Source organism: Notechis scutatus, chromosome 1 (assembly GCF_049901735.1).
Source record: "Notechis scutatus isolate UNSWTSFEM ecotype Mainland chromosome 1, rNotScu1.2, whole genome shotgun sequence".
Lineage (NCBI taxonomy): Eukaryota > Metazoa > Chordata > Lepidosauria > Squamata > Elapidae > Notechis > Notechis scutatus.
Window position 1 is genome coordinate 206,077,833 of NC_142009.1, and position 144,179 is coordinate 206,222,011.

Sequence of the window (144,179 nt, forward strand, 5' to 3'; positions counted from 1 at the left end):
ACTTAAAAGAAAGGATAACCAGACTTAACTTTAAGGAGTTCTTAAGCAATGTAACAATTTCTCCAAAAATAATGGTTGGCTCTCCTCTTTGCAGGTTTGCAATTGAGGATTAGATACCTTTGATGGATTTCTACACTGAAGGAATCAAGACTTGTCAGACACAAGGAATCAAAACAACTCCATGTGTAGGCCAAAGCAGTTTATGTTGATCAGCCACTTACAAGAATCTTACCAGACTGACTGTATTCCCTTGGGAAATAGCAGTTAAAGGTATCAATAGTCTGGCCTCTTTAATTTCCTCCCATTGAGTGATTCCATGCCGGAATGCCTTTTTGTTCCTCCTTTTTCTTTAGCTGGTGATTCTACCACAAGACCTTCCAACTTATACATTCTAGGAGTCTAAAAATCCTTAATGAGTTCTGACATACTGAAGAATACGAAATGTTTAAGATATTAATTTATTCTGACAATTAATATTCTTTTTAATATAAATCATGTATCAAATGTAAAACACATCATACCTAAAAGGTTATTAATAGAACCATTTGGACAACATCTTTAAGAACAGATCTCAGTATTTGAAAAAGAATTATGGTCCCTCTTGTATTTAAGTCAACAACATGAAGTCAATGAATTGCTAGCCATTCATGGTGACAGCACAAAGTGTCAAGAAGTTTCTACTCTTTATGTGCAGACAAAATGTCCCTCTCAGGCAACTCAGAGAGAAAGGTGGCTCCTTGCCACTTAATCTGGACTGAGGTTTACACAGAAAAGTATCACACAAACAGGAATGATCAAAAGTCCTTTCTGTATAATGATATCACACAAAACTCCCAATGGGTGAAAGCATGAGTTTTAATAAAAAGCACATTACAATCCAATTAATTAGTGAATTAATCTTTGGAAGTAAAGTAGTAGAATATGGCCCAATCTGGAAGAAATCCCACCCACACCCCGAAACATGTTCGAAATCTCCGATGCATTTGGTCAGGAGAAGAGAATAAAGATACAGTTATGTCATCAATAAGATCAGGAAAGCGACTTTGAATTGGCTGTCTGCTTTGCAGCTGCAATTGCAGATCCTAGGACTTCAACGAAGTTGTGCACATCCTGGAAAGTATTGTAGAGAGGAACTGGGGCAACCCGGAGAGCATCAGGTTCCCGCATGTCGCACTGCAAAACACCCAGATAAACATTCCACAAATTGAACGCCTTTGTGTTGGTTTGTCATAAGTGAAAATATAAAAAAAAATCACATGTGTAACATTTGTGTACCATACCAGCCACCATACTTTCCTACAAACCTTTTTCCCTGTAATCTGGAAGAACACAATCACAGATCATTTCCATATTATTTTCAAGACAATTACATGATTTGTGCTAGGACTTCAAAAAGTCTTCAAAAAACCCTTATTTTTAGAGTGTCTTTCCAATCATTACTTTGTTCTTGGGTGAAATGTTAACCTCAGTGACCCTCTCGTCTTTTCCTTTAATCGCAAAACTGGAAACATAATACTCTAACAAGCCTCATAATTCTAAGGTATTAGAACCAGACTTGTCTTTCTGTTGGTGGAAAGAACCAAAATCCAACAGACCACAATTTTCCTTTCATATAAGGTTCATAAAAGCTGCATTATAAAATTATACAGCATAAAAGGGACATTTTCTTTGGGTAGTGGTTTGAAGGAATTGTTTGATATTGATTTTTAAGAAGAAACAAAGGAAATCAATCAATCAACCAACCAACCAATCTTTAAATTAGGGGTGTTCACAGGGGTGGGTTTCTACTGGTTCTGTCCACCTCTGTAGAACCGGTAGCTCTGAAGAGCAGCAGACAGAACCGATTCTATGTCTGCTGATGTTTTTGCCCACGCACCCACCCGGGCTCTTACCTGATCTTTATTTCCTGATTTTTCAACTTCAGCTGCCGAACGAGGCATGGCTGCAGTTAAAAAAGCAGGAAAAGAGGGCTGTTTCAAAGGCTGCTTCTCTGCACACAGCATGCTGATGACGATTTACAGGCGCGCGGCTCACAGCATTCAGGGAAGCTCGTAAATCCCGAACCGGTAGTTAACCCTGTCGTAACCCACCCCTGGGTGTTCAACGTTGGCAACTTTGAAGACCTGTGTGGATTTCAACTCCCAGAATTGCTGGCTTCTGCTTTAGATTATTTAATGCTATTGTACATTCACCCCCAACTTTATGATACCCAATTCCAATTTTCCAAAAATTGTTGCATATTCATTACAGGGATGTGTAGCTTAGCCTTGGTCTTAATCTTATGACTTATGTATTAAAACTATCAAGTGATCCTCCTAGAAATGCTACTGCATCTCACCTATTCTATTTTCTTTCCCTGAAACCATGAGATCAACGCTCAATATTTATGAACTCTGAAATGCTACTTTAAACATTATTTTGTTTTGATTATTCTACCCTGCGCATTATAATGCCAATGCTATTCTAAAATTAACATGTCACTCCCATAAAATAAAAGCATTCTGAAGTTTCCAACATAAACCTAGGTTACTTACAGCGACTCCTCGTTTTTCCAGTTCTTTAAAAACATCTCTGACTGGAACAGAGAAAAGTAAGGTGAGTTGGCATCCTCTTTTTTCAGGGTGGGATGGTGTGATCAGTTTTATAAGGGGCTTCTCGGGGTAATTTTTATCTTTGCCATAATAGTGCTTTATCAGGTACTCCAAGTAACCAGTAAGAAGCATGGATTTCCTTCTCAGGCACTTCATTGTAGTTTGAGCAAAGATCTAATTAAAACAAGCAAGCAAACAGAAACATAATTATTGCATGAAAGAACATTCCTTTCTCTACAAAGACAGCCTAAAACGAACCATTTCAACCACACAATACCCTATTTTGATTTATGGCCAACATTTATTTGATCACTAGCAATATCATGCTAGTAGGAAAAGCCAAAAGCCAAAGTTTTCCAAAGTTATAGCCAACCCATTTCTTTTATAGTGTGTCCATATTATAATGACATTTCAGACATATTAAGCAATCAGTTCCCCAAGATCCCTTCTATTCACTGCAAACACCATGTATTGTAGCAAATACACTTGAAAATTATCTCTTGCTAGCTTAATTACATTCAGCGTTATCTTCTAAGTACCGTTCTTCTCTGCTTCTGTACCGTTGTGTTTCAAGGATGATCAAATATTCCCAAGAAAGGAACAGCATAAAGCTACAACTGCTTCCCAGGAATAGTAGGTCTTGTAGGAAACGTGGTTTGGGAGCATGAGGCCCCCTTTGTAAACTGATGACACTGGGAACAAATATTCACAACTTTTAATGCTCTGGGACTTGGGAAGAGAAAGGGATAAAAAAAATACTACTTGCCAGCATGAGGAAGGCAATAGAAGTCATCTCGTATTGCAGAAACTTTAGGAAATGACTTGCTGTAGACCCTTCCCAGCTGGAGTTAAACTTATAAAGATTTTGTAGAGGACGTATACAGATGAAGAAAAAATGTTTCCATCGCAAATATTCTTTCTCGTTGTAAAAGGGTCTCGTCCCATTTGTAAAAGGAAAACTGCCTTTGTTGTGTGTTAACCCTTGCTTTGTTCAGCTGTTTCTTTATCAACTGTACCTTCTGCTTAATGTACCCCTGTGCAAGATGGCAGACCATTTCGTAAGTGTCCTCTTTTGCCAGAGATTGCCTATTTCACTGAACTACAGCAATTAGCGCAAGGGAATCCTGACTGTGCCAAAAGTGTAATGCAAACACAAAAAGGGAAGTTCGTAGAAACTGATGTGCTCTTCCTGCCTTTGACCCCCTGCAGTGGGCTAAATGACAGATTCCCCCCCCCCCCCTCATTTGTAAGCACCATCTGGGTCAGAGCAGAGTATCATCTCTAAGGTCATATAAAGTTTACAAAACACAAAAGATGTTTCAAGGGTAAACCAAATTAATTGCTAAACAGAACGAACGAATGAATAAGTAAATGAATAAATAAATGCACCCTCTCACTGACACCCTCTCGCATACAATACACTGCCATATCCCCTTGGCATTTCTTAATACAGAATTTTAAATCTTAATGTTTTCAAATAAAACTCTCTAGGTTATTAGTAATTCTGTGATTGATTTTGTTTTGTTTTTGTTTTACTGGCAATGCAATTTAGGAGGAAAAAAATAGCTTGGTTTTCACTTCCAAAATGTCCCCAAGTGAGACGTCGGCAGCCTGAGATGAATAAAAATATGTGTGAATATCAAAGGATATGGATGGCTGTCAAATAGCATTTTTCAAAGATATACACACTACATTAGCTTCTGATAGAAATCAGTATGTAAGTAGCAAATTATGAAGCAACACCCATTATATTAGGTTTCCCTAAAGATTGCTAATTGTTTTCTACAAAGCAACTGAGTGAAGACATGCAAGGTACGTTAGAGCTTCTGTTCACAGAAACGAGACTTGATATATTAAATTCTACGTTATTCTTTTCTTTGAAAAAAAAATCACTGATTTGTAACTCAGAAGTGAATAATATTCCAGGATATATTGCTTCCCAGTATTTCTATGAAATTTGGAGATTTTACTTGGGGTTAGAACTCTGTGTCAAGCCAGGAACCCTGACACTCTGGCTCCTCTATGTGGTGCTTCCTTCAGCATTCTGTGTAACAATTCACTGGACTGATTCATAAAAATTTCATAACAGTGAAGCCTTCTGCTGACAGACATTTAGTTTTCCCTAGCTTCAACTGATAAATTAAGCAAGAAATTACAATTTGAAAACTTATAGTGGAATATATTTACTTATTTACTTCTTTAATTTAGAATCCCTTGACTCCTATTGACTCCAGCAAACTTTCAGTTTAAAAACAAGTCAGAATAAGAAGTAAGAAACAAATCATGGACATTCAGATGAGAAAAAAGCATACAAACCAACAAGAATATGCTCTCTCTCCAGAAAGCCTATCCATATTTTCCAAAGAAAAGATTCAGTCCCTATAATGATATTTACATCATGATGTAGCATTGTTTTAAGAAACAGAATTACCAATAAGAGTAATTTTTACATTTATGATGGTGGTAAAATCTGGCTTTTCTGTGGAGTAGCTTCAGAGCATAATCTTTTTTTGGGGGGGCGGGGGGTATGTATGCTTTTTCTCATTTTGGACATACAATCATGATTTTATGTTATGTTTTATAATTACTTGCTTTTAAAGTGAAAGCCTTTTAAGAGTCAATAGGAGCCAGGGGGCTCTAGATTAAATAAAAGAACTAAATAAGTAAATACATTCCCATATAAGCTTGCAAATTTTAATTTCTTTCTTAATTTATCAATTAATGTTAGGGAAAAATAAATGTGGATCAGCAGAAGGCTTCATTGTTATGAAGTTTTTCTTTGTTAGATTGATGTGTTGGGCTAAACTTGATGTTACACAGTGCCTATTTGGTCTTACTACCTTCTTGATTTTTGCATGAAAATATAAATTTAGAGGAACAATGTTTATATTTTAGTTACATAATTTATCAATTCAATTAATTAATGTATTGCATGTTTCCAGCTTCGAAGCCTTTCTGTCTTTGTCTGATTCAAGCATTTACAGTAGCTATGGGTCTGTTCATCTGTTCATGTCGCTGCTGAAAGCAGAATGTGGGACTGCAATGGAACCAATGAAAGGAAAGTGTTCAATGACTTGAGGGCGGGGGGAGGGGGAGAGAGACAGAGACAGAGACAGAGACAGAGACAGAGACAGGGAGGGAGGGAGGGAGGGAGGAGAGAGGGAGAGAGAGAGAGAGAGAGAGAGAGAGAGAGAGAGAGAGAGAGAGGAAAGTACAGTGGTACCTTGGTATTCAACTGCTCTGAAACTCATCAAATTTGGTACCTAACACATTTTGATGCAAAATTTTTGACCCGGTATTCATTGTTTGGTACTCATCGCACAAGCTAGAACTTGTCAGTGTTGGTTGCATTGTAACTCACTATATTATTCCTTGTGGAAAATATTTGTTTGGTACTCATCGTTTTTGGTACTCCTCGCACCTCCTGGAACCAAATAACGATGAGTAATGAAATACCACTGTAACAGGTTATTCAAAGCATTCATCTTTGGACAGATTTTTCACTTTACTGCCATCAAGAAGAAATCTTGCCTAATGAAACCATTTTTTTTCCTTTGTTTGACTGTCTTCTGTTAGCAGAAAATAATTACTCACCTCTAAGCTAGCGTGAAGAGCACAGACCATTAAGATTGAAGGATTGGATAAACGAAATCCATTGATTCCAGGGCTGAGTTGCAATTCTGTAACAATAACACAACAATAGTGTGAGGAATCTGGTTTTATATATAGTTGGAAAAGTACTATGTTTCTCATATAAGGCAGGGTCTTATTTTTTGGGGAGCCCCGAAAAAACGGCTAGGCCAACTTTTCCGGGGTGACTTAATCCCCCCCCCCCGCATCCTCGGGCGGGCGACAACAGCTTGGATGTTGACTTTGGCGTTGGTGGGGCACTTCGTATCGGGAGACCTTCTGCCACTGTTGCTTTCCCTTCTCCCCGTGCTGCCGTGGCATTTGGAGCAATGCTGCGGCGTTTGGCGCAACCATGCAGTGTTTGGCGCAGCGACGCATGGCCAGCCAGGGCTCCTCCCTGCAACCGGAGCCCAGTGGAGACACTCGGCTTCAGGAGCTCCTGTCACCACCTTCCCAGGCATCGTTCGAAGGCAAAGCCCATTCTTTAAAACGACGCCCTACTACCGGTATGACAAAGCTTCCCCTGGCCCAGGCAGCGAGCGCCTCCCTGCCGGGCCCTCCACTCATCCCTCCAGGGCCACGCCGGAGCCAGGCAGGCTGGGCAGAGCCGGGAAAGCGAGCTGCAGTTGCACGCCCACCTGCCAAGCGAAAGAGCCGGGCCGACCCGAGCTTGGCTTCCCACGTCTCTCCAGCCCGACCCCAAAGGGGCCACCGGAAGAGGCTGTCCAAGGCAGTGATAACGCCCACCCGTCCATGGACAGGAAGGCGAGGCGACAGTAGTGCTGCTTCTGTGGCCGGTGGGTCCGGCAGAGAGAGCCCCAAGCTGCCCCTCCTTTCCACCCCTCGCCCAGCCCGTCCCCATGCATCTCCAAACGTGGTGGCAGCTCCAAACGCTGCAGCAGCACGGGCATCGGTGCTCACTCAGCGGGGCTCAGCTCGGAGGATGCAGTGTGGGCTGTTGCCTCACCTCCCTGTCCATGGACAGGTGGGCGCTATCACTGCCTGGCTGGAAGGACTTGGGAAGCCAAGCTTGGGTCAGCCCAGCTCTTTTGCTTGGCAGGCGGGCACGCAACCGTGGCTCGCTTTCCCAGTTCTGCCCAGCCCGCCTAGCTCCAGCGCGGCCCTGGCGGGATGAGCGGAGGGCCCAGCGGGGAGGCGCTCACTGCCTTGGCCAGAGCTCTGCCGCCAGATAGGAGGGCCCGCCTGTCAGCTGTGCTGGGCACCCAGGTGAAGCTCTTCGCGCTCTGCCCGGCACCAGGCAGGGATGGTGGCTGGGCACTTCTCCCGGGGTGGGCCGATTGTTAGGAATATAAGTCACCTAACAGGTATTTGGGTTAGAAATATATAAACCAGGATAAACATTTTAAAACTGTATCTTTAAGAAAATGCAAAACTGTAATTAGGTGTGGTTTCTCAAATGGCCATAAGATGGAGCCAGAAACCTGGTTTGTCTTAGTCTGAGTCTCAGAAGAGAGTGTATCTCTGTTTCCTTCTGTTGGAAAGTATTGCTGTTCCTCCTTTTTTCCTAATTGACTGATATTTCTGGATTTAATGTAAGTCTGTTACTGAACTGTTTTTGACACTGGACTTTGATATTTGGATTATCCCTGGATTGAAAATTGACTGATTTATTTGTGAATGACTTTGGATTGCTTATTTGGACTTTGCTTAAACCTTTCTGGAAGTAAAAACCTACATTTACTGTACAGTGTATCTGTGTGCTCTGTGTGTATTATTCCAACACTACTCTCTATACATCTCCCTATATGCGCTCATTCTCCCAACGGGGAATTACCTCAACACTGGTTATGGGCCCAGGCCATACCAGGCTCAGATAACTGAAAGCTAGTGTGAATGCACAGTACTGTATACAGGCAGCTGTTTACTGTTTAATTGTGGGTTACTATCCTGGTAAAGATGGCACAAGTCACTTCAACAAGTCTATCACTGATAACCCGGTTGGATGGAACAAACTATGTTTCCTGGTCTATGAAGTGCAGTCTACTTCTGGGTAGAGAAGGTTTATGGAATGTAGTTCAAGACCCACCAGATGTATATGCTTGGGATCCAGATAATGAGGATGATGCCAAGAAGCTTGCTGACTTTAAACAGAACAACGAATGAGTCCTTTGTATAATTGGACTAACACTGGGTGACCGGCAGCTAGTCCATATTCGTGGAGAAGAGTCTGCTGCTAGGTGTTGGGAGAATTTGAAGAGGATTTATGTTCGTGACAGTGTAGGTGCACACATACATCTTACTGTTAAACTGTTTCAAGCTTAAACCTTTCTGGAAGTAAAAACCTACATTTACTGTACAGTGTATCCGTGTGCTCTGTGTGTATTACTCCAACACGACTCTCTATACGTCTCCCTGTATGCACTCATTCTCCTAACGGGGAATTACCTCAACACCGATCCTGTGCTGTGGCCCCGGGAGATTTGCCTCCCCACGTGGGGTTGAGCTGCCCTCTTGGGCAGGGGAGGCTTTGTCGTACCGGTAGTAGGGTGTCGTTTTTAAAAGAATGGGCTTTGCCTTCGAACGATGCCCGGGAAGGTGGCGACAGGAGCACCTGAAGCAGAGTGTCTCCGCCGGGCTCCAGTTGCAGGGAGGAGCCCTGGTTGGCCACGCGTGGCTGCGCCAAACTCTGTGTGGCTGCGCCAAACGCTGCGGCATTGCTCTGAACGCTGCGGCAGCACGAGGAGAAGGGAAAGCAATGGTGGTGGAAGGTCTCCTGATACGAAGTGCCCCACCAATGCCGAGGTCAATGCAGGCAGCACCATATCCAGGTGTGTAACAAAAGTACTTCCTAACGGCAAGCCCCCCGCCATTCCCCCCCATTTCGCATGTTTTAATATAGGCCTTAATTTGGGGGGAGGGGCTTAATTTCATTTCATGACTATAAAACATGCTGGGACTTCCTATTGGGGGAAGCCGCATTGTTGGAGAAACATGGTATTCAGCTGCGTTCAATATTATATGAATGCCCTCTTTTGCAGAGAACTTTCTCTAGGCCCCCCAAATCCAGTTTGATGCTACTCTATCAGCTAATCAAAACAATTGGATGTCAACCATTTTCAATATTTTAACGCAACAAGTAGAAATTTACCTTCAAAAATGTTTAGCTCTATTCAACGTAATATCAAATGATCCCCTTAAATTTGATTAAATGTTATTAAAGTCACATTCACACTTTTATGAATAAAGTAAACAGGCCTTTTTTAAACTTCGAGGCTAATCCCTGAAGAAATGATCATTTTCAATAATAACCAATGACTTTAAAAAACTTAATATTTTTTAAATTGAGGACAGCACAATTAAACAGGAGCACTTATAAAAAGTAATCAAACATTAGTAGTATTACAAATTCAAGACTCTAAGTACATTTTAAATGCATAAAAAAAGAGTATAAACGAAATGTCAATGTTACAACTCTGATCAAAATTAAACAAAAACAGGCTGTTAAATGACAGGCATAGAATAATGCCAAATAAATATTATCAAAATTTGGAATTTTCACAGAACAATCAATGTTGTCTTCCTGTTAAGGCTAGAACTGTAGAAGCCAGTGAATTAGGGGGGGGGGGGGGGGGGGGGTGGGGGGGGGGTTTTTTTTTTTTTTTTTTTTTTTTTTTTTTTTTTTTGGGTGGTTTTTGTCGTGGGGGGGGGGGTTTACCTTTGCAATAAAATGTTGATTTTTTTTCTTTGACATTTTGGTGTTTGTTTTTTAAATTCCCAAGCAGTGTTCCCCAACATGCTTTCTCCCCCACCCCCCCGCTTCCTCCCACCCTCTCTCTTGTTGTGACAATAGAGCCACAGAAAAAAGATGGTGTCAAATGAGGCCTTTACCAATAAATCATCTGTATAAATTTGGACATTATTTTGTCTTTTGATTCCTTTTGAGTCTTTAATTTCAGGTTAGAATGGAAACATTTCCCTGTACTAAAAGAGTCATCTTTGCTATTATTCTGCAGCAATGTTATTCCTTTTGATGCCATTTATATACCTTCTTTAAAAAAAAAACCATATAAGTAAACCCTTATTTTGAAACTGAAGGGGAAATATACATACTGTTTTCCATGAGAAACCTGGTTTTGTAGTCATGACCCCACCATCCTATTAAACTGGGGAAGGAGTGATGGTAGAGGACCATGGAAAAAGAAATGACAAGGATTAGTGACGCAATTAAAATATTTTTTTCACAGACATTTTCTAGCAAGATGTATGAAGGAATAAGTGAATGGTATGAAAGGTCCATAGTGGAGTCTTTTTTTATTTTGAGTACTCCTGTAGATGTCCAAGATAAAATAGTTTATTAGAACATTTTCACAATATAGAATATAGGCATATCATAAAGTAATCACAAATCTATAAAACATAGATTGGGAGGAACTGATAATGCTTTTTTAGATTCATAAGTACTATGCCCATAGTAATCAATGGATACAGGAAGCCGTCAACTTGCAACCACAATTGGGACTGGAATTCCGGTCGCTAATTGATGTGCTCATTAACCAAGTCATCATGTAACTGGATCCTATTTTAGAAACATTTTTACTGTGGTTGTTAAACAAATCACCATGGTCATTAAGCAAATCTGTCTTGTCAATTGACTTTGCTTGTCAAGCTGGCTGGAAAAGTCACAAATTGCAATCAAATGACCACAAGATGCTGTGATATCATAAATGTGAGCTGGTCACCAAACCCCTGAATTGTGATGACGTGACTGTAGAGGTGGTGTGACCATAATCATTTCAAGGACAGGTCATCAATCACTTTTTCCAAGACCACAGTAACATCTAACCATTGTTAAAAGAAAAGTTGTATGTTGAGAACTACCTGTAACGCCACCTGAACTCATGGAATGTAGATCTTTTCTGCAGAGGGAGGGCCATCCCACCAAATGTTCAAATAGCAGCTTACTAAATCCAAGGGAAGCATTCCAAGCCAAGGATCAAACCAGGGAAAGAATTAGAATACAATAGAGTAGAGTAGAGTAGAGTAGAGTAGAGTAGAGTAGAGTAGAGTAGAATAGCAATAGCAATAGCAATAGAAATAGAAATAGAAACGGAATAGGAATAGGAATAGGGATAGAATAGAATAGAGTAGAGTAGAGTAGAGTAGAATAGCAATAGAAACGGATAGAATAGAATAGAATAGAATAGAATAGAATAGAATAGAATAGAATAGAATAGAATAGAAATAGAAACGGAAACTGAAACGGAATAGAATAGAATAGAATAGAATAGAATAGAATAGAATAGAATAGAATAGAATAGATCTTCTGTCCACAAATGCAATCAAGAACAGAAGAACTTTACAAGAATCTTCAGCACTTGAAGAAAGCAAGTTCTGTGGGTTTGGTTTCAACAAGATTTTTCTTACGTCAAAATGTAAAATGCTAAGATTTCTGCAATTACCCTTGCAAAGTTTTCAAAAAATTGTATGTGTAGGCAGCTTTGTCTGTACATACGGGCTCCATAAGTGATAGCAGAAAAACTAACCCTTGCTTAGTGACTGCAGTTGGTTCTGATGAAAAGGTTGTTAAGCAAATCGTATGAATAAGAGATGGAGCAAGATTGCTGGTTGTGAAGATTTCTAATTGTTACTGTCACATTCAGGTAAACTTCTGTGTTACAGTGTCATATATCTGACTTCCCACCCTCACCCCCCACATTTGTTTTTGTTGATGGTTATTTCATGATGCTCAGCTGCTTTGTGTCTTTATTTCATATTATGCATTTTATTTGTGCTTAACCATTTTATTGTAAAGTTCCTGGAACCTCATACATGAGCTGAATGGTCATATAAATCAAATAAATAAATGGATGATGTTGACATTTCTACTGAAAACACTAACAAAATAATTATATGTGGCTACCATAGTCAGAATAAATATATAAAAACAATAAATGCCCCTGAAATTTGGATTCTGATGCTCTGAATTGCATGGAAAACTTTTTAACAACTTCCGTCCAATTTTAAGGTATGCTATATGTTACAATTAAACATCAAGCAAAGGCTGTGACCCTTGCTTTATTGTCAAAGGCTTTACTCTATAGCTGTAAGCCATAAATGGCTATTGTGGCCTGGTGTTATACAAGTAGTCCTCAACTTACAACTGGTCATTTAGCAACTGATTAAAATTGTGACGGACCTCCTCAGGGTTACTTAAAATCCAGATTTGAAGTTTCCATGCCCCTCCACGCACAAAAATATATTCTGGGCACTCGGCCACCACCCCACATTTACGACCATTTACAGCATCCTACAGTTAACGGGACCATAATGTATGACTTTTTTTTGCTGGAAACTGGTATTTACCTCTGGTTTCCGGGCGGGGGGGAATTGCCCATGGTGGATAATGAGTTTGCTTACTGTTTGCAACATTTGCTTAATGACTGTTGCAAAAAGGTTGTAAAATAGTTCATGGTCACATGATGACCTGCTTAACTACTGGCATGACTAACAACTGTAATTCTGGGCTCAGTTGTGGTTGAGGATTAAGTCGAGGATTAGCTGTAGTAAGAAACTGTGTTGTATGTTTTTGAATAAAAACAGATCTCAAAGCATTTATATTGTGGACAGACAAGACAGTATTGATTCTACGGCAAAGATAACATTATTCTTGCAGAGAGAACACTTTAGATAAAGTTCACACTTTCCTGATTTTACTTATGCTGATTCCCATTCGCCTTCATTATTTTTATAAACAACTCAAGGCAGTTAACATATTTAACACTCCTTCCTTTTCCTGTTTTGCCTGCAACAACAACCCTGTGACATGGATTGGGCTGAGAGGTAGCAGCTGGCCCAAAGTTATCCTGCTGTCAATCACACCTAAAGTGCAACTAGAACCCTAGTCTCTTGGCGATTAGTCGAAAGTCACCCTGGCAGTCATGCCTAAGGCAGAACTGTAACATTAAACAGGGGTTAATGCACCAGGCTAGGAATGAGAAAACTGTGAGTTCTAATCCTGCCTTAGGCATGACTAGAACTCACAGTTTCCTGATTCCTAGCCTGGTACATTAACCATTAGACTAAAGTGGCTCAAACTAGGAGGAGGCTGTTTGGCTGATATACTGGCCTCGCTTCCTGGAAGAACAACTGAAGTGAGCTTTCCAAGCCTTGGCACTGTCAATCTAAGCTTCCTGTGCCCTAAATGGAATGCTGGATTCCACCTCATTGTGTCTCTTGCCTTTGAGTTTGATGCTTGTTTATTAGATTTCTGGTCTTGACCTCAATCAAGCCAGAGATTATGCTTACAGTTACTATTTTAAGATATTGATAAAAGGAACTCCTTTCCTCTAAAAGTCTATAGAGATTCTCAGTCATCCAGGTCATGGTTGCTCCAAAGATGCTTCTTCAAGAGGCTGAAGAATCTTGGCTGAATAAGCTTCTTGGATGAGAAGCAAAACATCTTCAAAAGATAAACCAGAAAGTCCAGTTGCCCCTTGAAAAAGCACTTTTGGAACTTTCTTTTAAAAGTTCTGCCTGCATTTGCATTTGGATACCTGCGTTTGGACTGAGGCAGGTATAAATGCTTGCTAGCCTTGTTGAAAGTAAAAAAGGGCAGGTAATAGATCTTTTTTTCTTCTTCACATTTTCTTCCATGAAGACCATAGGACATGAATACATTATCCTTGTGACAGTTTTCTCAAAAACAGTAGCAGTCTTTGGGAAACTTGAAAACTAAACTATAAACAAAGTTTCAGGAGTTATATTTTATGGCAACCCTTATTATCCTTCATGGTAATTCTTCCCCTAACTTGGTCTAAATATGGAAAGTGCTGCATTTGAACTTCTTAGATATAACTTCTGATGTTATAGCCAGTTATCCTTAGTTGTTCACTTGGGTCTAGTTTACCTCCATCCTAATGGCCTGTATAAATATTGATGACTTAGGAAAGGGCTGAAAAATTTGAACTCTAAACGAGTATTGGTTTTGCATGGGGTAAGGGAAACATAAAATTAGCCTTAATACTGCTTCTGACAAGTGACAAGCCTGTTAAGAATCAAAATAGCTGAGATGTTGTTATAGGGTTTTATAAATATATAAAACAAGAAGCATTAAAATTATACAGGACAATGCTACAATAAAGTTTACTGGAAAATTTGTGTGCAACTGGTGTGGTGAGAATTCAACATTAGCTTGAATGGGAGGATATGACCAAGGTACTTGTTGCTTTTGGAACTGAAGCTTCCACATCTCTTATTGAACCCTACTCTGACTGTTACAAAATTCAGCAATGTGATTTCCTAACAGAAAATAAACAAAAAACCTAAAACTAGAGGGGTATAAGCCATAAAGAAAATTAGGTGCATTTTTTTTAAAAAAAAAGGAAAGGAAAAAAAGTCTTCACCTGACCTAGAAATATGATCTTGCCCATGAATGATATAGCCCCATTCTTGTATTTTGCAAGCCACAATTGGTAGGTGGCCCACATTAAGTGTGCTCCTGGATACCAGATAATTTTCCACTCCTGAAATTCTGCACTTTCATAATTTCCTTTCATGCTAGTGACAGTATATGGAGCCAAATAGTTAGTAAACTGCATTTTGCATTCAGTACTTGCAAGTCTCAAATAAAATTAATGCACCAGGACACAGACAAAAAGGCTAAGAAGAAAGCTACTTTCCTCTGTGTATCTACTTTTGCTATTATTTCATGCAAATATATAGATTCAGAAAGTTACAAAGGAATTTAGGAACTGCAGTGATGAGTTGAAGGAAAGCCAAGTTCATTTTTGGCTCAAAGTTGTAAAGTTGAACTTTCTTTTGAGCCGGATCTGTATTCCTAAACCTAAGCTTATAGATTTTGCCAGATTTATAATAGCCATTGATGTTGACTGATGAAGAGGGGGGACAGGGAGAGAGAATTTCAATGGGGTTTTGAATTATGGTATTAAGGGTTTGCAGATTTTCAGATACTGGGTAATTTAAGATTGATAACCTATGAGCAAGGCACTTGATGTACATAGTACATTAGATTTTACTACCAAAACATCAAACTTCTAGCATCCTGCAGTTCTTCCTCAGTATAATTAGTTTGGTGTGGCTTTGTTTGTTGTTATTTCAACATACCAATTTTATATTGTTCTTTTATTCTAGGTAATTTAAATATGTTTGTTCTAATTTGGTTAATTGTAATTTCAACTTTTAAGGAGCTGCCCTAGTAAAACACAGAGTGAGATATAAGAAAAAAAGAAAGCCCTATAACTTTGCCAGAAAGACAAGATATAAATAATAAAAATGCCACGATTATAGGTAACCCCTGAGGATGGTTACAGTTCCTTGTCCAACATCAAGGCAGAGGAGACACAAACATGGTGAAACATATTTCAGAGGCCCAATTTTTACCTTCCAAATATGCTCCCTTTTGCAAAACAAGAGATGAGAAAATGGAAGATTTTGAAGAATGAAGCTGATGCCCACAAGGGCCATCCCTCTCTCCCTTTGCTTTCAAGCAGAGCTACTCTAAGGAGCAGTCCCATCCAGAAGTATTATTATTCTTTTTACTTAGTTCAGTTTTCCATTCACATGTGTGATTAAAATAAAACATTGGGTATTCAAAACTTGACTTGTTTCGTTTGTAGTTGCATTAATGATGCTAGAATGTAGGATGTAATGATTGCTGTGTATAAGTGGTATAGACATCAAAGGAGATCTGGTTTAAAGAACAGAAAGGAAGAGAGGCCCCCAGCCCCCTGCATCCTTTGGCTCAGGCTGCTGAATAACAGATGAGCACACTGCACATTTATAATTTATAACTGAAAAATCATGGGGTAAATTTGTGTTCTACAGAGGGAAGAAGGCACTTCCTTTCCACACTCGGCACTTGTTTCTCTCTTTTTTAAAAAAGTGAATGACATAGGGATTCACGTGGTGTTTTTCAAATCAGAGAGATCTTCTGTAAAGGGTACCACCATTAAGATTTTAAGTGGCTGGCCATTTCTCACCATCTTTCCATTTCAATTTTTAGTGCACTGTGTTTCCCTGAAAATAAGACCGGGTCCTATATTAATTTTTGCTCCAAAAGTCACATTAGGGATTATTTTCCAGTTAGGTCTTATTTTTGGAAAATACGGCTCTAGATGCGTCCATCCGGCTGGCAATCTTAACTGGGTCTTATTTTCAGGGTTGGGCTTATATTACAAGCATCCTGAAAAATCACGCTAGGGCTTATTTTCCAGTTGAGTTTTATTTTCAGGGAAACAGGGTATATATTCGGAAATATTTTTTTTCTCTTCTCTCTTTTAACACAACCTGTTTCTTAAATTTTAATCCACACTGCACAATTATTCCAACAATATAAGGAGAAAAATAACTGGTGAAAATATCTGTGTCGTACATGCCTCTTGAATGGAGTATTTAGCATTAAAATATTAGACGCTGTTATGCATCTTGTGGCTAATGATTAGCTGCGTGTTTATAAGGACTATGTATCTGTAAGAATTTAAATGTCAAGTTTCATTTCATTTCTTATTGCTAAAGTCCAAGATCCACACTATATTCTTCCCTTGCCCTTTTCAGCTACGTGCAAATGTTGCCTAATTATCAATCCTATTCTATTTATGGATGGAATTGCTAGCAGATTGTTATCATAGTACATATAAAACAGTCCTATGAAAAGTTCCAAATTTATTATTTGTCTGCTTTTGTGAAAAACTTAAAAATAATGGAAATGCAAATAGAAAGACCTGCTATGGTCTTTTTTTTTTAAATGCTATTGAACATGGTTGGTGAAGTTAAGACTTCCTTCGGTAGGCTCTTTCATTTTGGCCCATCTATTGAATAAACGAAAAAGCACAATTTCAGGAGGAAGGAAGATACATAGAGTAACCCTAAAACTTTACATTACATTATAATGCAATGACAAGCATAACAAGGCTACCTTGGCTGTGTTAGATGGAAATGTCACAATTTTGAGTAGGATTTGTTTATCTCATCCTAGCTTTATTATTTTTTATACATAACTCAAGACCGTGAACATATTTAATACTCCTTCTTCCTCCAATTTTCCCTACCACAACAAACCTGTCACATGGTTTGGGCTGAGAGTTACTGGCTTAAAGTCACCCTGCCGGTTTTCATGTCTGCCTAGTGCCTTAACCATTAAACCAACCTTATCTTATATGAAAATATCACAATTTAAGTAGTTATTTCCCCCCCACCAAATTCTCTTTTCCCCCCCCATTTCATCCTTTTTTATATATTGTTGTTCCCATTTCAGTTAATTAAATAGTTTTGATAATTCACATTGTATTTATGAAACACAAAGCAAGAAAACAAACTTAAGCTATCTTGCTGGCCAAATCCAACGTAATTTACCACTGGTAGAAGTCTGAAGACAAGGCCTCAGGTTGTGTCTCCCTTAAAGATTGATTTTTTTCCTTGTTAGTCCTTTATATTCCATTCAGTTGGGAATTCACCAATCTCTGAACATGTCCCTCTGTATTACCCCTCCAGGTCAAAACAAAAGGAGATTGTGTTCACTTTTATAACAAGGTACAAGTTTTTTGTGCTCGGAGTATGTGAAAGAGAAATGGCTATTATGCTGAGAATCCAATCAGGGCTTGTTGAATTCTTGGAAGCCTCTGGCATTTGTGAAGAGAGTGGTAATTTCATTCACTGAGAATCGGCGGAGGAAAAGCACGAGCTGCCCACAAAAAGAGTTGAAGTCTAAATTAAATCTGAAGAAGAGCTCTTACCAAAGCTCCTCCCGCAAGGCTAATGAAGTTGAATTAAGGCTGTTAAATCAACTTGTGATTGCCTATCATTGCAGAGGACCCATATATTATTTCTATCAGCTGGATTTATGAGGTTCATTTCCATTAGAAGGGAGGAAAGAGGAAGACAGCCAAAAATACTTTGGAATAAATAACAGTTCAATCTTTCTGTTTTCCTTGGGAAATTTAACTGGGAACCAATGTATGCATGTTCGGATGATATCATTTCTGCTTATTATTCTAAATATATTTGAATATGATGAAAAATAGTAACACAATATCGTGCTGGTGGGTGGGATGAAAATATGATTACATTTCAAAAAGCATTCAAATGGATTTAAGATAATGCATATGCTCTTAATGTCCTTTCTAGGCTACAGTTTCTGCTTTCAAGCAGATCTTAGTACCCTTACTTTATCTTCCTTCATTTGTTGAATGAGCCTTGAGTGTATTTTTTGGCAAACACCTTGTGAAGGAATAATGCTAAATTATCTTCAATTGCAGACAGAACAAACCAATACATCTTTCTATCCAGGTAAGCAGATAAAATTTCAGAAATTAAGACTGACTGGTTTACTTTCTTACAAATATCATCTTTGGATTTAGAGCAGCGGTCGGCAACTGGTGGGCCATGGCCCACTGGTGGGCCGTGAGAAAATTTTGGTGGACCGCAGAGAAATCTCACCCCCAGAGCACCCCCACAAAGCAATTAATCCAGGCTGCACAGAAACACAAGACTGCACCACCCACATGGCCTGTGGGAACCCTTCCCGCCCACTTACTCCTTACCCGGTAAACTTGTCTGCACAATTAAAATTGTTTCTAATCTTATTTAAAGGTTTCCTCTCAATTCATCAGTGAGGAAAGCACTCTGGCTCTAAATATAATTATTTATGGTACAAACCATTATAATTCCTTTATGTATGTATGGTGAGGTCCTAAATAAAAAAAACCAAGCTATTCCAATTGAAATACAAAACGTCCAACATAAAATCCACTTTTGTAACAGAAACTTAGCAAAACTGAATTTTATGCAGACCCAATTGTAAAGTATTGTTGTAGCACAAAATGTGGTCACTTTTATGGAAACTTTAGAATGTGTTTATGTATTAAGGAAAATACAGTTGCCTGTTGGGACGAACCCAATTGATTTATGGAGAATGATGTATGGGGCAATTTATTCCTTTAGTACATAACTACTTTGAAAATTATGCTTTGCGCTATAGACATCACTCAATCTCGGGATTAACTGAACTGGTTTCACAAAGTTCATGAAACTTACAAGTTTAAGAAATTATCCACAGCACCCCCAATTCCAAGTCAAATAGGTACAATTCTAAGAGCCTTTCCACACAGTTGAGTTATAATGGTTTCCATTCATCTTTAAGTCAAAATAAAATGACCAAATGTGAACGGCACTTTCTCGCCTCTATTTCCAGTCACTAGTAGTCACCAGATTTCCCTCCGAGGAAATGGGTGACAAGTCTAACATATTTTTATATATTGTCCTTGGTTGGTGTTGGAATGGGGAAGAAATACGGCTGAACAATTAGGGTTAGATGCACCTGGAAAAGCCTCAAAGGTTGTAGAAGGAAGAAAGTCCTAATACTCAGCAAGCACATCTCAGAAATTTGTGCACAGTGAGTCACAGCAGGAAAACACTAATTGCTTATTAACAATTTGACTCTTACAGCTATTGTCTGCAGAATATGTAAATTTACCCTCATTTTGTCTTTGATATGTAGTCACATAGTTACCCATACTTTTTAAACTGTCCTGAAAAAGACCACACCGGTTTAAAAATAGATGTTTTAAAATGATCTTGCCTTCTTGCTTTAGTGTGCTTTAGAGCGTTACACTAACCCATTCAATTCTCTAGATAATTTGCAGCTTCCTTTAAACACTTTCCCTGTCATACGTTCTTACATATTCTGTAATAACTTCACAAAAGGGTTATACGCTTTCAGAGTTATTGCCTATGCATTTAATAAAAAGAGGAGCTGTTGCGCAGTGGTTATATTGAACAGAAGCGGATGGAAAATTTACACGTTGGGGACATAAAGAGGTTTATTTGCTTCTATTAGTGGTTAATTGTCTCCAGCATAAAAAAACGATTTGTTTGATGACTCATTGCATGATTAAACATCCTATGTTAACCTTAGAGGCAAGCAGATAGATGCTTAAGAAAGGGCCCTTGTATACCGAATCTACTTTAACAAGTAAACAATCGACACTCTGACTACTTTAAGGCATTTGTGCACTTCTTTCTTATCCTTTCCCAAGGAAAGCAGGAATATAATATGACAATGAGGAAAAATACCTCAGTGAGGAATCAATGTCCAAAGATATTTCCTAATTTTTGGAAGCGTTGTATGTTATACCTCTTTTCTATAAGAGGACTGTTCAAATCTCTCAGAAAACAATCCCAAAGTTGTATAGATTCCATGTGCCAATTTTTTTTAAAATCTTTAAATAGTATTTGATGTTGCAAGCATGAAATATATAATCCACTATAATTATTCACCTGATTAGTGTAACAGACTTTTAGAAAACATCTTAGTCCAACCTTTGAAAAAAAAAAAAAGGGTCAGCTTTCATAAAGAAAGTCTGTTATATGAAAAGGAATATGATGATGAAACTTGATGGTAATGGTGAAAACTAGTGTTTGTGGTTTAATGTAACAAATTCTTTTCTCCCCATGTTTTCACTCAATATCTCAACCTCCTAAGTATGCTTCTCAGGTCCAAACCTTTACAGACTTGTGAGTGTAACGTGTAGTTTGTCCTTCATTCTCTTAATAATGCTTAATGAAATATTCTAAAAACTGCTTGGACATTTGCCATTCAGTTAGAGAATGCACAAACTGAACCCTGCAGGACTATTGTGTGCCTAGACTGGCCTAATAAATCACATCTCCCAAGACAATGTCCCATTAAACCTAATTAGCCAAAGGGTTTATTCCTAAACTGCCTCTTCTCAGGGGAAGTTTTAACTTTTGGTTTTGAAATGAGCTAGAGGCACTTAAAATGCTTCCCCTTCTTTATTTGGCAGCAAAAATTAGCTTATTCTGGAATGTAGTCAAGGGTGCTTTAAGATGCTGGAGTAAAATGGGGTGGGGTGGGAGAACTGATGAGCATTTTAACATTATTTTACCACAATGGATAAGAAATGGCTAGCCGATCAACAGGCAAATTTGCTTTCTTTATGCAAAATCTTACTATAGCTGCAGTCCGAAATAAGCTCTGCCTCTTGTTAACAGAGTTTGTAAATGTGGCTAGAATTCGGTTGTCTCTGCTAGTTTTATATGTGCCCCCTTTTTAGAAATAATTGCTGTTTGCTAGCGATAAGAAGAAATCTGAAAAAAGTTATGTTGCTGTACACTCTGAAATAAAACTTTTCATCTCATTTTGTATACTTTATGGATCTTACATGCAAAATTCTTTGTTATTGTTTTGAAAAGAAGCCAGGCATTTCAGCTCTGGTTTGTCTTTTAAGTGGAGGCAAAAAGAGAAATTGTTGTATTTAACAAAAACGGTGTTAGGAACATACTTCCTAATCCATATAAAAGTTGGTTATTCTATCCTGGATCAAATCCTCCAATTTTTTTTAATGCACTGCAATGGTGGACTTGAGTGGTTTGTTATGAGTATGTGGGAGGAAATACTGCACATAATTCATGATTATGTTTGTGGGGAATAATATAATAAGTTGTAATTTTCCATTATATGGACTAGCACATACCTTATGAACTACATATCCAAGGTACAGCCATGTTTAAATTTGCTTTTCAATTCTTTTGCTGATATTTTCCCATAAGCCTTAACTTTCAAGAAAAGGCATCTCTTTTGGAGTCTGGGACTGGCAGGAGAGCATTTAATATGTTGTAGCATTTTTAACTGTTCTCAGGCCTTTGTGAACAAAGAAAATAGTCAAGTCAACCTTGGGAAAGGTTGAGAATGTATCTAACCCAAACCTATGTTTTTCTCTCTCAAATGTTTTTTTTTTCACTTGATCAATGTTCTTTTCTATGGCTGTATTGCAATTCTTGTGAAATAAGTGAATTGATAGGGGAATATCAAAGAAGTGAGACAAGAGGGGGATGAATGCTTAGCAAGTTTGGGTGACAATAAGAGCTTAACCAGTGCTGGGATTCAATTTTTTTTACTACCGGTTCTATGGGCGTGGCTTGGTGGGCATGACAGGGGAAGGATACTGTAAAATCTCCAGTCAGAGGTGGTATTTGCCGGTTCTCTGAACTACTCAAAATTTCTGCTCCAGAACTGGTCAGAACCTGCTGAATACCACCTCTGGGCTTAACTAACTTTAAACATTTAGGTATTAATAGTAGATTATAGGCGGTCAGAAAGCATGTGACCAGACTGCGCCTATCAACTGGGCCTGGAAAGGAATGATGTGGTGTAAACTGACAGGTGTAGGGTGATTATAAAACTATGCTTTTATGTTATTTGGATATGGCCACTTGCCTTTGTATTGAGATCCACCAGCCTTTGCAAATGCTTCAATAAAACTGTTTTGTATTCCAATAACTTTTGAGTTGGAGTTTTACTCCTCACATGTTGGTGAAATCTTCAGAAGCTTAGTCCCATGAAATGAACACAGGGGACAAAAATAAAAATATTTCACGGCCTGGTTATCTTTGTGTGAAACGGTTGCTATAGATGTATTTGATTTATAAGTAATCCTCAACTTACATTCTTTTAGTGACCATTCAAAGTTACAATGGAACAGGAACTATAAACTGACAATGACTATTGCATATAAGGAAAGACTCTATAAAATGTTTTATAGGTAGCACTTGCCACCGGCAAGATTAGCAAAAATGTTTGGTGACATGTCTACCAAATGTTGGAAGTGTAATCAAACCCCAGGTACTTATCATATGTGCTGGACTTGTACGAAAGCAATAAAATATTGGACAAAAATACATACATGGTTGGAAAAGATGATTAAGCAACATATAGATCTAAAGCCAGAAATACTTTTGTTGGGTATAATGCCAGAGAGCTATGATAAAGGGACTGTATATTTATTTCAGTGGTCTTCAACCTTGGCAACTTTAAGACTTATGGACTTCAATTCCCAAAATTCCTCAGCCAGCCGGCTGAGGAATTCTGGAAGTTGAAGTCCACAAGTCTTAAAATTGCCAAGGTTGGAGACTCCTGGTATATTTAGTTTTGCATGTATTGACAGCTGCAAGGATTGTATTTGCACAATATTGGAAAAATGGGAACACTCCATCAGATGAGGGCGTAATTCGGAAAATACTAGACTGTGCAGAGATGGACAGATTGACATTAAAAATAAAGAACAAAGAAGACACAGAATATTACTTAACATGGAATAGATTTTACAAGTGGTTAGAGATAAAAATCTATTTAAAATTATTCTGTTACACTATTATTTTTGTTGTTAGTATACATGTTAGTATTTGTTTTTTTTGTTTTTTGTTTGTAAATGATATGCCCTGACAATAGTTTTCAAAATATTTATGAATAAAAATAAAACACACACACACACACACTGATATATATATATATGTATGTATGTATGTATGTATGTATGTATGTATGTATGTATGTATGTATGTTTTCTTAAGTTTTTGCAGGTACTTACAACTTTAAAAGCACAACTAAAATGACGTGGGAAAATACCTGAACAAAGCTGAATGACACACACACACACGCACACACACACACACATATATATTTTCTTAAGTTTTCGTGGGTACTTACATGTATGGTATTCAGCTTTGTTCAGGTATTTTCCCACGTCATTATTGTTGTGCTTTTAAATTTGTAGCAACGTTTCGGCAGAATCTCATCTGCCATCATCAGGCTTCTGTATAGTGTTCATCTGTGAGTCAGACAAACGGCTGTGAAAGCCTGACTCACAGACAAGCACTATACAGAAGCCTGATGATGGCAGATGAGATTCTGTCGAAACATTGTTACAACTTTAAAAGCACAACTATAATGACGTGGGAAAATACCTGAACAAACCTGAATACCATACATATAAATACCCGTGAAAACTTAAGAATATATATATATATATTCATTCTTAAGTTTTCATGGGTATTTATATATATATATGAGACGGGACCTAAGCACTGGATTTATATATATATATGTACAGTATATATACTATATATATATAAAGCTACAATGGCACTGAAAAAGGTGACATGACTGTTTTTCATACTTACGACCATTGGCAACTGGCATGCATTTATGATGGTTGCAGTGTCCCAGGATCTTGTGATCACCTTTTGCACAATGTTACTAATTTATCAAAAGAGCAATTAATAGCAGTTGCCAAAGGTTTTCCCATTTACAGTTATCAGAAAGATTCAAAAGGGACAAAAAGATTTATGGTATGGAGCAAACTTAGAAATAATTTAATTTGCTCCATATCAGCGTACTGATAGTGAACATATGATTGTTAAAATGTATAAACATTTGTTGAAATTTGAAATGGAGGAAGAACAGGTTAAAGAATATACTATATAGTAAGTTAAGAATTTTGGTTATAATATAAAGATGGACCAATGGAAAAACAGGTGGTTAGTTGAAATTTACATTGTGTTGATGTTAAAAGAGATTTTTTATAAAATGACACCTTTTTATTATATGACATCAGAGAAATTCTATAGAATGCATAAAGGTACTTCAAGTGTATTTTGGAAATGTGAACAAGATGAAATTTTTTTTATCATACTTGGTGGACATGTACAAAAAGCTAAAATATTTTGGATTCAAATACATATTTTGATACTAAGGAGTTTAGAGATTAATATTCAACTGAAGTCAGCACTCGTCTTATTAGGGCTAATGGATAAAAAGATTAATAAAAGCCATGGAAGATTATTTCAATAAATTATTACTGCAGCAAGATTATATGCAGAGAGATGGAAAGATTCAAATTACTCAGTATAAGGGAATAGTTGATGAAATTGACAGATCTTATGGAGATGGATAATTCATTTGTTTGATTAGAGAAATTTTCTACACTCTTTGGTGACTAGAAACCTCTAATAATTTTTTTGCACAACATGAAAAAGATGAACTTATAATGTATGGTTTTGATGATTAGACAGGACGGATTATGGGACAAAGAGTACTATGAGGTAACTCTAAAGAGAAGGAAGTTAAAATATAATTGTAATCATAAATTTGTGAAGTTACTTTTTTCTTTCTTTTCATTTTTTCCCATTCTTTCCTTGCACTTTTTGCTTTTTCTTTGCTTTCCTTCTTTTTCTTTACATCAGTCTTTATGTTTTAAAAAAATTCAATAAGAATCCCATAAGAACAATTTTTATTAGAACTTTTAGGTGAAAATATATAAAGAAAAATTAATAGAAAACAAATAAGTGCAGGAGAAAAAGGAGAGAAAGATATATAAAGTGACTTCTGATCTTCTTTATACCAATTATAAATTTATTATCCCTCCCCTCCCTTCTTCCCATAGCCAACCCTTCTCCATCAGCAAATCCGTAAATCACATTTTTTCCCATTTTCAGCAAAGAATCCACATGCAATTTCCAGTCTTTTATATAAAGATACTTATTGTTTTGTCTATGAGCAAGTACTATCCAATTTGCAAATATTCAAAGCAATGCAGGTATTTATACTCCCCCCCCTTACATTGTATGTACTTAATTGATGAGAAGTGATCTAAAATTAGACAGCAAGCCCCAACTAATAATGAAGACACCAGGGTTTCAAAAGGTAATCAGCAACCTGTAAAACTACTGGAGTTTTATCAGCTCATTAAATACCCTGCTTAACAGAAGATCTTCTGGGATGTCAGGACTAAAATTGCTTGGGGCTTCATTCACTTTCCCGCATTAACTCCTTCAGGGTGATCAGCCACAGGCCCGTTGTTCTCTCTCTTATTCTAATGGAATGGGTGGATTCTCCTCAGACAATGTGTCAAGCTCCAAAAACCAAGAAAGACACTTTGGGATTCTTCTAAGCCGGGGTGTCAAACTCGATTTCATTGAGGGCCGCATCAGGGTTGTGTTTGACCTCGGAGGGCTGGGGCGGGCGTGGCCAGCATGTCACTTGTGTCAGGGGGCGCCTGTGGTGGTCCAAGCACTCTGCCAGTGAAAATGGGCTCCCAGGCTCCATTTTCCACTGCAATGGCCTCCTGCAGCCTTCTGCCCATGAAAACATGTTGCCCTCACTAGCTGTTTTCAGCTGGGATGGCATTCTGCAACCTTCTGCCAGTGAAAACGGAGCTCAGGGGGAGGGGGGGAGAGCTCTGTTTTCACTGGCAGAGGCACCATGGGCCAGTCTAGGGCTGTTTCCAGGACAGCCCCACGGGCCAGATTTAAGCACCCCACAGCCCCCGGGCACTGAGTTTGAAACCACTGTTCTAAGCAATTTCCTTTCCTGTAAAGTCAACTGTTGTAGCATCTCCATGGTCATGTGATCAAAACTCAGACGCTTGGCAACTAACTCATAGTTATGACAGTTCCAGTGTTCCAAGGTCAAGTAATCACCTTTTGCAACCTTATGGCAAGAAAAGTCAATAGGGAAGGCAGATTCACTTAACTGTGTTACTAATTTAACAACTGCAGTGATTCACTTAAAAACTATGGCAAGAAAGGTCATAAAATGGGGCAAACTTCACTTCACAACTGTGTTGCTTACCACTGGAAATTTTGGGATCAATTATGGTCATAAGTCGAGGAGCACCTTTATGGGAGTTCAGCTCTCAGCACACCAAATATGGACACAAGGCTGATGAACAAAATATGAGTCTGGAGTGAAAGTTTACTTTTGATCACTGCATAATTATGACAAATAGAAGCCTCTTGACATGTGGGCAAATTTGTGTTAGGCTTAATAATATTTGGATGGCCGAGTTTTAAATGCCACTTTCTCTATGCTGCCCTCTTTTTCCGTCAGCTTATCTTTGTGACACTGCATCCCACTGTACCAGGCTATTGTGGTCTGTTGGCGGCCTGTGGAGCAGGCAGCAGAGTCAGACAGTGGAGAGGAACATGGGCCAGTCCTGGAGTCCAGGGCGGGCTCAGACGAGGGATCTATGTCCGACACAGAGATGGGACCAGGGCCATCTGAGAGTTATGTGCAGACTCCAGAATCTGACATTAGCAAGGCAGAGAAATAGGGGAGCTGGTTCCCAGTATGCTCTTCTGCAAAGTTGCCAGAAGGCAAGAACAGTTAAGACAAAAGGGACAACTCGGGAGTAAGGCTTGGAGATGATTGGCCCTTCCCATAAGACATAAAGGAGGAGCAAAGGGACATGAGCCCTTGCAGGAAGCAACTTTGTTCATTCTGGTCAGTTTAAAATCTGAAGCTCCGTGTTGACTTTGGGCTCCATTTGGCCTCGTACAGCTAATTGGCAATTTCAATTTCAAGGGAAATAAGGTGGGTGCTTATCAGCCTTATCCCGAAAGACTGTGGCAGACTTCTGTTGGACTATTTATAAATTGTTTGGGATTCATTATGGGATGTGAATGCATATAATTCACAACTGTTGAAATAAAACAAAAGGTTTTTGGGAACAGCATGTGATTGTTATTGTCTCAGGAAGCCTTGGTCAGAACACAGGCTGCTTCTCCTAACACAGTCAACTAATAGCAAGCCAACACCAACTATATCCATGTCCATAAGAGATAAGCTTGCCTTGCCCAAGATTGATATTCTGTCAAAGTTGGCTACAAATAGACGTAGGAGTGCAATGATTGGAACACAATATTACTGGCTAACTCTGCCCACAGCCAAGAGTTTGATCCTGGCCAGCTCAAGATTGACTCAGCTTTCCATCCTTCCGAGGTTGGTAAAATGAGGACCCAGATTGTTGGGGCAATATGCTGATTCTGTAAACCGCTTAGAGAGGGCTGTAAAAGCACTATGAAGCAGTATACAAGTCTAAGTGCTATTGTTATTGCTTCCCAGAGAAAGCTCAAACTTGCCAATCCTGGCAACTTGCCAACAAGTGTGACACAAGTGACTTAGTTGCAGCAGAGCTACATTACACTTCAAGGGAAAGTCAAGGGTACTTCTCCAAGTCTGCTCAGAGGGAGCTAAGCTTTGCCAATGTGCTCTACTTGGCCTGGCATCCTAGTCAAGGGAGACAGGGGTGATCTTCCTTGGGAAGGAACACCTTTGCCAAATAGCTTGGCCAGTGCTCTTGGCACCCACCTGATCAAGGCAACGAAGCTTTGTGTCCCCAAGGGTAAGTGAGAGATTATGTTTCAATGTCATGCCAAGCCTGTTTCCCAGAAGGGCAAGTAGATAACTTAGCACTTTAAAACTCTGAGAAATGTTTATTTTGAGGTTGGGATAAAACAACTGGTTTAGCACATCTACACTGTTTTTTCCTCATCTCTGCTTGAAAAAAAAATGTACTGCAGTGAGAATTAACCAGATGAAACTTAGCAGGGTTAATGTCATCCCATTCTGCCAAAAATGAAGCAGCCGCAGGCTTTTGGATGCTTTCACATTATAGCTTATAGGCATATTTTTAAAAAACTGAATAAAGTAGCTTGAATTAAATCTTGTTGGTGTTGAATTTCGAACATAATCAGGACTGATTTGCAGAGGCCTCTTATCTAGACCCACTCTACACGTTATACTTCTATAATAAAATATTGCATGTTAAATTCTAAGATGAGTGTTATTTTGTTTTGATCTTCTACCAAAATAGTCCCAAAGGTACTTTTCCAAAAGGCAACTTGGTTTTTTATTTCTTTGAAAACATTTTGCTTCTTATTCAAGAAACATCTCCAGTTCTAACTGCTAAAGCACTTTTGGGACAGCCATGACTTGGATGATTGAGAATCTCCATAAACATTCTATCAAAAAAAGTTTGGTTAATGTTTTGGTGGCTTTTCATATATTGGTAAACCTTTCTCAGGACTCTGGTAAAGTACCTTCCTGTAGTAGTATCCGCCTTCTGGAATGAAGTTTCCTACAAAATTGGATCAGCTCCCACACTACTGAGATTTCAAAGGGTCTTAAAAACTTGTCTTTGTCCAGACTTTTGAAGAGGATGATTGATACCACTAGTTTCCTTTCTCTTCGTCTCTGCCATCATTGTTCTTTTTAAAAAATATTTTAACAATTATAAATCATCAGGAGTCAGATAGCATAATTTTAATAAAATATTAGCATGGTTGTTCACACAGCCAACCAGATGTTTAGACTGGATTTGACACTTTTATCCACCTATTGAGTCTTTCCCAAGGACTTGTTATTGTTAGCTTTGATACAACCTGGTATGTAGTCACTATACAGAACAACATATTCTAGATACTACATGTGATACAACCATGCGTAAGCAATCCTTATCATTTTACATTTTGTTTCAGGTACTCTGGCAAGCTCTGAAAGATGGGGATTTGTAGCAAGATGCCCATAAAGGTTTTCTTTGAGCTTGGGAAAGAGAAGTAAGCGTTAAAAAAAAAATATCAAACTCAGATTATCTGGAAATTTCTCCCTTAAGTGGTAAATGATCAGCTACTTCTCCTGATCATCAAATGGTGGATACCAAGAGAATATAAAAAGCTCTACATTAGAAAATTCATGATAAATAAAGTTCTAAAAGTGAATGCATGTACTGTAATTGTTGAGATTGATAGAACACACTATCTTTTCCTTTCAACACTGAAGAATGAAGAAACTCCTTTAAGAACCTTGCCATTGGGTTGCAATATTGTTGTAATAAATGTGATGCCTTCACTACAACTCTTATATTTCCCTCTGACCTGCATTTTCATTATTCTGACCTCACTTCCATCTCCATCCATGAGTATACTTATAACATTCCCTATACCCAATTGTACAGACTGTAATCCATAAAAGTTCATGCCAGTTTGCCAATCACCTAAACAGTGGTAACTCCCAAAATACAAAGAACCATAATATTGTTGAAATTTCCAGGAACTTAACAAGTATATTTAAGAATGTCTCTCTGTGTGTATGTGGTGTGTGTGTGTGTGTGTGTGTGTGTGTGTGTGTGTGTGTTATGGATGTGCTTTCTCATCCAGGCTTTGTTTAAGATTGCATTGCATGATGGTGATCAGTCTTGAAAACATTGCTGAGCTGAAGCTTATAATCACAATTATTTCAATAATCTGCAGTTTATAGAACTGTAGAACATGTCTGGTGTGTTATATTAGAACGATGAAAGCAATACTGATCACATATTTCTCTATTGCCTTACATTTCCTATTTTATGGTCTTTGTTTTGTCTAATACTATTTACACCTACCAACTGAAATTCACATTCTTATGAAGAAGACTCTAGTACAGTATCCCCCATTATCTCAGAAGTGATCCAAGGAGTTGTAAAACAAAGTCAAGGTTTTAAATATATTAATATTCAGAACATTTACAATCTTCTGTCTTTCTGAGATGGATAAAATGAGGAGTCAGATTGTTAGGCGGGCAATATGCTGACATTGTAAACTGCTTAGAGAGGGCTGAAAAGCAGTAAAGAGTGGCATATGTCTAAGTGCTATTGTTATTTATGGTTTTATCTTTGGAATAATATGAAACTAGTGTAACAATTTTCAAAAGCAGTACAAATGATATTAGGAATTGACAATGCATCCTAATTTATCTTGATAAAAAACTTTGTTTAAGTGTCCTTTATTAGTCAGAAGAATAGGGATTCATATGGCTACATTGATTGCACTTATTGTAATTCAATAAATTCCAGATGAATTATTTTTCTGAAATATCAATAATATGAAAGAGGGGTTTTTTTAAAAAAAAAAATCTCTATGGGCAATGGGAAATGTTACCCTCATGTGAGACACAATGTGGAAAAAGTGATTAAACAATTTAAATGACAATAGAGAGTTCATGAGGAAGAGGGATTTAATTATTTCTCGAACAGATCACTAAAAGAAAAAAGAAATGAAATCATGTTCCCCATTTATACATTGGAATGAACCTGTCTGGCCACTGGGTGTCATCCTTGATTCAAATGAGGACTAAAGACTTTCCAGAAGCAGCATATCACTAACAGATTGTACAGCATAGAGCAAAATGTTCTGCATTTAAATCAGCTACAAAATGGAATACTATGACATAGACAAATTCAGTTTTGTCTCAATGCCTTACTGGGTGACCCGATGATATTTGGCGGAAAATAAAAAGAAACAGATGACAAAGATCTTGAACATTAGGAACTAATATGCCAAATCTGAAGACCAATCTTTTATCCATAAATAAACACTAATTTAACTGAGGCTATTCTGGAAGACTGCAAGTATAAACTATTTTAACTTCATTTGTTTTGTTTTTTTCCCTATAGTTGACTTTTATGCTGTAATTCTTTCTGATATATTGAGACTGCCTAATGCAGATTATATAACATTGATGGCACCATAACATTGTTCTGTATGTTAACAATCATACTTTGTTGGTTGAATTCTGCCATAAGAATGGATGAAAGGTTATTCCTCTTTGTCAACCTAGAACCAAAACAAAAAAGTCTTGACACTGAAACAGCAAACCATTGATCCTTTATGCTAATGTTGTAGATTCCAGGATTCTCTGTCTCCCGATTCAAAAGCATTCCTTCAGTTTGCTATTAAACACCATAAGGAACTTGGAATCTGGAATCTTCTTTCTCTACCATCCTCGGCACTCTACCAAGCATTAAATCTGGATTCAGCCCTTTGTATTTCATTACATTTTGTTTTCTATAGGGATGACCTAGTTTTGTTTGTTAAAGATTGCACATGCTATATCATGCTAAATCCTTGTTTCTCTAGCTGGAAGCTAGTTTCCTATATAGAGCGACAAACTTTTCCTTCTTCTGCCAAATTCTCTTGGGATTATACAACCAGAAGGACTAATTCTTACAACCGATTCTCCATGGAGTATTGTAAGTATCATAACTGTAGGACTGAATAGCTGCTCTTACATAAAGGCTATAAGGAGAATTTATCATGCAAAATAATAGATTTCACAGGGAGAGGGAATGTGCAAATTTCAGAGGTTATCTTATAAATTATGTTTCAACATGATTCATGCCATGAATGTTTAGACTACCGTGTAAATATTACAATCCTACAACACAAGTTGGGGAGCTTCTTAAAAGAAATTCTCTCCTGTTTTTTTCTTGATATCAGGGGATCATATTTCAGAAATGAGCATATCTTGGTCAGTAACCTGAGGGAAAGGACAAATACTGGAAACACTCAAACATGACTTTCTGTCATTCTAATTTTTTTCTCTGCCTCTCTCCCAGTGACTGCTACTCTTTTTATGCTCTCACATTAATAAAGACACGAGGAGTGAAGGAAAATAATAGGATATGTTATCCCGGAACAAGGCTTTAGAGAAGCGGGAAATGCTAGCATATCTTTTACTATAGCTATAATTTCCTGGTTGTGTGCAGATTTACCATGTCAGGTGTGTGACTTTTTAAATTCCATCATACTAGATCACAACCTCCTCAAGGCAGCAGGCTATCTTTTCCCCTTGTGATCTACAAAACAAAGAATCTCTGTGGCTTTTTCCCAGTGTCTTTTCTTCCCATACCCATTTCATCCCTACAAATTTGAACCGTATATCACACTTCTATCATACACATTTGGGAAAGTGGGGCTTCCGATGTTCACTTCCAGAACACCAACATGATGTGGGGGAAAGCTAAAATTCTTCTTACATTGCAGTTTTGTTATCACAGCTGTAATCCTAACAAATCAGGTCCCATTAAAACAAATAGTTCTTTAAGGAAAAATGGAAGGCTATATTAACTCCAGTTTGGTGAACTTTCTCCCACCCTAAAGTCTACATAGAACAGAGAAAGAGGTCTTTTTGATCAAGTATTTCTATAACAATTGGCATCTACTGCCCTTTCGTTCAAGCCAGATGAATAACAAGTTGATTCTTCATAAGTAAAAACAACAACACACTGTGTACTGTACACAGGCAGTCCTCACTTAACAACCACTCGTTCAGAGACTATTCAAAGTTGATGGTGCCAGGAATGAGTGGAACTTATGATTGGTCCTTGTAGATCCAGCCATTGCAACATACCCATGTGATTACAATTCAGGCACTTGGTAACCAGATCGAACTGACAATGGTTGCAGTGTCCTGCAGTTACATGATCTTCCCTGCTCACTTCCCAGAAAAAAGTCAACAGGGAAGCAGGCAGGGAAGATCACAAATCATACTGGTTAAGTCTCCTACCCATCCTCACCCCGCTGGTCTTCACTGAGCACTGCACCACACCCTCTTTTCCATGGCTTCCCTACACTCACATGGATCCATGGCCTCCTTTCTTCAGACTCCTTGGAAGTCACAAGCACGTATACCATTCTTTCTTCAGCCTTCCCATGCTTGCACCGATCCCTCCTTTCCATGGCCTTCCTGTGCTTGTGCACACCTACGCTCTTGCCTCCTTGGTTTTCCTGTGCTTACGCAGCACCAAGTCACATGCTGTTTGCATCAGGCTTCCCCCATGCTCCTGTGGCAATGCCACACTCCTTACTTGAGACTCTTCACTGCTTTCCACTTCACACATCTTGGGGTTACAAATGCAATCTGCCTGCCTGGATTGCTGTTGTTAAGCAATGCAGTCATGCGATGATGTGCTTTACCATACCACGAGCAATGGCAAATCACTGTGATCCCAACTGCCATCCTAACCTGAAGATGTACAGAAGAGAAGAGCTGAGCTTATATTAAGCACATGGAGTTACGTATCTCTGACTCTCTGTATTAAAATGGTTCACACATGCTCAAAATGATATGATCTTCCTGCAACTGCCAAGTGATCTGAATTTATTTGAATGCTTGAGCATCACATAACATTGTATAGTCACAGGATCATTCCAGAAAGTTCTACACTCCCTTACAGTGATGTTGCAGGGTAGGAAGCCTAGATCTCCACTCATATCTCTCTTCTCTGTGCAAATTTCTTAGAACAATATTGTGATTGTGTAATGTTTCATGAGCGCTTGACTATTTCAGAAAATGCTTGTTTTCAACTTGTGCAAAGACAGTCTTTTATTACTGCGAACATGTGCAAGATATACTAAGTGTATGTCTGTGTGTCTGTGTGAGAGAGAGAGAGACGCACAGACAGACAGACAGACAGACACCCCTTGGCACTTCATGAAATATAAATCCTATTACTTTAAAAATGCTGTTTTTGAAAAAAAAAGTTTTGATTTAGTGTTAATGCCTTATTTTACTGCAACAGAGGGAGTCAGAAGTCGAGGTTTCCTTCACTTTTTTCCCTACCCTTCCTCACTCCTCCCCCCACTTTTCCTCCCCACCATTCTGCTATTTACTTTTGTATTTTGCATCTTATTTTACCTTATAACTCAATAAAAATGTTTAAAAAAACTAAAAATGTGGAATCCATTCTACATGCAAAAGGCAGAAAAATATGCACCTTTCATAGGACCAAATCATAACCCGTGCAAATATGTGGTTTATATTTATCAACACTTTTATAAGTACAAACCAATGAATTCAGCAAAAAGTTAATATTAGCACATATTGTCTTGTAGGAAGTTAGCACCCACCCCTCTCCTAGAAAAATGAAATATCCTGGGAAATATTAAAAAGGCAGAATATTTCTCCTAAAAAGAGTAAAGTAGAAACTCAGAGAGGCAAAAACTCATCCCCTCCCCACCTTTGTTAATGGGTGGCCATTAAGGCCTGGGCCAGAATACTTTACATAACAAAGATCTCCAGGTAAAGGTATAACAATTGCCCAAGAGCCCTTTCAGTGCATCATCATCCAACAAGGCTCAACCAAGCCTGGAACTCAGGGAAGCCTACAAAGTTAGCTAAGACCCCCCATCCCTGGGAGTCTGACAGCCAAGGGGATGCATTTCTTGCACAGGAACAGGAAACACTAAGGCATATAAGGGTCTCAGCATCTTGGCCGGCCCCTTTTTTCTCTTTTTCCTTCACCTTGGAGCATGTGATCATCCTACTTTGGAGCTTCAAGCCATGTGGTCCTGCTGTCCACCATTAAACCATCTTTCCAAATAGTGTCCATGTTTCCAGTGTCTTTTTCCCCACTTGGAACTGAACCCAGAAGGATATTTCTACCAACAATCTAGAAGTATACTTACGCTGGTTTCATAGTCTTGGAATGTTTCTCATGAATGTAAGCACCGGCTAGACCCCCAGCTCCAGAATTCAGATACTGTAAGATGGAATTCCTCATTTAAATATCCTCTTGATTTCATCATGCATAGAAAGCAAAACAAGCTTTTTTCCCCCTATTTTGGAGAGTACTGTCATACTGATCCAAATAACTGTGAACAGAGGATTCTTAAAAATAGATTGTTGTTCAGTCTTTATGTTGTGCCTGACTCCATTCCATCCCATGGATCACACAGCACACCAGCCCCACCTCCCTGTCCTCCACTGTCTCCTGGGGTCCACTCAAGCCCCTGCCTGACTGCACTGATGACACCATCTAACCATCTCATCCTCTGGAGCTACTTATACATGCTCTCCACTCTTTCCCAGTAGCATATTGGACACTTTCTGACCTGAGGTGTCATATATTTTAGTCTTTTGATACTGTCCATGGGTTTTATCTTGGCTAGGATACTGGAGAGGGTTGCCATTTCCTTCTCTAGTGGACTATGTTTTATCAGAGAGCTCTCCACTATGACCTGTCTGTCTTGGGTGGTTCTGCATGGCATAGCTCATAGCTTCTTTGCGTTGCACAAGCCCCTTAGTCATGACAAGGCAGTGGTCCATGAAGGGACTATCCATTCAATTTCTAGACTTTCTTTAGATTGAGAAAGAACATTTAAAATGTATCCTTCAAGTTCTGTTATGCATTAGTAGAATTTTTGTTTCATACTAATTTATAGAAAGTTCTCTCACTCTCATTTTTGGACTCGTACTGCTATTTTTTATCAATTTTTACTGATGCTCGTTTTATCTAAGTGCACTATTCATTATCCTAAAATATACCGAAAGTTGTTTGAAATAAATAATAGGTTATCCTCTCTGACATTTAACCAACTGTTCGATATTGGCTCTGAGTTTGCACAAGAGCAACTTAAATTAATTACTGCTAATTATTTGGAATGATAAATATATGCTCACCTTGTAAGAACACCAGCAAGCGAAGTCAACTCCCCACTCATGTAAATGTAGTTCTACATTGCCAACAGCATGGGCCAGGTCAAATCCAACAAAGCAGCCCTTTTAGACAAACAGATGTCATCATGTTTCATTACATTTTTACTGAACTTTAAAAAATATATATTTTTACAACTTTTACACAATTTTTAAGAACTTAAATATTTAAAAACAGCCATATTAGCCTTGATGACTTGAACTTAGAAATAGATGAGGTAATGTCCCAAAAGTGCTTTTTCCCCAAATGGCAACAACATTTAGCTTCTCTGAACCTAATACACGTTATTTTATTGACTTGAGAGTCCATGTTGGAAGAAAAATCTTTTTTTAGACAAAAGACAGGGTGTTTTCTCTCCCAAAACTATACAGGTTACCTATTTTTATATTTACCTAATTTTCATGGATCCTAAGAACCCGGTTTTCATTTATTTTGAAATATTTCCAGCATTTCCATATTGTGAAAACATGTTCACCCCAAATTGGAAATAAATTAAGAGAAGTGTCTTAAAAATGTTAAAAATGCAGTTTAGAATATTTTTTCCCATTTCACTTCTGAAACTGAAAGACCATGTAAGATACAAACTATGGTTTATTTATACAAATTGCCACTTGATGGCAGTATGTTTAAATAAAAAAATAGTTGCAGAAAAATAAAATGTTGAAAAATATAGTACATTTTTTTTGTACGGACTGCTCACTGAAGAATATTTTACATATTTTTAAAAGCCTTTATAAGTATGGTGGGAGGATCAACAGCAAGGGCATAAATTCTCAAATCTTTTCTCAAATAAGAACACAAAGACTTAGGAAACTTTGGCTTCTGTCTTTTTCTCCATCTAAATTATTAAAGCCGTATTTCAATATATTAACTCTACTTGGCTGTATCTCCCTCTCTGAAAATAATTGCATTTATAAGTGCAACACGCTAATTCTAATGAAGCCACTAATGAGGCTGCCAGCACAGAAAGTCCTTTCAGGGTGAAAGGACAAACTTGCAGACTGTGTAAGTTTCAAAATAAAGCTGAAAATGATAGATTAAAAAAAATGCAAGTGGGAAAATTAAACACTGCTGTGTGCTACTAATGGATTTTTCTTTTTAGCCAGGATTCTTTGCTATCAATGTAATGGCAGGTTTTCTTTTCCAGGTTAGAGGTGTCTCATAGAGATGATTCTAGTGGTTTTTCAACCCCTTTTTTATTTTTGGGGTGGGTGGGAGATTTATAGATATTAAAGGTAAGGAACATTGAGTGCTGAATGTCCCAAATGTTTCATAGTGCCATTTTCATCATTACATTTGCAAACCTTGCTGCTGAAATGCCAGCAGCATTTTGGTTGCTTTAGTGGTGGTGACTGAACTTTTGTTGGTTCTATCCTTAAATTTGCCTTGGTATTAATTGAGACATTAATTACTGAAGTAAGAGACACTTAAATCAATCAATCAATCAGTTTATTTGCATTGCAGTAAAAGTATTTAGAATGTATCACAAGAATGTTTAACAATGGAGGAAACCTCAATATTAATAATAATATTTACCAATAGCTCACATGGAAGAGATTTGCTATTCACTAGGGAAAGAAATTCATATGAAATTTAATATAGTTCACGTCAGGAATAGGGCTATTGAGTAGGGCTATTTGTTAAATACTATCAGGTAAAAGGAACAACCCAAAATTTCTATCCTATGATAATCAATTCATTTGGAATAAGTTAAAGTAGTTCTGATAGAACATAATATTTATAGCTGAGGGTTCGACTATAAATAGTTGTTTATCTCTACATCTGTAAATTGTTTATAATAACCACTCCTGAGAAATGAGGAAAGAAGGAAAGAAGGAAGAAAAGAAGGAAGGAAGGAAGGAAATAAATGGTTACAAAGAATAAGAATAAATCAGAAAGAAGACAAGATCTGAAGCATGCCTGTTAAGCAATACTACACAATTTACAAGTAAAACAGAACCCATAAGAAAAGCAGGACAATTGGATGGTGATGGGATGTGTTTGGAATTAAACCAGCTCCAATTCATGTCATGCCATGCCATACCAACAGAATAAAATCTGACCAAAAAATGTTGACTGAGTTGTACAATAAAGATGGAGAAATAGTTTAAGATTATTTTTCAAGCCTATTTACTTCATTTAACATTTTACAGTGAAGATGTCTACATGTAGGCACCACCACACTGGAAAGAAACTCAAGAAATTGATTTGGAAAAAAATATAAAAACTTAATTAGCAAATATCTGTCAATGAGTAACAACGATATTTCTGAAATCCCTCAGTGTAAGAGAACCTCTATATATTACATGACTTTGTTGACCTCCTCCTCTGTCCCCCTCCTCCACTTCCAGATTCAGAACCAGAGCTAATACAAAACAAAATTACTGCATATTCCAGCTCTCCTTTGGAGATATATACGAAAGATATGTACTTCTTCAAGGCTGGCCACTTGATTATCATAATACTAGATACCTCTAGAATATATAATGCACAGGAACATGCACAAAGCAAAAGGAAAATAAACAAAACACTTTGTTCCAAGCATGGGTAGGCCAGCCTTAGCCAGAACATTCTGCAAAAACATTTTAAATCGGTTGTATTCTGACTGAAAATACAAGCACGCCTATCATTCATTCTATCCCCTGGCATTATGCAAAGCACAGAAAACAAATAAGAAATAACAAACCAATCATGAAATGCAAACAGGCTGAATCTAGTCTGTATCATCACTATCCATTCCTCTCCATGAGCTATTATCCTTGCAAACCATCCTTTCTTCCACCAGGCCCATACAAGTTCTCACTTCTCTTTTTTGCTTTCTCTTTTTTTTTTTTTTTATTAAACCAATACTTTCTTGGTTTTCCCCTACTCTTCATGCATTCATTCTTCCTTCATGTATTTCTTTTGAGATTTAATATTCATTTATCACATATTTTCTCTAAATCAACACATTGGAATTTTCCTTAACAAAGTTAACAACTAATTCCTCTGTAGTCTTGGTAGTCACTTGTTACATTTTCCTTTGCACAGAAGTACAATAATCATATTCTTCTGTCCAGTTGTTTGACCTTCTTTCAAACACTTGAAAACAAGTCACACAACCATTCAATAAGCAGACCCCTTCCATATTTTAATAATAATTCTGACCTTGGCTGCAATAAATGATTTAATAATTCTCCAGTTACCTATCTCCATCTTAGCCTTTTAATATTTTTACATTTATGATATCCTTTTTATTATTATTTTTCTTCTTCTTTTGTTTTTGTTGTTCAGTTGCTAAGTCATGTCTGACTCTTTGTGACCTCATGGACTAGAGCACACCAGCCCCTCCCCCATTCTCCACTGTCTCCTGGAGTTTGCCTAAATTATTGTTCATTGCATCAATGACACTATCAAACCATCTCATCCTCTGCCATCCCCTTCTCCTTATGCCTTCAATCTTTCCTAACATCAGGGTCTTTCCCAAGGAATCCTCCCTTCTCATTAGGTGGCCAAAGTATTTGAGCTTCAGCTTCAGTATCTGTCCTTCCAAAGAACAGCTAGGGTTGGTTTCTTTTATGATTGATTGGTTTGATCTCCTTGCAGACCAAGGGATTCTCAAAAGTCTTCTCCAGAACCACAATTCAAAAGCACAGGCATGATATTCCCCTCTGAAAAAAAAATCGGGGCCGGCCAAAAGAGACGCCCCACCGCGCGCCAAGAAATTGCTGCCCAGCTCCCTTTTCCTGCCGCTCAGCGGCCCGCCGCTCGCACCGCCCGCCGCTCGCACCGCCCGCCGGGCTCCGCTCACACCGCCCGCCGCTCGCACCGCCTGCCCGCCCGGGCTCCGCTCGCACCGCCCGCACCACCCGCCCACCCACCCGGTCTCCGCTCGCACCGCCCGCCGCTCGCACCGCCCGCCCGCCCGCGCTCCGTTCGCACCGCCCGGGCGATTCCCAAAAAAATCGGAATTCCGATTTTAATCGGAAGAATATCATGTTTGAAAGCATCAATTCTTTGGCACGCAGCCTACCTTATGGCCAACTCTCACAACCATACATAGTAGGGAAACCATAGCTTTGACTATATGGATCTTTTTTTTTTTTAAAACAAGTTTTATTAAAAATTTCAACAACAAACAAATCATTACATATTTAAATCTTTTCCTGTCTTTCTACAGAAATTATTCTCATAAAACACAAACAAACACAAACAAACATAAAAAAATCTTTTAGTAAAGTACCTTGGCCCCAGTTACCTCTCTTTGCATGGGCAGCGCATATCACTCTTCACAATTCTATCTTATTTAATCCATCTTAATTAAATCATTATATTTATATCTTTTGCCCATTCATTATCCCTCTATCTCTTCTTATAATAAAAAGAATTTCTCCTGAAATCACTAATCAGAGTATGATGCCTTTCTATCCTCCCCCTAAGTTAGTAAAATTAACATTCAACATAACAAATACCCAATTCGGTTCTGCTTGGCACATTCTATCCACCAAAAATGTTTAAATACATTGTATCCTCCTTTCCTTCAATATTTTATTACATTAAATAAAGTTATTGAAAGTGAAAGTTCTTCTTGGTCGACCCAGGGCTTTGAGATTTATCTAATTTAATTCCTGGAAAAGATGGATTTTTGATGATTTTTTCCACAAGAGAAAAAAAAAAGCGGCTATTTTGAGGTGCTGAAAGGAAAGTTTACTCTCCCTCCCGACGGAATCAAGCCGGAAGGGAGAGGATAAAGAAAATATATAAATCTGGATCTTGTTGGAGGAGATGCCTTGAAGATTTGAGGACAGAAACATAATTTTAATAAGGCTTTAAAATATAGATTTGGACTTTCTTTTTATTTGTTTGATACCACCCCTGGAAGAGGAAGGGGGAATTTTGGCTTGCTTGGATTTATTGAGGATTGTGGATTTTGGGATTGTTTTACCTTTTTCTCGGAATATTTGGTTGGTGTAAGAAGAAAGAGGAATAAAGAAAAGAAAAGATTTATTTATAATGGCTTTCCCTTTTGAAGACCTGAGGGATGAATATGAGCAAACAAAAGCAGCCTGCAAAGATGGTATGGAAAAAGCTTTTCTATTTCTAGAAATGGCGCTGGTCAATTACCAACAGACAATGAAATAGATGGAAACAGAAGAAGAACAACAAGGAAAAGACGAAGACGCCATCTTTATTGAATCCCAAAACTTATCTAAGGAAGAAGGAAGGAAGAGAGCAAGGAAAATGAAGGACTTAAGATCTAAAAAAACATTTGAGAAAGAGAAAAATATGATGCAAAGTAAATATAATGATAGCAAACAAGAGAAAAAGGGAACACAACAGAGAAGGGATCCCAGCAAGGCAGAGGTTAGAAGAAGGGGGGGGTAGGAAGATTTGGTGGGGGAAGAAAGAAAGGGGAAAGGCGGAGAAAAGCCTCAAAGTTTTAAAACTGGATGGGAGAAGAGGAATTTTTTTTAGGGACAAAGGATGAAATATAAACTTCTGTAAGAAAGATTCTGCTAGGTACAGAAGATGGTATTGTAACATTTATATTTGAAATAGTAAATTAGAATGGTTTAAGATTTAATAAGAAATTAAAATGTTGAAGTCTTTAATAATGATTGACTATATGGATCTTTGTTGACAAGGTGACGTCTCTGCTTTTTAATATGCAGTCTGGGTTTGCCATAGCTTTCCTCCAAAGTATGAAGTGTCTTTTCATTTTAAGGCTATTTTTTCTTCTACACTAACATTTATAGTATTTATTTCAATTCTACTCTTCAATATATCACTATTATTCTCATACAAATCTCTGCATGAGATTCCTTCTGGTCCAATTTATTTCAACACATTTATTTTCACGTCTGTTCATTCAACCGGAGGCTCCTTGATCAGACCTCTTTATCCACTTCTAAAGTATTTTTTTTTAGTTTCCACCAAACACAGTCTCAGTTTTCTATGTCTCTTTTAATCTTAACCATTTTCCTTGCTCTCTTTGACTTATTTTTTGCCACTAACTTTTTTCTGCTCTACACATTATGCAATAACTCTCTTACCCTCTGTTTTGCATTTTATAGGCGTTTTGTCCAATAATCTTTTATTTTTTTCTTATTTTCTATTAGCATTAACTCCACATGCTTCTATTGCACAGTGGAACATGAGATTTTCATCTGTTCCAAGCAGCTTCCACATCCTCTTGCTTTGCATCTATTTTCCATTCATTCCACTGCAAGAGCAAGTAACCGTCTAATATATTTTCCTGCAGAAGAAATACTTTCTTATTGCTGTTATTCAAATTTCAACCTGATTTCTTTCATGGCTTTTGTTGGAAAGGTAGCCAAACTTTTAAAAAAAGGAAATAATAATGAAATAGACTTTTTCAGTGAAAGCTTTTAAAAGTATCCAGGAACTGAACCGGCAAAAAAGGAACGTATTTCAATGTAGCTTATGAAAATATAAATAGTAAAAAACCATATTTTTCTGGCTACTACTCCAGATTTGTTTTTAAAAAAGAGACCGGACAACCTTTATCATCTGACCTGGTATAGGGACTCCTGCTTAAGCAGAGGGTTGGACTGGAAGACCTCCAAGGTTCCAACTCTATTATTCTATTCTAAAGAAAATTCACATTGAGAATGAACCCTTTTTTCACCTGGCAATTTGTCTGCAGAGCACAATAAGTAAAACAAAGCAACATAGTTTTTGCATTTGGCAGCAGATAGCCACACTATCTGCAATGCATATGCAGTACATACTTTTGTATTATATTGTATTGAATGCCAACAAAGCAACAAAATGGCCAATTTCCAATGCCATTTTTGGCAAAATTACAATTGGGTATCAGAATTGTTCTTTTGAAATTCGGCATTTGAGCATTGCGTACATGGTATGATTTGTGCAGAGTTATCTACAGGATCCTGAGATTGCATCAAAATGCGCCATAACCTCCATTCTATCCATACATACACACGCAAACAAAAAGGACATAGCTTTATGTCACAACAGCTGGCCCTGACCTCTTTTGGTTTTTTTTTTCATTTTTCATTTTCATTTTTTTTTCATTTAAAAGAAAATCACTCCCAGCATTTCAGCCTTAACTCTTCCTATGATATCCTTTGTTATTTATTTATTGGATTCATGTCAATGGTTCCACAATAATAAATCTCCAAAGAACTTGGGAAAAATCATTCAGCAAGCCATGAGACTGCCACCATTAACTCAGGGGCTAAAGAAGCAATCTGCAGAAAACCAGAAAACTAAGGTGTGGCTCTCAGCCCTTCAAATATGTTGGAACCCACATCCTAGCTAATATTTTGTTGGAAAGTGTGAAATTATTAAAGGTTTCTAAGCTATTGGAAGATAGTGTACACATAGACCAGAACTACAGTGTGAGGATTTTTATGTTCGTTCTGCTTGTTTTTCTTACAAGCATTTTATTTCCAAATTAAATAATATTAGTGCACCGAGAAGTAGAAGTGGGGTTTTCTGGCTTTATAATGCAGCTTTATGCAAAGTGTCCTGATCAAGATTGTTGTAGATAATGTTTTTGATTGACCTATCTGGCTTGGTTGGTATTGTTTTATATTTGCTTCATTGTCTTCCCTTTTCAGTTTTAATGAGCTAAATCTTCTGTTCGTTCAAATAATGTCCTAGAACTTGATTACTTTTCATTTTTTTTCTTTGTCCCTTCTCACAAAATTCTTCAAAGCTTTAACAAGTCTCTTTTTATAAAGCCAGTCTAAGAAAGTTACACAGGTCACCCTTTTTGGTTTTGTTATATGCAAATCCTTTTTTCATTTTAATCAGCCAGTTTCTTTTGCATACATAGTAATACAGCATCTTTTTTTCCATGTTATTCTTATAAAAATCCACTTTCAACTCTGTCTCCTTATCAGATAAAACTTGCTTTTCTTCCTTAGATATAGCCTGCATATAGAGTCACAGACTCTTAAAATTAACCTCTGCATCTATTGTTCAAAAATATCTTTCAATATGTTGAATATTAAAGTACTTTGCTCTGTTCTGTTTCAATAAGTCAAATTTAAGTGTTCTTCTCCTTTCATTAAAACCCTTAGTTCTTTCTGGCTCTCTCATGTTCAACCTTCAAGATCTCATCCTACATTTTTTCTAAAAGAGAATTCAAAACAAAAGATTTTCTTATGGGATGGTTTCTTATAATTAAAATCTTATTTCAAATCCACCTGGACCCTTAGTTCATTTATAACTTATCAGAATCAAAGTTCTAATCAACCTTTTGCTGTTTATTCCAAAATTATTTTAAGTCCTTAAACTTGTAGTTAAAACTTCTTTCACAAAGGATTGAAGGAAACTCACCCAGTGCTGTAAAACATGTTGATCCAAAGGTTTTAAAAGCTGAGAAGCAGTTAACAAGCAATTTCTGAAAGCAATAGGAAAAGGAAATAGGCGAACACAGTATTTTTTTGAAAGACCCCAACCATGTTTATGCAAATATAATTTTCTTTCATCTCCCAGAAATGTACACCTGCCACTATCTTGTGCGTAAACCCTCAATGATATAGCTGAGAGGGAACAAATTATGGAAGAAGAGCAATGCTATGTGAAAAACTGTGAATCCATCCTCTCACATTTTTATGGAGAACCAAAAATACAGAAACTAGACATACCACTCTGTCCGATTGGTCTGCAGTCAATGACTCTACCACACAACATAGCCAAAGAACCTACTCAAAGCTCTTGAAATCTCATAGATGGGAGGGAATATGTTATTAATCCACCATTGTAATGCCTTAAGAAAATCAAAGGTTTAATGTCTAAGAAAGATATGCTTTATGAATGAATTGAATGTAATTTTTAAAGTGCTTTTTAATGAAAGGGACCAACCACCTATGTGCAAATTTTCCTAGTCAATGAAACGAGGGTTTTGTCATTGTATTTAGAATGCATCCTTCCCTTTCTCCATATGTTTTTTATAGTGTATGCATAGATAAAACAAGTATTTCCAATACCTTCTGAAATTCGGCTGACCTCGCGATAAGAAAACTTAATTGACTATTATTCTTCCTGATCCCTGAGGTTAAAACAAATCCCAGAAATGTGTCCACAGAGCCTGTCTTTTTAGTAAATTCCCCAAGGCTGGGGAATATGAGTTCCCTCATGGAGGTGATATAGTCAGTAATCTGCCTGTTTCCTGTTCAACTGCTGAGCTGAATACGAATGGTGTCAGCATCACCAGAAATTCACACAGCAGTCTGGGTGAAGAAAAATGCAGCAAAATTTGACCAAGCTGAGGAAAAAAACAACTCCTGGATTCCTTGCTGAGGAAACATATCATGAATCTTTTCTTACAGGGACAGTTAAAAGACTATTTCTAAAGCATTAAAAAAATCCATGTCAGTGGTTTAAATCATGCTGAAGAAGTTTTGAATCAATATGTATGCAGATGGTCTTGACTTATGACCACAACTGAGCCCAAAATTTATATTGCTAAGTGAAGCAGTTAAGTGAATTTTACACCATTTTATGACCTTTCTTACCACAGTTGTTAACTGTACTTCCTAGGTTGGTAAAATGGTTGTTAAGTGAATTTGATTTCTCCATTGACTTTGTTTGTCAGAAGGTTGCAAAAGGTGATCACATGACCCTGGGACACTACAACTATCATAGGTATGAGTCTGTTCCAGTGGTGGGATTCAAATTTTTTTACTACCGGTTCTGTGGGTGTTGCTTGGTGGACATGAACAACATGAAAGGATTTGTTGTGATAAAAAAATTATAGTTACTGCTAGCATATGTATGCTCTGCTGAAAATTTTTTACAAAACTCAATCACCCTGAAAGATGAGTCTTAAAGGAATGTGTGTTTCCAATAATTTCACAGAAAGCTTAAAAACAAAGAATTTGCAAAAAGGAATTTGTGAAGGAAGAACAATCATCATTGTTTGCTGATGACACAACAGTGATTGGTCTCATTCGAGACAATGATGAATCTGCATACAGACAGGAGGTGATACAACTTGCCTCATGGTGTAACCAGAACAATCTGGAACTGAACACATTCAAAACCATGGAAATGGTGGTAGACTTTAGAAGAAACCCTCCCATACTACCACCTCTTAGAATACTAGACAACACAATATCAACAGTAGAGACCTTCAAATTTCTAGGTTCTACTATATCACATGACCTAAAATGGACACCTAACATCAAAAATGCCATCAAAAAAGCACAACAAAGAATGTTCTTTCTGCGCCAACTCAGAAAGCTCAAACTGCCCAAGGAGCTGCTGATACAGTTCTACAGAGGAATTATTGAGTCTATCATCTGCACTTCTATAACTGTCTGGTTTGGTTCTGCAACCCAACAGGACAGACACAGACTTCAGAGAGTAATTAGGACTGCAGAAAAAACAGTTACTACCCACTTGCCTTCAATCGAGGACCTGTATACTGCACGAGTCAAAAAGAAAATATGTGAAAATATTTATAGACCCCTCACATCCTGGACATAAACTGTTTCAACTCCTTCCCTCAAAATGACACTATAGAGCATTGCACACCAGAACTAGACACAAGAACAGTTTTTCCCCAAAAGCCATCACTTTGCTAAACAAATAATTCCCTCAACCCTGTTCAACTATTACAAAGTCTGCACTACCATTACTGTTAATCTTCTATTCACCCATCCCCTCCCACTTTTGATTGTAGGACTGTAACTTTGTTGCTTGTATCCTTATGATTTATATTGACTGTTTCCTGGTATGATTTGATTGCTGATTGTACCCTATGACTATCATTAAGTGTTGTACGTTATGATTCTGGATTCTTAACGAATGTATCTTTTATGTATACTGAGAGCATTTACACCAAGACTAATTCCTTGTGTGTCCAATCACACTTGGCCAATAAAGTATTCTATTCTATTCTATTCTATTCTATTCTATTCTATTCTATTCTACTCTACTCTATTCTAATCTATCATACAAATTAATTTTAAAAAGGTCTTCTATGGAAGAAATTAAATTTAAACTGTATCAATCAGATGACTAAAGAGTCTATTCTTTTGTAGAAATGGAGGTTTAAGTTTAAGTGGGATGGCAGAAGTTATTTGCTATTGGATTCCCTTCTGTGATCCTTTTTTGCTTCAAGGTCCAGAAACCAATATACATTATCTTAGGAGCTATAGAACTGTACCTTTGGTGCACTTTATATATGCCTACGTTTCTAAGTTCATTCCCTAGTACCTCCAGGAAGTGATGCAAAAGATTGTTGAGTGGAATCTTGTAGAATGGATGTTGCACAATGGGGACATTCCTAAGTTGTCCCAATGGAGACATCCCCAATGATATGAAATCATGGAAGGAAAACACAGAAATATATATTTGGAACATGTGATCACTTAATGTATTTCTTGAAAGGATCAGGACAAACCACTAGTAAGACCTGGTTCAGTACTGAAGAACAATGTGGTGTATTTCCAAAATATATTCCAAAATTTTATGTTAGTTAGGAAAATAACTGCAGAATGCAAAAGTTGGGCCTCTATCAAGTACGTAATTTTTAGCAATTAATTACACAACTGACTTTAAAAATAGACAGGAAGTCCTCAACTTACCACCACAAATGAACCCAGAATTTTGATCGTTAAGCCATTGCAATCATTAAGCAGGTCACCACACGACCTGACTCAATGTTATGACTCTTTTTATGATGGTTGTAAAATGATTCACCATAATCATTAAGCGAATCATGTGATCATTAAATGAATCCAACATAACCAATGGGCTGGAAATCAGCAAAAAAGTCACTAATTACAGTTGTAAATGGAAGCTGTTTTGCTAAGCACCTGAAATGCCATCATATGACTATGGTGTGTCTGTTTATGTGTCTATGTCTCTCTCTGGGTGTGTGTCAACTGTAACTTCAGTGGACAGGTCATAAGTAGCTTTTCTGAAGCCCGCCATAACTTTAAATGGTTGTTAAGTGACTAGCCATTCAGCAAGGACTACTTCATTAGGGTACTATGCTGTGCCATTACCTAAGGCTCCATGACATTTTCATTTTTCACCTACATTCTTTTCTATTCCTATTGCAAAGTTTGAGCTTGCCAAAACAACTAGACATATGGGCTGTTTTCCCCCCCATACTATCACTCTGCTAAACAACAAATTGCCACAACACTGTCTTATGCCCTGGGATGTCAAACCACCTAGTAGGACTGTATTACTATTATCCTTCTCATCTTTCCTGTTAACTATTTTCTTAGCTTCTTATGATTATAACTTTATATGATTTATGTTGATTGCTTATATAGTATCCTATGACTATCACCGAGTATTGTATTTTATTATTTATGATGATTGTATTTTAAGATTTTGATCATGAATTATCTATCACGTTGCTTGTATGTACACTGAGAGCTTTTCCATAGGAAACAAATTCCTTATGTGCCTAATCACACTTGGTCAGTAAAGAATTCTATTATATTCTATTATATATTTGTAACTTACTCTTTTCAAAGGATAGGGAAAAGCTTTTTCCAGAATTTTGAAGCTGAAAATTTAGATACTAGATCAAAACAATGGAGTATATAAAAAAATTTAATGTAGTTGCACAGTGATATATATTCTCAATTTACCTTCTTGCAACTAAACACTTCTAGGTGTAGTAGCCGGAAGACGACTGATAAGAAATGGAAAAGAATTAAAGAAACCAGATACTTTCCAATTCTACCTTATACTGTACAAGTGCAGGTACTTCTTATCTTCACTTGTACAATATAAGAATATTGATTCTCTTATTATTTGCAAAATTTCCATTATTCACATGAAAATATTGTAGCTATATTAATCTTACTGTTTACATTACAGTCTCTCTTCTCGGTAGAATAAATGCATTTTAACTTCTTCACAAATGTAAAAAGGCATTCCAATACCATATAATATGGGGATATCAAACTCAAGGTGTCACAGCATCACTACGTGATGTATCACAACTTTTTTCCCCTTTGCTAAACTGGGTATGGATGTAGCCAGCACATGACACATCCGTGGGCCGCAAGTTTGACAGCCCTTATGTAATATTTAATGCACAGGTTGTCTAGGCATTAAATAAGCCAATCAGTAGAAAGCACATCTAATTCAGAGTGAAGTAGGTAGTTTTAAACAAACAAAAATGTACAGGTTAGAAATGTATAATTCTGAAACTCTGCATAATATATTCATGGTAATTATTTAACTCTCTAGCTTAATGTCAGTAGAATTTTTTTTTGTTTAATTAAATTTACCTTCAGTGCTATGCCTCGGATTGGAAAATTGAAGAACTGGCATTTTAAAATGCTTTCCAGAAATATCAGCATTATTTATCAATTTCAATATATGTTAAAATCTGAGAAGGACTGACCAATCAACATTAGGAATACATGATTTGATTTCTATTATCACCGTATTGACTGACATTTTTCTTCAATTCACTCCGCTTTACTCCATGAAAAGGAGTTTAGTAGAGCGTAGGGAAAATTCATATCTAAAAGTACTAGTAACTTCAACTCCCAGACCTGGCTGACTCAAATTATGGGACTGGCACTTCTGACTCATCTACCCATTGTTAGGTTTTGGGAAGACTAATCTAAGGAGCTTGTCAGTAACTATACCTTGGTTTGACCAGCTTTTGTTATCCTTGGTATGTCAAACAGCTGCCCAGTGTAGTACTGCACCCCACTGAAAAGAATTACAGCAATTGTGTCTCCTTCCTTCTCAATTATATCAAGGATATCTTCAGTTCTCAAGGTTTCTTCTCCCTGAAATAAAGTTAGAACATATTTTATATCAGCCCTGGAAGTAATGGAATTGTCATTTTTATTTCATAATGTATTTTTTACGATATGACTTGCTGAGTGTAGGAAGCCATCAAAGACAAATTCTTAAAATTGCAGTGAGATACAAAACTAGGAACCCCGGAGAAGCTTTTAAATAGGTAAGTCATCATTACCTTAAGCTTTTGAGTTTTTTTTTTTTAAATTACGGTTCATTTTGCTTCCTTATATACTTTACTTATTTGCCTGAATACTTCAAAGTGGAATTAATCATTTGGATTTTAAAAAAAGATACAAAGAGGTGGACAAATGTATAGCTCCTAGAACTTTTCATGGAGGGGTTGTATCAGTGAGAATTATTCATTATAAGTTTAAGGAATTTCTGCAATGGAGGAATAGTTGCAGAAGACAACTACACCTTTAAGTCTCTAATGGGAGCTCAGTGGAGAGAAAGAGAAGGGGGGAGGAGAAGGGGGAGGGGGAGAGACTACATTCCTTTCCCCCAACAAGAATGGACTGTCCCACTGTGTAACTTCAATCGCGTAAAGCAAAGAAATATATATATTACACACATTCCTAATTTTCAAACTTATATTAAGGTTTTGCTTCTGATATGCTGCATTTGCTGGAATCATTTTTGTAGGCTGGTCTTTTTTCTCTAATAAGTGGCTTTGCAGGAATTCCTCAATTTCTCTGTGCTTGTTTAACTAGTTTTCAAGTTAGCTTGTGGGAAAGTCAAGTTCAGCCCCCTTGATTCTTCTAACATGCATTTATAGTCTTCCTTCCTATACTTGAAATCCATTCCTCAATGCCCTGCCCTTTGGAGTGTTAAGGAACAGCTTTTGACTTTTTCTGTGTGAAATTCTTTCAGCGATTGAAATATGCTCTCCTACCCCTCTTGAGTTTTCTGTCCTCAAGGTCCAGCTCCTTTGACTTCCTTCATAAAGATTATTCTCTCCACCTCTGAAATTTTTCTTATTTTTTTCCAGTTTCTCTGAATTGTTAAAATTAATGCTGAGAAGTTGACCTAATAGTAAAGTTATGTCAGCCCAATACTTAACCTTTAAACTTTTTTATAAGGACTTCCAAGAATCCATGTAAAACATTCACAGCACTTAAAAAGTGCTGTGAAAATACCAAATATAATTTTACCAGTATTATGAAGATAAATCATTGTGATTATTGGTGAATAGGATTTTGCAAAAAAACAACTATTGTTAGGGGACTGAAAAGAAGAAATGGTTAATAAAAGAGCCCAGGAGTAAATGGAATGAATGAATATATCTTTTTTTTTTCCTGTCACACAAAGTTCTTATTTGGCAACCTTAGGGTTTAATTTTTTTTTGCCAAATTCAGCATGCAAACAACAAGATTAAAAGATTATTAACGGCACCAAGACTGAAGCTAACTGATACATTCCTCTTGATACTTTCAGAAACAGCCCATATCCCACAGAAAGCTATTAAATGTTTCACTCAATGTTATTTTTATTTCAGAACAATAAGATTCAAATAATCCAAAGATGACAAAACTCTGAAGTTAATAACTAAAGAAAAACATTCAATGAAGAAAAAAAAACACCCCAAGATCTTTTGATGCTTTAAAGCCAAAATCATTCCAACCCTTCTTTACTTCCTCACTGCAAGAGATGATGTAAAACATATCATCACCAAGGGATCAATTAAGCAACGCAAACTTCAAATTAAGTTAAATACATCACTGCAAAAAAATGGCCTAAGATTTACTAATTTGAAAGTAATTTCTATTATCATTAATTATCTTTGAACATCTATCAAGAACTTGAGAAGAGTTTCTTCGCTGACAAACTTTTCTTCTGGAATCAAAAGGTCATCAGCCGTTCTACTGAAAAGTACTAAAAGTTCTTCATGTCAAACAACTGGAATGCATTTTTTTAATATAAATTTGGAAATCACTTCTTTCCTAACCAGAAAGTTTACCATGACTACTGCAGTAATACGATGACAATATTTCAGTCATAACAGGTTTTTGTTAAGAACTGTAGCATCTTAAAGTAGCCAAGGTTGAGAAACCTTGTACAAGTGTCCAATGCATGAATGTCTCATACCCAAATCATGTGGTTTCTACCTTCTGGTTATTGCCTCAAGTGAAACTACCCTGAGCATCACTTAAGAAAAAAAAAATTAAGCAGAGAAAACTAGAGGAACAGTACTCTTAACATCAGCTTTTCTTTCAGAAAGAAGTTAACAATAAATTAACGAATAAATGTATCTACCCTTGCTATAAAAGCATGTAAGCTACTGGTAAACAAGCTGCTGGGAATCACAGTCATCCTTATCTCCACATTTAGGAAGAAATTAATGTGAAGCTTATTAATATAAAATAACTTTATGTAGAACCCTTAAAAAAAGAAATTTGGGAGTTGTTTTCCTAGGGTTTAAGGATGAGGATGAGGATTATTCTCATCCTTGGGGGAGCAGTTATCCCCCAAGACTTCCTACTCCAATTTCTGACCAAAACCTGTGAAAAACCAAAAAGGGCCACAATTAGCCTGAAAAATTACAACCATGGAATGTTTTTGAGTTTCAGGAGGATCAAGCTTTTTGAAAATGTTTTCCTGACCATCTCAATACGCTACTTTAGCAGGAAAATATTTATTTTTTACCAGTCTAGTGTGGCAAATGAAGTAGATAATGAGGCAGCAACATTTCCTTCCTTAAAATCCATCTGTTGATTAGCTTTCATCATGAAAACTTTGTTCAAATTCAGCAGGACTGTGCTTTGGTCTAAAAATATATATTTTCCATATAAATAATTATAGGTAGTCCTCAACCTACAACCATTCAAAGATACAATGGTTCTGGGTGAATGCTGGTTATGATCGGTCTTCAGATTGTTGGCCATCCAAGCACCCCTGCAGCCATGAAATCACAATCTGTTCCGTTGGCAGCCGTTCACACTTATGACGGGTTTGCAAAACACTGTGATAATATGATCACCATTTTCAACCTTTCCTGCCAGTTTCTCTAGAAAGTCTATTGGGAAGCTGGCAGGGTCAATCTCCCCCACCCATGCAATTAGCCTGAAAAATTGCAACCATGGAATGTTTTTGAGTTTCAAGAGGATCAAGCTTTTTGCTGAAGAAAAATAGTCTGAGTGAAATTTAGCCATTTTGCTGCCAAAATACAATGGTACCATTTTTTTTTATGCTTCAAGTGGTGCGCTGAGGGCTTCATACATGCCGAAGGCCCTGAGTGGTCTAGCATGAGGCAAACCATGTTCCACAAACCTTTCGTGGTTGAATCATAAGCATACTCTTCTCCCTATCAAGCCCATGAAACTGGAGCTGGGACTCAACAGCATACTGTGGAGAAAAAAAATGACTTTAAAAAAGTGAACAGATGTAAAAGCAAAACAAAAATCATTTTGTTATAAACAACAATTAATACATACATTTGGCTCAGGATACACAAAAGTCTGCATGAAAGAGTTTTACAGTAGATTAAATGACTGGCATTTGTGATTTAAAGGATGAAATAGTAGGCAGGGTGAAATGCCTGTCACTGTGAATCAGAGTAGATAATACTGTGTAAGACATATAAATTATGCTGGTATCAACCAGTTCCTTAGGTTCTAAAGATAGGAATACTGCTAAGTAACTGTCTTGATAAATTATTGTGTTATGACCTAGCATGTTTACAAAGACATATTTCAGGGCTACTAGACCTGGGATCAAATATCCATTGACCATTAGATGGTAGCAAAGAGTGTGCCCTCTTGGGATTATCTATATTTTTATAACACATACTAGGGATCCACACCATATGTGAAACCAGATAACCTGATACATAATCCCAGCGAGTGACAGCACTTGTCCAACCATGTCTATGGAGATTCTCAGTCATTCAGGTCATGTTGTCCCAAAAGTGCTTTTTTAAAAGACAACTGGACTTTGTTTTTCCTTAAAGACATTTCACTTCTCACCCAAGAAGCTTCTTCAGTTCATAAAGAAGGTTCAGTTCAAGAAAAATAAAAGTCCAGATGCCTTTTGAAAAAGCACCTTTGGGATGTCCAACTTTGCCTGTGGTTCTGCTACTGAGCAGGGTAGGGATCAGGGGTGGGATGCTACCAGTTCTGCTCGGTTCTACTGAGCCGGTAGCTCTGAAGAGCAGCAGACACCAAAACGGTTCTGTGTTTGCTCCTGTTTGGCCCAACGCCCTCCCGGGCGCTTACCTGTCCTTTATTTCCTGAGCACCTGCATGCAGCGCTTTTCAGCTGTCCGGGCAGCACAGCTTAAGGTTGTTTCACATGTGTGCGCAGCAAAACGTAGTCACACTGGTTGAATCCCACCCCTGGTTAGGTTTCCTAGGACTTGGTTTGGAGATTATCAGGAAATATCAGACCATAAAGGAGACTGGACAAAAATCATTGACCATCTTCTTGGACAGTTTAGGCAATGTCAAAAATGATGGATACTTTTGATGAGGAATAACCATCTGGGTTGCTCATTTCTCTCTCACTATGATTGCACTATGGAAGGCTAATTTCTTCAGATGTAATCTGCTTGCCTATCTGCTTCATTCCCATAGATCCACTAGCAATGCTGGATCATAGCCAGGGGTGGGATCCAACAGGGTTAACTACCAGTTCGGTGATTTACGATGTGCTTCCCTGCACGCTGCACGCGCGTGTAAATCTTCATCAGCTTGCCGCCTGGACAGCTGAGCAGCACTGCGTGCAGGGAAGCATTGTTTGAAAAAGCACTTTTTTCCTGCTTTTTCAACCATAGCTGTGCCTTGCACAGCAGCTGAGGTTGAAAAAGCAGGAAATAAAGGTCAGGTGGCTGGGCCAAAACAGCAGCAGACATCGAACAAGTTCTATGTCTGCTGCTCTTCAGAGCTACCGGTTCTACAGAGCCGGACAGAACTGGTAGAATCCCACCCCGGTCATAGCACAGAAAAGGCTCAATGGGAAGGTCTCCTTTTTTCTTCTAAGTCTTTCCTACTTTGGGAAGAACAAAGCACTATTAGAGTTTTCTTTTGCAGATGGAGTTACGAGGAAGAATTAGGACTGGATGTCTGTAGTTGGTATCCCATGTTATCATCAGCAACTTTTTTTCAGCTTTACAACTGCATTCCATATAGCACTTTAGATTTAATGGCCCTGTCACTGTTTGAATGCTGAATATTTGTAGTAATATTTTCCCCAAACATAGTATCTTGAAAAATGGAAGCTGTGTTATATGCAACTTATGAATGGCAATTAAGTATTTGTTGTAAAAAAAAAATCCAATTGATCTGTATTACCCCATATGATAAGTTTACTGGACGGAATGTTATAATGTTTAATTGAACAAATTTCTCATTAATTTCCAAGCATTTTGTTAAGTTTGAGATATCAGTGGTGACTCACAAAAGTGAAGATAAATGTGTAATAATCCGTGATGCATTGACTATTGTCCTACTTTGTAGCACACAAATGATGTTTGACTTAGTAATCTAAAGCAGCCTCAACAGGAATTTTTCTATCTGTCTGGGGATATAAAACTGTTAATGGTGTGAGCTTTGTATTGATTTGGTTTCATAAAGTAAAACAGCAACAAGAATTAATAAAACATTTACAACCTGTTGTTGATTTAGGTCAATAGCTTGCTCAGTATCTTTAAAAGACGAATCAATCAGTGTGGCAATTCAATCTTTTACTCCCATACAATTTTTATTTGAACAGCAACAACAAAAAAGGCCAATCAGTAAAAAAAAATGTCAATCTCAAAAGTATTGTGTTTAACTGGGAGTTTTAAGGTTTATTTAAAATAATAATTAAAATGTCCAATAAATAGTTTTTGCAACATACAAAATTGTATAGCATAAATATGTTGAAATATTAATTGCTTACATGATCAGAAGGAAATGCTTTGGCTTCTAAAAGGATTTTATGGCGATAGAACGTAGGCTTAAAAAATGTCAACTGTAAAAATAAAACAGCAGATTTATGTTATCTAAAATGAAACATTTATTAACCTACTGAAAAGATAGCAAGGGCAATAGCACATAGACTTATACTGTATATTGCTTCACAGTACTTTACAGCTCTCTCTAAGCAGTTTACAGAGTCAGTGTATTGCCCCCAACAATCTGGGTCCTCATTTTACCAACCTTGGAAGGATGGAAGGCTGAGTCAACCTTAAGCCGGTGAGAATCGAACTATAGCATTCCAACCACTGTACCACCATGGCTCTTATAAAGTAATCGATATATACAAGTTTCTCTTTATATCATACAATCAGATATCCAGATGTTCTATATATTTTCTTATAGGCAGTGAAGATAATTAGCATATTTCTCCATAAAGGTTTTTTTTACTGCAGAAGGAAATCAAATTACTTGAAGATGCTATAGGAATTCAAATGCAAAGCAACATTTTTCTCAATTTGCTTGCTGTATGGCAAATTTGTAAATTCTGTCCTAAAATAGGAATGGGCACATAGTGGCATCCCAAATGTAACCAAATTCCATCTACATTAACTAGCATTAACAAAAAAAGAGGGTTTATGAGTATTACAGTATAACAACATCTGTTGATATATTGCCTGATGTTTCTGTCTAACAAAAGAATTGTATAAAAAAACCCTCTTAGAACATATAAAATGGAATAATAAAATCTAGTATATTTCAGAATGTTACTTGGAGAATACATTAGAACAAGCTGTTCTAAGATATGTGCTATATATAAATACAGCATACATAAAAAAAATTCAGAACACTTATGAAAAGATGAGCTGCTAGATAGAAATGTCACTATATTATTCTGTTATGATCAATTTCTATTCAACATCTATACAAGATCAATGTATATACAGAAAGTAGTATAGTGTTTCTCAAAAAGTGCAGAAATGTAGTTCTACTCTATGTATCCCTAAAGTTTTGTGTTCCTTTCACTTCTGGAAATTTGAAAGAAATAACTCCATAGTTTCTTGACAAATAAGTTACTTTGCATTGTAATAGCTTCTGAAGAATGTCAGGGTAACAATCAAAATGTCACTTTAAAGAGGCACATGGAAGCAAGAGTTGTGCATACTTTTAAATTCTGTTTTAACTGCCTGATTAGAATCTGTTGATGTTATTTAGAAACCAACATTTTTTATTGTATGCATTTAAAAAATAAGCATATGCACTAACCACAGCTATCCATCTGGCCTCATTTGGTGCCATGGTACAGAGCCAGATTTAATTTCAATCATATCAAAGGCTGGGCATCACAGTTTGGACCAGAATCAAAAGATAGTTCTAGAAAAATTAGTTTCCCATTTTTTTCTCTAAATAATATGAGAAACTAACATGCCAAAATATCAAACAAAAAATAATAAAATAGGGGGGAAATGGGCCATAAATCACAGAGAAATAAAATTCAGTGAGCTTGGGCTAAATTTTCCAAAACAAACACTACATATAACCTATTTTTGAGCATGATATTTTAACATGATATTTAAGGTATACTTGCTCTTTCTACAAAAATCAAGCCTATCCTATCATAGACTTATATGAGCAGGAAGTTTGCTAGTTTCCTCTATTATCTGATAATTAAGACCTAGCAAACCCTCACACTGTTTTCATGTTCTGTGATACCAAATACCCAAGAGGAGGATGTACATAGGAGTTGAGTAGCTATCTTCTAGTTCTTTTTTGTAAGTACATGCTTGCATATCTTGTTTTAGGAAAAGTTTCCATGACATTTGAAAGCTAAGTATTGATTAGCTCCATGTCAAAGCACTTTGACAGCCCAAAATATTATTGCTATGATTTGAAGGCAAGCAATGAGTCACTTCATTCCATCACTACTATCACTCATGTCAATTTTCACCTTAGTGATATATAACACATCCTACCTTTTTTTTTTTTTTTTTTGGGGGGTGTTGTTTGTAAACCTAGGATAATTATTTTAGTACATTACTCAGAATTCCTAAGCCCAAATACCAAGGGACAAATTTTAATCCAGCTAGAGGTAACACATTGTATTGTTCTCTCAACAGATGCACAAACAAATTCTGGACTATCCATTGCATAGTTTCACATAGCTAGACACTATGTAGGTTATTATGACTTACCATTAGGAGATGTAGATTAACTGTCAAACCATTCATTAATGCTACCTCCTCATTACGAGCCCCTGAAAAGCAATTTCACAGATGTTTCCTTATTTTTTTGCTTTTGTCCTCCACAAGGTCTGCTCCAATGATGTTCAAATCCCCACGATATTAGCTTGCTGTCAAAGTCTCTCTAATGACTGAAAGGTAAATATGTCTTGGATGTGTCACAATGGACCAATGAAATGAAAATGTTTTCCTGACCATCTCAATACGCTACTTTAGCAGGAAAATATTTATTTTTTACCAGTCTAGTGTGGCAAATGAAGTAGATAATGAGGCAGCAACATTTCCTTCCTTAAAATCCATCTGTTGATTAGCTTTCATCATGAAAACTTTGTTCAAATTCAGCAGGACTGTGCTTTGGTCTAAAAATATATATTTTCCATATAAATAATTATAGGTAGTCCCCAACCTACAACCATTCAAAGATACAATGGTTCTGGGTGAATGCTGGTTATGATCGGTCTTCAGATTGTTGGCCATCCAAGCACCCCTGCAGCCATGAAATCACAATCTGTTCCATTGGCACCAATTCACACTTATGACGGGTTTGCAAAACACTGTGATAATATGATCACCATTTGCAACCTTTCCTGCCAGTTTCTCTAGAAAGTCTATTGGGAAGCTGGCAGGAAAAGTTGCAACTCACCAGGGTCAATCTCCCCCACCCATGCATCTTCCCACAATCCCTCTGCCCTTGTGCCAAACTGGCCACTTGTACAACCCTGTGCACCCTCCCCAAATCTGTGTTTCTAATGCAACCTCCCCAATCTATATCCCTTGCACACCCCAATCTGTGCCATGTCTCCTGTGTACTCCTTCAGATCCTCCCTGACACACATCTCTTGTGCATCCTCCTCAACCCCCACATTTCTCACACACCCTCCCCACCCAACCCTCGTACACACTTGTTGATCCTCTCCTTCACTCTTCTGGTAGCAGCCACTTGCCTGCCACCCTGGGACTAAAACTTTCTGCTGGCTTCCTCACTGATTTTGGTTGTGGGAATCTGGCAAAAAGTTGTCTCGCCTATCGATATGGGATTTGGTTAACAACAGTAACTGGAATTGCAGGATTGTTGTTACTAAGTGATGCAGTCATAATTTATGGCCACAGCACAAAATGATGGAAGTTCAGGCCTCAATTGCTGTCATACATTGAAGACTCCAAATTGTTTTTTTGCTAAAGGCAATAATCTTTACTGAAGTGATCACTTGCAAAACACATGCTAATAAAAATGAAGACTTTGCTTAAAGCTTACTCAGAAGTTTATTACAGCACATATAAACACTGAGTTATAACTGGTTCCCAGCCCATAATCCAGAATTCTGATGTTATTAAAATGGATATAATAGCCATTACTAATAGATTTTACTAATAGATTTTCCCAACACATTATGAACAGCAAAATACATTCCAATTTCTATTAGTTGATCTGGTAAGAGAAAAGGACGAGTGAATTCATATTAAAAATGAAAGAGCAATTATCCCTCACAATCTAGATGAAAACATACCTGCTGATCAGGAAACACTTTTAAGAATCTTCTCATTTTAGTCTGATTTGTTAAGCACATTTTAAGGTGTGTTTCTCAAGAGAAAATAGCAGGAAAACCTGAGGGCTGATGATAAAGGTGGGATGTCGAAAGGGAAGAAACTGCAGATAATTTTAATGGAAAAAAACGTGGAGAATTTAAACAATACTACAGCTTCTCTGATATTCAGCAGTGGGGTTTCCACATAGCTCCCTCAAATGAAACATCTGCATACCATTTAAGAGATGATCAAAAAGCTAAAAGACCACAACACTCCCTTGCCAGCAATCCACAGAGAGATAGGCAGAGATTAACATCAAGATTAATGCACCACCAACCATTGAACAGTAACCAACAGCCCAATCAAAGAATCATCAAGACCACTCCGACCAATACTGACAGAACAAACCACTAGTAAATAAACAGAAATCAAATCCTACCCCTTTCTAGCACTGATAACATCACCTAGTTGTGTAATAAAACATCTGCAAGAAAACAATCAAGCTCAGAGAGTTCAATCCTGAGCTACATAAAGTCTTCTATTGAACATCTTAACAGCCTTGCTAAGAAATAAGAATGGCACCAATGGAGATATGTGATAAACCATTGTACAGGGCTGATCCAGACCTATTATGTTCTGAAGCAAACCTCTAAGCTTGTACTTCAGTCCGATTACAATTAATAACTGATATTGCGCAACCTACAGTTGCTCTGGGATCTTATGTGTTTAAATTTGGACCCCACGGCAATGATTTCTCCCTCCTACTTTGCAAAAGTAAAAATAACAATCACATGATCCTGGAACATCTTTATTAAGCCAAATTGAACTTAAGAAGACTAGTACAATTTCAGAACTACATTCTGTATTATATTGTCTCAATGAAATAACTCTTAGAGAGGGAATACGTCTTTTGATTTTCCTTTTGTTACTTCCTAAATACTTTTCATTGGCATTCTATTAGTGATTGAACTTCTGTTGGTAAATAATGTTAGTTTTCAGGCTACAAAGCAACTTGCTGTGGCAATGTATTTGTTGTTCTCCAACCGCATTGTCCCTCAGCATTTGTATTCTACAACAGAGGTGTCAAACTCAATTTCATTGAGGACTGCATCAGGTTTGTGTTTGATCTTGGGGGGAGCGTGGTGGGTGTGGCCAGGTGGGCATGGCCAGCTTGACATCACTTGTGTCAGGGGCACTTTTGGTGGCCTGAGTGTTCTGCCAGTGAAAACGGGTTCCCTAGCTCCATTTTCAGCTGCCACAGTCTCCTGCAACCCTCTGCCAGTGACAATGGAGCTCCGTTTTCACTGGCAGAGAATTGCAGGAGACCATGGCAGCATGGGAGCCCATTTTCACTGGCAGAAACACCATGGGCTGCAGGTCGGATTTAAATACCCCATGGGCCATATCCAGCCCCCGAGCCTTGAGTTTGACACCCCTGTTCTAGAAGGATATATTCAATTCAATGTATGTTTGAATTAGAATTCTGTATTGGCCAAGTGTGATTGCACACACACGGAATTTGTCTTGGTACAAATGCTCTCAGTACACATAAAAGAAAAGATACATTCGTCAAGAGTCAAGAATCATAAGGTACAGCACTTAATGATAGTCATAGGATATAATAAGCAATCAAATTATACTAGGAAACAGTCAATATAAATCGTAAGGATACAAGCGACAAAGTTACAGCATAAAGCCACAAGTGGGAGGGGATGGGTGATTAGGAGTGATGAGAAGATTAATAGTAATAGTAGTGCAGACTTTGTAAATAGTTAGACAGTGTTGAGGGAATTATTTGTTTAGCAGAGTGATGGCTTTCGGGGAAAAAACTGTCCTTGTGTCTAGTTGTTCTGGTGTACAGTGCTCTATAGAGTCGTTTTGAGGGAAGGAGTTGAAACAGTTTATGTCCAGGATGTGAGGGGTCTGTAAATATTTTCACAGCCCTCTTTTTGAATTGTGCAATATACAGGTCCTTGATTAAAGGCAGGTGGGTAGTAATTGTTTTTTCTGCAGTCCTAATTATCCTCTGAAGTCTGTGTCTGTCATGTTGGGTTGCAGAACCAAACCAGAGAGTTATAGAGGTGCAGGTGATAAGACTCAATAATTCCTCTGCAGAACTGTATCAGCAGCTCCTTGGGCAGTTTGAGTTTTCTGAGTTGGCGCAGAAAGAACATACTTTGTTGTGCTTTTTTGATGATGTTTTTGATGTTAGGTGTCCATTTTTGGTCATGAGATATAATAGAACCTAGAAATTTGAAGCTCTCTACTGTTGATACTGTGTTGTCTAGTATTGTAAGAGGTGGTAGTATGGGAGGGTTTCTTCTAAAGTCTACCACTATTTCTACGGTTTTGAGTGTGTTCAGTTCCAGACTGTTCCGGTTACATCACGAGGCAAGTTGTACAACCTCCTATCGTTGTCTTGAATGAGACCAATCACTGTTGTGCCATCTGTACACTGTTGTGTACCGAACTAGTTTCAAGATATCTGCTTTCTCCTTATCACAATTTCTCTCCAGGTGGCTTACAAAATAAAAATAATTTACAGGAAAACATAGCCAAACATTTTAAAAACCTAAGTTAAAATAACCACACAATCTTCCTCAAGAACTTTCAAAATAATAGAATTAACCTGGCTTCCACATACAAAGAAACTTGGTCCAAGGAAATCATGAGCAAATAAATGGGTTTTCAGGGCTTTTTATCAAATTAGTAGTAATTATTAATATTATAAAATTAATAATTAGTAATAATTAATGATACAGTACTCCGTAAGACCTGCAAAAAAGACCTTGCAGTAATAATATCCTGTCAGTTTGGTAACAACTGTCATCTTCCTTTTTTGTTGTTTGTTCTTGTTCCATCAAGGGTCATGTTAGTATATTCTACAAATGAAAGTTGAAAATCTTGAGATATTTTGCTACAAATCTATGAACCCAGTATAGATAAAGTAGTAGAACAAGACCTGGTCCTTTTATAGCCTGATTTTCTTTCAAAGTGTATTAGAAAAATAAATTGAATTACTTTTTGTCATTTACAGAATAAAGCACAGCTGAGAAAGAAATGGTTAATCTGAAGATCACCTTCAGAAATCCACCAATATCCCATATTGAATATGACATCACATTTTTCATGTGGACTTCTTTACAATGATATATTTATTAAAAGCTTTTTATCAGATTTCCATGACAACAAAACAGTTTACGTATGCCCTAGGAAAATGGTGATGCTTCACAGTCCGCACCGCATTTTGGAAGTAATGTTTCTATGATCCAATTAAGCTATTACAATATTCAATAACAAGTGTCCAGTGGACAAAATAAAGTTTGTTCCCTTGGTCTCATTATTCATCCACCACCAAAAAAAAAAAAAAAAAAAGCATGGACAGCCTAAATACCCAGATGTCCTTCTTATAAATCTTCTTTGTGAAGGAAAACGCAGACACACAGATTACACACCAGCCTTTGGTCATTACTTCTACTGCAACTTTGGAAAGTATTCATTATATTCACCAAATACAAGTGTAAGAAATAGGATAATTCCATCCCATCAGAATATAATACTGGCAAGGTCATAGCACATTAATAAAATGCAGAAGGAAAAGGGGAGGGGGAGCCCCACAAAACACTATTTCCTTCTTACATTGCTCAGCATATTAACTAGAGGGGGGAAATGGACTGAGAGGGTCCAATGACCTTGAGTTTGTATTTCACAATGCATTTAACAATTGCAGCCTTCATTTAAAAGAAAATGTGTGCTCGTTTAAAAAGTCAGGTATTACAGAGCCATAAACTTTTAAATGGCAAAAAGAAATGCTATTTACAGCCTTTATTCTGTTCCTGAATAAATCTCACGAGAAACAATATTCACTTTCTGTTTTACAGAAATAGCCCCAGTCATTCCTCCTCCTCTATAAAATGTAAAGCATCAACAACAAAACTATTTAAATTAGTTTGTTTTTATATGACAAAAACAAACACCTTCCTTTCAGGTAAATAGGTTGCATCCTATTAAATGAAAATGAACATTTATTGAAAAATACCACAGTGAACAGAGAATATTCTCATCAGGTTTTATCCTGTACTTGCTTTTTTTTAAAAAAAATTGCCTAAAGGCAAAAATATCTGGTAATTATCCAGTTGAGATGGTTGCTATAATGGCATCACAATTTGGAATTCTTGAAAAGGTAATTTGTTCTCATTGTGAAAATGGGAGAAATGAGAGTTTATTAACCTGCTGTAAAATCAGCAAAGTAAAATTTGCCACAATAAGCTTGGAAGATGAATGCCAAACTACTCTTTGGAATTTAGATGTAAAAAAAGCACTGTGGGGCAGGGAAATGGAAAGTAACCCATGGAAGAGAGGGAAAAAGATGGTACATGGTAGCACTAAGAGATCAGCAAATTTAATGGTATTGTGTCTGCAAATCTGGGTTAAAAAATAAAGCCCCAAATCTAACAGGAAATTAAAATATGATTCTCAAACCAAGAAATTACAAATGGTTAAAAGGACACTATTCAACTCACAGTCTGTGAGGCAGAAAATGGACAAGTGCTGTTTTGAAAACAATCATAATAAATAAAAATATAAGTGCCATCTTATTATTAATAATAATAAGAAATAGGACGACAGTGGCAAAAGAATGCAAAGGTAGTATCAATACTACTAGTTTTGGGTGCAATCCCAAAATATCTGGAACACCACTGGAAAACAAGCAGCATTGACCAAATCACCACCAGTCAATTGTAAAAGGCAACTTTACTTGGAATAGCTTACATCCTGCTTAAATTTAAATTTGATGCTTAAACCATCAAGCAACATCATCTACCTACCTCAGGTCCTTGGGAAGGATTTGATAGGTGGACAGAAATGCCAAATTCAGCCTGAACATCTGGCTGACTGTGCCACAAACAATGAAATAATAAACTATTACAACAATAATATACATGGCACTCCAAATTATAAAAGTCCATCATATTCAAAGAATATGGAAAATATATGAAAGCTGTATCTAGTATTACGTGAGGAAACCTTTTTTAAACTCCTTTTGCTTGAAAAAATGACATTATGTTTCATTGTAAAACTCAGATTAAAAAAAACCAGATTTCTATTTTTTTTTCTGACCAACGGAACAAGCAATGTGTAAAAAACAGATTTATTGGCTGTCTGGCAGATTTTACATTACATTTTCTCCTGTTACATTCACAGCCAGTAATTACTTTGTTTGTTGCTATGCTGCTCTCTGTGCTTTGATTTCATCCCAGGCAGTACTGCTGTTTTGTGGACTTTGATTTGTCCTTATTTGCAAAATGGACAGTGGCAACAAAAACCTTTCTGAAGACCTTACTGAGACCAGCATGGGTTGCTCGGCAGGAGTGAACTGTGCGAGGCCATAACTCCATAGAGATGGAGCAGATCTGATTCTCTAGGTAAAACCAGCAGCCCAAGAAAAGTTGGGAAACTCAGTTTTGCATAATGCAACAGCCATAAACATAGGACAAGATGGATTAAATCAGATGTGATATAAGAGACAGGACTACAATGACTGGGGATTTCCATGGTTATCAATTATTGTGTAGGGGGGTATGATGATGATGATGATAAGACTGGATGTAAGGATTGCCTTCCCTATTTAGAGCTTTATTTATTTATTCCATTTTTAGCCCATCACAATCTAAGTGGCTTACATGATAGGAATATTAAAACATCCACAGGAAGTCTTAAAATACAGGGAACAATTTACTAAAACAAAATGACATAAAACATAAAGTCCAGCCAAACCAAGATAAAATAACAATAAGGTAAAAATAAAGATAGAGACATGCCTGATCTCTTCTGGGATTAAGTTCTATAATGTAGCCAAACTACCGGTACATCTTCCAAAATAAAAACTAACGTGTCTTTAACAGCACCTTTCCTCTTGTCTTAAATACCCAATGCTAAGGCATCATTCATAGGTTAGGGACCAAGAAACATTCAAAGGAACCTCTCTTTGTGAACCAGGTAGTTTCTTGGTTAACTTACGATCTCCAGGTGACAAAATAGTGGAAGCACTGCCTGCAGTGAGAGCATAGAAACGCAAAAAGTAAATCTGACTAAGCACAGAGTACAAACTCATGTTTAGGTCTATATCATATACATATCCAAGTAGTCCTTAACTTACAATCACAACTGAGCCCAAAATTTATGTCGCTAAATGAGACATTTGTTAAGTGGGTTTTGGCCCATTTTATGACTTTTCTTGCCACATTTTTAAGCAAATAATTGCAGTTATTAAATTAGTAACACCATTGTTAAGTGAATCTGGCTTCCCCATTGACTTTGCTTGCTAGAAAGTCGCAAAAGGTGATCACATGACACCCAACCATCATAAATATGAAGCAGCTGCTAAGCATTTGAATTTTGATCAAGTGGCCATAAGGATGCTGCAATGATCATAAGTTTTAAAAATGGTCGTAAGTCACTTCTTTCAGTGCCATTCTAACTTTGATTACTAAATGAACTGTTGTAAGTCGAGGACTACCTGCATATCAAAATATATATCAAGTATATTAAAAGGAACTTCCCATTCAGGAAGAAGTGAACCTATTGAAGCCCAATGTCCCAATTCCCATTGGTTACAGGAAGTGCAAGAGGTTACCATGATCAATGGTATCAAATATGAATGAGGTGCCTATTGGGATCAGGAGGGATGTATTCCTCTGTCCAGGCCCCAAAGAGAATAATCATTCTGAGCAGCCAATACTATATACATCCCATGCTCATTCTAAGTCCTGACTGAAAGCACTCCGCATAATTCATTTTGGGGACAATCTATCAATGGGGCTCCACCACCTTCTCAACATTTCTTAAAATAGCAATGGTTGGTCTAGGCAAGACTTCTCAACAGCAGGCACAATACCACTGTGTCCTTGAAACTGGGATGCAGTAATTCTTCTCTCATAGAAGTGTTGACAGTTTCCCAGCTCCAGCCCATCATATTTCTCCTAGGTTCTCCAAGGCACCAGGAGAGTTATGGACCAAGATGACAGAGTTCATACTATAGTGTATCTTCCCACTCTATATTGAGTCCACAGCCTGAAAAGAAGGCATTGTTTCAGAGACGTCATCAGATTCTGTCAATGTGGTATGAAACAAATCATAGTGGTCAGGCAGAAGGTTTTCCTGTCCATCCTTTCATAATGGGGAATGGGAAACTTTAAACGAAGTGTTTGCATTGACATTCCACCTGTGCACTAAGATTGGAGAAGTACAAGCAATCTAGTAGCAGTAGGGGAAAAGAAATCAGGCTGGCTGTGTGCTTACTTCTGTCTCCTGGACTTTTCAATGTCTATACACAACTACAGAGTTCATTGGTTCAGAGTGAGAATCATCTGTTTCAAATTTCTACAGAGCTGGCTGGGCCAGAGATGCTGTGAAAGTCCTGATTCAGTGCTTGAAGATGGTTGAGGTCTCTGAGTCAAAATAGGCTGAAGCTGAATTCCAGTAAGGCCAAATTGCTGTATTGCACAGCTCTGGTGATAACTCTTCATGGAGTGGTATTCTAGATAGGCAGGTAAAGGTCTTGGCCAAGGGCATCTTTGCCCAAATCTGTCTGGTAGACTTGAAGAGAGTGGTTCAGCAACACTGCTTGTTTGGTGATCATTTATGTTTGGATCACTTCAGTGCACTCCACCTGGGACAGTCTTTCAAGAAAAATTAAAAGCTGCAAAATGTAATAGTTCATGTAATAGAGAATGAGGGCTGCCACAAATATGTAACACCTGTTCTGTGTTATCTGCATCGATGCTAATACATTTCTGGGTGCAATTAAAAATGCTAGTTTTAATATGGCTTGGTATTTAGGTACTTATAGGATTGAAAATGACAAATCTGATTCACCCAGCATGTAATATTTACCAACATTTTCTGGCAGTTCCCTAATTATGTGAGATCAACAGAGCAAAGACTTACAAGCAAAGCTTTCCAGCTGCAACCCATATACTTTAAAGAGCCTCTTTCTTGGGTCTAATTAGCATGCCGATTAATGGTTCTACAGAAATTAGGAAACAACTTTGTTCCAGAGGACATTCAAGGATTGAAAAGTGCCTGATATCTGCACCTTTTTCATTTTTCATTTGTTCTTGTTTTAATATTTTTTGTTGCTGTATTTTTTGTTGTTGCTCCGAATAACAAGCCAAAAGTCCAATGTAAATTACAGTAATATATGCATATACAAAATAAATGCACTCATCCATTTTATTTTGCTCTTTAGGAAAGGGTCTAAATGAATTAATTCCACAGCAATTATAATATATACAAATCTATTGATAAATAATAAGTATGCAATGGAAGGCTTATTAGGAAGACTACACTGCTCAAAAGAATAAAGGGAACACAAAAATAAGACATCCTAGATCTGAATAACTGAAATATTCTTATTAAATACTTTGTTCATTACATAGTTGAATGTGCTGACAACAAAATCACACAAAAATTATCAATGGAAATCAAATTTAGCAACCCATGGAGGTCTGGATTTGGAGTTACACTCAAAATTACAGTGGAAAAAAACACTATAGGCTGATCCAACTTTGATGTAATGTCCTTAAAACAAGTCAAAATGAAGCTCAGTAGTGTGTGTGGCCTCCACGTGCCTGTATGACCTCCATACAACAGCTGGGCATGCTCCTGATGACGTGGCGGATGGTCTCCTGAGGGATCTCCTCCCACACCTGGACTAAAGCATCCCCCAACTCCTGGACAGTCTGTGGTACAATGTGGCATTGGTGGATGGAGCGAAACATGATGTCCCAGATGTGCTCAATTGGATTCAGGTCTGGGGAATGGGCGGGCCAGTCCATAGCATCAATGCCTTCATCTTGCAGGAACTGCTGACACACTCCAGCCACATGAGGTCTAGCATTGTCTTGCATTAGGAAGAACCCAGGGCCAACCGCACCAGCATATGGTCTCACAAGGGGTCTGAGGATGTCATCTTGGTACCTAATGGCAGTCAGGCTACCTCTGGCGAGCAAATGGAGGGCTGTGCAACCCCCTAAAGAAATGCCACCCCACACCATTACTGACCCACTGCCAAACCGGTCATGCTGGAGGATGTTGCAGGGAGCAGAATGTTCTCCACGGCATCTCCAGACTATGTCACGTCTGCTCAGTGTGAACCTGCTTTCATCTGTGAAGAGCACAGGGCACCAGTGGCGAATTTGCCAATCTTGGTGTTCTCTGGCAAATGCCAAACGTCTTGCACGGTGTTGGGCTGTAAGCACAAACCCCACCTGTGGACGTTGGGCCCTCATACCACCCTCATGGAGTCTGTTTCTGACTGTTTGAGCAGCCACATGCACATGGTCAGTTTGAAGGGCTCTGGCAGTGCTCCTCCTGTCCCTCCTAGCACAAAGGTAGAGGTAGCGGTCCTGATGCTGGGTTGTTGCCCTCCTATGGCCTCCTCCACGTCTCCTGATGTACTGGCCTGTCTCCTGGTAGCACCTCCATGCTCTGAACACTACGCTGACAGACACAGCAAACCTTCTTGCCACAGCTCACATTGATGTGCCATCCTGGATGAGCTGCACTACCTGAGCCACTTGTGTGGGTTGTAGACTCCATCTCATGCTACCACTAGAGTGAAAGCACTGCCAGCATTCAAAAGTGACCAAACCATCGGCCAGAAAGCATAGGAACTGAGAAGTGGTCTGTGGTCACCACCTGAAGAACCATTCCTTTATTGGGAATGTCTTGCTAAATGCCTATGCTTTCTACCTGTTGTCTATTCCATTTGCACAACAGCATGTGAAATTGATTGTCAATCAATGTTGCTACCTAAGTGGACAGTTTGATTTCACAGAAGTGTGATTGACTTGGAGTTACATTGTGTTGTTTAAGTGTTCCCTTTATTTTTTTGAGCAGTGTATTAATATGTGTATATTAAATATAGAAGAAATGTGGTAGGCAACTAAAATTAATCAAGGATGTTTCCATGATTATTTGGAATTACATATTTTCTTCTGTTGCTTAAGTCTTTAAATTATTGCTATATGACAGCCAGTGATTTCAAACGACTACCAAGAGAGAGAAAAAAACTCTAAAATAACATTCTTTTTCTATTTGTTCAGGTATGCCCATCTTACAATGTGTATAAAAGCATACTTATGGAAAGGAATAGGAAAAAAAAATTCAGCTCTTATTTTGGAAAATGTGCCCTTCAGTTTATCCAGGGTTTTCCCAAGTAAAAAGTTTTGGAAGTTCAGTGCTTAACTCAGTAAAGCAGACATATTTCACTAATATATAGCAAGGCTGATTTTAGAAATATCCCAGCCTCTCTTGAAAGAAGAACATTTTCTTTAACTTATGAAAGACATCTAACACCTTCATACAAAATTTAATTGACAAAACAGTAGACTTTACAAACATTATAATTATTATCCACATTCATAATAAAAATACATTTGTAGAGATAATACATTTTCATGTCACTCACAGTTCAATAATTTATGCTAGAACTGTTCAGTGTCATTCCTTCACCTGAATAGGATATCTATTGCTTTCGTGACTAGTATTAAGAACTGATTGCGTATCTCCTAGACTCAATACTAGATAGCACCATCACTAGACGGACTCACAATTGGCTGGCAAACTGTACTCAACGAGTAGTCCTTAATGGGTCTAAGTCTACATGGAGGGAAGTAAGCAGTGCGGTGCCACAAGGTTCCGTCTTAGGCCCAGTACTCTTCAATATCTTCATTAAAGACTTAGATGAGAGAATAGAAGGGGAACTTACCAAATTTGCAGATGATACTAAGCTGGCAGGAATAGCTAACACCCAAGAAGATAGGCTCAAGATCCAGATGGATCTTGGCAGACTAGAACACTGGGCTGTTTCTAACAAAATGAAATTCAATGTACAGAAAAGTAAAGTCCTACACTTAGGCAAGAAAAACTAAAAGTACACATGTAGACTGGGTGAAACCAGGCTCAATAGCAGTAACTGTGAGAGGGATCTTGGAGTCTTAGTGGACAACCAGCTAAATACGAGTCAGCAGTGTGCAGCAGCAGCCAAAAAAGCTAATGCAGTCCTAAGTTGTATTAACAGAGAGATACAATCAAGATCAAGGGAAGTACTAATACCACTCTATAAAGCCTTAGTAAGACCACACCTAGAGTACTGCATCCAGTTTTGTTCACCACATTATAAAAAAGATGTTGAGATTCTAGAAAAAGTACAGAGAAGAGCAACCAGGATGATTAGGGGGCTAGAGGCTAAAACATACAACGAACGGTTGCAGGAACTGGGCTTGGCTAGTCTAGTGAAGAGAAGGACCAGGGGAGACATAATAGCAGTCTTCCAATATTTGAGAGGCTGCCACAGAGAGGAAGGGGGTCAAGCTATTTTCCAAAACACCTGAAGGCCAGATAAGGAATAATGGATGGAAACTGAACAAATACCGAACTAGCTGTCACTATGGAAGCACAAATCTACCCAAATGCAATGAATCTGGGAAAAAAGAGGACTTATAAAGACTTATTAGACACACAAGGAAGATTAAAAATGAGACAAGAATTACAGCAACAAAATATAAAGATAAGATTGGTGGCCATACACGCAAATTCAGGCGAGATATCAGAAGGACAAAGAACAATTTGGTTTCTGTATGAAAAAACATCAATTAGATAAAATTCTACAAGAAATGGAAAAGAAAATGATTTCAAGAATATATAACTTTCTACTAGATTCTAAAATGGAAGAGGAGGTGGTCAAAGAGATGATGGTGGTATGGGCGAAAAATGTTGGCCATAATATAGACCTGGAAAATTGGGAGAGAATTACAAACTAATTACATCCACAGCATACAAGGAAAATCAATACAAAATGTTCTACAGGTGGCACCTTCCTCCCGCTAGATTGGCAAAAATGTTTAACTCAGACCCAAATTGTTGGAAATGTGGAATAGAAAAGGGCACTTGTTTTCATACCTGGTGGACATGCCAGGAAGTGAAAAAATATTGGAATACAATTAGACAATGGATAGAAGAAATCATGAATCAGAAAATTGAATTTAATCCAGAAACTTTTTTATTAGGTACAATAACACAAAAATGCAATCAAACAGATAAGATATATTATAATATACATATATTAACAGCTGCAAGGATTTCGTACGCACAACTCTGGAAGGAAAAAAGGGTTCCACGAGAAGGCATGGTTATAAAAAAAATAATAGATTGTATAGAGATGGACAGGCTAACGATGAAAATAAAAGACAGAGAAGATTCAATTTATTATAGGGCCTGGGATGCCTGGGATGAGTGGTTTAGAAATAAAAATAAAATAAAATGGCAATTAGGAAAAGAATGAGGGAATATGTAAATATACCATGGAGAAGATTGAGATGTAAGGATAAAAGATATTGATTTATAGTAAGAGTAAGATGCAATGGTAAAGGAATAAGTAAATACATATACTGAAAAATATGAGGAAAGGCAAAAAATGGCTTGATGTTAATAACAATGTATAAAATTTTGTTTTATGTTTTTTTTAAATTTGGAAACTTAATAAAATTTTTGTTTTTAAAAAAGGAAACTGGACAAGGAGAGATTTAACCTGGAAATAAGGAGAAACTTTCTGACAGTGAGAACAATTAACCAATGGAACAGCTTGCCCTCAGAAGCTGTGGGAGTGCCATCACTTGAGACTTTCAAGAAGAGATTGGACTGCCATTTGTCAGAAATGGTGTGAGGTCTCTCGCTTGGGCGGGGGGTTGGACTAGATGACCTACAAGGTCCCTTCCAACTCTGATTATATGTATCTCTGATTATCTGTATACTGACTTCTGCAAAATGTCTATGGAGATTCTTTGTCATCCAGATCATAGTTGTCCCAAAGGTGCTTTTTCAGGAGGCAACTGGACTTTCTGGTTTTTCTTTGAAGACATTTTGCTTCTCATCTAAGAAGCTTCTTCAGTTCTGACTGGATGGTGGGGAATGGAAGAATTTATACTTCTTGCAGACAGCTGGTCATTGGCATCCTTTTAGAGGGTCATTAAGATCACCTCCAAGAAGGTTCCACACCCATTTGCACTACTCAAGTGACCTTGACGACACAGATAAACCTCCAGGTGACCTTAATGACTAGCTTGGATGAGGAGTGAAATGTCTTCAAAAAAACCCAGAAAGTCCAGTTGCCTCTTGAAAAAGCACTTTTGGGAGTGACTTCTGCAAGTAACAATTTACTGCCCAGATCCTTTCTTTGCCTGTAAGTGATCTCTGAATCATTTAAAGATCATATTCTACCCTATTAAGCATTTGATTCTCTTGAAGCAGTAAAAGACATTATCATGTAACAGGCAACCATTGCTTTGTAAACAAAAGGAATGATAATTGATTCACTGTGATATGAATATACATTTGTAGGGATGCCAAGTTTCCTTTAGAGCAAGTGCTTCATGGTGATCCCAGAATCTAGACTCCAATTAGCATAGTGACATACATTTGCTCATATAGTGTTGTCTGCATTAAATCTTTGCACCTCACCATTTTAAAATACAGTGTTAACTTCACATGCTTAGCAAAAAGCAATCAGAGCAGGAAAAAAGGCCAGAAACATCCACAAAGAAAAGTTTTGTGATATAAAGTTGAAGAAAAAAAGTATTTCAAGTGGTTTTTTCTTACCCACAATCTCAGCCATAAGCTCAACAATGCACTCGTCTCCTAAGGCCCAAGGACGTTTACCACTGAAATGACCATAGACACCTCTGAAAGAAAAGGAAATAAAAGATGGTAATATACACATGGTCTTTAAGCAAGTAGAATATAATACCCATTGTATACATGGAAAGGTAACCCTCCAGATTACTTGATAAACTGTCTCATCCCAATGGAATTGGGTCCCATCTGTGCCACCATAAGGGGCATGCAGTGGATCTTGTTGATCGAGAAAGTCCAGCTGGTGGGGTCCAGATCTTTTTCTGCTGCAGCCTGCCCTATGGGACATCATGCTCCTTGAGGTGCCATCCACACTCACCCTTTTGACCTTATAAGGGCCTGAGGACCTGGCTCTGCCAGTTGGCCTGAGGCCCCGATAGAGGCATTTTATACTGGAGATGGCTAATGTGGTGAGATAGGATTCTATCACTGTCCATGTGTATTTTGCTCCGCATCTTGCCACCTCTGTTTACCTCAGTTATAAACAGTCTACAGTTGCCTCTGGTGAGATGGACAGCAAATAAATAAACAAACAAATATAATTATTACTCCTAATCCTACTATTGTTGTTTGAAATGCACCAGATGATGTATCAACTATTATCTAATAGTGTTTTGTGCTGAATTGTATGTGGATTGTTTAATGCCACTTTTCAGTGTTACAGAGTGCAAGTAACCACGGTAATGAAGAAACGAGAGCAAATATCGCCATTAAGCCATAGAAAAAAGAAGGTGAAAGGAAGGTGCCTTTTTATTTTCCAGGCATTCTTATATCTCTCTTTATCTCAATCTCACATAAGGCTGTGAATGAAAGGGAATAACCCAAAGTTTTGTCTGCAAAATTATCAGCTGCCCATGTTACCTGGCCACAAGATATATCCACAAGATATAATAAAATTGGCATCATTTATTCTCTCCAACCCATGGGCAAAACAAAACATCTAAAGAGGTTTGGGCCTTTGCCTATCAGTAGAATAGCTCTCCCCAAGGAAAAGACCCAATTTGTGAGGGAAGCATGCCAAGCAAAACACCGAATTTAAAAATGAGCCAATGAGAAAGTTCTTGCACCATCATTCATAATGCTGCCAACTGCTCCATTCTAAATCTCCCCTCCCTCATCAATCATGTCACCCAAAAAAGACCACCTGCTGGCTGTCCATCTTTCCCAGGATACACATAGAGACATGAGATGGGAGCAGAAACATACATGAACGGTAACATATTCATCCATCTAGTTACACTCTTTTCCAGAAGCAACATATAAGTGCTTACGCAACACACACTATTATATGTATAAATATACGTGGACAAGATGGTGCAGTTGTAACATATTTCTTCATGAAACAGAAGAAAATATAGATGTCTCTTAGGACCATGGACAGTAAGACAACTGGAAATAATTCCAGAAATCATACTTTCTTGACCATTGTGATTCTGGATAGTCAAAAGCTTCTCAGTGGGAAACAAAATCTTTGAACAGGTCTTGTCTCCCATAGAAATACTCAGAATCAAAGATAGTAAATGTTTCAAAAGATATTGAATTCCTAATACTTAGCATGTTGGACCTTGGAACCTAGGCATATAAATTGAAATGTATATAATAAAAACTCACAGCACAAACAGGATTATTCAGGTAAAAATTTGAGAAGTCAGTTTAATGAATGGACTCTTTTTTATTGTTGGTTTGGTGCTACATATATAATCTAGATTCATGAACCCCTTTTTCTGGTCTGAGAATAGTATTTGATTTTCAAAAAGTGATCTGGGTTAAAAGAAAATAGTGTGGTGCATCATGACAAAAACTGAGCATGATTTTATTTCCATTAAATTTAACTTCATTAAAAATAATCATTGCCTTCCACTTTATATATACCCTGTTTCTCCAACAATATGGCCTCCCCCAATAGGAAGTCCCAGCATGTTTTATAGGCATGAAATGAAATTAAGCCCCTCCCCCAAATTAAGCCCTATATTAGAACATGCGAAATGGGGGAATGGTGGGGGCTTGCCGTTAGGAAGTTCTTTTGTTGCACACCGGATATGGTGCTGCCTTCGTTGACCCTGATACAAAATGCCCCACCAACGCCGAGGTCAACATCCAAGCCGTCGCCGCCCGCCCGCCCGAAGATGCAAGGGGGGAAATTAAGTCACCCCAAAAAGACGGCCTAGCCATTTTTTCAGGGCTCAAAAAAAAATAAGACCCGGCCTTATTATATGAGAAACACGGTAGTATTTCAAACTTTTGTTCTTTTGAAGATCTGTGGAGGCCGGGCTTCAGACCTTGAATTCAGGACACTAATTTTGTACAAAGCATTGCAATGTCTCAAATCTCTATTGTCAAAATCCAGAGATTATTTATAAAACACAAGGGAATTGGGATTTTTTCTCTCCCCATAGGACAGCGCTCTGGCAAGAATGATGGAAGAACAAGCACACAAAAAGATGAATAAAATAATATTTTATTAAGGTCTGTCTGAACCCTAAAGAATTCAGGCTTTAAAACAGACTAACAGTTAGAAATCTCAGTCAGTCATATTTCTCCAACTTTTACATTGCTTTTTTTTTCTTGATAAAACTAATGGTCTCAATGCCAGAATCATGCATGGATGACATCAGTGCAGGAGATTGACAGCCAAATCACACAGTATAATATGCAATTTTGAGCTATGTTCCACAATAAAATTATCTACTGCTATTTCACATGAAGAACATCATAATTAAATCAACCTATACTTCAGAAAGAGAGTCCAATCCCTCTGTTAAGATGTCTAAATCCATGGAAATCAATACATTCACCCATGTGTAACTCTGCATAGGATTAAACAGCTATTAGTATTATCAATAGTTAGCATTTTTCAGAACATGATGAAATACCCTTGGTGTCAAAATGTATCTGGTCAGATGGATAGGTATAGAAGGACCATCAAGAAAAAAAACTAGCGTAAAAAGAGTTTGGGCAGTTGGGAGAACACAAAATGCTAGAAATTCTCTCTGTGTGTAGGAGATGAAAATGATAGAATTCTAAATAAATGGCCACAATGGGAAAATGCTCTTACAACAAATAAGTGGGAAAAATTTTAAAACAAAATGCTAATGACCAGGAAATTGAAAACTGTATAAGCATTTGCCTGGTTATACAAAGGAGTAAACAGATTTGGGAGAGATAGGCATACATGCTGCCCAATCGTTCTACAAACACAGTTTGTTACAAATATTTTTCAAAGTTTAGTATAAAGAGCTCAAAAGATAAGACAATGAGACCTGGTTTCTGCTAGGGCAGACATCCTTACAACTGCCTTTCAAATCTCTGCAATAAACAAATTTTTTTGCAAAGTGCCACAAACTTGAAGACACTGGGTATAGGATGTGAATGCATGCATTTAGCCCTGTGTGTGCATAACTGAATTGTCAAGCCAGGTATTGACATATGTGTAGTCATTTTAGTTAGGTGTAATATATATTCTTTTTCTTACTTTCTCTGTGGCACTCATGGGGGGAAGGATTTCGGGTTTGCCACATTCCTAAGGGGGGAGGAGTGGAGATAAAGAGAGTGTTTTGGCTAGGTGATCTTCCTTCCCATGGGAAACAAGCTGTCCTTGTTTGGGTCCCTTGAGGTGGAGATTTATGACATCAAGCAACGTTGAATTACTTCTATTGGAGAATCTGACTTTTCGGGGTTGTTTCTAACTTGTAATATTGTGGGGTAATTCCCGGTTGTGTCAGATCTGGAATTACCACGGACTTTGCCAATTTGATGCTTTCTTAAATAAAAGAAATCTTTTTTGAAGATGGACTTTGTACTTTTCTTTTTAAATGGATTTCATCACTTGGAAACCTGACATGAATGTCTAAACGTTTAGTTGGGATTGATTAATACTGTGGAAATGTTAGACATTATCTTTTCCCTAAAATATTGTCATATTAAGCTTGTCCATAAATCTACACATGGAGAAATGATTGTTTCAGGAAGAAAAGCATATATTGGAAGGGGGCGGGGGGAGTCCTGGAGTTTTCTTTTCTGGGTTGTTTTGTTTTCTTGAATATGCAAAATATTTTCCAGAAAAAGAAATATGCAAGTACCCAGCTTTCTCACACATTTCACAAAAACAAGCACAGTTCTAAATAATTTCACAAATTTGTGTCTGGGAAAATATTGGATCAGAATTCTTCCCCCAAGTGTGGACAAGTAGTTGAAACAAATACATCCTAACCATCTGTTAGTAATTCTTATTTCTCCTTTACAAAATTCTGGGCATAGGTTCATTCCGAAATATTGTCAACAAGGTTGATCGATGTTTGAGATAGCATTTTCTCCAGAAAATGTCTAGAATTGAGTTTTCAGTGCCATCCCCAAAGTTGCTACAGAAGAAAGGGGAGGGAATGGACACAACTGCAATTTTCATGGCTTTTGATGGCTCATCCTATATGCATCTAGCCATCAATGAAGAGACTCAAACCAAAGTTTGATGCTAATTTATGTTAGCTTTTGCTGGTAGGAAAAACAGACACAAAATATATTTGGTAAGGTAAGCAGAAGAAGAAAAAGGAGGGGCAGTAAATGGGGTGATGAAAGTAGGGCCCTGGGACAAAAATCATTAGAAAAGACTCTTGGAAGTAGACAAAAGGAGATTTGGAATAGAAGCAATAATTACCAACTAAACTGTAGTAAATAGGTAAAAATATATGGTTTTAATAAGAATGGTACAGATTGATAAAGGTGAATTAGATTGGAAAATGTTTGCACTGCTGAAGAGATATTGGTTGGAGGTCAATAACGACTTTTGCTGAAGAGAGATGTTGGGACATGATTCAGAAAAATATGCAAAAGACAGAATTAAAATGTGTTTATCCAACGTGTAAAGTTCTTGGCGATGCTGAAGGTAGAAGATCAGATGTTTTACTAGTCAGAGAGAAAAGTCACCAGCTAGCTCGAGAAATGAGAAAATGAGAAAAAAGAATGCTGCCAAAATCCTTCCGTTTTTCAATTTCAAATTTAGAAAATAAGTAGAGTTAGAGATGGATCCGTGCACACACAAATTAAGCCCAAATTATTACCTGAAAATCTATATATCTACATTTGATGCACTGAATATAGAAGAAAGATGCTCTCACTTTGCAATCTAAATGGCCCAAAATGTGGCAGTGTTGAGAACAAACAAATCATCCCCTTTCTAATTACCTTCCCAGAGATTTAAGAAACAGTAATTCCTCAGTCATAAAATATTCAGAAATTCAAGGAAAGTTGAGAAATCTTGAAGAAGGTACTAGAAGCAACCATAGACTTGCAAGGCCAATGTAAGATAAATCCATAAATTTAATTTTGTAGAAAGAAAGCATAGTCACAGAATACTGTCTTTGTTCTCTCGATAAACCATTGTTTTTCTAGTTCTACCCAATTGCCTCATATAATTCACCCCACATCTGACCTCACTAATCATATGTGCTGCTATATCCAATGAATTACTTTGCTGCATCCAAGCATATCCATGGGGTGGAATTCACAATGGAGTGTAATGTAATTCATTTACTTGTTATTCATGAAGTACCCCAGCTTAGTCCTACACTTAGGGAAGAAAAACCAAAAGTACACATATGGACTGGGTGAAACCAGGCTCAATAGCAGTAACTGTGAGAGGGATCTTGGAGTCTTAGTGGACAACCAGCTAAATATGAGTCAGCAGTGTGCAGCAGCAGCCAAAAAAGCTAATGCAATCCTAAGTTGTATTAACAGAGGGAAACAATCAAGATCAAGGGAAGTACTAATACCACTCTATAAAGCCTTAGTAAGACCACACCTAGAGTACTGCATCCAGTTTTGTTCACCACATTATAAAAAAGATGTTGAGACTCTAGAAAAAGTACAGAGAAGAGCAACCAGGATGATTAGGGGGCTGGAGACTAAAACATACAAGGAACGGTTGCAGGAACTGGGCTTGGATAGTCTAGTAAAGAGAAGGACCAGGGGAGACATGATAGGGGTCTTCCAATATTTGAAGGGCTGCCACAGGGAGGAAGGAGGTCAAGCTGTTTTCTAAAGCGCCTGTAGGCCAGACAAGGAATAATGGATGGAAACTGAACAAGGAGAGATTTAACCTGGAAATAAGGAGAGACTTTCTGACAGAACAATCAACCAATGGAACAGCTTGCCCTCAGAAGTTGTGGGAGCGCCATCACTTGAGACTTTCGAGATTGGACTGCCATTTGTCAGAAATGGTATAGGGTCTCCCGCTTGGGCGGGGGGTTGGACTAGATGACCTACAAGGTCCCTTCCAACTCTGATTATCTGTTTGATCTGTTTTCACTTTAATGCTTTTTAATATAAGGGGAAAATATGAAGCAGTGTCTTAAAATGAATTTCTGTCAGGTCTTTTAAGAACCCACAGGCCAATCCAGTCAGGGTAGACAAAAGAGAAAAGAAAACCATTGGAAAATGCTCCTTCGAAAGAAGACATGGATTTTTAAATAATTAAAAGAGCGCTTGGACTGATTTTCTCAATTTGCTTGCCGAGAAAAGTTGGTGACGTGAGCAGGGAGTTAAATTGAACCGGACTTTTAAGTGCAGGAATAAAATTTTATTGAAAAAGCAACATTCTCCGACACTTAATATTGCTGTGATTCAATGATGGGATTCAATTTTTTTCACTACCGATTCTGTGGGTGTGGCTTGGTGGGCGTGGCAGGGGAAGGATACTGTAAAGTCTCCAGTCAGAGGTGGTATTTGCCGGTTCTCTGAACTACTCAAAATTTCTGCTACCGGTTCTCCAGAACTGGTCAGAACCTGCTGAATACCACCTCTACTGTGATTGACTTTTAAGCTAATTTTAGTCCTCTTTTGCTGCAGAAAATTTCCGTCTACATCCACTATTAAACTTTCCTGTTATTTTGTGGTCTTCCCAACAAAATCCCCCTGCTTAGTTACAGTGCTCTTTCCAGCAATCCAGTCTCTAAATTTCATACTTTTTTAAAAGAAGAAAACTGAAAACTGAATGTATTCTTAGCAATCCTAGATTCATTTTTCCAAATGATCATCCTATATAGAAGTTGGGGGGGGGGGAGGGAGACAGGTCATTTGACAGCACTTTTGCAAACTGTCTATGAAGTTATGATGTCACTGTAATAGAAACCAATCTAAAAATCAAAGGGAAGGAAGTCTGAGTTATTAATATATTTATATCCAGAATATGTAAAAGCATCTTTTCAGAGCCCACATTCAAACACCATCTGGGCCTCCAAAAATCATTGTCATTGGATTCAGTGAAATTTTCCCAGCATGGCTGGCTGGGAAATTCTGGGAGATGAAGTCCACAGATCTTAAAGTTGCCAAGGTTGACAAACACTGCTCTGGAGATTTTAAGAAGAATAAAATAAGCTGGTTATAAGGACAGACCCTTCAGTCCAGTGCAGGAGATCCATATTGCTTTGTCGCAATTTTCTTCCAAATTTACATCACTGCTAATAACATCTAAAAATTCACAGGGATCAGACCAAATTGTATCAATTCTTTACATCTGATAGTGGCAAATCATAGACCAGGATTTTCAGTTGCTTTGGCTATGGCACAAAAAGAAGATCAAGGAAAACATCTCTGTCAGGAGTAGGCATATTTTGGGTAAATAAAAGCCAAGTAAACATTTTATGGAGGCATGAAATAATATTTTTTATGTGTTTTCAGAATTAAATGACAAGAAGCTATGTGCTGGAAATGTTCCCCAGTCCTTGTCTACATCCAGCATGACATTAATACACTGAGAATAATTTAAAAGACAGGGGGAACTAGATCTTCAGAATAACTTTTTATATTAAATTCTTTGTTTTCTTGTTAGTTTGTATAGTTATCTCTCATATAAATGCAGATGCAACTGAAAGAAAACTTAAACATTCTAAGAGAATTTATGAGTTAAAATTATAGAATGAAATGGCAGTTAAAGGCTATTCTTCATATTTTCCCCTCCTTTTTGTATTTGCTTTCAATTTAGCTGGTGAAATCCATTTCTACCCACTTGAAATTGTACTTCACAATTTCAAAACTATTTTTTCCAGGTTATCATGACAATGTGGTATGAGCCAAGAACAACAGAATTTTCTATTTTTGAAAGAACAAAATATGAATATTCAAAGCATAATACAATATGACAAGGAAGTATTAATTATGTTTATATTTACACGATTCAACCTTCAGTTTTCATTTGTGTGTGTGTGAGAGAGAGAGAGGAGAAGAGGGAGGGAAAGAGAGAGGGCGGAGGGAGGGAGAAGGAAAGGAAGAGCAAGAGAATACTAATACATGGTATTTAAGGCATAATCTTGGAATCTTCTATTGAAATCACAAGCTAGCCCAAGGTTTTTGCTGATACCGCAATGTATTTTACATTTTGACCGTAAAAGCATGGTTTTCTGCAAAAGAGAATTTATATCTTCACACACTATGTCACCTTACTCCTAAATATAATAAGCACTGGTGGCAATAATTTCTAAGGGTAATTTTATTCTTGACATTCCACTCTTCGAATTTCAGAAAATAATATATAATTTTCTGATGTAATTACTACAATTATTCTGATTTAATTATAAGAGTGAACTATTAAATTAGTATTAGTTGCACCAAGGTACATTAAATAGAATTAATACAGTTGCTTGAATGAGGGATAAAGAAGTTCAAGTCCTCCAGCGGCTATTGAACTACAACTCCCAGCATTCCACTCCATTGGCCATGTTGGTTAGAGATGCTGCAAAATATTTAGCATCATCTGGAGGACCAAAGATTCCTGATCCCCAAATGTAGATTATTGGTCTTGTCAAATACCTGATTATTATTTTTGAAGCATACCCATATGGCTTATACTGAGTCATATGAGACCCATAGCTCAATACTGGCTTTTCATAAGTCTCAGGTGTATTTCATATCATTCATATAACTTTTATAACAAAACTGAAATGAGGCTCCCTTGGAAACAAAGACAGTCCTGAATAAATATGAATTTATTCATACTACAACAACTCATATATGCTTGATTTTTGTAACATTCAGTTGGGCAAAACTGTGCACCATAGAGAAACAATTTTTGAATCAATCTATCTCAAATGAGCTAACTGGGAGAGTTTACCCCAAATCCCATGACCTGTAACTCCTGTGGGATTTAAATTTGGAAAAGTTGTGACTGTTTCAGTACTGCTACCCTGCTACAGTCTGTCACAATCATGTGATCGCCATTTCCAATGCTCCCTACCGGTTTCCTACAAGAAAAGTCAATTGGGAAGCCAGTAGGAAGTCAGAAGCCTTTTCCATTCCCACTGTTTTTATGCCTATCCGGGGTCATTTTCTTTCTCTGTTTAAGTAAGGAAATATATCTGAAATGATGACCCAGTGGGTTATGAGTTTGCTACTATACTACCAAAACAGTGCACCATAGGACAAAACATTTTGAACCAAGGTACATCAAATGAGCTAGCTTGCAGAATGCATCCAAAACCCGGGACCTATGATTCCTGTAGAGCTAAAATTTGGCAAATCATATAAAGCATAACATAAAATTATCATAAACCAGTTCATGACATAATAGAAATATCATAAAAAATTTCCTGTGCTGATATTTGACAGTGCAACATGGACTATTTTTGAGGAAGATACATCTCTGGGTGTATCCCAACTTTTCCAATGAAGGCAATACACTAGAAGGTGTTAAGGAATCTGGTAGGGAAATCTCTCTGAAAGGATGATCCAAGGCTTTAAGGATTGTATAATTTCCCATAAGAGACAGTCACAGTATCTAGCAAAAAAAGCTGAATTTTCTGAGCCAGCATGACGACTAGTGTTACCAAAGGACAATTCAGATTTTTGTTTTTATTAAATATCTATATATTAGGCTGTAATTATACTCAAAGCTATGGTTTTTCCAGTAGTAATGTATGGCTGTAAGGAAACCTGAACACGAAAGAGTTAATATTTTTGAATTATGGTGCTGGAGAAAATTCTTGAGAGAGTCCCTTAGACTGCAAGGAGTTTCTAAAATTAAATTAAACTTGACTGTTTTTGGAAGGACAGATACTGAAGCTGGAGCTCAAATACCTTGGCCACCTAATGTGAAGAGAGAACTCATTGGAAAAGACCCTGATGCTGAGAAAGACCGAAGGCAAAAGAGAAGGGGAGGAAATGGTTAGATAGTTTAAACTAAGAGCAAATCCCACTCTTCACCAGCACTGATGTTGTTACCTAGCTTGGGTAATAAAACATCTATGAGAAAACAACCAAGCTCAGAGAGTTTCAAGGACCCCTTTTTGGAAGATACATTCCAATTATAGTTTAGTCTGCTAAGAAAAACTAAATTCATCCTAATATTTAGCATCCCAGGGACATAACCTACCAAAAAGCATTTTTGATGCTTGGCTCCTGCTTGGCTGAAGTCACAATCTATTAAAATGTGAGGCAGAGAGTTGTAAGAGTTCCTTCACTACAATTCTCAGACAAGCCTAACACGAATCAGTATTATTTCTGCCTACCTGCCTCTTGCTTGCTAATTCAAGTTGTTTCTTTTCCTGGCTGGGCAAAGCTAACAATATGTCATGCAGTTAGAGGCTTGTGATAGAAATAAGCTGTGCCACTTCTGCCTCAAATAAATGGTTTCATGGCTGTTAAGTTTTCTTCTAAGTTAGCACAGAATGCTGTGACAGCACTGGAAACAGCAAGCTAAGAAACAGGAAAGGGCACCAAAGTCACTTCAATAATAACACCTGGCAACTATTTTGGGGGGTGAGGGGGAAACCACAATGTTTTGGTTTTTTTTCCCCCTTATCTTTGGCTACAGTTAATCAGTCATATTCAGACAAAAATTCATAAAAATATTCTCAAAATTAGAACAATGCCAATTGAAGAGACTTACACTGTGTCCAAAGATAAGTCCACTGCAGTGTCCCCCAGTGAAATGATGAAAATTGGGGCAATTGGCAGTCCACCTATTCTTACAACCATAGAGAAGTTGCAACTGCCCCCACCTGACTATGTCTCCGAGGCTTTCCAGGCCCAGTGGGCCAGGTAGCAGATGAAGGCCTCCTGGGATACAGAAGGTTTGCACGCACTAGTGGGCAGTAGGCTGGAGTCTCCCAAGCCAATACCCTCCTAGATCATAGCAACTTTGCACCATACTGCAGCACCTGCCCCAACTCAAATGAGATCTGCACCAGGCCTCTCAAAGCCTCCCCCCATCCCTCTGAAGCTATAACCCTAACCTCACACTTCTGGTGCTGTCACAGAGACAAGACAAAAGAAAAAAAGGAAAAAGAAAGGATAGTAAGGACAGACTATGTGAACCACTCAAATAGTTCAAATTCAGTTGAAAAGTGAAAGTATCTCCATTTTTATGCACAATTCATCATCCAATCCCATCAAACTGAAAATTTAAATCATCGTTTCTTCCTGAGTCTCAAGCACAGATTTTTAAAGAATTCTGTTGAGTTTTTTTAAATATTTTGTTGCATTTGTTAGGGATATACACCCTAGCAGAACGTGCAACGGCAGTCTAGCAGACAGGCAGATATGTGAGATAAAAACGTTGTTGTAGCTTACACTCAGTAAGACAGATACACTGTGCAAGTTAAATAGTTTTTATTCCAGCAAGAGTTATAGCATAGTCAAACAGTCCATATGTCATACACTAAGTTCAGTCAGTCCGGGGGTTATTCAATTTGCAAAGTCCAGTGTCGAAAAAGAGTTCATTAAACTTACAATCAATCAGTCCAGTGATATATCTCTTTTGCAGTCAGAGATATGAAGAAAAATCAAACCCCTTTTCTTCTCTCAGCAAACACGCAGTTATCACCATCAATCCATCATTGTCAGCATTCCAGTAAAAGCCGGCAAACAGTGAGCTCTCTTGCTCCCTCTTATGGTGATTTTACAACCGCACCCAAAATACTTGGTTTACAGTTTAAAGTGATACATACACTTAAACTCACTAATATAGTTTATATATATTATTTTTACCCAAACTAAGTTAGGTAACCAATGTTATCCCTAACAGCATTGTTTTTGTGTTTTAATCCTGTTTGCTGCCCAGGGTCATCTATTTGAGATAAGCAGCTACACTGATTAATCAAATTAATAAATCATATCTAAATTCAGCCTACATCACCATCACATATATAGGTTAAGGTTAGTCCCCACTTCCTCAATGCTCCCCAAATACAGCTGAAAGTTATGCCACATTCAGAATAAGGTGAGTTGCAAGAGATGTCAAAAATAACAATAAAGATTTGGGGAAAGTATTTTAAGTGAAAGGAAAGCCAAATGAAAGTGTAGGTCTAGTATGATAGCTCAGTCTGTCTTCTCTCAGAGGGAAAATAGAACCTGATATAGCAGACCATTCCTCTCTGGGGGAATAAAACTTGTAGTTTAGGATAGATAAGGAAAGACTCAGAGAGAATTAAGCTAATTTAAATGTATTCAAGGCTCCAGGGTCATATAAGCCAGGGCACTGAAGGAATTAGTGGATATAATTGCAAAATCACTTTTAGTAACCTTTGAAAGAGCCAGTTTGGTGTAGTGGTTAAGGCATTAGGCTAGAAACCAGGAGACCATGAGTTCTAGTCCAGTGTTAGACACAAAGCTAGCTGGGTGATTTGGGGCTAGTCATTTTATCTCAGCCCTAGGAAGGAGACAATGGCAAACCACTTCTGAAAGACCTTGCCCAGAAAATTACAGGGATTGGGTAGACAGTCTCTGAGATTCTGACGTGACTGAATGCAAAAGGGAAAAAAGCTTTGAGGGCCAGTATGATCTCAGAAGACTGGAGGAGAGCAAATGTCACCATCATCAAAATGGGGAAGGAGGAGATCCCAGGAAAATACCAATCTGCCTACTTGATGTCTTCATGGACAAAGTCTTCAGTTAGCTTAGCAAATTGGAGCATGCTGAGAGGAGAGCTTCTAAGATGTTGAAGGGTCTAAAAGCCAAATTCTATGAGGAAAGATTAAAGGATCTGACTAGATTTAACTTGTGGAAAAGAACAACTGATGGGAGGTACAATAAGAATCTTCAAATACCAGTATCTAAAGGGTTATCACACAGAAAAGAGAATGGAATTACTCTCCATTGTCTAGACTCTAGAAGGCATGATTACAAGGAAGCGAGGTCAGGCTAGATATTTTTTGACTATACAAGCTGCCAGGAAGTGGAACACACTATTCCATGAAGTCTCTTTTGTTAAAAGGTGTTCAAGCAAAGGCTAGATCAGGGGTGGGCAAACTTTTTGGCTCGGGGGCCGCATTGACTTTTAAAATTTGACAGACAGGCCGGGTCAGCACAAGATTTTTTGGGAATCGCCCCCCCCCTTTCCCCCCCTCTTCTCCTCCTTCCCCTCCCCTCGGAGGCTCCCCTCCCCTCGGAGGCCCTCTGAGTCAGGAGTTGCTACCGCCGGTGCGGCTCCGCGCGGCTCCAGTCCCGCGTTGCCTCGGGAAGGGAAAGGCAAAAAGGAAGAGCCGCAGCGGTGCTTTGCAACGGGAGCAGCGGCACCGGAGGCTCAGGCTCAGCGGCTCCTGGTTTTGCCTTTTCCTTCCCAAGGCAACGCAGGACTGGAGCCGCACGAGCTGCGCCGGCGGTAGCAACTCCTGACAGCCCCAGCCGGACACCTGAGCAGAGCCCGGGCGAAACTGCCTCTTTGCTGCTGCCGGAGCACCGCCAGGTCGCCTCCTCCAAGCAGCCTGCCCGCCCACCGGGCTTCCCCTCTGCCGCGCGGCTCGGGGCCAGGCGCAAGCGCCCGCGAGTTAAAAGGAAGCCGAAAGTTGCTGGGAAGTTGCTCGGGTGCTGGGAGCAGGCTTTTAAAGTGCCGCCCGAGCAAAGTTTAAGCCTGGAAGCCCCGGAAATCCGAGCAACTTCCCAGCAACTTTCAGCTTCCTTTTAACTCGCGGGCGCTCACGCCTGGCCCCGAGCCGCGCGGCGGAAGGGAAGCCCGGCGGGCGGGCGGGCAGGCTGCTTGGAGGAGGCTCCGGGCTTCCCCTCCGCCAGGCGCGAGCGCCCGCGAGTTAAAACGAAGCCGAAAGTTGCTGGGAAGTTGCTCCGTTTTCCAGGGCTTTGCAAAAGCAAAGTTTGCAGGCTGGAGCGTCTTCCCGCCAAGGAGCGGGAAGGGTTCCGCCCGATGGGCGGGGCGGGCTGCTTAAACTTACCTCGGGCGGCACTTTAAAAGCCTGCTCCCAGCACCCGAACAACTTCCCAGCAACTTCCGGCTTCGTTTTAACTCGCGGGCGCTCGCGCCTCGCCCAAGCCGCACGGCAGCCCGCTCCATGCAGCCCGCCCGCCCACCGGGCAGAACCCTTCCGCTCCTCGGCGGGAAGACTCTCCAGCCTGCAAACTTTGCCTTTGCAAAGCCCGGAAAACGGAGCAACTTCCCAGCAACTTTCGGCTTCGTTTAACTCGCGGGCGCTCACGCCTCGCCCGAGCCGCACGGCGGAGGGGAAGCCCGGAGCACCACCGGGTCGCCTCCTCCAAGCAGCCCGCCTGCCCACCAGGCGGCGCGGCTTGGGGCCAGGCGCGAGCGCCCGCGAGTTAAAATGAAGCTGAAAGTTGCTGGGAAGTTGCTCGGGTGCTGGGAGCAGGCTTTTAAAGTGCCACCCGAGCAAAGTTTAAGCAGCCCGCCCCGCCCGCCGGGCAGAACTCTTCCCGCTCCTCGGCGGGAAGACGCTCCAGCCTGCAAGCTTTGCCTTTGCAAAGTTTAAGCCTGGAAGCCCCGGAAAAAAAAGGGGGATCGGCGGGGACTCACCTTCGGAGAGGTCGCACTCGAAGGTGATTTCGAACTCCCAGCTGAGGCCTTTGCAAATTTCTTTTCTTTCCTACCCCTAGATCGCTCCGCACTGTTTTGCAGCTTTGGGGGCCACGCGGCACAGGGCAATTATGCCACGCCCAGCGATTTTTTTTTCAGGGGCGGGCCGCATTGGACAGACCAACGGGCCGGATGTGGCCCGTGGGCCGTAGTTTGCCCACCCCTGGGCTAGATGGTCATATGTCAGCAGTAATTTAACTGAACTGATCTCTAAGGTCCCTTTCAAATCTATTATTCCACTTATAAAATTCCAATTCTCTGTCAAAACATTTCCAGTATTAAAAAAAATGAAATAAACAAAATAAACAATGTCATACAACAACATTCATTAAAGGCAGATCCAATTTATAAAGAGATCCAAAATGTAATAAACATTTATTTGCTTCTGTGGCTTATCCTCACAACAGCAGTTTTTCTGCTTCAAATTGTAAAACGACAAGCCATAATTCATTCAAAAGAAGATGAAGAACAGCCAATCTCAAACTTTTCTTACTGTTTGTTAACTCAGAAGCAAAATATTCCCAATACATTTTTTTTCAGGCCTTTAGACCTCCACTTTTTGGATTTGTGCTGGATTTGTGTGGTGACATTTCTAAATATAACTTGCTTTTCTCTAACTGTCCTCTTTTGGCTTGGCCCGATTTTGACATTTACTTTTCTTTAGGCTCTCTAAAATAATACTATCTGGAACATACCTGTTATTTTCACACAATGTTCTCCCTCTTTTCACACAACATTCTCCTTCTGAATTTATGTTTGGCAAGATATATTTGAAACTGAATTGTGCTTATATGACTTTAATGTTTATCTGCTAGTTTCTATAAGTGCAAATTTGGGATGGGTACAGATTTTGGAGTTGATTCAACCATTCAGAAAACTGTCTATCACTTCCAACTAATTTGGAAGCATAACTGGAGTCAGAATCTTCTACTTCCTTCAGGCTGTAACTGGAAATCAACAAATGGGTGCTTTTCTGCTGGATCCATTTTTTTCAGTGGATAGTACCCCCTTTTAGAGAAATAGCAATAGCACTTAAGACTTATATACCGCTTTATAGTGCTTTTACAGCCCTCTCAAAGCAGTTTAGAGAGTCAGCATATTACCCCCAACAATTTGGGTCCTCATTTTACCCACCTCGGAAGGATGGAAGGCTGAGTCAACCTTGAGCCTGGTGGGATTTGATCTGCCAAATTGCAGTAGGAGTAGCTTGCAGTTCTGAACTCTAACCACTGCGCCACCGAGGCTCATTATAGCTGCCCATGTCTTTATAACTAAATGTGCAATGTTTTCTTAAACAGAAATAAATTGCCAATGATTCTGGCTATTGCAAATAACTTTTATATCCTTACATTCCTAAGAGTAAGACACAACTTATAGGACAGAAGATCTGGCTGAAAAAAATTGTTTACATCTCCAGCATGAGATTTTAAAAGGACATAGTTTTCCATGTATGTTTTTTTCCTCTCCAGATAAAAGGTAAAAATGTATAGGCTGGCATGACTTGACAGAGAGGAACGGCCACACTGAGAAATTAAACATTATTATGTATGATAAGGAATTACTTAGATTGTTGACCAGCTGTTCTGTGATTGGCAGAATAGCAAAAGTGATAGAGATGATGGCAAGGGCTGAGATGCTTGGCAGAGTGTTTTTTGGGGCAGCAGTGGTAGCAGCAACGGCTCTAAATTTCCCTTAAACAAAAAAAAGATGGGCTGTACAAGAGTGCTTGGCAAACAATCCTTGGGCTATTTGTTGTACTGGTCATGTAGAGAGTACCACTTTTTAAAGTGTTGAGAAATCATTCTTTGTTTGTTTGTTTTAATGATCTTCATTTCTGAAGAAAAAATGACTTGTTTTTCGTACCTTCCTCCATTCTAAAGGGCCAAATAACAACACAGCAGTGCTGCTATATTCAAAGCAAACAAAAGGTAGACATAGAGTCCCAAAGGGGTTTTTCAAAAGGCAGCTGGACTTTGTTTTTCCCTGAAGTCGTTTTGTTGCTCATCCAAAAAGCTTCTTCACAGAAACATAAAGTCCAGTTGCTTTTTTTTTTTTTTTTTTTTGGGGGGGGAACTATCTTTGGGACAACCATGATGTAGATGACTGAAAATCTCCATAAACAGATAGATGTAGTTACTGGATTCCTAATAATTGAAGAAATGGATATGAAGCTCATCATCCTGACTTCTAACACCGGAAGTTTTTAGGAAGACATTGGACACCATTTGTCTGAAATGGTATAGGGTCTCCTGCTTTAGCAGGGGGTTGGACTAGATGACCTCCAAGGTCCCTTCCAACTCTTTGTTGTTCTGTTATACTTAGCTGAGAATGCCCATAAATTTAGGCATTAACAAGTTGCCATTTTTGTTCTTGTCATATTTTCTTATTAATCTACTGTTACCTGAAATGAAGATATCAAATTACTGGGGAAGAAAATATTAAAAGGCTGAGTTTCACTTATCTCCAATATCTAAAAATGCATGACTTTGCTTTCATTCTGAATCATCCTGACTTTTGATGTCTTAGCCTACTTTGAGTGTTTTTGTTTGGAATTCCATGTGTACAATACCGTTCTTTCCACCTGTTCTTTTTCTCCTTCTTCCTATTTCCGCCGTTTTCCAAATATACTCTTTTTTATATCTTGTCAGATTTTGGCATTTTTATACAAAACCTCACAAGAGTCAGAGAAGGACTTCAAAACCTGTGAGATTTGCCAATAAGAAACTAATGTAGGGGGTCCAACAAAGGTACCTGCACCTGCCATATGAATCATGCCAAGGGTAAAGACCCTTTGATTATTTGATTTGTAATTTTTTTTTAATTAACAACTTTCTCACAGGCAGAATTGTATGGCTACAAAATAGTCCTCTATATTCTACAAAGTATTCTACAAAGTTTTGAACCAAAGGTGATGTTGCCACATCCTTCACTGCTTCCGACACAAATACCTTGTATTATTGTGAATCACATTTGGACAACTGCTCTATCTTCAACAAATGGTAAATATATTTTTTTCATCCTCAAATCCTTTTGTTATCATGACTCATGCATGGAAAAATCAACTAATGAAATAGCAAGTTATAGAAGATTAAATATTACTTCTGCAGGTCTCGTATGAATGGAGGAAAGAGCTATTTAACTTTTACCTCTTCGGTGAAGTTAGCAATTGCTTTGATCTGCTATGATAATCACAGAAAAATAGATAAGACTGCATTTTTTAAGTGGCTGGCAAAGTGCAGAGTTACGCTAGATTAATACAGAGAAGAATATGACTTAAAGTTAAAATGTTCTCCTTCACCCTTTCTTTCCCTCACAATGATTTTAAATGGAGCCATGACACTTTTATTGACTTTGATTTTCTGCTTTAAAGAAAAACTGCATAAGCATTGTTTTTCAGACTTATAGTACTCGGTCAATCATTTTATTTTGGTCACTGACCAGAAAACTTATAGTAAAACAGTTGAGTTCCACTGAATTCAATAAGAATTATTTTCCTATGTGTACAAGATAGCAGCTTTAATACAATGTAATAATCAACAGCTTGATTAATGGATTAAAAACTAAGCTTACAAAGTTCTTCTACTCAAAATAAAAGGCAGAAATAAAATCTCTGGAATTGTGATGATTGAAGAAATGGCTATGGATTATTTCCTCAGCTTATTTACCAAGAACAATGTAAAATAACACATTTTGGTATTAGTAGACAGGTTCATCTTTTTTTCCTCTTAACATTTATGGTTTTCATTCCTAATTTTGCTCCATCTGGTATGAACATAATTTTTTGTTCCTTTTCTTTTTAAATATAGACAAAAATTATAACTTTTGACATGCACAGAAACGTGCTTATTTCTTTAGACATTTTTCAGAACATATTCACTTTGCAAGAACTTTTCCTTAAAATATCTTTTTTTTTAAATTTCCACAATGTATAGATTTTTATATGCATATTTAAACAGAGAACTTCATCCTCAAATTTAGAAATGTGTAAAGACAGAATAATATTTTCATGTATGTGAATTTCATAAAATAGTAATCAAAAAAAATCAAACCAAGCAAAATAATTCTCATCTCTTTTTTGTTCAAGTTTGATTTTGGACTGCTACATTTCTATATAGCATGTTTGTAAATGGGTTATTGAGGATCATACATTATTTTTAAATCTTTATCTTCAACTTGAGCATATTTTTATTTTAATGTTGAAGATACCTTAATGTTCTGCTAATTTTATTTCATGTGAAAACAGTCTTACAATTTTAAACAATCAAAAATGTAATGATATAATGCACTTGATGATATAGTGAAATAATTACTGCTGGTTTTGGGTGTTTCTTAAAAATAGAATAAGAAAATTAAGTTGGGCAACATGGAACACAAAAAAGATCTTACCAATCATAGCAAAATTCCAAATATTAATGTATACACTTTTCTGGATTGATACTCTACTAAATTCTGAATCAGTCAAAAGTTCAGACCTAATCTGGTTCATGTTATAAAACGTAAATTTTAAAATCTCAAAACCAGAAATTACATGCCTTGGCAAAAGCCTGTAGCTGCAAAGATCTTGTCCCACTCAAATTGGTCTAGGAGTAAGAAAGCAAATGCCAAGATACACAGTCCAGAAAAAACACCATTTTGTATGGATTGCTCTTTAAAAGAGAAAACAGTATTTTAAGGAAATATATGATAAAGACTGGAGACTAAAATATATAATATGAGGATTTGAATCACACAACCAGGATAAAGGTTCAACAATGTAGTCCTAACTTCTATAATAAAATAGATCAAGGTCCTATACTCACTCACATAATTGTAATTTCAGTTGAACAGTCAGAACTACTAGTGGGTAAGCATATATAGGACCTAATTATTTAAATTGCAGTCATTGAAATTTTGATTGTACTCTTCAAATAATCTAACCAAATGGAAGTTATGTAAAAAAAACTTACCGCAATTGTTTCATTTTCCTATATTATAGTAGTGAAAGCACCAGGCTAGAAATTAGGAGACAGTGAGTTTTAGTCCCACCTCACGCATGAAAAACCAGCTGGGTGACTTTGGACTCGTCATTCTCTCTCAATCCAATTCACCTCACAGGGTTGTTGTAGTAAGGAAAATAGGAGGAAGGAGTATTGTATGTGCTTCAGTGGTGAAATTCAATTTTTTTTAATACCAGTTCTGTGGCCGTGGCTTGGTGGGCGTGGCAGGGGAAGGATACTATAAATTCTCCAGTCAGAGGTGGTTTTTGCCAGTTCTCTGAACTACTCAAAATTTCCGCTAGTGGTTCTCCAGAACTGGTCAGAGCCTGCTGAATACCACTTCTGGTGTGCTTGATGTTTTATTATTTAGAATAATAAAAAGAATATAAATAAATAAAATAATTCAGATCTTTTAAAGTAATATTCTTTTAGGATACTGTGGTAGTCTTCCTAGAAAAGAGAATATTTAATAGAATATTCTCTTATTCATCTTCAATACATTGCTCTCAAACAGACATATTCACTGTATTGTACCTGAGAGAACTACTCACACTTTAGCCCACTTGTCAAGTTCTTCATCCAAATAAGTTTTAATTTTCTTTGGCTGAAGACCAAGAGAGTGTCCAGCAAGGTAGATGCAGTTTTCATCCTCCTTCACTAAAGTTGGATTGGCTGAAGGGAAAACAATACAAGAACGCCATTAAAAGAGCACTACTGTTCTTATCTGTTTGAAACAAATATGAAAAATGACAGATTCATCTATAACCGAAGACATTAACATATGTTTACCAAAAGATTATTCTCCTATTATGGGCCTTTGGTACATAGAGCAAAAAGCATTTGTGACATTGCCAAAATTCTCTTCATTAAAAGACACAAAGATGTCAGTCAGTTCTAAGTTATATGTTTACCAAAGACATATATGTTAACATTGATTATACTATCCTTCCGAGGTTGGTAAAATGAGGACCCACATTGTTGGGGGCAATAGGCTAGCTCTGTAAACCACTTAGAGAGGGCTGTGAAGTATATAAGTCTAAATGCTATATAAGTCTAAATGCTATTGCTATATGTTTACCTGGACAGACAAGAAGACTAAGGAGCAATAACAGTAGTCTTCAGATTTCTAAAGCTATTTCAATCCTGTTGCTCAACAAGATAAAACCAGAATCAGTGGGCTAATATTATGGGGAATTAGATTCAAGATCTATATTAGAATTTTTGCAGATTGCCTCATAAAGTGTTATATTCCGTTTTCTTAGCAGATTCCACACTGAATATTGAACTGAATGAGTTCTGTTGACCTTTCCAATTCTATGATGCCATGAAGGAGTTCCATTTGTGAAACTTATTTCTTCTGTTACGAATCATTATGCAAGAATTTTGATCTGCATCAACAACATACTAGACATAAAGTATTGTGCATGCTTCAAAAATTATTTAAAAGACATGCTTCGGAGATTGGAAAACAACTCCGTCCAATATTCATTTAAGTGTATCTGTGTTTTTTCAGTCTTGAAGAAAGATTGTGTTGCCATAATGAACTGAATAATGAAAACAGTGTCTCTTTTTCTTTCAAATAATTTTCAAAATGTGAATATCACAGAAGATAAGGTCCTTAAATTTGAATACACAGCTATGCAAAACACACTATATAATGAGAGAACAAATATGTTAGAGGTCCATATGGAAATGTCAAGACTTTTTGCCATTTCATTTTTATAATAACTACATATTTTTAGATAATAATTCTAGCACCCCCTTTACTCCCTGACTCCCCTTTCAAACCAGCATGAATTTTCAACGCCTATAAAATATAAACACCATGGACAATAGAAACACACTTTGTGGATCTGAGGTATAAGTATGACATTAAAAGTGCTGTAATCTAGGCAACAGGATATATAATTTCATTGGTACTCATTACTCATTCATGGTTAGTGACAAATATTATAAAGCAATTAGGAATATGGCATGCCCATAGACTGCCCATGTCTGACTTTGTATTATTTATTTATTTTGTTTATTTCCTGCTTTTATTATTTTCACAAATAACTCAAGGCAGCAAATTTACCCTACACACCTTCTTCCTATTTTCCCCACAACAACAACCCTGTGAGTTGAATTGGCCTGAGAGCAATCGACCCAGGGTCACCCAGGTGGTTTTTCCTGGCTAAGGCTGGACTGGAACTCATGGTCTCCTGCTTTTTAGCTAGAGACCGCTAAACTGGTCTCTAGCTAAACTGGTTCTCTAGGTATCTATGACTGATTATTAAATGTCTAATTTGGAAAATTAGCTTCAAAATCAGTTTAAGAATTACAAACGGTATGCTAGTTTAGTTCAAAGAATCCACATTTAATGTATAGGTATTACTTGAGCATCATTAAAATGTACCAGATGCTACTGTTCTTCTGAGAATGTTATACACCTATATTAATCTGGCTAACTTGCTCATGGGTTGATAAATTTTAGAGGGACTTCTGCAATGAATAGAGGATATTACTGGTCAGAGAAATTATTCCTGCCCTCGTCTCTTTTTCTGTAGAAGAAAATAATCCCTATATGATCAAAGTTTGATATGTCTTATGCTAAATGGACATGTAGAGAAACACCCTCATAGCATTTCAGCTATTAAGTGATTTTTAACAGAAATGGGTTAGATAAAGTGGAATGTGACTCAAATATCCATAAAAATATTTCATTTTTGTTATTTATTTATCAAATTTATTTAGCCACTCATCTTACAAATGTGGAATTGGGTAGGGGACAATAAAGCAGTTTTTAAAAAGCCTAAAAATCACCAAACACAAATATAAGAAATACTGTGGAAGTATTGACCAGCATACCACACACAGTTTAACCATCTTATGAGCTCCCTATTTCCATGGGATACCTAAAACTGCTGGAACATCCATGTTTTAAGAGATTTCTGGAATGTCAACAGGGTTAGATATTGTGAATATCAAGCTGTAATAACATATTAACACAGAATTTATGTTCATGTTATTTTACATATTTTAATCATCAGATGAGTCTTTAGCTTCCTAATTAGCTTTGAAAGTATATTTATTGATAGGCAATTCTAAAACAATTAGTTTTCTTTACTAAAATTTCTTTTTTCTTCCCCAGCTGTAAATATGTTTGAAAATATATGTGCAGGGAATGAATGTTAGCATTTAGGAATCAATAGCTTACATGATACACGATGTTCTTTTCATCCTCAACAGTCTGTTATCTGAACAGTAGAGTGTTAATATTTTTCAGTCAATACCGTACAAACATCATTGTACCTAAAATATAATCTATTATGATTACAGCAACATTTACAAAATAGAAAACAATATGAAAAAAGTTACATGATGCTCCATGTTCAGCCAGCAGTGTCTTCCCAAAAACAAGCTCCCCAAAATATGGATATCTAAATCAGCTATCCAACCTATAATAAAATGTCAGCTCTGGTCTTTACTCCTGAAGGAAGCTATGAGCAGCCATGTATTTTGGTTATGATAAATAGAAATATAAGCATTTTTTTAAAAAAAAATGAGACCAGTTGGGTCTAGTGGTTAAGGCATCAGCCTAGAAACTGGGAGGAGACCATGAATTCAAGTCCCACTTTAGCCTGCTGGGTAACTTTGAGCAGTTACTCTGTCTCAGCCCAACCCACCTCACAGGGTTGCTGTTGTGGGGGAAATAAGAGGAGGAAGGAGCATTATTTATATTTGCCACCTTGTGTTGTTTATAAAAATAATAAAAGAGGGATATAAATTAAATAAATAAATTGATAAGATTCAGGTTTCCATTAATGTAATAAAATTAGTACAACTTTTGATGACTTCTAGAAGATATTAGATCTCTGCTCACACAAAAAATATTAAAATCAAATACATATGTTTATTTTCTTCCTCTTGCCATGGTATTACATCAGTAAGGTGATAGGCTGCAAAGAATTTTCACTCAATGGGAGGGAAAAAAACTGTGGGGGCATAAAATATGGACTGAAATCAGGGGTGGGCTGCTGGGGATTTGCAGGGGTAAGACTTTGCGCAGTTTGGAGAACCCCCAAATCCCACTGACCGGCCCTGCCCACTCTCAAGAGTCTCCACATGGCACATTTTGGATGCAGATAAGTGCAGGGTACACAGGGAGGCTTGAGGAGGGTGAAAAATGGGTTCCTGGAGTTCGGAAAGGCCGGAAATGGGCCCATGGAGGCCATTTTCACCCTCCTGGAGGCTCGAGGAAAGCTTCCGGAGCCCAGCAAGGGCAAGAACGCTCCCCCCCCAGTGGTGCAGGAGGTTGACTAGGTGATGCCCACCATGGCCACACCCACCCAGCAACTGGGCAGAGAACCCTTTGCTAAAAATTTTGAAGCCTACCCCTGCCTGGAATCCCATGTTAGATAAACAGATATCCATCCACACAAGTTTTTACTCTTTCATTCTCTTTGCATGCCCCTTTCAAATCTATTCCGAAAGGTTTCTTGGGAACAAATTAGTTGAGAAGCTGTGAGGAAGGAGAAATGCAATTGCTAGCTGACTCCATTCTGCTATGGGAAGGAACGCCTGAAGCCATAACGTCATGTGCTTTAATTAAACATAAGAAGAGGTGATTAGCCTGTTTCATCTCATTTCATTCCTTACTCTACTATTTTCTGTATCAGGGTCATGAGGGACAATGCTTCATTTATTGGAAGCTCATGTTTTCGCATGTATCTGCCACTGATAGCTTGTACTCAAATGTGTAGAAGTAGACAGCTTGAAAAAAAAATCTATTAAAATTTACATAAAAACCTTATTATATAAATACAACAGAATACTAAAGCAATTTCATTTTAGGGCTGTGGGAAAACAGATTAAATAATTGCAAAGCATTTCAAAGTAGGTTTTTGTGATACTGCTTTTAACTCAACTGCTAATGCATCTGCCATGTATAAAAGACTACTAAGTTCTTAATTAAAGCTTTAAAGGCTTTAGAAAATTTAGAACACACAAACATTTCAATCTAATATATAATACCAGCTTTTTCTGTTGTTTTTAATCAGCATCCTTATAAAAACAAAAAATCATAGAGAGGTAAATATTGTTAACACTTCTAAATTGGTTATGTCCACAATCCTTTGTTATTTTAGAGGATAATAATGAAGTCTATAGAGATTTTGAGCAACAAATATTTTGAGATTCAGAATAATAAATTTCATCAAGACTCTTAAATCTCAACCAAGCATTAGAGTAGGTAGTGAGTTAAAAACTCATTTTTTTATTTGCTCAATCTCATGGCATAAAATAGCAGTTGAGTATTAAAACATATACAAAATATCAAGAATGTTTTTTCCTTTCTTATTTTTGAGTTAAAAAAAATTGAAAAATCAACTTGGAACAATATCTCCTCATATAAATCAATTTATTACCTTTTTCTTAGAAACTTGAATAACTTGTACTAAGCTATCATCATAATCTATGTCAATTCTCATTCCATTCATTTTAATTGATTTTTGTCTTCTGCATCTCTGCAACAAAGATGTTTAGAAGACATCAGAGTGCATCAGTCACTGTTACAGACCACGAGTCACTTAAATCAACCAGTTCATTGTTTTCAAAGTATTATTTTAAAAATTCACAGGTAGACAATACAATAGGTATTATAGATTTAAGTCAAAATACAAACTTCAAAATGTTTTTAGGCAATTTCAGAAAGAATATAAACATAAATATATCTGCAGGTAATCGTCAACTCACAACCACAAGGGAGCCCAAAATTTATGTTACTAAGTAAGACAGATATTTGTGGCTATTCTGTCTCAGTATTTTTCCATAAGACAAATCCTGCTCAGCACGTATACCTCTCAGAGCAAAGTTCACTAAGCTGACAGGAAAAGAACTGACAGGAAGAAGCTAAAGTTGATAAGATTAGTTTCACTGAGGTCTGTGTCAGATAAAAGATGTGTATTCGGTAAAACATGTTTATCAGTCAGAAAGTTCGTTACTTGTATCACGTAGCCTGGACTCAAAGATAAAGTTTGTAACTTCTTTGTCTTCCTGCTATCCCCTGCACCCCTTCTTTGATTCAGCACAATAAAAGAGGACAGCGTAGAGCAAACTGGCAGCCTGAACAATCCATTTGTCTCAGGCTCAGCCGGGACAATTCCATCTGCCCCAGGCGATGCGCTGCCTCACCTAAAGAAATCTTCGTCTTTGTGTTCTTTTTCTTTCCGCTTTGCAATCACTCTTGCGAGAGTCCCGCAATCACCCTGGCTAGGGTTCCGCTGCCATCTGCTGGCTCAAACTCACCCTGGATAGGGTCCTGCTTTTGCCAAACTTCGCCCTTGCGAGGGCTTCTCTGTATCTCACTCTTGCGAGGGTCCCGTTCTGAGAGGAATTCAGCAATCAACCAGAAGATCGAAACAACAGACCGGTCGCTCAGCGCGACAGCTGGGGCTCGTCCGGGATCCCTTGATTTGTCCGGGATCTCTTCGATTTTCTGGTTCCAAGGTGTGACTTCTGGCTAGAGGTGCATCGCCTTCACTCCCATTGCTACGCACCTGGCATAGGTTTCGTACGAATCGTAAGTAATGGGCTCCTCACTTTCTCAAGTTTCGTCAGGGCACAGGGACGAACTTTATAGTCTAGTGAAGAAGGCTAATTCCTTTCAGAAAATTAATGGTACAACTGTGTACCCAATTTCGAAGAAATTTTTAAATAAATTTATAATTTATATTGAGGCACACTGTCCAGCCTATTCATCTGCTGGAACTCTTAGCCATTCTCAATGGGAAAAATTAGGGAAATATTTACATGAAATTCCCAGAGCTCCCATGGATATACTCATTTCTTGGAGAACAATAATGGCTGCTATAACAATTGTTTATCCTTCTTCTAGTCTTCCTGAAAATTCTCTTTCTCCTGTTTCCTCTGATTCCCCTTCTTCTCATTCAAAAACTTCCAAGCCTCTTGCAGCTCATCTTGATACAAATTCTTCCTTACCACCTCCTTATCCTGACATTTCTTCCCCTCCTCCTTCCTCTCCTTCTTCTCTTCCTGATTTTTCTCCTATGAAACCTGTGGGGCCGTGATCTTATGTCTCAACTTAACACAAAACTCATTATTGATTAATGGAATCTTTTGCTAAAACTCTACCATGTGTCAATACTATGTAAATAATGTCTTGCTACTCTATTGTTCTGCTTTTCCACAATTTCTGATGTACTTGAGAAGACAAGAGTGGGAAGCTAAGATTGTTTATTGCACGTAGATTTGATGATAAAGATGAAGGAAGGAAATGGAAGTAGGAAGGAGAGAGATGGTTTGTGGATGTGTTGTTTGGAGGAAGGAAAGAGGCTTTGACAAATTGAGAAGGATGTGTATGTCTGTGAATGCAATGAGGGAATTCTGGATGTTTGTTTGAAAGTAAACAAGAAAGTAGCAAAGAAAAAAGAAATGAGAGGGCGACCCTAGTGGGCTTCTCTTTTCAGAGAACATAGATTGATTCCACCAAAATATCAGAGAAAGGGAGGGGCAATACCAGCCCATCGCTTTTCTGAGTAAAACTCTCTGTCTCTGTCTTCTCAACCCACCTTGGTTCAACTTCAGCAATATCTGGGTACCATAAACTGGGCCCGACCTTTCCTGTCTTTAACCACCTTCTCTTGCTATTCTTTCTACTCATCAACTACTGACTGCAATAATTGTTCAAATATCTAATACAAAAAATCTTCATATCTTGGAATGGTTACATCTACCACACACTCCAAAAACATATATTTTTACTAGAGCAGCGCAAATGGCTTCTCTTATAGAAAAAGGGTGTAAGAGAACCAAAGCTCTGATGGGAATGGATATTTTTACATTGTATATTCCTTTTAAGATCACTCAATGGGAACCTCTTTTTCAGACTTCCACAACACTGCAGGATGCGTTGGAAGATTGGTGTGGCCAAGTGTCGTGCCACCTTCCCTCTGATTCACGATTGCAGGTGTTGAGGACAGTTCCTTTTGTTTTACAATCACCTTTTGTCCAACAGCCATTGAAGGAAGGCTTAACTGTCTTTACTGATGGTTCAAAAAATATTGGAGCATGTACATGGTATGAAAATGCTCAATGGCATAAACGTTTAACTACTTCACAATCATCAGCACAACAAGCTGAATTAGCTGCTTTCCTATTGGCGTTGTCTCTTTTTCACAACAATCTTTAAATGTAATATCTGATAGCATGTATGTTACTCAGATGGTTGCTCATATTTTGATGCATATATTTCTCCTGTTACCCCTCCTCTCTAATGAAACTTTTTTTTACAGCTTCAGACACTGTTGAAAAAACGAGGGAAACCTTTATTTGTAGCCCATATCAGAAGTCATCAGCAATTGCCTGGATTCCTAGCAGAAGGCAATCATATGGCAGATGAGGCTTGTAAAATTATGGCCTCCTCTCCCCTTCTCCAACAGCTTTCACCTGGGGAGAGTCATGATTATTTTCATCAAAACAGGAAAGCCCTAGTACGACAATTTGGAATTACATATCAAGAAGCCACAGCAATAATTCAACAATGTCCAACATGTAGCTTGCAGGCCAAAGGTATCCCTGAAGGTGTTAATCCTAGGGGTACTCAAGCCTGTGATACATGGCAAATGGATGTAACTCATTATCCTCCCTTTGCTCCCTGGAAATACATTCATGTATCAGTAGATACATATTCAGGGTATATTATAGCAACATTGCAAAGAGGAGAGGCTACAAAAATGTTATTAATCACTGTATTCGATCATTCGTAACGTTGGGATGTCCAAAAATTCTCAAAACAGATAATGGTCCTGCTTATGTCAGTTCTCCCTTTGCTGAGTTTTGTCATAAGTGGGCCATCACTCATAAGTTTGGCTTACCCTTCAACAGCCAGGGGCAAGCGATTGTGGACACACTTAACTTTGAAACAAGCCCTTGATCGGCACTTGGGAAAAAGGCTCAGGCCCCCGAACCTCCCAACGTTGCAAAATATCTTAAATGTTTGTCTGTACACTCTTAACTTTCTCAATTTTACTGGCTCTCCTCCCTCCACAGCGGCTTCTCGCCACTTCACCAAGCCAGTAGTTCCCTCTTCCCGTCCTCTTGTTTATTTCAGACAGCTTCCAGATCCTGCGTGGAAAGGTCCTGCACAGCTCATCACCTGGGGAAAAGGTTACGCAGCTGTTCAACTTCCTGATCGAGTGCTTTGGGTTCCTGCTCGCTGTGTCAGACCTTACCATGGCAAACCTGACTCTAATTCTAATCTTTCTTCTGATATCAATACTTCCTGTCTTTTCTCAATTTAAGGCATCTCCTGATGCTATTTTTGCTTTCCTTGCTGACACTGTTACCTTTATTTTTAAAGATAATCTTCTTTCTGCATGTAATTATGTTTTCCAACACAATGGTAGTTTTCTTTCTCCTACTTCTGACATAACTATTTACTATTACTATTCTCCTTGTTTAATATTTTTAACTATACATGTTACTCCACTTACTATAGGTTCTTATTCTTGCTTAGGATTTTTCACAATCACACTTATTTCAATCACACTGTTCTATTGCTTTCCACTTCTTCAGTGGCATCTCCTCCACTATCCTCTGCTTTACTTACATTGCCATCTCAAGCTAATTCTGAGACAACTTTTCCTGGAGATAAACTACGCTGGCATCTTCATTGCTGCTTTCCACCCTGTGATGTCACCAAATGCATTTGGCATCATTCATCTTCCTGGGTTCCTGATCGCTACAAACCACCTGTCGTGCGAAGATGCTACCTCATCCATGATGACACTCATCGCAAGACTACAGCTCTCATTCGAGCTCGCCATCTTGGGTATCCTGCCTTCATCGCTGACAACTCCATCTCTAAGCAGTCTGCATCTCATGCTGTTTCAAGATTTGGCTATCGTCGCACTCTCGAAGCATACAATCATCTTCTACAAATGAACATCAACCTCAAACTTACACCTGGACTATCCTTGACTTTCAAGGAAAAATTTTAAACACCACCACTAACTATACTCGATGGCCATGGTTTCCTCAGCTTTTCATGGATTTTGCTGAAATGGGAACAGGAGTAGAAAAATTCGCAGACAAAAAATTGCAAGCTGACACATGGGACAAGCAAGGCTCCTGTTCTCCAGCACCTGCTGACAACTTTAGATTATATTTTTGTCCTGCTCATAGTACTGGTACTTCTCGTTCTGCCTGCGGTGGGGTAGTTGACAGATATTGTAAAAAAATGGAGTTGTGTATCCACAGGTCATATCTGGTGGGAAGCACCTACCAAAAATGACTATATTCATATTACCCGTGCTCAAGCACATCTTCCTTGCTCTTCATGGCCTTGTTGTAGACAGAGAATAAATCCACTCAGAATCACCTTTACTGCACAAGGAAAGACACTTGCAAGAAAACAATGGATGGTTGGGTTCACTTGGGGAGGACGTCAGTGGGATGGTCAAGGAGATGAAGGGAATATTTTTACAATTCGTCTTTCTATATCTATGTCTAATTATGATGTTGGTCCCAATCACAATTTGAAATCAACCTTTCTACAAAAACACAATATTCAGGTGAATCCATTAGTACAGTTGGTTAATTCTTCTTACACATTGTTAGCAATTACACTTAATGATTCATCTAAAACTGATTGTTTGAATACACTTGACAATGAAGTTAACAATACTCAAAAAACAGTTAGCTTTCTCACATCTGTAATTGAATCAAAAGATCTTGTCAAAAAACCTTTGCTGGAATGGTACTCTGACCAAGAGTCAGAGGAAGAAATAGACACTAATAACTCCTTTTCTCCCAAAGAAGTTTTGTTAACTATGCCAAGTCATGATTTGGGGGATGAGGACTTTTCCTCGTATGAGTTGGTTCTGCAAGGCATCAACAAACCGAAGGGACTACTCGGGAGGAGAAAGGACTCTACCTAGAATCTTGAGCACAAAAATAAAGAAAAGGAGGAATTGTGGCTATTCTGTCTCAGTATTTTTCCATAAGACAAATCCTGCTCAGCACGTATACCTCTCAGAGCAAAGTTCACTAAGCTGACAGGAAAAGAACTGACAGGAAGAAGCTAAAGTTGATAAGATTAGTTTCACTGAGGTCTGTGTCAGATAAAAGATGTGTATTCGGTAAAACATGTTTATCAGTCAGAAAGTTCGTTACTTGTATCACGTAGCCTGGACTCAAAGATAAAGTTTGTAACTTCTTTGTCTTCCTGCTATCCCCCTGCACCCCTTCTTTGATTCAGCACAATAAAAGAGGACAGCGTAGAGCAAGCTGGCAGCCTGAACAATCCATCTGTCTCAGGCTCAGCCGGGACAATTCCATCTGCCCCAGGCGATGCGCTGCCTCACCTAAAGAAATCTTCGTCTTGTGTTCTTTTTCTTTCCGCTTTGCAATCACTCTTGCGAGAGTCCCGCAATCACCCTGGCTAGGGTTCCGCTGCCATCTGCTGGCTCAAACTCACCCTGGATAGGGTCCTGCTTTTACCAACTTCGCCCTTGCGAGGGCTTCTCTGTATCTCACTCTTGCGAGGGTCCCGTTCTGAGAGGAATTCAGCAATCAACCAGAAGATCGAAACAACAGACCGGTCGCTCAACGCGACAGATATTAAGTGAGTTGTATCCCATTTTATGACCTTTTTGCCAGAGTTGTTAAGCAACTTACTGTAGTTGTTAAGTGAATCATGTGGTTGTTAAATTAACCTAGCTTTCTTCATTGACCTTTGCTTGTCGGAAGCCGACTGGAAAGGTTACAAATAACAGTCACATGACCTCTGTCAATTTTGGATCACGTGACCATGGGTATACTGCAGCAGTTATAAGAGTGAAAACCGGTTGCAAGTGCCTTTTATAACAGCACGGATGCTGTTATAACTTTGAACAGTTACTAAATGAATGGCTGTAAGTCAAGGACTACCTATATTAAAGAAAAATACTGCATTGGATAAGGAAATTTTTTAAAAGAATCTAGAAATGTGGGTGTCAGAAACATATCTATCTGCTAAATTAATACTCAGTTGGGCCACACAAAAATCTGATAAAAATTTGACAAAATTGTTCTGTCCTTCTCAGTAATTGCAAACCAGGCACCAGGGACCGATTCCGCGAAGAAAGGATTTTCCATGGACTGGAGGGAGTGTGGTTTTGTGTGCTGCCTACATCCTCTGGTTAGTGTTTTGCTTGTTTGCACGGCCTGGTTGCTGGCATGCTGCAGTCCACTGCCAGTCCATGGACCAGGGATTGGGAACCCTTACAAGTAGACCATAAGAAAATATGCAGGTGTATTAGGTAGAATTATTTGTAATTATGTGCAATGACACTCTTAATTTTTTACTCACTAGTCTCTTTTGTAATAACAAATTGCAAAGTTTCAATATTGTAGCCCTCAAGTTAATGAGCCAGACTTATGGCATTTGCAACTATATTTTTGAGACTCCCACTATAAGTGATCCCAGAACCACAGAACTATGTCATTTTCTACATTTAAAAAAAAAAGATCTTTCTGACTTTTTTTTCCTTATCATGCAAGTATTGTTAGTGCTCTATGTCCATGTTACATATACTGTGTTCATGCAAGCAAATATGAGCAATTTCTGCAGTGTTCCTCTTTGCTTGTGCAAATAATACATCTGCAAAGCAATGCTGAATTAAAGGGGGAAATTGCCTTTGCTGTGAAACTTTCACCATAACAGCACTATTTGTATGCTGAGCACAGAGAAGGGCTATACATGCAACCCAGAAGCAATTATGTTTGCTCTTGCCTTTCTCTTCTTCAATATTAACTATCGTGATCCATATTCTGTTAATAAGTAATTATCTCTTTGTAAAGTATACTAGGGTAGTTACTGACAGGGACAAGGAAAAAAAACAAATGCCTCTCCTAACTTAGTTAAGGTGCTTCTTTAATTTTGAAACTGCCATGGTAAAGTGATTATAAGGAATGCTTTATAGATGTGTATTTAAGATAGACAGACAGATAGATAGATAGATAGATAGATAGATAGATAGATAGATAGATAGATAGATAGATAGATAGGACAAAACCAAATGTGAACTTTGAATTAGGATAGCAGAGAAATACCATGTGACTTTATATTTTATAGGTGCATTTTACATCTGCAACAATTATCCATTCCCAAATAAATTGCCTAAATCATTAATCAGAATTAGCTGAAGATTTTTCATAGCCAAAATGAAAACCTTTACCTCCAATTACAACTAAGAAAAGTTAATCTGAAAATTTTATAATGGGAAAAACTATACCTCTGATTAAAAATAGGACGGTGCTATAGTGACAGATTCATTGGCTAAACTAAGCTTTTGCTCCAAAGAACACATATTTTAAAGCATTTGCCATAGTAAAATTCATCACATTTCTCCCTATTTTCCTCTGCAAGACTTGTCAAAATCAATTTGTTAAAACCTACAACAGATGGAATGCCTGATTCTTCTCAAAAGATAGAAATAGACAGATATAGGCATAGATATATAGATAGATATAGATATAGAGATGTGAACTGTCTCTCATTCGCAAATGTGTTTCAGGTGACATGAGATCTTTCTTGTCCATAAGGTTTACCAGGACTCACACAGCTTCAGAGATAGTAATAGCACTTAGACTTATATACCACTTTACGGTGTTTTACAGCCCCCTCTATGTTTACAGAGCAATCCCAACAATCTGGCTCCTCATTTTACCAACCTCAGAAGTATGGAAGGCTGATTTGAATTGTTCAGAATCAAACTCTTGGAGTGAGCACTTGAGTTTGCCTGCAATACTGCATTCTAACCACTGTGCCACCATGTAAGATATCCAAGTAAGGAAATCATTCAGGACTAAGAATTCTACTGCAAAGTGGCATTGGAGTCACTTCATTTGATCCCTTGCAACACAAACAAAACCTGCAGGAAAAGCATATCCCTTGTTCAAAACTAGGGGAGCATTCACGTTAATATTGATGAGAGGTGATTCCTTTTCTCAGCCTCGGATTGTTTTCAAGTGGTATTTTTCAACTTTGGCAATGTTAAGACACGTGGACGTAAATTCCAAAGGCTATTGGCTGGGGGATTCTGGAAGCTGAAGTCTACATATCTTAACTTTGCCAAGGTTGAAAAACATCAATTTATCGAAATTATTTGAGCATCTTCTTCCCCTGAACACTCCATACCAGATAATTTTCAAATGAATAGAAGGGAAGCTCCTACTCTAATTCCTAAGATAACAAACAGGCCTGTCATCAGATTTAAGAAATTTTATTCTTATTGTATTGATTTTAATCAAGTATTTTACCAATCAATATATCCTCTTTCTCTCTTTGCACTTTAATGCAATTATATATGTGTGTGTACTTGGAATATATGCTTCTAACACAGTAGGTACCATATGCTCTTGCCTACAATTTTCAATCAGATGCTACATTGTTCAGGAGGCTGAGTGACAGCATAAGCACTACACAAGGGATGCAGTGTATTCATTCATTTTGTTCAGGACAGGTGTGAAAACATAAAGAATTCAACTTGAGGTCTTCATTTAGCAACGCAAGACACACACTGGGTTCAGAGAGGTGGTTGCCAGAGCTCCATTGCTCTGTGAAACAGTGATGATTCCCACGGATTTACAAAGCTACCTTAGTATAATTGCATTTCTTACTTGGAGGCAGATCCATCATTTTGGGAATGTAGAAACATTCGCGAAGGTGTTTTAGCTCATCTTCTTCATCTAAGTGCAGAGCGACTTTCTTATCTACCGGACTGCATGTTAGTTGGAAAGCAATTGTTTCTATAATGCTTGCTGGTGAGGCATGAGAAGGCAGATCCATTTTCAAGGAACACAACTCTCATTCTAAAGATGGAGAGACAAAGAGAGAGAGAAAGAAATCTCCATTTAGAGACTATGCCATGCATATGGGCAAGCGTCTGATGCAAAGATTATAGTTATGTATGAGCAGCCAACTACAAGCTTTTAAAAATGAAAAGCTTGGCAGTGTGAGAGAAAAGTGAGAAGTTCTCAATTCCAGCATTTTTCAAGGCAGCAGACTGATGTAACCCCGAAGCTATTAGTTTTAAATATAATCTTTCCCCCATAAAGCTCTGTATCAGCAATTTCTCTGTTCTACCAGTGCTTCAACAGCAGTAACAAATTCTATAGTGTTGTTCACACTTGCACACTTCGGAAAGCTGCCGGCAGCATGATTGCTTCCACAATCTGTGTTCCTGAAAATAGCAGGTGTATTACCACATTTATGCCTTTATGCTCCTTGGCATCTTCATTTACAGAAACTAAGAATATAGAAATGTATATAGATTGGAAGGAATAACTAGAGAGGGCCAATCTCGACTTCCATAAGCAATCTTTAAGAGAAGCTTCACTTTTCAAAACAAGTGCATCACAGGCCATAGGAGGCATTGATGCTCCTTCCCAAACCGGGAGAATGGCTTTCCACTGCTTCTAGACTTCTTAAAAACAGGGGGGGGGGACTCTGAAACTTTGACTTTTGGTTTTTGATGATTAAAGGTAAAGGTTCCCTTCGCACATATGTTGTTAGTCGTTTCCGGCTCTAGGGGGTGATGCTTATCTCCATTACAAAGCCGAAGAGCCAGCCCTGTCCAAAGACATCTCTGTGGTCATGTGGGCGGCATGACTAAATGCTGAAGATGCACGGAACGCTGTTACCCTCCCCCCAAAGTGGCCCCTATTTTTCTACTTGCATTTTTACATGCTTTCAAATTGCTATGTTGGCAGAAGCTGGGACAAGTAACAGGAGCTCACTCCGTTACAAGGTGCTAGGGATTCGAACTGCCGAACTGCCTACCTTTCTGATCGACAAGCTCAGCGTCTTAGCCAGAAATGGCTAAAATTGTTGGCTGGCGTAGTTGCAGTCTCCATGTTACTTTTACTTTGAATTTTTACTAATTAGTACAGGCAGTCCTCAACTTACAATTTACTGACCATTCAAAGTTACATCGGCACTGAAAAAAGTGATTTTTATGGCCGTTTTTCACCCTTATGACCGTTGCAGCATCCCCATGGTCAAGTGATCAAAACTCAGATACTTGGCAACTAACTCATATTTAGGACAGTTCCAGTATCCCAAGGTCATGTGATCACCTTTTGCAACCTTCTGACAAACTAAGTCAATGCGGGAAGCCAGATTCACATAACAACCATTTTACTAACAACTGCAGTGATTCACTTAACAACTGTGGCAAGAAAATGGGGCAAAACTCACTTGACAAATATCTCACTTAGTAACAGAAACTTTGGGCTCAAATATGGTTGTAAGTCAAGGACTACCTGTAGTGTAGCTGCAATCTCAATTTTTACTTTTACCTAATCACTAAAGTAAAAAAAGTTGAAATTGCAACTACATTAAAAAAGTTGAAAATCAGTTTCTTCCCCCCCCCCCCTTTAACTCACACTTCTTTCCCTTCTTTTATAAAATCAAACATGAGAATGGTAACCTAACTGAAGTTTATGATATTTCTTGTCCAGGATGAATGAAACCAATCTTGAGTGTTATGCCTCTATTCGCTTTGTCTCCCTGGCCTACGCATTGCACCTCTAGTCTTTGAAATGTATTCGGCATGGTCCAATACCACAATCAAGTCCTACATCAAGCTAACATTTGCTAACTACTGTACCTGTTAATGTATGATGGGAAGTAGCAGCTTAATGCAAAAAAAAAAAAAAACTAGTAATGTTGTGTTTAAGGTATATACTTAATGCTTCTTGGGTATAAGTATTGTCATCACCAATTGTTCTTCCAGCAAAATATTTACTGTTTCAATATTTAGCTTCATTGATAAGGCTTTCTGCATTTCTTCTCCATCTGTCTAATCTTCTGATTCACTTTTAGCTGAATTATGGCAACTGGAGGATTTTAAATGGAGAAAAATATTATGCCTTCATAGTATATTAAGTAACTTATCTCTCATGCTTTCTATTTGTAACAAAAGTCAAGCAAAATTTATGTATTTATCTGAAAATCTACTGTTAACTATAACCATAGTGACCATGATAAATATCAAACCTGAGATGTTGCCAAAATGCTTGATAAAAGAAGAAGGTGACAATGTAATGGCTTTCAGCTTTTTTTTAAAGTACCGGTATTATACAAGTAATGAACTAGTAATCAGCTAATCTGTGTTTTATTTGTGGTTGTAGTTGATTGACTATTGACATTTATCATAAACTATGAAAGAATTCATTTCTTTTCAGTTCAGCATGCAAATCACTGAATATTAATTACATCAAGGATAACTTATGGCTTACATATATTGATTGCTAAAAGCTTTCCAACTCCAAGGATACTAGGACCCATGTTTTAGTAAGTTAATTAAGCATGTTTTAAACTTAGCGGTGTGCTGAGAAAAATGTTTTCAACCAAATGAACCAAATGACTTAACAATGAAGATATTGAAATGGTGGATAGCGTCTCTTTTTTAGGATTGACTATCAACAGTACAGGAATTGGCAGATCAGAAGTATGCTATGGATTAACATTTGGGAGAGTAGCAAAGAAGGTCATGAAAAAAAAAACATTGAGATGCTGTGATATGTCTACATCTACAAAGAAGAGCATCATGGAGGCAACAATTTTCCCTGCAAAATCTATGGAAATGAAATCTGGAAGAATGTAGATATTTTGGAACGTTGATGTTGAGAAGATTCCTAAGAATATCATGAACAGCCAAGCAAACAAACAAACGGATTATAGAACAAATAAAGCCAGGGTTCTCACTTATGTCATAAATGACCAGGCTATTGTATTTTGGAACACATTATACAAAGACCTAGTTCTTTTCAGAGACCTAGAAGGCTGGGAAAGGTGGAAGAAATGAGGGGGGGGGAAGATGAAGAGCAGGATGGACTGTCATAGAAACAACTGGAATACTACTGTAAGACTCAAAGGATCAGATTGAGAACAGATCATTGTAGAAAAAAGCTACCTATGTAGTTCATAAGAGTTGACCGCAAATTGAAGGCACATAATTATCAATCATCATTGAGTTGAATAAAGTGCAAATGGGTACTTAAGCATACTGTATATCAGTGATGGCTAATCTTTCCGTCCTTGCATGCCAGCACCCATAAGGCAATGCATGTGGGGGGGCTCACAGCCCCTGCATGCACAACCCCCTGCATGCATTGTGCATCTCTGTGCATGCATGTGCAACCCCCATGTGCGCTACACATTTCTGTGCATGCGTGCACATCTCCTGTGCGCCCCACACATGCGCAGCAGCTACCCGACCATCAGCTGGTGGGTGGGCGGCACGCGCCTGCACACTGGACCTCCTCTGGGGTGACGGCTCGCGTGCCAGCAGAGATTGTTCTGCATGCCACTTCCAGCATGCGTGCCATAGGTTTGCCATCACGGCTCTGTATGATAAAATGAGAATAGGGTCGAGAATGAATGAATTCAGAGTGAAAACGGTTTATATACAAAAACAAGTGACCAGCTATAAAGCAGTATATTGTGATGGTTTGATCACATAGAATAAAAAAACAAAAACAAATTGCAAAACAAAAACTTCAAAGTGAGTGGGTCAAAAGGAAAAGAAAGGATAAAAAAGTAGTAGCTGATTCTCAGAAAGAGAAATTTAAAGAACCAAAAGCAAAGTATAAAGAGATATGTGGACAGTTTGTGAAGATCAAATGACAGGTAGTCCTCAATCTAGGACCACAACTGAGCCCCAAATTTGTTGCTAAGTGAGACAGTTAAGTGAGTTTTGCCCCGTTTTATGACATTTCTTGCCACAATTGTTAAGTGAACCACTGCAGTTGTTAAGCAAGTTAACATAGTTGTAAAGTGAATTTGGCTTCCTTATTGTTTTAGCTTGTCAGAAGGTTGCACAGCCATCACATGACTCTAGGATGCTGCAACTGTCATAAATATGTGCCAATTGCCAAGCGTCCAAATTATGATCATGCAGCACATGCGGATGCTGCAGCAGTTGTAAGTGTGAAAAATTAGTCTCTTTTTTCAGTGCTGTTGTAACTTTGAAAAATTGTAAGTCGAGGACTATCTGTAAATGGAGAGAGGAGTACTGAAAGGTATTGGTATACTGTAAAGTTGTTTTAACTAAACTTTCTTTTCTTTATCTTACACCTTTGAATTTTGGGGCTATTTCTTTTTCTATACTCTGCATAACACTACTAATCTTAGAAGGGAACATCCTGATGGATGTATATGTAAAAACTCTGGAATAATTTGTTGCAAATTGCATTTAAATGACCAAATGACTGAATACTGAATTTTTTCCCCCAAGCTGTCATTATGTAGAACCACAGTCTCATTTCATTTGCAATCAGTATTGCATTTTATACTACTGAACAGTGAATTTCATTACATTTAAAGTTGCAGTTATATTCATGTTTGAAATACAGTGTTAAAAGCATACATCTTGCAGTTATGAGGGCTGAAATGGAAACTACTGAATAAAATGTACCCATACAAAATAAAAGATCTAATGTAAAGATCAATCCAATTTTTAATACACATTTATTAAGGTTGTTTTTTTCAAAAGAAAAAAAATCGAGAATTAAAGAACTGTTAACGTCTTACTTTGATTTGAACAAAATAAATATTCAATTCACTACATTCAGCAGTATTTTATAATGCTTTACTAGTACGGTAATAACAAAATATTACAAGAAAATTACCTTTTAAAGAATTACCAGGTTTGTCCAATGAGTTTTATACCTTCTTGCTATTCTCAAATCAAGATGCAAGCATTACAAATGGTGTCTCTAAATTTTTTCTCTTACCTTAAATTTGCAGGAATTGCTGTTTCTGATTAATTCTTTCACTCCCTTATTGTCAAAGTCCAGTTTATCCTTCCCCTTTTATGACCTTTTCTGTTTGTTATTTCATTGTTTGTACTCTGATCTTCCTTCCCCAACTTTTTATTGCTTCAGTTTTTCAGTAGCTTACTTAATTTTGGTGTATGTGCCTGTCAACATACATCAAACTGGGAAATCAATGCCATGTAAGCCAGTACTACTTTTACGGTACTTTTAGTACCGTACTTTTATTGGTTGTTGTTTTTAAATAGAAATTTTGCAAGTCTCACTAAGCTTTCTTCCTTTCATTTTCATGTTAGTTAGGGAAGGCTTGTTCAGATGTTTTATTTTATTTATTAAACTTCATGCAGGTAGTCCTCAACTTATGATCACAATTGAGCCCAAAATTTCTGTTGCTAAACAAGTCAGTTGTTAAATGGGCTTTGCCCCATTTTACAACCTTTCTTGCTTAGCTATTAAATGAAACACTGCAGCTATTAAGTTAGTGACATGGTTGTAAAGTGAATCTAGCTTCCCCATAGACTTTGATTGTCAGAAGGTCGCAAAGGGATCATATGACCTGGGTCATCGAACGACGGTCATAAATACATGCCAGTTGCCGCGTCCAAATTTTGATCATGTGGCATGGGGATGCTGCAACAGTTATTAAGTGCGGAAAATGGTCATAAGTCCCTTTATTCAGTGCCACTGTTATTTCAAATGGTCAATAAACGAAAAATTGTAAATCGAGAACCACCTGCAATTCCATCCGTCTTGCCTAGAAGTGACTCAAGGTGGCTTATAATCAATACAAGCAACAAGGTGAAACTTCAAAACATTTAATCAATCTACAAAGTGATTTAAAATTTGATGAGGATGAACTGAGCAAGATGCACATGAAGAGGAGGTAGGGTCTTAGTCTAGGGGTCTCCAAACTTGGCAGCTTTAAGACTTGTGGACTTTAACTCCCAGAATTCCTCAGCCAGCTGAGGAATTCTGGGAGTTGGAGTTCACAAGTCCTAAAGTTGCCAAGTTTGGAGAGCCTTGTATTGGTCTATTAACCCACTCCAGAATGACACACCCCATTGGAGCCCCAGGCCAGTTGACAGAGACAGGTCTTCAGGCCCTATCAGAGAAGGTCAAGAAGGATGAATGGATCTCACCCTGAGGAGGGCACATTTGTCCTGGCTTGATACCCCCCCCCCTTTTTTTTTTATCCCTTGAGGCCTGTCCCTCTGTCCTCTACATTTCCAAAGGTTCTGGAATCTAGAATATTTGTTGGTCATCTTTTTTTTATTTACAAAGCACCACAGAAGTCTATCTTCAATACAGCAATTGTTTTTTCTCTCACTTTGGGGGTTGGGGAGGAGAAGCTAAAGTTTTCACCAGAGGTGGTATTCAGCAGGTTCTGACCAGTTCTGGAGAACCGGTAGCGGAAATTTTGAGTAGTTTGGAGAACTGGCAAATCCCACCTCTGACTGTCCCTGCCCCCATCTATTCTCTGCCTCCCGATCCCAGCTGATCGGCTGGGTCTTCTTTTGTTGCCCTGCACAGGAAAACAGAGCTGGAAAGCAGGTTAGTGGAGTGGGGAGAGAATGGAGATTTTGCAGTAACCTTCTCCCAGGAGTGCGATAGGAATGGAGATTTTACAGTATCCTTCCCCTGCCATGCCCACCAAGCCATGTCATACCCACCAAGCCATGCCCATAGAACCGGTAGTAAAAAAGTTTGAATCCCACCACTGGTTTTCACCCACTTACTGACCCCATTCAACTGTATCTTCCCTATGCACTGTTTTTTAATGCCATACTATTTTTGTCATCTTCTGCTTTCCCTGTTCCACACTTTTACAGAATTACTCCATTTTTAACACAACAGATGCAGTCTAAATTAAACCAGACAAGAAACAAATAATTTCATGAATTCTATAAGTATATGTGGGAGAGAAGGGAAGGGCGTTTAGGTTTAAATGTTTCCAAGTTGCCTCTAAGGGCAAAAAAATCCCCTCAAAGGACCTGTCATTCTATACAGAAATGCTGTTTTAGAAATAGGAAATAATTAAGTGGGAATGATATGACATTTCTCATACGGTTAATAAATGGTGACCTACATCAAACTTGAAAATGACCCTATATATTTTAAAAAAGGCTTGATGGGTTCTACAATAAATATCCAGAACCCAGACAGGTGAGAACTACATATTCATGAAAGTCATTGTCTAAAGACACAGAGCTGTGCTTTCCAATATTTAAAAAAGAAGGAAGGGTGTTTCTCATGCATACTTTTTCAGAAGTAAGGTGCTAATCTGGGGAGGAGTAACATTTTCTAGCTATACATTTAAATAATCTTTTTGACAGGATGATGTGCCTGGCAGGAAGAAAGTGCTTGGGTCTCTGCCAAGGTCATAGATATAAGGAAGCCAAGTGACTCAGCACAAGATCAAGAGCATACAGCCAGAAAAGGGGAGAAATTGTAGAATGTACTTGTAAAAAAATATAAAAAGAGCCAGGGGGAAAAAAAGGGGTGGGGGTATCTCAGATGTATAGGACATGCTACTGAAGAGGACCTCACCTGGCTAACCTCCCACTTCAAGAGAGATGGTATTTTTCAAAATTGGATAGATGGAATGGAATGGAATGGAACTGAGTAGAGTGGGATCTATCATATCCAGAGAGGCTAACCCTAGGACAAGGAGGAAAATTCTGGAGCATTTGTGAAAATGTAGAAAATCTAGGAAGATGGGCTATGTTAGGTAAGGAAATTCAGATACTGGACAGCTTTATTGGGCTGTAAGACAGCCAGGAGATAACTTTTAAATATTCCAGCATTAATAATTGAGATAAGGAGGGAAGACGTGTAGTAAAGAACAAGGGGAAAAAGAGGGAAAGAGGTTCAAGACCTGTAATTCTGCCCATCTTAGGGAAGAAAACCAAGTACTGGTGGTTATTTCGTATAAGTCTATATATACTATTCCGTCCATATGTTATTAGATCCCACTATTTTATTAAAATTAATTAAGAGTGTGCAGAACAAAATCCCTCATTTAAGTACTGGAAACATTAACTAATCAGCAAGCAGTCAGTTATGCAAGTAAATGATTTTACAATATGGAGTCTGCATCTGGAATAACAGGCTGTGGCTCACTGGATTGAGAAACAGGTGTGTTACTGAAAATAATTTCAGCTTCCTAACTGATCCATTATTAAAATATAGAATTAAAAGTGGCATATTCGGTGCACATAACTATCCCATTTCAATTTGTTTGATAAACTAAATTATGTTCCTCTAGGCAATTGGAGAGCTACAAGGGCAGAGGATAACTCAGATTTCCAATAGCTGTAGTAAATCAATATATTTAGTTGCAATTAATTTTGCAATTAATATTCACTGAGGACAAGTGATTGGTTTCATCCAACTGGTATCAATGTGTGGGCTGCTTTTTCCTTATTCTTATTCACAAATTACACAGCACGTTTCTACATAGAAATACATAAATAAATAAAAATAAGTGAAACCTTGCTTTGCTGCTGAGAAAGCATAGAATTACCTTTAGCTGTTCCACTTTGGAAGTGTTGCTTTCCTTCCTCTCCCAATATAAACTTTTCCAAGCTGGTAACTTAAAAGAGAACTTTGGAGACAGTGCAGCCAGAAATAACATTCTGCAATATACCCCTCCGCATCCAGTCATTGGGACCAAATGCCCATGACACTTTCTCAATTAATAAATTAATTTGTATGCCACCCATCTGGAGGCCAAATGTGGCTTTTTCAGGCCATGCCTCGGCGTGCATATTTTCCAATGAGACAAACCGAGACAGGAAGATCATTTTATTACAATTTATCAGAATATTTAGACAAAAGGGATTCCTCTCATTCAAAGAGGGAACCACGAACTTTAGCTTACATCCTCTATAATAGTTAACCTAACAAAGAAATCTGAAAGAAGAAAGTTGATTGGACAGGATAACAACATACATGTTTATTAAAATGAGGTCTGAAGGGGCATAAATTGTAAGGAGAAAGGTTGTTTGGAGTTCACAAAAGAGATAAACCAGACCTCAATTTGTACTAACAAACTTTTCTTATATGGAGCTTGGCTGCAGCTTGTTTATCAGTTTAGGAATGTTAAAAGCTAATAAATCTGAACATCAGAGAATATCAATCAGATTAAAATACAAAATAACTATGTTAGTTAACAAATTACAAAACCCATGTCATTTGCCCCTCACATCTCACCATGATTTTGATTTTGGCTTTAACTATAAGAGACCAGACTCTTGGATCAAACTTTGGAATACTGGAACTCCTAAGAGACCAATAAATTTATTAGCCAAAAATCCTTCTACAGGTAAGTCCTCAATTTACGACCATAATTATATCCAAAATGTTTGTTGCTAAGCGAGACATTTGACATTTTTATGACCATTTTATGATCTTTCTTGCCACAATTGTTAAGTGAATCATTGCAGTTGTTAAATTAGTAACATGGTTCTTAAGTGCATCTGTTAACTTTGCTTGCAGAAAGATTGCAAAAGGTGATCATGTGACCCTGAGACGCTGCAACGGTCATAAATGCAGGCCAGTTGCCAAGCTTCTGAATTTTGATCACATGACCAAGGGGATGCTGCAATGGTCGTAAGTGTGAAAATGGTCATAAAGTGTCATGCCCCTGTCGGAATCTGATTCAGAGGGAGAAGCTGAACAGCTGACAGGCAGTGGGAGTGTGGTTCTGTTGGCTGTGGAAGAAACTGGGGAAGAGCACAGTCCGGCTGGGCAGAGCAGGGGAGAGGTAGAGCAAGGGATTGGGAATTCAGAGGAAGACCCAGGCCCACCCCCTCTTCATCCTAGGGCACGCAGGGAGAAACTGAGAAGGGAGCAACGTAAGTTGCATGGCTTACAGGGGAGGAAAGGGCCCTGATTCCCTTCATTAGCTGCAGCTGGGAACACAGTGTTTCAAAAGGGAAGCTGCGCGCAGCAAGTCGTTGGGAGCAAATCATGAATTTATCTGGTATCGTCATGGCTTATGTGTGTTCCTGGCGTCTTCCCAACTGTGTGAGTGTTGCCGTGCTTTCAAGTCTGAAAGTCCTTCTCCTGCCCTGTCAAGTTAATTACTGCAGCTTTGCTTGTTTGGATTTTTAGTTACAGTCTGTATGTACCTTGTTTTGGACTGGATTTTCTCTAGTTAAAGGCTGTTCCTAGGAGAGTTTTTCTCCAGCCAAAGGTAACCTGGACATTGGGGGCAAAGTTGGAGATAATAAAGGGACTCTTATTGATTATCTGACTGTGTTGCCTTTGTGCCATGCCCGGGTCATCACATAAAGTCACTTTTTTCAGTGCTGTTGTAACTTTGAACAATCCTTAAACAAGCCGTTTTAAGTTGAGGACTACCTGTATTTACAACAGATGTTGTACAACAGCTTGAATACTGGGGCGGGGAGCTCTACAGTAGGGAAAATGCATAGTTGGACATACATGGGGATAGGGGAGAGAAGCAGCTTTTTGCTTAACCCAAGACAATTTGGGGAGGAAACTTGCTTCAAGAAAAAAAGATCCAGAGACGCAAACATTCTGCTTCGCTTTTCTTTACTTTGCATTTCAAATCAGGTCCTTCAATCTCTCCAGCAGACTTTGCAGCTGAGAGTTATTTGATATAGGTTTATTGATCTTCCACTTTTCCTGGAAGATCAACAGTCTTATCATGTAGAAGCATGCACAAATTAAGGCTAAATAAATGATAAAAATTAAAGCTTGAATCTCTGACCCCATCACATAGTCAGAAGTGATATTGGGGTTTGGTTTTCCTGCCAAGAGGTGACACTAGGTAGGATGGGAAAGAATAGCAGGGATACCCACCAATTTTTACCACAAAACTATGATAGAAATCTTTTCTGGGGAGCAAAACTGCTTGGTCTCAATGCTAAGGCATGGCAGAAGGAAGCTTTGGGGTACAGTTTATGTCCATATACTTTTGTGTCAAATCAAGGCTGGGAGGAAAGGGCATTAATCAAGACACAAGGAAATAAAAGTATCCATGGGTATTCTTAGTAGGAAGAATCGCTTCCAGTTTTGCTCACATAATTCTAAATTATAGGAAATGATAGTATGATAGAAACTTCATGGTCAAAAATGAATAAATAAAGTAACTGGAAAGTCAAAAAGAAAGCAATGATTAGCAACCTCATAATTCTCCACCTAGAAGCATCACCCAGCCATAAAATTCAACTCAAACAATCCTGTTGATATTAAACTGAATTTTCACTTTTTCTGAATTTTGGTAAATGGTGTAATATAAACAAGGATTTCAAAAGGGGGAATGCCAATTTAACAAAGGTTGTGTAGATGCCAATAGATTGAGATATCGATGATCTGAAATAGATTGGCAAGGGTTTCTAATTTCCATTTCTCAAAAAAAAAAGGAGCAACTTGAACATCTCTGCTTACTAGAATCAGAATAAGCAAGCTTTTCCAAAGAAGGTTGCATCTGTTACTACATCTGGATTTTGGAAGTTGCCCTACTAAATGCATGCACACACCCACAAACAAGCTTCTCACACAAGTAGACAACTAATCTCATTTTACAGACATAGAGCAAATTCCCCTCCCCCCCACACACACACACTCAAGTGCCCATTCAGTTTTAAACACCCAGACATATGCATACATGACTTCCCTTGGGTATATTTAAGAATATCCCTCATTCCCACAAATACACATTCATAGTTTTCTACATTAGGTCATTTCACAAAATGAACTATGCAATAAATAACTTTGCTCAGTTTTAGATTGGTGTGCACTGTCAATCCAGCCACTGCACCATGCCTAATAAACATGACTTAAAAATGCATGATTGTGCACCATGTGGAAACTAAGTCAGTTGCATCGCATGACATGTAAGGGCCATAAGCTATTACTTAGTATGAAATAGCAACCCAGCCACTCTCGAGTAGCCTATCTCATACTACAGTATTTTGGTATGAAAAGTGGAAGAATAAAATAGTTTAGATTAGATTAGATTAGATAGATAGATAGATAGATAGATAGATAGATAGATAGATAGATAGATAGATAGATAGATAGATAGATAGGTAGATAGGTAGATAGATAGATAGATAGACAGACAGACAGACAGACAGACAGACAGATAGATTGATTTCTTTGTTGGCCAAGTGTGATTGGACACACAAGGAATTTGTCTTGGTGCAAATTCTCTCGGTGTACATAAAAAAAAAAGATACAAAGATAATGTATACTATTTTGAGTTTCCGGTCTAAATTATTATTATTTTAAAAAATATGAATTACAGTTTTTGGTACTTACACTTACTTACACTGCACAGTTCGGAGTCTGGAATGAAGCCGGGAGAGATTAAGCCAGAGAAGGTAGGCGTTGCATGCAAAACACGTGAACTAAACTTTCAACACCCCCCTGCGTCTACACCGCAACTTAGAGGAAGAGAAATCCCTTCTTAACGAAAGATGATGGGTGCGTAGGAATAAAAAAGAAGAAAAACCCCAAGCTTTAAAAATCAAGCTTTAAAAAAGCTCCTTTCGCCTGGTTCAAAAACTGCCAGGTTTAAACATGCAATTCAGTGACGTGACAAAAAAAAAGTTCTAAAGTCATAAAGTAGCCTATACCTCTTCAAAATAGGGTGAAACAGTAACGTCATTTACTTGTTCTCCGCGATATTACAAACTCCGTTTGGGAAATCAGCATGAAAAGAAGCAAAGGGCTTGGAGAGCTCCCGGGCCTGCTGCTTTTCCTCCTTGCAGATTTAATTTACAAAAGTTATTTAGAGAAGCAATCGGGAAAGCGGACCCTTCTCCACCTTCTGAAATGGGACGGTCCATTTTGTTTACCGGAGATCTTCTGATCTATTATGTGCGCGTAACTCTGTAAACAAGCAGGAGCAGGAACTAGTAAGCGCGCTACTGGGTCTCTACAAAATGCATGTCTGAGCTGCTAAGAGCTGACAGAAGCCAGATTAAAGGCCTGAGTTATTAACATTTTGAATTAAAATTGCGATGGGTTTTGAAAACTACTCTTTTGTTAGCTTTGATTGGTTGGAAAACCAATGGGCCATTATGAAAAGAGACCACGGAGAAACTCAGTTCCCATTAAAATTGCACTGGCCCAGTTTCCGCCTCTGCTTTAAATCTGCCTCACAGGGTCGTTGTGAACTTAAAGCGGCAGTTCGATTTAAGTTCTATTTAATTCAGCTTGTGCCCTGAAAGAAAAGATGGGCTATAGGCAGAACAAACAGATTTCTTGAACTGGTACTGCAGAAACCTCATAAACTGCTTCACAGTTGGGTGGCCGGCTAGTTTACCTTTGTCTTACAAAGGAGAAGGAGGGACACAAGATAGAAACAATTTTTTTTTAATCAAATTCAAATAACAGCTACCCTGCGTGGAATGAACTGCACATTTTCATTTTCTTCATTTTGCAACAGGTAGTCTACCTTTTGACCACAACTGAAGCCAATGTTTCTGTTGCCAGGCAAGAAAATTGTTAAGAGGTTTGCCCTATTTTCTGGCCACATTTTTTTTTTTTTTTGCAAATCACTGCAGTTGTTAAATTAGTAACACAGTTGTTAAAGAGAATAATAACTTCCCCACTGACTTTGTCAAAGGGTCACAAAAGGTGATCACATGACCCTGGGACATTGCCACCGTCATAAATACAGGCCAGTTGCCAAGCATCCAAATTTTGATCATGTTACCATAGGCATGCTGCAACAGTCATAAGTGTTTAAAAACGGACATAATTTTCAGTGCCGTTTTAACTTGGAACGGTCACTAAATCAATGATTGTAAATCCAGGACTTCCTGCATTGTTCTTGATAGGTTGTACAAGGCATTTCACCCACACTTTGCTCACATTCTGAATGCTTACCAGAAGTATTGGACCAAAACATTCAGAATTGGCAGCCGACCTGGTCAACAGAAGCCAGAAGAATTTTAGTCCAACATGCAGACAAGAAAATCATTTAGAAGAGATTAATTGTATTGTGGATCAGTTGCTTTACACTTGTTGTCCTTCCTATTTCTGGACCCTTGTCTGAAGTATCCAGATGGCCAGTTCTGAATTTTAACACTGTTTCAAAACACATTTAACATATTAAAATTCCTGGTTGATAATTCTGCCTTTTCTTTGTAACTCTGATTTTTTCTATAAAAAGCACTCTACACTAAAGAACTCTACATGTAAAAAAAATCACAACTGCCTCACTCATTCTGATGCTGAACAATTTTATCAAATATTAGTATTCTCATACTATTTTTTCCCCTCTGGAAAATTCCAACCCTCCCGCCCCCCATAATAGTGGCACAAATTAAATTGTTAATAAATGCACATATGCTTTAACTGGTATTCCTAAAGGAGGGGAGAAGAAAGAAATTATGTTAGAATGAAATATATGGGACAAACCTAGATGAACAGTTTTCTGCATTTGACTTTATACATACAGCTAACAGTGCTTTGAACTATACTTGAATTATCTTTTAAAGGGCCCTTTATCAGTATTCCCTGAGGCTGTGCTAGCATATATTTAAGCCAATTACAATTGTCTCTCTTGCAGAGAGAACAAAACTATTGGTTGCTAGTGAGTAGCTTCAAGAAAGGTTATAGGTCTCCACAGGGAATGTCTGTGATCTTTATAAAGTGTATTTCCCTCCAGCAAGACTAAATACTCAAGAGAATTTCTAAAATGTCACTCAACCTATTACTGAGCATACTCTTACTACTCTCCTCATTTTGCATACATTATGGTAACAATCTATTTTTAAGTATATTAAAATCTTCCCTAAATACGAAAAATTAGCTGTCTGGAATAGATATATATTTTATATAGTCTAGATTAGGACTATCAAACTCCCGGTCCATGGGGCAGATGCATTACGCACTGGCCACACCCATGCCTGGTTTAGCGAAGGGGGAAAAGTCCTGATACATCACGTGACAACAATGTGATGATGTGAGTTTGACACCCCTGGTCTAGATTAGTTCTACACAATTATCTGTGTACACCAGACACATATACACACACATACACAAACATATTCCTGTTTATGACCCTATAATCCCTTAATTCGAGGTAGAGTTGGAGCGACTGGATGGAGCTGAGCATTTACTGACCAGATGCCCTTCATGACACCTACACAGTATTCATAGATTTTTTTTTCTTTGCGCCTTAGGAGAGAAACATCCACTGCTACCTAGGATTGAACCCTCAACCTGATGGGAGATGACTGTGTTCAACACTAGGCCACCATGCCATATGTACATGTATGTGTAGATATGTGTGTGTGTGTATATACATACACCCCTGAGATATCGGAACACTGCTTATCATGAAGTTCTGGTTTCAGTTTAGTTCAGTTTAGTTTTTAAACTCTCAGATTGGATGGATGGATGGATGGATGGATGGATGGATGGATGGATGGATGGATGGATGGACAGAGAGACAGATAGATGGATAGATGGATCTATATTATATACACGATAACAAAATAGAGGGGGAAACACTGGATGGAGTCCACTGATAAAAGGCCCTTGCAACTTTTTTAAACTGCCTTAATTCTAAATATTTGCTGAACCTCTAATGCTCAAGCCATACATTAATTAATGTAGTAAAACAGATATTTCCCCCCTTCCCTTTCTTTATAGCTGATGGCACTTGGGAATATGGATAGTCAAATCACCTGACACCAAACTGGGACACCTATATATAATGCAGAAGAAAGAGAATAATTAAGTAAATCCCCAGATCCATGTATAAAAGTTCCCTAAGGCTCTGCCTGTGCAATTTGATTCAGAAATAAGTCCTATTGAGTCAGTGGAACCTATTTCCAAATAATTGTGGTAAGATTGCAACCTAAAAGCAAGTTGTTTAAACTTATTTTGCCATTCTTTTTGGGTTACCTCAGTAGACCAATAATGAGTTTGTTCTGGTTAACAACAGTTTGAGAAATATTATAGCTTTCCACTGTGGCATTCTGGCAAAAATGGAGCAAATTGATGGATTGCTAGTCATGCTGTGAGCAGTTTATTGTAGTTAAGGTCAATTTTTGAGACCTCTCTACCCATTTGTCTCCATTATGCTTGAGGGGAAAGAATCCTTTTTACTTTTTCTGTAGTTTGCTTAAACTTTTCAATTCATTCCAAGCAGGAAGATGTGAGTGGCTGCTTGTTTAAATGTTTCACTGACAGTATCATTTGGAAAGTACTGGATGCTCAACATAAGCAACATAAGAAAGCTTTGTAAGATCTTTGTAGAAGTAACAAGGACAGTAACAAAGTCTTCCAAGGAAGAAATGGCAACTTCAGAAAGTTCTGCTAAAAGTGAAACCAACAAGTATGGTGAAGTAAAGAGCCAGTGAATAGATCATCCCTTTCTAATTCCTCTCTGGACAAGGAAAGGATTGGAGTCATCCAGAAGTCCTCCATGCGATTGCTCTTTATGAAGAGATGCAAGACAGTGGTCTCCATCAAATTTAGAGCTCTGGAAAACAAGGGGAAAATCATCTTCTCTCAAAGCATGGTTGTTGCCTTTCAAAAGGACACTAGTTCACATAGTTCCTTGTTTGCAGGATCCAATCTGGGTCAGTCACCGGGATCAAAGGTTTTGTCTTCCGAGCTTACGGATTGGTGCTGGAGCCCATCCTCAGGGAATTTCTATCTAGCAGAGTCTGTGCTGTTCTCTGTGAGGTATTTATAGTGCCTGTTGAATGTGGCGTTTTTAGATGTTGACTGGGATGTGTTGGTGGCTGGCTTTTTAGTCATTGATGAGCTATCAACACGCCCTGATCAACACCTAAACGCCACATACAACAGGCACTGTAAATACCACACACAGAACAGCACAAACTCTGCTAAATAGAAGTTCACTGAAGAATGGGCCCCAACACGAATCCGAAAGCTCAACAGACTAAACCTCTGGTCCCAGTGACCGACCCAGATTAGATCCTGCAACATTATCCTGGGACATGTATATTCTCCTTCATTCATTAGTTCCTTTGCTAACCACCTTTAGATAATTCTTGCTAATTGCTTTTTAGCTATTCTAGAATAGCTAAAAAGAAACCTTTGGCTAGAATGGCTAGAAGAATGGCTAGAAACCTTTGGATCCATCATTATGGCAACACAGGATGAGTTTCCTTCAGTCTTTAGTGAAAGCAGTTTTAACTGTGTTTAAGGACCTAAACCAAAATTATTTTGGAATAATAGCAAAAGGATGATTAGAACTTTGATTCTGGTAAGTAGTAAATGGACTAAGGGTCCAGGTAGATTTTGGAATTATAAGAAATCATCCCATGGGGAAATATTTTTGTTTTGAATGATCTTTTTTTTAAAAAAAAAATCATAAGATAAGACATTCAAAGTTCGGCACTAGAGACAAACAGAAGAAACTAAAGATTACAATTAAAGGAAAAGAACCCTTAAATTTGACAAAGTAATACAGAAAAGAACAAAATATTTTAACAAGATTATGATTTATGGTAGAGATTTTTAAAAAAAGTCTTTAAGCGCAGCCTAACATTGGTGACTACATGGATGCAGCTATATTTTTATTTTGACAGCATTAGAAAGTGGTTTAACAGTGCCCACTTCTAGATGGTGGTCCTTTTTATAAAATTCTCAAATTTCACCCTCAACTTGAAAGCTCCTGGTAATTTTACATCCAGGTATTATTTGGATCTGCCCTACTTAGTTGTTGTTTTTTAAAGATCAGCCAAAGTCATTGGTGCTGCTGCAGTAGAGTGTGATGGTTAAATAAGACTTTCTTGATCTAGCAAGAAGCTTTTTGTTTGGGTTGATGAGTCAGGGTCTTAGCTTCAAAGAAGAAAATCCAGCCTTCTTGCCAGTCTCTTTGATGGACAGTTACGATGTTAGGAATCTCAATATTAAAAGGCCTGAAGAGAGAACAGGATGGCTTAAAGAAAGCTAGTGGGTAAATTTTATTCTATCACAGCAGCTAATAATCTTTTTATATCTAGCTTGGTGTTCCACCTCTCTTGAATTTAAATGAAGAGGCTATTAGGCAGAGGTTTTTCCTACATACATTTTGAAATCTGTAAAAGCTAATTGTGGAGTCCATTTATAGTTTACCATTGTTTTATTCTGCTTCTTATTCCCATATACATTATAATACACATATAATATGATTGAGGAAGATTTTACAAGAAGTGGTTTGAATTCGTTAGCATCTTTCTGACAGCTTTCAAGTGGAACACAAGCAGAACACCACTTTGAGTTCTTGGGACCACCTTACCATGACCAACTTTCTGCGGAACAACTCACTACGGCCAACTCTCTTTGAGACAACTTGCCACAGGACAAGAGTTACACTAATATATCAAAGAAATGGTGGAATAAAATATTAAAGAAAGGATGCCAAAGGAGGGACAAAATAAAATGTGAATGACAAAAATTAAAATTATTTTTAAAATTATTTTAAATATTTGAATTGTTGAATTGTCCCATTTGGCCTTGGCATGTTGGCTGCAGCAAGTTGCCCCATTCCACTCTACAACTACCCAATGATCCTTGGAAAAGACACTGCCGCTTTAAAGAGTTCCAGGCAAGTGCTACATTCACACTGCTGCATGTTTAAAACACCTTTTTTCTAAATTGTTTCCAAAATTATGTACAGCTCTAATAATCAAATGAAAAGTCAAGCTAAGAGAGTTAATGAATTTGGGTATCTAATTGACCCAAGATTCCATTTTGTATTTTGATTTATTCATTACCAGGGCATTAACATGACCATTAATTCAACCTCAATGTGAAAAAGAAATATGATATATTATGGGATCACAATAAGATTCCTCTTTCAGTCCATGGTTTAATCAGTCTTTATTCATTATGAAATATACTAGGTGAGTGTTAGACACAGCCTGAATATTGTAGTAATATTGTAGCAAACCCTTTCTAAAATAAATTTTATAAATTCTCCATGACAGATAGCAGAATGGAGATACAAACATGAAACAATAGAGTATCTAGTCATGCCTGACCATTATGTAGGCATTATCCCACAAATACAGTCTTCTCTTAGATGTAATCATTTCATTAACCGATGGCAATTTTCTTTTAAAAAGTAGGATGCTAATGATATCATAGCAATTGACCTATGGAAGAAGAGACTAAGAAACTCCATTGCATGCTTTTATTTATTTATACCTATATTTCATACTTTTTAACCACCTTTCAAGTCAAAAGGTCAGATGTAGCACCTTTGTTATGGTTTCAATTAAAATACCCATAAAGTCAGGTGTTTTAAGGAAAGTGGGATATGGCTTTAGATATAACAACTCTTGGCGGCTCACTTAGAACTACACAATTCAGGATTTCTCCATGGCACAGGTAGGAATGAAAAGATGCAGTATTAATTTTTGCTAAAATGTAGATACTTTGTCAGAGATCCATCTTAGTTCTTGCAGAGAGTGAATCTCTCAGGGCAAGTATTTATTATAAAGCCCATCAATATGATTTGTGGCACACACTATGTAGGCATTAAGATATAATGTTCTTATGAAGAGAGATTTTGCTGTATTCTTATCTGGATTCAGTCCTCTCAGCGGTGCAGTGCACAATGTCACATGGGAAAATGAAATGTATAAACCATAATGATGATAATGAAATGTGAGGAAACAGAGCCTAATTGCCTCAGAAGCGTATGCCACAATAAATGTGCAATATAAAACTTCTGAGCAACAGTAAGAGAACAGCTGGACCTGAACCATTAAACAAGCTGTCTCACTGCTCACACAAATTTGTTGACTGAGCTATAATGGACTGGGTTCACTCTGATACATCATTAATTAAGGCTGCAACCACGAATGCTGAGTTTTCACATAACCTGTCCAAAGCTAAGGAAACCACCATTATAAGTTAGATAGATATTTGAAGCCAATCAGTAAATCAGGTAAGTTCTTTGATGGAAAATAGAAGAAAGGTAGGGTTAAATACATCAAATTAAGGTAAGTTTGTACAGAATTTCAATCGCTACTGCAAAATGTGCTCCTCTGCTATAAAACTAATAAGAAAACACTACTTTTCTTCATGTAGTCCCTGTCTGGGAAAAGTAAGGACAACAAAAGTGAAATAGGCAATGAAACCTAATACATTTACACAAACATTTTACATTTTTTTATGTTTGAAAAATAGGCATTTGATATGTGTATGGATTTGATTGGTCATTAACTTGCTCATCATATGTTGAATGGGAAATAAGCTTATGAATTAATGGGGGAAAGGGATAAAATAATATAAGCCCCACATTGATATATAAACCAACATGTCCAACTTTAAAGTAAGAGAACTGTGCTGTTTCAACTATTCAATAGACCAGGGGTGTCAAACTCATCACGGGCATCATGTGACATCAGGACTTTATCCCCCCTTCGCTAAACTGGGTGTGGGAATGGCCAGCACATGACACATCTGGCCCATGGGCCAGGAGTTTGACAGCCCTGCAATAGACAATTGACTAGATAACCATCTTTGCTCTTTCTCAGCTATGCTGACCCAGTTGATTCATTCCAAAGGGACACCAGGAAGAAACAGTATGAAAGTAAGTAAATTGGGTAAGCAAAATGCAGATAATTTGGGCAAGTGTTTTTTTTATTAGTATACAGGATTATCAAAAAAAATTTTTTTCTACTTCAATTTAAATAGCTTAACAACTTAAATAGCTACTAGAAACATGGAATGGAAAAGGAAGTAAGCCAAGCTAAGTTGCAAAACAAAAGCAAAAAACTGATGAATAATAATATAGAAAATTTTCCAATTTGGGGGTGCAATAAGTCAAGAGTGGGAGGTAACTAAGATTTGGCTGAACTATTCTTCCCAATCATTCAATCAAGTGATAATTCAGACCCAGTGAATAAATTGATTTGCTGCATATCTCACGGAAAACTGGGTTGAGGCTTAAACCGTGGACTATAATATCAACCATCCTTTATAAAATGGAATCCACCAGCAGAATCGATGTATCTTCCACCTCACCACATTTTCAAGATAATCAGCATCTATAAGTTACATCATGGTGGGACATTACACTACCCTCCCCTCCCCTATTTTTATTGCTTCTCTGGAATTATATGTAAGGAGTTAAACCTGCACCATCTTCACGTTTCTCACTGAGCTGCTGTCAATGTTGGGTTTTGGTTTTTAAAATGCAGTATGTTAGCTTACCTTAATTGATAATGGAATTTTAAAATAAAATAAAATTAATAGATGAAGTGGAAAAGATAAAATGTTAAATCAATAAATGTTAATGATTGTTCCCAGTTTTAGACATTTGATCTTAAATACAAGTAATCTTTGCTTACCAACCGTATGTTCTCTGACCATTTGAAATTATGAAAGTGCTGGAAAAAAAAAGACTTATGGACAGTCTTTTAAGTTCTGGCCATCACAGCATCCCCCTAATAACAGGATCTGGATCAGGGATGGGATCCAACCGGTATAACTACTGGTTCTGTTACTCTGCGTCGCGCACGCATGCACAAGTCGCATGAGTTGCGCAAGTGCAATTTACAGCCTGCTGAGCTGCCCAGACAGCTGAGCAGCGCTGCGTGTGGGTGCGCAGTGGTTGGAAAAGCCCCTTTTTCCTGCTTTTTCAACCGCAGCTGTGCCGCGCAAAGCAGCTGCGGTTGAAAAAGCAGGAAATAAAGAACAGGTAAGAGCCCGGGCAGGGGGTGGGCCAAAACAGCAGCAGACACAGAACCGGTTCTGTGTCTTCTGCTCTTCAGAGCTACCGGTTCTGTAGAACCGGACAGAACCGGTAGAATCCCACCCCTGATCTGGATGCTTAACAACCAGCTTGTAATTTTATGATTGCCAAGTCACATGATCACCATTTATCACCTTCTCTGCTGGTTTCCCACAAGTCAGTGAGGAAACCATCAGGGAATGTCACATGTGTCAGGCACAAAAAAATTGGGACCACACATTAAGTTCCAGTTAAGATGATTTATTGCTTTTGCCTATATACAAGAATCTAGTCAATTAATAGTCAGCACTAAACTGGTGCTAGTTAAAAGTCAGCAAAATTCAAGAGAGGGTGAATTTGGGTCACTTGTGGGAATGTAATGACTTCAGGGTGATTCCTCTCTTGACTCCACCCCCAGATTCTGCCTGCTCTTCTCCTACACATGTCAATCCAGTAAATCTCTTACGTCCTCCCTCACCCAGCAGCAGCAACCCTGATCATGCTGATATCATGCCTTGTGAATTGTCGTACAAGCTCCCCACCCAACAGCAGTCACTTATGGCCCCACAGTGTACCAACACAACCAGAACTTGCCTGACTGCCTGCTTGCAACCTGCATGGCACTCAATTAACTAACACAGTCCTTGCTGAACAACAAGAGGGTTGATAGAATCACCCCCACTAAACAACATGACATCATCACTTAATGGAAATTCTGGTCCCAATTGCCATAGTTTAGCAAGGATTAACTATTGTGATAACTCACATGGAAATCTATTTTTGAGATGTTATTATTATTATTATTATTTTATTTATTACAGAATGCATTTCTAATGAAGCATGCCAATCAATCTATCATGCCCCCAAAGTAAGAAGTCACTGGTAGATATTTTGATCTATTTTCTTTTTTTTAGCCGGGGAAAATATTTATTTCTGAATTTGAACAAGAGAACTGTTCAACATGATTAAGCCTGAGATTCTTTGTAGAGCAATTTAGAATGTGCCGTATTGTTGCTTCTTTATTCCTGCACTACCATAAAAGAAACTATGGGAGAATATTTCAAAAATGTATTACACTGAAACCCTTGAAGCTATCCAGCCGAACCTTGTCATCTTAATATGGCTTAATAGATCTACCATCTCTGCTATTTCCATTCCATTTTTGCCAAAAGAAGAGGGAGCTGTGGGCACTTTTATGCTTTGCCTATCTTGAACTTCTTATTGAATCACCTCCTGAATAAAATCTTCTTTCCTTTGATCTCAGATTTGAATGTAATCTTCTTACCGTTGAATCTCAGATTTGACACTGTTCTGACATGTATGTTTGGGGGACTCTATGGTGAATCATATTATGACATCAGGCAGATTGAACCAGTTCATTTTTTTTTAAAGGAGGAAAAATATCATAAAATAGTAATAGTCGGTGATCCTGTAGGAATAAGGTGTGTTCTATTCTAAAAAAAAAAAATCCCATGTTCTGATCTTGGCCATATTGCCTTTTCTAATAGTGCAATAGGGAACAGGATCCTGGGGAAAATTTCCCTTTCTCTTTGTCAATATTAGGCTTGTCATGCAACCATTTTATGTGGGCACTCAGAGAACGCTCTTAAAATTCTGAAAGTGCCACCAGCTCAAGCAGATTTATATAAATCAGTATGGATACCTTCTTAATAAATATTGCATAAACTCCATTGCTCATTTCTTAGAAATAACAGCTGCGGCGGCATTAGCCTTTCCCTGACACTCTGGTTTTCTTGCACAGGCATCATTTGTCACAGGAAAACTTGATGTCACATCTTCCCACCTGCACCCCCAAATGGTTAGGCCTAGAAGCCACTTTTTTTTTCCTCCTTCTGTTGCTATCTTTTTATTATACAAAAAAACAACCAAATCTATCTGCAACAGGGATCAGAAGTGGTAGCTGATTTGTGAAATCCAAGCAAGAATCAAGAAAAGAAAAAAACAAGGGGCTCCTTAGCTAAAGGCTGTGGTAAAATCTTTTGTCCGGCAACTAATTTGCAGCAATATGGAACTTTCCTGCAGCAGTCAATGCAGTAAGAACAACCCATCCGAAACAATAAAAGAGGAACAAATCAGTAAAGGGTACGTACATTTTTTTTAACTGACCACAGGCCAAGTGAATTTTACAATTGATCTGGAAAAGTACTGTGTAGCAGGCAACACTTTAACCCAAGGGTCTTCAAGCTTGGCAAGTTTAAGACTTGTGGACTTCAGCTCCCAGGATTCCTGAGCTAACATGACTGGAGGAGGAATTCTGGGAGTTGAAGTCCACAAGTCTTAAAGTGGCCAAGTTTGGCTATTTTGTTCAAAGAAACCCAACAAGCAGCCTTTAAGGAGCTTTGCAGTGGAAGGTATGAAAACTATGCAAGAAAGAGCTAAAGCTTCAAAGCAGCGTTAGTAAATTCTAGGGGGGGTGGGGGGAATATCTTCCTGAAGTTTTCCAAGATATGCAATGGAAAGAATTGGGCTAGTGAGGTTGGCACCTTTCCCTTGTCACTATAGAGCAAATGTCCAGATAACCCAGGAAAACAAGATTGGGTGAATGTCAAGGTCATTTGCTGAAATCACAACTGTGGATATTACATCTACTAAGAGAAAAGTGGGACCAAGTCGTTATTGCCTCCTCCTGCCTTAGGCATCCATAGCTGAATATTCAGAGATTTAATTCACAAATGTGCACAGGGATGGAGCAAAGCCAGCCACATAGACATGATGCTATTCCACCAGGACCCCTGGTTTGTATTCTAAGGCAGTGGTTCTTAAAGCCTGTGTTGCAGAAGTCCAATGCCCCATCAACAAACTACAGGTTTACTGCCAGTCTCTCACAACCTGCTTCAGCTATATAGGTAGTCCTTGACTTACAATAGTTCATTTAGTAACCATTCAAAGTTACAATGGCACTGAAAAAAAGTGACTTATGACCACTTTTCCACTTAGTCCATTGCATCATCTCCATGGTCACATGATCAAAATTCAGCCACTTGGCAACTGACTCATATTTGTGACTGTGGTGGTATCCCAGGGTCTCATGATCACCTTTTGTTCTAACCAAGCCTTGTTCCAATTAAACAAACACAAACTGTATAAAAGCAAACCTTTTTTAATGAGGCACTGGGAATTCTTTGCATTCCCAGCCACGAGACATTTAAACCTAATTGTCCGAGATAAAAGCAAAGGCTGCCAAGGACAGAAGTCTAATGATTGATAAATATCAACCGACAGAAGTTTCAAAACCAAACCACAGGAGTTTGCAGGACTTCAACAAAGACTCAGAGTCTAAAGAACTTCTTTGCTTCCTGCAAAGAACACATCCCCAAGGGATGGTTTTTATCCCTTATGGGAGGGTCAATCACCTTCCAGCCTTACTCCCAAGTTGGCCTTGCTGCTTCAGCTGCTCTCTCCTTCGAGCAGCCCTGCGCACACGTGCACTGGGCGCAGGCTCCCAGGGTCCTCTGCTTCACTGCTGCCAGACTCCAAAAGCTCCGAAGGCAGCACCCCACTCTCCGATAGTCCTGGCCCCATAGCTGCATCAGACGCAGGACCCTCGTCCAAGTCCTCTCCCTGACTGGTTCCCTTTCGTCCTCGCTGTCAGAGACCTCTGCTGTCCGCACCTGCTGCTGGCAAACCACAAAGAAGAGTGGGGTCAACTTATTTTCCAAAGCATTTGAAGGCAAGACAAGAATGCGTGGAAACTAATCAAGAGAAGTAACCTAGAACTAAGGAGAAATTTCCTGACAGTGAGAACAATTAATCAATGGAATCAGTTGCCTTCAGAAGTTGCGGGTGCTCAATCACTGGGGGCTTTTAAGAAGACAACCACTTGTCTGGAATGGTATAGGGCAGGGCTGTTGAACTCACGGCCCGAGGGCCAGATGCATCACACACTGGCCATGCCCCTGCCTGGTTTAGCAAAAGGGGAAAAAGTCCCGATACGTCACGTGATGATGCCGTGATGACATGAGTTTGACACCCCTGGTGCAGAGTTTCCAGCTTGAGCAAGGGGATGGATTAGAAGACCTCCAAGTTTCCTTCCATCTCTGTTAAGATGGATAGGTATCCTTTTTATGATGATGTTTTTCACTCCAGAATTGGGATGGATGCAGAAAAGAGGTCCAAAGCTACATGTGATTTTGATGAACTATGGACTGACAACTTATGTTTTTTAAATATGAATAGATAATAATTCATACATTATTCATACATTCATACAATGCTGTTTCTCTTTCATTACCATGTGCAACTTTATCAGTATGGTTTGGCCTAAAGCAGTTAGGACTTTAATACAAAAGAATTTAATACTATGTAATAGCTGTGCCTGAATTCTGAGAGAACTATTCATTTGCAGGAAAGAATCTAGGAGGAGGATTGATAGATTGTAGGAAAAAAAACACAGCAGTTTTGCATTTCAAATAGGTAGAGAAAGAAAGAGATGTAGCATTTAGAAATGTGATGGGATCTCTTTCTAGATATTTGTATTGGGAAAGGATCTATAGGCCTATAGCTTTATCTGTTTGCCTCTTTATGCTCTGCTTGCAGTTTTATAAATAAAACACATTATAAAAACCTCTGAATTTCCAGTGTTTTTTTCAGGGGTGGGATTCTACCAGTTCGCACCTATTTGCTAGAACTGGTTGTTAACATTCTAAGCAGTCTGGAGAACCCATTGTTAGAAGAAATTACTGGCCTAATCCTGTAAGGAAGGCAGGAAGGAAACATTCTGGTGTTGCTTACAGAAACTGCCTCTCCGTTAACCCTTATTACATTCTTGGCAGGACTAAAATTCCTGTCTCAGGAACGTCTCTGGAGTATTTTTCCCCTCCTTTGCTGGTACTTTGCTTGTGTGGAGTGACCATTCAAAGTTACAATGGCACTGAAAAAAGTGACATGACCATTTTTCACACTTACAACTGTTGCAGCATCCCCACAATCATGAGAGGCCTGGCGAGGAGATGCGTGCCTCAATATGAGTGATATTGAGTTGGCCACACCCAACCAATAACATGAGCACCAAGCCACGTCCACCCAGTCACATGACCATCAAGCCACACCCACCACTTAAGCCATGCCCACCACCTAAGCCACACCCACAGAACCGGTTGTTAAAAAATTTGAATCCCACCCCTGGTTTTTTTTTCCTTTAAATGAAACAATCATAAATCCAGATACCCATTGCTCTATGATACCTCCTTTCTGAGAGAAACAGAAAGTTGCAATGCAACTGAAGTTGTCATAGCTTTGGTTGCAAATAGCTTTATTTTCCAAGATGATGCAAATTATATACTCTTCTTTTTACAGTGTCAGTATCTGTAGCAAAGAACTTTCTCATTTTTCCATTATGTGCATTGAAGTTTCCATAACTATGTTTAAGAGGGGGTAAAAGTGGGTCTGAGATTGTTTCAACTCTTTTTATATGTTGTTTTCCTCAAACCAAAGGTTTTACCTTTGCCAGTTGTGTTATTTACCTTACTTGTCATAGTTATGCATTGTCTTTGTTATCACTAGCTGCTACTTGGGAACATGACTTACTTCACTTCACTTCACTTCACTTCACTTCACTTGATACATTATCTGTTCTCTCTGTTCTGTAAAGCATTGTTTAAGACTAGCTTAAAACAATACTGCCATTCTCCCAAACTGCCCATTCAGGGAGAGAAAAGCTAAGAGCCCAGTGACATTGTTTCCAAACTTTTCCTTTAAGGTGTCTGATAAGATCCATATCTAATTATGAAGCATATTTGTACAATTACGTTTACAAGCAGAAAAGAGCAAGATTGTTAAAGACAATGATATAATTCTATTTCACTTTAATTAAAAAAAAAAAAACCTCTCAACAGCCCCCAAGCAAAAACCTGGCTATTGAAATCCTTGTCTTAGGAATGAGTCAAGCAAATAAAACTAAAACAGCTGCAGTAATTGGGTAAAATTTACCACTTTTAATGACACAAATTATTCTGGAGTGATGTTTAATGAAAGCTGCTGTTTTGAAGTCTAACAGCAAAACTCTACACTCTTTTAAATGGTGTCATTGACCTGACTCATTTAATACCCTGTTAATTTTTGGAAATTGGAAACAAATGTGTCAATTAAATGTAATTATTTGGCAATTAATTTAACAATAGATAGTCAGAAAATCCTCCTAAATTGAATCATAGTTCATTGGTAGACCATCTTACTTTCATTACTGTATTTTTAAAATGGAACTCAAGGCAAAATGAAAGCTATTTTTTAAAAAAATCCTAAAGACAATCAAATGTTTTTTTTTTTTTAAAAAAAATGAGCAGGATATATTAAGCAGTAAGAGATTTACATATTCTACAGATTAGTTGGAAAACTTAATTCCTTTCTGAACTCTTAGGTTTTCAGTTATATAAGAAGGCATGCTAGATAATTTTATGGCAAACATAGTGAATAGTGTTAAAAACACTAGCACAACTATTATAGAGACAGTAAATGCTCCTGAATTATACAGAAGCAGAGAATTTTAAAATCCCTGCTGGAGTGCTGGAGGCAGCATGTTGTTGTTCAGTCTCTAAGTACTGTCTGATTCTTCACAACCCCATGGACAGTGGTAGGATTCAAATTTTAACAACTGGTTCGCCCAGGGTCAGTTTGGCTATCATGGGAGACATGGCCCATCCCCATCTTCCAACTCTGCCACACTTGTGGGACGAGCTTCCCGCAATGGCCAACTTGACCCTGGGCAAACTGGTTGTTAAATTACCACACACCCCCACTATCAAAGTGGATCAAGGGTGGGATTCAAATTTTTTAACAACCGGTTCTGTGGGCGTGGCTTAGTTGGTGGGCGTGGCTCGGTGGTCATGTGACTGGGTGGACGTGGCTTGGTGGTCATGTTATTGGCTGGGCGTGACCAATTCAATATCACTCACATCAAGGCATCACATCACATCTCCTCGCCTGGCCTCTCATGACTGTGGGGATGCTGCAACAGTCGTAAGTATGAAAAATGGTCATAAGTCACTTTTTTCAGTGCCATTGTAACTTTGAATGGTCACTCCACACAAGCAAAGTACCAGCAAAGGAGGGGAAAAAAACTCCAGAGACGTTCCTGAGACAGGAAGTCTAGTCCTGCCAAGAATGTAATAAGGGTTAATGGAGAGGCAGTTTCTGTAAGCAATATCAGAATGTTTCCTTCCTGCCTTCCTTACAGGATTAGGTCAGTAATTTCTTCTAACAACCGGTTCTCTGAACTGCTTAGAATGTTAACAACTGGTTCTAGCGAATAGGTGTGAACTGGTAGAATCCCACCCCTGAAGTGGATCCTGGGCACTGCGCTACAATGGAGAAATGTGCAACGGAGCAGCCGGAAAAAGGGAAGGAGGAGGAGCAGGGAGAAGAAAGAGGGGAAGTGCCCTTCTCCTTCCCTCACACCAGCCACTCTGTTGTCCTCTATTGCAGTGCAGTGCAGTGTCCAGGATCTACTTTTGATAGAGGGAGAGGGTAATTTAATAAGGAGAAACTTTCTGACAATGAGAACAATCAACCAATGGAATACCTTGCCCTCAGAAGTTGTGGGAGCACCATCACTTGAGACTTTCAAGAAGAGATTGGACTGCCATTTGTCAGAAATGGTGTAGAGTCTCCCGCTTGGGTGGGTGGGTTGGACTAGATGACCTACAAGGTCCCTTCCAACTATGATTATCTGTTAAATCTGTTAACAACCGGTTTGCCTGAAATGGTGCGAACCAGTTGAATCCCACCACTGCCCATGGACCATTGCACCCCAGCCCCTCCCCTGTCCTCCGCTGTCTCCCAGAGTTTGCTAAAATTCATGTTCATGGCATCAGTGACACTATCTAACCATCTCATCCTTTGCTGTCCCTTTTTTTCCTTTTGCCTTCCATCTTTCCCAGGGTCTTTTCTCTTCTTTTTCCCTCTTCTTTTCTCTTTTCTCTTCTCTTTTTTTTTTACATTTATTTTTATTGCATTTTTTCCAAGAATACAAAACTCTTTTACATTCTTTGCAACACTGTGACATCTATGTTACACCTACATTTACATGCACATATACTTTTAATCCTTATTTCTATTATCTAACCATCTATACCATTCATCCCATGCCACATAATATTCTGATTCTTCTCTGTCTTTCAACTCTAAAGTAAACTTGTTCATCTCTGCACTGTCCAAAACTTTCTTTATTACCATTTACTCAGAAGGGGTGCGATCCAATTTCCAACTTTGTGCAGAGGCAATTCTGGCTGTTGTTACTATATGCAGTATAATATATTTAGCCTTTTACTAAATTCTCCTCTAATTGTTCCTAATAAAAAGAGTTCTCTTCTCTTCTTGTTAAGTGGCCAAAGTATTTGTGCTTCATCTTCAGTATCTATCCTTCTAAATGACAGTCCAGGATGATTTTCTTTAGGATGGAGGGAGCATAGGATATACAAATTACATATTTTACTACAATAGTAGAATCCTTCCTTATCTTCAGACAATGGTTTTGACAGAATATTGAAACAACATTGTAGTCTTTTACTATAAGTACTATCCCTTTTGGGTGTGGTGCACTTCACCAAAGGAGGAGAACTTGCATCATGATACTGTTTCCATAACTCTGACTCTCCTTCAGCCTTCCCTCAAAGACCAAAGGCTCTAAGGACACAGTGATGTGATCCAGATCTGAAGCCCTAAAACACATTATTTCTCCTAGCCCTTCTGTTTGGGAAAATTCAATGTGTGAATTCACTCAGATTGGCTGTGTGCTTTCAGCAGTGTGAATTTACCTCATCAGGCTACCCCAGATGAAGAGAAGACGGGAAAGAAAAACTTTCCTTCAGAATCTTTCATGGGTATACTATGTAGAGCCAGCTGGTCTAGCAGTTAAGGCTTGAAGGCAGAAGACTGTATGTTCTAGTCCCACTTTAGGCATGAAAACTGACTGGGTGACTTTGGGCCAATCACTTTCTTTCAGTCCAGCTACCTCATAGGGTTGTTACTGTGGGGAAAATAGGAGGGGGAAGAATCTGTGTATGTTCACCGCCTTGAGTTATTTATAAAAATAATAACAGGGATAGAAATGAATGAATAAATAAATAATCAGCCCTGTTGAAAAGGTCAACTCTGCCAGATTCCTGTTTCCTCTCAATTGCATCCAGTTGATCATTGCTTAAGTACTGGTATTTGATTTTAAAAATTAGTAACTTGCTTTTTCTACTCTCCTCCTTTTCTTCTGCATCATTCCTTTTAGATAATAAGTCTATTGTCAGGAACTGGGTATGTTTCCCTCCATGAATTGTGTGGCAGATGCTCTGAAAGCCACAGGGGCTGAAGAATGAGATTTAAAGATGCTATAAATAAATGATGATGTTTTTAAGACGTTAAAGTAAAACCTGGAGACAGAACAGCACAAAACACACTTGATATGTTCTCTTGTTAAGCCTTTTGTTATCATTCTTTCCATACACAAGTTACCATATGCATCATATCTGGAATGAAGTATGTGGTGTAAAACAGTTGTCAAGTGCAGAATTGCAAAGAAGGATCAGAGATGCTACAAGGAGCCCTGGTGGCGCACTGGTTAGAATGCAATATTGCAGGCTAATTCTGCCCACTGCCCAAAGTTCAGTGCTCATGGGGCTCAATGTTGATTCAGCCTTCCATATTTCTGAGTTTGGTAAGATGAAGACCCAGATTGTTGAAGGCAGTATGCTGACTCTGTAAACTTCCCAAAGAGTTCTTTAAAGCACTATGGGGCAATATAGAAGTTTAAGTGCTAATGCTATTGCTACAATCTGAAGCATAAGAAGACATCCTATCAAACCATCCTATGATTCACCTCTCACAGTATTCTCCATACTGCCTACCAGCAAATTTCTGCAGGTTTTTGTTTTTTTGTTTTTAATAAACATGCTGGGGATTAAACATCCAGCTTATGTCCTACTCAGGCAAGACTGTAGTCACTGTCAGGACAGATTCAAAATCCAAAAGGACCAGTTCTGAAGCCAAAATTGGGGGGAAGTTGATATGCAAGAATTGGGCTATGGGGGTTCAGCTAATTAATCTAGGATAGCAACCTTGAAGACTAGAATTTACTCTGTAGTCTCACAGAAAATCAAAAGCAAGGCACAAGAACTCTTTTGAACAATCCCTCTTTCCTGTAGGCTTGTTTCAATAAAATTAGATTACTGTTGATATATGCCTTGGGTTTCTTAAATTTGGGAGACTACAAAGATGGCAAGTGAATAATAATAAAATGAGAAATGGGGGCGGGGTCCAGAAGAAAATGAAAAGTTGAGCCTGCAGTGAAGAAGAAAGCTAGGAAGTAAACCTGCTCTTCAATAATTGCTCTTTAGACAAGAAGAGGGATGTGATCACCCACAAGTGCTCCAGACAACTGCTCCTTGGGAAGAAACTGCAAGACAGAGGTCTCTGGTGAGTTTAGACTACTGGAAGACAAAGGAATAGTCATCTTACCCAACCTGCAGTTAGCACTTTTAGAAGGACACCAAGTTCACATAGTTTCTTTTGTAATCACATTCAGAAAATGCTTGTCAACAACTTTTCTGTTATTAGAGACCTTTGGGTCAGCAAGTCTGAAAACACTGGGTGAGTCTGCCTTTAATCATTAAAGAAAATTTTAACTACAAGTGTAAGATGTTTTTAAAGTGTAAAATAAACAGCAAAAAGATAATTAAGAGTTTGAGTTTAGCAAATTATAAATTGATTAAGGACCCAGGTAAGCAGTGGTGGGATTCAATTTTTTTTACTACTGGTTCTGTGGGCGTGGCCTGGTGGGTGTGGCAGGGGAAGGATACTACAAAATCTTCATTTCTACCCCACTCCAGGGGAAGGATACTGCAAAATCCCATTCCCTCCCCACCCCACTAACCTGCTTTCCAGCTCCTTCTCTTATGCAGGGCAACAAAAGAAGACCCAGCCAATCAGCTGGGACTCAGGAGGCAGAGAATAGATGGGGGTGGGGCCAATCAGGTGGTAGTACGAACTAGTCAAAATTTCTGCTACCGGTTCTCCAAACTACTCAAAATTTCCCCTACTGGTTTTCCAGAACTGGTCAGAACCTGTTGAATAACATCTCTGCAGGTAAGTTTGAAATAATAATTAATTATAAAGAATCCTTCCCTTGGGAAGGTGGAAATGAATTTTTTCTAGGATAAAATACAGGTAAGCAATTTTAGAAAATTAACACAAGAAGAAAGCAAAGATTTTAAAGGAGAAGAATACCTAAAACTCATTAACAGCTACAGAATAATATTAAAAATTATATCATTAAAAATTCACATTGGAAAGTACATTTCCAAAAAAAATTAATCTGAAGTTAATATCAACAATGTCAATAGCAATATCTGCATCTATGGATAGATTGTGTCCAAATGTTGTTGTGGAAGAAATGGCAGAAAAGCAAGTTTTATCTGAAAAGACAGGGTCACAATTAATACTGAAAGTAGATCTACAAATGATGGGGTACATGAATGACATGGAAAAAGCTTTCTCATTGAACATACAAAATAAATCAGTTTTAAAAAAAGAGAATTAATAAATCAAAAGTGACTTGGATTTTTTATACATTAGATTTGCAAAAGTGGTTTGTTAAAGTTTGGATGAACCTTGTGAGAAAGGACAAAAAGAAAGTGAAAGAAGACCAAGTTCTATGACATTAATTGAATACAGTAAAGATTAAGATTGTTAGAAGTAGAAGAAATATAAAGTTAGTTTATTTGATGAAGATTGAAATAGATATGTAGTTTTTTCTGGCACTTTTAAGATATGAGATAGAACATTGAATAAAGGGATCATTGGCTATAAAACTAAGAGGAATTACTAAAGGTGATAAGTTACTAAAGTTTATATGTGATGAAGGTTGGAAGCCACTTCTTTATATATTTATTTTTCTTTGTTTACTATATTTCTTTCATTCATTCATTCTTTCTTTTCTTTCTTTCCATTATTTTATTTCCTTTGCATTTTTGACTTTTTCTTTTTCTTCCTTTTTAGTTTGCATTGGTTTTTACTTTGCAATGATAATGATTAATAAATATATATTTTTCCTGTCTTATAATACTTATTATAGTATTGGTAAAATGTTGTATGGTTTCCAATTTATGAGATGAATGTGATACTATAAGAAAGCTCTAATGGTGTGGAAGGGAAATTGCATTCTTTCTGTCAGCAAGAACCAAAGCTAAGCTATTATCACCATGTAAATTGATCATGTATATCATCAGTGGGTATTGCTCGGGAATGTTAATGGCTATAAATAAACCAACTGTTATCCCTGTATATGCATCTCATCCTTATTTATCACCATCCATTATATTATCCTTTCCATACACACACACACACATCCCTAGAAAACCATGGAAGAATAAATGTACTCAAATTGAAGATACCTAACAACCTTTTGCTTCACGCTTTATCATTTCCAAACCTAATAAAGGCAATGTCCTGCTTTGGGGAAATAGACGTGTGATGAGCAGCTGATGGAATAACCAATTATTACCAATGAAGTAGCAACTCAGGCACTTTGTTCCAATCAGGCATACCCAGAAAATGTGTTCAAATTATGAATGAGGGTCCAAAACTTGGAGAAAAAAAAGATGGTTGTTACAACACCAGAGTGGTGATGGGAGAACACTGGAAGTGCTCTTTGTTCCGACTGATTGCAATACCATTTTTCCCCAAATCCTTTCCAAACTTTGTTAAGGTTTGTGAAGAAATCAATTCAGCACGACCTTTTCAGCCAGACTTCCCAAGTTGCAATACATTGCAATGTCCTAACTGTCAATGAATACTTCAGCTTCAAACATAACAACACAAGAGCAAACAATAGATACAAACTCAAGGTTAATTGCACCAAACTTGATTGCAGGAAATATGACTTCAGCAACAGAGTGGTCAATGTCTGGAATACTCTACCTGACTCTGTGGTTTCTTCCCCAAACCCCAAAAACTTTAACCTTAGACTGTCTACTATTGACCTCACTCCTTTCCTAAGAGGTCTGTAGGGGGTGTGCATAAGTGCACCAATGTGCCTACCGTCCCTGTCCTATTGGGTTTTTTTGTTTGTTTTTTCTTATATGTATCCATGTATTCATAACTATGTTTTTACCCATTATCTTGTAAACAATTGACAAAAATAAATAAAATTTTTTAAAATAAAATAAAATTGTACATCCTCATCCCACTTGCAGATGAGACTCTAACTTTGCCCCAAAAATCGTATTGTAGTGCTCAAAATGATAAGCTGCAATAACTAAGTTTTTAAAATGTATTGTGTTAAAGAATGAGACATACCCAATAAAGTATATACTGTATAATAGGAAATGGACATAAAAATGCAAAGATGATCATATAGGTATCTTAACTCTAAATGGCTTATTCAGTCCTCCCTTTTTATCTTGCTGTATTTGAGACTGATTCAGAAATTGAAGTTTAGTATCTGCAAACCACATTCCAAATGGTTAGATTCCAGTTCTACTGGTTGCTTAAACAGTGCTGAATCTCAAAAGGGACAGTCCAGGAATCCATAAATGGATCTGGTATCTATTTTATAAATTACTATTTTAAAGTCAAACTCTGTGTCTAGTCTTTGTCTTTCTATCTGCCTCTCTCTCACACACTCTGTTCCAGATGCTTATATACAGTAGTTGAATTTGGGAGATGACAATTCTTGCATTTTCAGACTTGGGAGAAATTGTTCAGAGAATTGAAGAAATCAAGTGTGGGATTCAAGTTCAGGGATCAAGTTTTCTTCCTGTGATTCTGATTTAGTGAGCTCCTCCTTCAGGGCTGTGTTTGGGTTATTATTTAAAACAATGCTTACATCTATGAAAATATAAACCTGACAAATGTTCCCAACCTAGCTTTTTTCATTTAATAAATCATGTTACCCATGAGTTTGCCCTGAGGCAAAGATAGGCAAAATTGTTCTTAGCAAATTCTATTATTATGTGAGGTTTTTCAATATCAAACAGGCATTTATGAAATGTGGTTGTCGGGGAAAATGTACAACTGAATGAGCACATTTTTCAAAAGAGATTTCAGAATCTAGCTTCATGTATAAAAATGTGGTAGAGCAGCTGGAGTAGGATTCTAAGTTATGTCAAGAAATGGATGGAAGCCCTAAAAACTTCTCTATTTCTCCTCAATGAGAACTGTAGGAATAACTCCCTAAACATTCTAACCCTGTTCAAAATATATTTGTTTTGTTTTAATGGTGAATTGAAATTAAGAAGTAGGCCAAAGGCAAAGTACCAAACATGGGTGAAAAGGCAAGGCTACTCATGTCAATAGAGGGTAATGGAGGTAATAGAGTAGAACAGCAGAGCTGGAGAAGTAGGGGAAAAGAATAGGAATGAAGTGAAGGCTTTAAAGAGTCAAAGACCTAACAGCACACAATAATTAAAGCAAATTTAGAGTGTTTAAGTTGGATGGCTAAAATGGCAACCTTTTAAACTAATTGGACATTTTTAGTATCATTAATTTCCAGTAAAGAGAGTCAAAGGCTTGGCATACATTGTGTAAAAGAAAACGCTCAGGATCTATGCGAACTCAGCAGACCATTTCACGGTTGGAAACCCAACCAGGCTTTGCATCCTTTTTCTAATAGCCATAGAGTATATTTAGGATTACACATTAATGAAACAGCAATAACAAATCAATATTGGGAAAATAAAA

At 38.0% G+C, this 144,179-nt stretch overlaps 1 protein-coding gene across 4 annotated transcripts; it reads right to left on the reverse strand.

Annotated features, from left to right (window-relative positions):
• Positions 1 to 837: 837 nt before the first annotated feature.
• Positions 838 to 120,653, reverse strand: KYNU (kynureninase). 4 transcript variants are annotated; one of them, XM_087950080.1, is made up of 14 exons: positions 120,108 to 120,653; positions 107,645 to 107,836; positions 93,535 to 93,655; positions 73,172 to 73,254; positions 57,935 to 57,996; positions 55,726 to 55,797; positions 53,120 to 53,194; positions 49,690 to 49,836; positions 36,052 to 36,150; positions 35,058 to 35,131; positions 10,293 to 10,345; positions 6,186 to 6,271; positions 2,535 to 2,765; positions 838 to 1,173 (listed from the first exon to the last, which is right to left on the reverse strand). In XM_087950080.1, the coding sequence occupies exons 2-14, from the start codon at positions 107,811 to 107,813 to the stop codon at positions 1,030 to 1,032; spliced, it is 1,416 nt and encodes a 471-aa protein (XP_087806206.1). In that variant the 5' UTR covers positions 107,814 to 107,836; positions 120,108 to 120,653; the 3' UTR covers positions 838 to 1,029. The 4 variants fall into 4 exon arrangements, with proteins under 4 accessions (XP_087806206.1, XP_026529302.1, XP_087806208.1 ...); XM_026673517.2 differs by having other exon boundaries at positions 120,098 to 120,648; XM_087950082.1 differs by lacking the exon at positions 120,108 to 120,653 and adding an exon at positions 112,766 to 113,002.
• Between the last annotated feature and the right edge of the window lie 23,526 nt (positions 120,654 to 144,179).

Coding starts and splice junctions, on each gene's coding strand:
- KYNU (XM_087950080.1), bottom strand. CDS start 107,813: ATGGATCTGCCTTCTCATGCCTCACCAGCAAGCATTATAGAAACAATT. Junction 36,151..49,689: donor CAAAAGCTGGTCAAACCAAG/GTATAGTTACTG, acceptor TTTGTCTAAAAG/GGCTGCTTTGTTGGATTTGA. Junction 2,766..6,185: donor CTCTTCACGCTAGCTTAGAG/GTGAGTAATTAT, acceptor TGTTTTAATTAG/ATCTTTGCTCAAACTACAAT.